This window comes from Leuciscus leuciscus (assembly GCF_965113295.1).
Source record: "Leuciscus leuciscus genome assembly, chromosome: 3".
In the NCBI taxonomy this organism is placed as follows: Eukaryota; Metazoa; Chordata; class Actinopteri; order Cypriniformes; family Leuciscidae; genus Leuciscus; species Leuciscus leuciscus.
The window spans coordinates 8,414,476-8,558,654 of record NC_138727.1 but is presented as its reverse complement, the minus strand read 5'-3'; the positions used below and the strand labels follow the sequence as shown (position 1 = coordinate 8,558,654).

General features: G+C 38.4%; 7 protein-coding genes and 1 long non-coding RNA gene across 15 annotated transcripts; 3 read left to right on the top strand and 5 right to left on the bottom strand.

The window, feature by feature from the left end:
- Positions 1 to 7,940: 7,940 nt before the first annotated feature.
- LOC309495071 lies at positions 7,941 to 13,208 on the top strand. The gene is made up of 4 exons (XR_014204538.1): positions 7,941 to 8,037; positions 11,789 to 11,828; positions 11,924 to 12,240; positions 12,788 to 13,208. It is a non-coding gene; the product is annotated as an uncharacterized lncRNA (long non-coding RNA).
- Positions 13,209 to 13,295: 87 nt separating this feature from the next.
- slc29a4b (asolute carrier family 29 member 4b) lies at positions 13,296 to 24,139 on the bottom strand. Its single transcript, XM_082164620.1, has 11 exons — positions 23,983 to 24,139; positions 23,013 to 23,138; positions 22,228 to 22,359; positions 21,973 to 22,086; positions 21,714 to 21,842; positions 21,546 to 21,620; positions 19,382 to 19,656; positions 18,336 to 18,468; positions 18,023 to 18,210; positions 16,664 to 16,904; positions 13,296 to 15,318 (listed from the first exon to the last, which is right to left on the bottom strand). The coding sequence occupies exons 2-11, from the start codon at positions 23,134 to 23,136 to the stop codon at positions 15,167 to 15,169; spliced, it is 1,563 nt and encodes a 520-aa protein (XP_082020746.1). The 5' UTR covers positions 23,137 to 23,138; positions 23,983 to 24,139; the 3' UTR covers positions 13,296 to 15,166.
- Positions 24,140 to 26,513: 2,374 nt separating this feature from the next.
- ptcd1 (pentatricopeptide repeat domain 1) lies at positions 26,514 to 30,923 on the top strand. The gene is made up of 8 exons (XM_082164608.1): positions 26,514 to 27,088; positions 27,672 to 27,812; positions 27,946 to 28,164; positions 28,266 to 28,367; positions 28,849 to 29,565; positions 29,898 to 30,014; positions 30,124 to 30,306; positions 30,636 to 30,923. The coding sequence occupies exons 1-8, from the start codon at positions 26,642 to 26,644 to the stop codon at positions 30,807 to 30,809; spliced, it is 2,100 nt and encodes a 699-aa protein (XP_082020734.1). The 5' UTR covers positions 26,514 to 26,641; the 3' UTR covers positions 30,810 to 30,923.
- A 2,177-nt stretch (positions 30,924 to 33,100) lies between these two features.
- Positions 33,101 to 45,211, top strand: LOC309494977 (uncharacterized protein). Of its 3 annotated transcripts, none has more exons than XM_082164478.1 (22): positions 33,101 to 33,330; positions 33,623 to 33,691; positions 33,831 to 33,949; positions 34,259 to 34,364; positions 34,453 to 34,546; positions 34,967 to 35,123; positions 35,215 to 35,401; positions 36,314 to 36,436; positions 36,529 to 36,582; positions 36,675 to 36,794; positions 37,029 to 37,187; positions 39,737 to 39,790; positions 39,895 to 39,937; positions 40,534 to 40,750; positions 40,919 to 40,998; positions 43,024 to 43,131; positions 43,218 to 43,298; positions 43,640 to 43,744; positions 43,836 to 43,960; positions 44,043 to 44,165; positions 44,444 to 44,492; positions 44,605 to 45,211. In XM_082164478.1, coding segments are annotated over exons 2-22 (2,169 nt in total). In that variant the 5' UTR covers positions 33,101 to 33,330; positions 33,623 to 33,689; the 3' UTR covers positions 44,668 to 45,211. The 3 variants fall into 3 exon arrangements, with proteins under 3 accessions (XP_082020604.1, XP_082020603.1, XP_082020602.1); XM_082164477.1 differs by having other exon boundaries at positions 33,101 to 33,346; XM_082164476.1 differs by having other exon boundaries at positions 33,101 to 33,691.
- smcr8b (Smith-Magenis syndrome chromosome region, candidate 8b) lies at positions 45,200 to 51,435 on the bottom strand. Of its 2 annotated transcripts, XM_082164474.1 has the most exons (3): positions 50,308 to 51,435; positions 47,292 to 50,258; positions 45,200 to 45,873 (listed from the first exon to the last, which is right to left on the bottom strand). In XM_082164474.1, the coding sequence occupies exons 2-3, from the start codon at positions 49,868 to 49,870 to the stop codon at positions 45,456 to 45,458; spliced, it is 2,997 nt and encodes a 998-aa protein (XP_082020600.1). In that variant the 5' UTR covers positions 49,871 to 50,258; positions 50,308 to 51,435; the 3' UTR covers positions 45,200 to 45,455. The 2 variants fall into 2 exon arrangements, with proteins under 2 accessions (XP_082020600.1, XP_082020599.1); XM_082164473.1 differs by having other exon boundaries at positions 47,292 to 51,435.
- A 133-nt stretch (positions 51,436 to 51,568) lies between these two features.
- Positions 51,569 to 63,635, bottom strand: mief2 (mitochondrial elongation factor 2). 5 transcript variants are annotated; one of them, XM_082164481.1, is made up of 7 exons: positions 63,527 to 63,635; positions 62,466 to 62,580; positions 62,035 to 62,177; positions 59,943 to 60,099; positions 58,858 to 59,183; positions 52,158 to 56,967; positions 51,569 to 52,073 (listed from the first exon to the last, which is right to left on the bottom strand). In XM_082164481.1, exons 2-6 carry the CDS (start codon positions 62,479 to 62,481, stop codon positions 56,188 to 56,190), a joined length of 1,422 nt encoding a protein of 473 aa, XP_082020607.1. In that variant the 5' UTR covers positions 62,482 to 62,580; positions 63,527 to 63,635; the 3' UTR covers positions 51,569 to 52,073; positions 52,158 to 56,187. The 5 variants fall into 5 exon arrangements, with proteins under 5 accessions (XP_082020607.1, XP_082020605.1, XP_082020606.1 ...); XM_082164479.1 differs by having other exon boundaries at positions 62,466 to 63,635; XM_082164480.1 differs by having other exon boundaries at positions 58,858 to 59,180; positions 62,466 to 63,635.
- A 944-nt stretch (positions 63,636 to 64,579) lies between these two features.
- Positions 64,580 to 72,980, bottom strand: alkbh5 (alkB homolog 5, RNA demethylase). Its single transcript, XM_082164788.1, has 4 exons — positions 71,789 to 72,980; positions 71,039 to 71,119; positions 70,822 to 70,947; positions 64,580 to 65,725 (listed from the first exon to the last, which is right to left on the bottom strand). Exons 1-4 carry the CDS (start codon positions 72,460 to 72,462, stop codon positions 65,548 to 65,550), a joined length of 1,059 nt encoding a protein of 352 aa, XP_082020914.1. The 5' UTR covers positions 72,463 to 72,980; the 3' UTR covers positions 64,580 to 65,547.
- A 454-nt stretch (positions 72,981 to 73,434) lies between these two features.
- myo15ab (myosin XVAb) lies at positions 73,435 to 131,712 on the bottom strand. The gene is made up of 65 exons (XM_082164183.1): positions 131,532 to 131,712; positions 130,802 to 130,884; positions 130,651 to 130,714; positions 130,119 to 130,228; positions 129,412 to 129,486; positions 129,237 to 129,327; positions 120,843 to 120,946; positions 120,451 to 120,514; positions 120,233 to 120,346; positions 119,324 to 119,485; positions 118,948 to 119,061; positions 117,244 to 117,302; positions 117,032 to 117,155; positions 116,772 to 116,867; positions 116,074 to 116,205; positions 115,860 to 115,985; positions 115,606 to 115,683; positions 115,230 to 115,384; positions 115,033 to 115,078; positions 113,932 to 114,056; positions 112,881 to 112,998; positions 112,589 to 112,764; positions 110,372 to 110,456; positions 109,719 to 109,772; positions 109,404 to 109,485; positions 108,360 to 108,490; positions 108,155 to 108,250; positions 107,818 to 108,053; positions 107,158 to 107,336; positions 104,388 to 104,460; positions 103,690 to 103,884; positions 103,481 to 103,596; positions 101,872 to 101,960; positions 101,042 to 101,141; positions 100,260 to 100,331; positions 100,109 to 100,173; positions 98,119 to 98,463; positions 96,848 to 96,932; positions 96,587 to 96,752; positions 96,397 to 96,490; positions 95,198 to 95,303; positions 94,319 to 94,434; positions 94,175 to 94,234; positions 93,814 to 93,889; positions 93,569 to 93,684; positions 93,367 to 93,485; positions 93,139 to 93,280; positions 91,850 to 91,961; positions 90,926 to 91,000; positions 90,521 to 90,726; positions 85,616 to 85,734; positions 85,445 to 85,517; positions 84,604 to 84,676; positions 84,417 to 84,490; positions 84,204 to 84,286; positions 83,985 to 84,115; positions 83,787 to 83,881; positions 83,162 to 83,239; positions 82,975 to 83,071; positions 82,336 to 82,496; positions 78,395 to 78,528; positions 77,886 to 78,019; positions 77,633 to 77,766; positions 74,531 to 74,671; positions 73,435 to 74,451 (listed from the first exon to the last, which is right to left on the bottom strand). The coding sequence occupies exons 1-65, from the start codon at positions 131,652 to 131,654 to the stop codon at positions 74,350 to 74,352; spliced, it is 7,359 nt and encodes a 2,452-aa protein (XP_082020309.1). The 5' UTR covers positions 131,655 to 131,712; the 3' UTR covers positions 73,435 to 74,349.
- Between the last annotated feature and the right edge of the window lie 12,467 nt (positions 131,713 to 144,179).

The following is a 144,179-nucleotide window of genomic DNA, read 5'->3' as shown; positions in this document are numbered from 1 at the left end:
TTTCTGACATCATAAACTACCTTGTAACTAATTAAGTCAACGACGTACCGGCGGACTTTAGCATATCATTAACAGTGAACTAGCAGGGGATTCTAGAGAGAAACCAGGTTATCACGGTATATTTTTTTGTTGATATAAAAAAATCGGGTAGCAGTATAATATATATTAAGATGTTATGACGAACTTTATGCCTTTCTCCACTGATGTTCTGAGTTGTTCAAAGCATTTCTGATGATTATTAGGCAGACTGAGATGGCGAACGGGAACCTAGTTTGTGTAACATTAGCAACACATTATTAGCTGTTTGAAAATATAGTCAAGCAAAAGGCTAATCATATTACAGATTTTTCAAATTGCCTATGCACAAAAAGTGGAACTGTAAAAATATTTGCAATCTGGAGGATTCCAGGAAAGCCATTGTTTTGACTTGAGAGATCATTGAGCTAAGAGGACAATAACATCTGACTTTAAATAGGCTAATGTAATCATTTTCCAGTTAAGAGCTGCTCTGAACAAACTCCTTAACCGGTTGAAATGTCATCTTACAACCTTAAAAATAAAGTATTGATAAATACATTTTCTGAAGTGTTGTGGAACTTGCATCACATTATTATTTTTTAAATCGAAACATCCAATTAATGGTAAATCACATGATTTTGCTTCATGTTTTATCATCAAAGTTTTAGTGTATAAATATTTAGAGTAAACACTACAGAATATGGTCCATGTCAAGAGTTAATTGAATCAGTGGCTGTTGTTTTATGCCCCAAACAGCATAAAGGGAAGTCTAAGTGGTTTTCTTAGAAAAAAAGTAATTAGTCATACATATTTTCTAAAATCTGGAAATATCCTTACAGTTCAGTTTTTTTTCCTCCTTCCTTTTTTTATTTCTGAGTACCAGGTCTCTGAACTGGTTCGAGGAATGAAAAAACGGAATCATTCTAAATTTTAACAGGAACATAAACAAAGTGAAATCAAGTTGAATTATAATGAACAATTACCTGAAACCGGTTAAACAACATTATCTTATAGGTCTATTTAATATTGTAATTTGGCAGTAAACCAACCATGAATTCAAATCAACGACTTATGCAAATGTGAATGTTGACATCCAACATAAGTGATATGCCTGTGTTCAGCTGGCAAGTTATTTTTACCCAATGCCACCAGTTGGCACCACAACAAACTGGCATTCTACACACGATATGCTAAAGCGGCATTTAGAGCTCAGGAGTTTTCGAAAAGATATGTTACCAACCATTGAAAAACTACATTTATGCAGTGTTTCCCAAAGGAAGTTTGATCCCTGAACTTCAGGGGTTGCAGTCAAAAGTGTGCCATTTGATGCTAAATGCTTACAAATAATCAAGAATATGCAGGAAACACAGAGAGAGAGTATACATTGTAAAAGCTATATAATCTGGTGCAATATGAAAGCAAAATTAAGAGCTCCAACCCCTTTTGAATTATTTTTTTTGCCCGGTTTCACAGACAGGGCTTAGACTAAGCCAGGATTAGGCCTTTGTTAAATTAGGACATTTAAGAATCTTTCATAAACATGCCTTAGGAGATATATCAGTGCAAATTGATATGTCAGGATCTTAGACAAATTTCAGAGAGAATCCCAGCAAAAGAAATACAACAGTTTTTATAGAATATGAGCATGGCAAAAATGACATGAAACATTACAAAATTTCCCTACAATTTGATTTGTTCTTCATATGCAAACCCTCTTGTTACTAGGTAGGAGCAATCTTAGATCCCAAACCATTAGAAAAATAGAGAAGTTCATTTGATTACTCAATATGTCATGAGACAATGTAGACAAAATATTTTTGATATTGTCATGGTGAGAATGTTTAGAATGTTAGGCCTAAAAGGGGAAGTAAGGTTTAGATGTTAGAATCATGATTAGTTTAAAAGATAGTTTACTAGTTTAAAAGATAGTTTACATTACTAGCATTCCAGGTATCCCATGCTGTCTTTTTGACCCTGGTTGCAAATGCAGAGACTGTGTCACAGCAAGTGAAGGGATGGAACACACGAAGCACCTTGAATTTGTCAGGACCCAGAGACTTGGCAATCTCATGGGCAGGTATGTATCTGAAGTTCTTGTCAGTCCCAAATTCCACCCACAACTCCTCAATGTTCAGCTCTGACACATGTGCAATGGCTAGGACCAAAACATCTGTGTCCACAGTGCGAGGGGTGATCTTTTTAAATCCTTTTCTTGCAGGATCCACTGCATGGAGTAGCATCCTTGTATCTGCTTCTTCATGTGTGCAAGGGTCCAATTGCACTCTCACTCTTGTGGGTGAGATGATAGAACATTGAGTCCGCAAGTGGAAACAGTTTGGTAGTCGACCTATTCACAAGGTTCCTGGCCAGAAAGTGAAAGAGCTCTGTTTTGTTTTCATCTACTCTCATGAAGCCTTTCCAGTTGGTTGCTAACTTGTTTTTTTTTTCATCCACTTTTGTTCTTGTCCCCTTTTCCCACTTCTTACAGTTTTTTCAAATTGCTTGCACACAATTTCTGAAACTATGGCTCCATTTCTTGAAACTCTACACACAAAACCACAAAACATGCAAAACATCAGACGTCTCTTGCAAAAGCAAACACTTTATTCAAAACTATTTTAACTCTTCCAAACATGTTTTTTTTCTTTTTTTTTTTTCGTAGTGTTAGGGGTTAACAGTTTAGGACCCATGGACTAAGGTCTAAGCTACATCATTGCTTACAGGTTGAATGATTCTCATTGGCCAAGAAATTGATAAACATAGTAATTTTCCACACATATACAGATAGACTGAAGCATATCTCCATCGATTATGCGGCTGACACTCGGACCCTGAAGTTAGGCACATCGTGACCTTCCAGTTCTCAGATTTGGGTTGCTGGGTGCCAGCATGTCCCGAACAACAACTCAGTCAATCTCCAATAATGCCAGTGGTTCCTTAACCTGTAACCAAGAAGACTAACACATACACGGACACACAGCTTTTCCAAGGTTGGATTTGGCCAGGCTCTAACTATAAACAGGAGTCTCATCTCAAAACATCAAGATAATGCGTTCTTTCTCTCAAGAAGAGCTACACTTTAGTCTAATTGGAAAGTAAGGCTTTAACTGAGAAATGGTCCCTTAAACTATAGACTTCAATGACCCCTATATGTTTTAACACGTTGAAGACCTTTCTCAAACACAAAACATGTCCCTATTTAATTTCTGGAAGCCGGGATAAATGAGCAAGCACTGTTACTGCATTCAGATATCAAATACAGACATTAAAGAATAGATGAAAAGAACATTTCAGTAATCACACTGGTAACTTCTATAACAAAGTAAAATCTCCAGAGAAGTCATTCAACTCATTTGATATTTAGAAGGAAAAATATTGATTAATACCTTGATTATAATCACTCATTATATACATTGAAGCAGCAGTGGATTTCAATCCACCCCCTTCAGTAGTAACTCTACACACAAACATAAAATGATTAGCCACATACACACCAAACTACACACAGATGAGAAAAATTTTCTACTATCTCGTGTATTTTTGCTTGTTCAGTAGGAGTTTGTGCACAAACACAAAATACACTGTATATACAGTATGTATGCACAATTGATGAATTTTACAGTTATGGAACTGAACTGAATCAACACTGAAGTGACTTGAGCTGAATATTGACACTATTGGCTTGTTTCTTTTGAATTTGTTACTATTGTGAAGCTGCTGTGAAACAATCTATTTTGTATGCATATTCAGTCTATATATATATATAGGTACACACACACACACACACACTGAATATGCATATAAGTCAGAAAGTCAACTTTATTTCTAGCGTTGTATGTGCGTACGTGTGTGTGTGTGTGTGTGCAGCAATATATATATATATATATACACTCACCTAAAGGATTATTAGGAACACCTGTTCAATTTCTCATTAATGCAATTATCTAATCAACCAATCACATGGCAGTTGCTTCAATGCATTTAGGGGTGTGGTCCTGGTCAAGACAATCTCCTGAACTCCAAACTGAATGTCAGAATGGGAAAGAAAGGTGATTTAAGCAATTTTGAGCGTGACATGGTTGTTGGTGCCAGACGGGCCGGTCTGAGTATTTCACAATCTGCTCAGTTACTGGGATTTTCACGCACAACCATTTCTAGGGTTTACAAAGAATGGTGTGAAAAGGGAAAAACATCCAGTATGCGGCAGTCCTGTGGGCGAAAATGCCTTGTTGATGCTAGAGGTCAGAGGAGAATGGGCCGACTGATTCAAGCTGATAGAAGAGCAACTTTGACTGAAATAACCACTCGTTACAACCGAGGTATGCAGCAAAGCATTTGTGAAGCCACAACACGCACAACCTTGAGGCGGATGGGCTACAACAGCAGAAGACCCCACCGGGTACCACTCATCTCCACTACAAATAGGAAAAAGAGGCTACAATTTGCATGAGCTCACCAAAATTGGACAGTTTAAGACTGGAAAAATGTTGCCTGGTCTGATGAGTCTCGATTTCTGTTGAGACATTCAGATGGTAGAGTCAGAATTTGGCGTAAACAGAATGAGAACATGGATCCATCATGCCTTGTTACCACTGTGCAGGCTGGTGGTGGTGGTGTAATGGTATGGGGGATGTTTTCTTGGCACACTTTAGGCCCCTTAGTGCCAATTGGGCATCGTTTAAATGCCACGGCCTACCTGAGCATTGTTTCTGACCATGTCCATCCCTTTATGACCACCATGGCTACTTCCAGCAGGATAATGCACCATGTCACAAAGCTCGAATCATTTCAAATTGGTTTCTTGAACATGACAATGAGTTCACTGTACTAAAATGGCCCCCACAGTCACTAGATCTCAACCCAATAGAGCATCTTTGGGATGTGGTGGAACGGGAGCTTCGTGCCCTGGATGTGCATCCCACAAATCTCCATCAACTGCAAGATGCTATCCTATCAATATGGGCCAACATTTCTAAAGAATGCTTTCAGCACCTTGTTGAATCAATGCCACGTAGAATTAAGGCAGTTCTGAAGGCGAAAGGGGGTCAAACACAGTATTAGTATGGTGTTCCTAATAATACTTTAGGTGAGTGTATATATATATCCACACAGTCAAGTAGGCTACTTGTATGAGGAATGGATTTACCATCAGACCGAGAACTCTAGCATCATAAGCATCTGTGAGCGAGAAAAAAACTGTTTTCTGTGCATTCATCAATTTTAAACTCAATAGAGCAGTTTGTAATGGATTAAAGGGGTGGTATAATGCCCTTTTCACAAGATGTAAAATAAGTCTTTGATGTCCCCAGAGTGTGTATGTGAAGTTTTAGCTCAAATTACCCCACAGATATTTTTATATAGCATGTTAAAATTGTCACTTTTTGAGGGTTAGCAAAAACGCACCGTTTTTGTGTCTGTTCCTTTAAATGCAAATGAGATTCTGCTCCCGGCACAGAGGGCGGAGCTTCAAGAGCTCGTGTCCTTTTACCTCACACAGACATGCACTGAACATTTCAAAAACTTTTAGACTTTTATGTTCAAACCAAAGTCAGAAAGATGGAGAGACTCAAGAATAAGTGACAACATGTAGACAACATTCCTGAATGTTTAGTTGATGAATTTATGTAGCTTATGTGTAGTTATCTTCTACACATTGAATGGCATAATCTGTCTTGATAATCTATAAATCGCGTTCCCGTGGAGGGGTTTATGTAAATGTTAGGGTTGGTGATGTCACTAACCCGGGAGGACTGTCGTGTAGTCCCTACCGCCGTTTGTTGTAGTCCTTAAAGTCTGCGTGAACCGGAAGTTGCAAACGACTTTTCTCCAGTGTTGTGACGTATTTCCTAGTGAAACGGAATATTGAGCAGAGGGCAGGGTTTCACTTTAGCGCTCCTCCTCTCCATCTCTGCTCATAGCAGACACAGGGCCCTATATTTAACGATCTGAAACGCAAGTGTCAAGCGCAAAGCGCAAGTAACTTTGTGGGCGGGTCTTGGGCGCTGTTGCTATTTTCCCGGCGGGATAAATGCCTCTTGCGCCCGGCGCAAATCTAAAAGGGGTTGGTCTGAAGTAGCTTCATTATTCATAGGTGTGGTTTGGGCGTAACGTGAAATAAACCAATCAGAGCGACATCTCACATTCCCTTTAAGAGCAGGCGCGCTTGTTCTAAAGCGGATTCATATTATAACGGCGGATTTTCCAGGCGCGCGCCAGGAGCGGTTCGAGGAAACCGACGTTCTCGACAGGGACGTTGGGGATGGAGAAACCCACCCAAATTAACTTCGGTTAAACAGGTGTATGATAATTTGGGTAAATGTGTAAGCTAGATGTATGCTTTTATAATAAACTATCTATCTATCTATCTGTCTATCTATCTATCTATCGTAATAATGTATGATTTGCAAAAATGATAACTGCTGCATCTGTGTGTAGATGAGAGAATCAAAGTGTATGTGTGTTGTGCACACGCTACATGGATTATGGCCAAGCATGCGCCCTTAAAATAGCATATGAATAACATGCGCAACGCGCCACTGACTTTAAACTGTTTTTTTTTCGGTCAGTGGCGGAATTGTTTTCTAAACCTGTAAAATAGCATGAGGGAACGTTTGCGCCGGAACACGCCTCCTCTTTGCGCTGAACCGCCCCCGCGAGCGCAAGTGTATTTCTTAGTTAACCGACGTGCGTCTGTGGAGGGAAAAGTCCGCTGTGCGCGGGTGCAAAATAGGAATGATACATGCGTCGGTGTACAAAGTCAATTGCGCTGGCTGCGCAGATAGGGCCCTAAGAGCGTTTTATCTGATCTTACTTGAGGGGAGTGGTTAAGCGTTTTCAACCCAAGCCGTCAAACAGACGTCATCAGAAAAGGAACGCCATCAGACCGGAAGTAACTTTTCAGATTTTGATTAAAGATTACCACGGCAAACTATTTTTTTCTGTGTATTAACTTTCACGGATTAATTGTTCACCACAAGACTAGTAATATGCACTAACAAAGTAAATAGGGTCAATTTTGATTTCAGGTCAACTTTAAAAAACTATTTCTTTAAAAGAAAAAATCTCCCTTTGCTTTGAACTTTGAGTTTAACTTTGTTTATGCCCAAACAGCAACATTACACACTAACTAAAGTTAGAAAAGTGAAATCATATTCAACCACCCCTTTAAATGAAATCTGAAGCTCTTGATACATCTTCAAATGATGTCTTAATTTCAATTAAAAAAATGTTTAACTTAAAAGTTATTATCAACCCTCGAGACTTTATTTTGAAAACACAGCATTAGAGAGATCTTTTGTGTAAAACAACAACAACAACAACATTTACCCTAATCATCCAATTTAAAAGGTTTACAGCCCATGCTCTTAATGCATTGTGTTTCCTTCTTCAGCATCAGTGAATGTTTGTACCTTGTGTAATAATTGTGTATGAGTCCCTCAGTTGCCCTCAATGTGAGAAGATTGATGTCAAAAGCATATTCACTTTGAAAAAACAAATTTGAAAAAAATAGGCTTTTCTAAAGAGCAATAGTTTAATTCCTCGGGACAAACAACGGACTCATGAACCTCTATCACAACTATCACAGAATTAAGATTCAAGAGTAGGCCTATGTAAACTTTTAAAATGGTTCATTTATGTAAATTCAGTTATTACTTTGTTGTAGACTGTATCATGTTAATTTTTATGTGATGCAGCTTATTCAGGACAGTATTAAATAAAAAATAACATTCATTTTTATTTAGTTAAATCATAACATCATGCTTATTCTGCAAGAGTAAACGTATGAGCAGAACTATAGGTTCTGTGTGTATTTTTAATTAAGCTAACGCACGCTGAACTTCTAAGCAGGATGCTGAAAGATTCCCTGTTTATTTTTGCTGAGTTGTTAAAATAAATGGCTGAGAAAGCAAATTCACTAAATCTATAGGGTATATAAACGTAAGTAAAGGGAAGAAATGATATGCGAAGGACGGGTGAAAACAAGATCCTTGTGAAAAACAACACAAGCGTGTTCCATTGGTGAGTAACAGTATTTGAATTCACTTTTTAATTTTTAGTATTTGTTAAGCTATTTTAAGTTGTTTTTTATTGAGTTAAATTTTGTTTGTTATTATACCTGTGTTATGTGATCTTAATTTTTGCTTCCATTTTACGTATACACACAGCAACTGATATTTGCATAATTTGTAAAATACTTTTAATAGGTTTATCGACTTTGGGTGAGATCAGGGTTATCACATGGAGATGTTGTCACAAGGGCTATATCTCCGTAAATATATGGTTTATGAGTTAAAAGTCCAATTAAACAAATGTAGTTGCTGTATCACCATAATATAGTATTTTCAAATTGCTTAGACACTAAAAGTGGAACTTGAGGCTCACTCGGTGAAACCATTCACTCATGTACTGAATCTTCAGACCAAGTCTGCAAAACTACAAGCACATTACGCACTTTACACTCAGTTTGAAATTTTAAAACAAACTTTTTGCAAAACTCTAAACACAGTTCTCTACATTAGACACTTTATTCAAAACTAACAACTCTTTTGTTTCATTTAGGAAACACTGCCATTTAAATCTTAAATCACAATCATGTGTGAAAACACTCACTTAGAAATCAAAACTCAGTGTTTAGAGAAATAAATAAATATTTTTTTACCCCCTTGAATTTCTGTTTATAGTGTAAATATACAGTATATGCATATATATACAGTATATATATATATATATATATATATATATATATATATATATATATATATATATATATTTACATATATGTACTGTATGCATGTATGTATATACAGTATATATTTATGTGTATATGAAGAGTTCAGATGCAAAAGCCTCTAATTGCCATCTGAAATTTTCTTCTAGAATGATCATTTGTATCAAGCTTGTATATTACTGTAAAGTTCAGTCATTTCACTTAAACGGCAATGAAAATGACCTATGAATTGCCATTTACGTAAGTGAAATTACTGAACTTAAATATACAAGCTTGATACAAATTATCATTCTAGAAGAAAATTTCAGATGGCAATTAGAGGCTTTTGCATCTGAACTCTTCATACTGATATATTTTCGTATGTCTGTATATGTTTAGGTGTGTGTGTGTGTGTGTGTGTGTGTGTGTGTGTGTGTGTGTGTGTGTGTGTGTGTGTGTGTGTGTGTGTGTGTGTGTGTGTGTGTGTGTGTGTGTGTGTGTGTGTGTGTGTGTGTGTTCAGTGCTTTAGAAATAGTTGACTTTCTGACTTGGCTTGTGTGTGTGTGTGTTCAGTGCTTTAGAAATAGTTGACTTTCTGACTTGGCTTGTATGCATATTCAGTGTGTTTATATACATGTGTATTTGTGCACATAAATGAATGTGTAACAAACTCATGTACTCACTGCACACTGAACAAGCAAAAGACAATATAAGGCTATGTTCACACTTAGCGTCTTTTTTTACAAGAAAAAGTTGACAACGGCGTTTTTTTAGCAAAAAAAAAAAAAAATGCTGGCAGCGTTCGGTTACAAATAGCAGCCGAGCGCGTCTTTTGTTGCTATAACAACAGCTGCAACAGTAGCCTAGTGCTGTGTGATGCAAAAAATGTCGAGAAAGAGAAAGTTGGCTCTTGCGTTGGCTTTTGAAGTTACCGGGGAGGAGAATGTCGGTTCACAAAGACGTTTGTGGGTGCACGACAGACAGTTGTTCTTGTTGTTATGGAAACGACAGGTCTCGCTACTCGCTTGTCATTGGTCAGCTGTCAAAAAGGCGCTTGACGTAGGGCGTTCTTTTCAGAAAAGTTGAACTTTTTTCAACTTAAAAAGACTGCAGAAAAAGACGCCGGCGGTGGCGTCTAAAAAAGCGCTCAGGACTTTTTTGAAAAAACGGTTTACTCCATAGGGTTATAATGTAGAACAGACGCTGGCAGTTTGAAAAAAGACGCTAGTGTGAACATAGCCTTAAAATAGTTTTGAATGAAGTGTTTGCTTTTGCAAGAGACGTCTGATGTTTTGCATGTTGTGTGCGTGTTTTGTGGTTTTGTGTAGTTTCAAGAAATTGTCTAATCAATTTGAGAAAACTGTAATTTCTCTCTTTTTTTAATCTTAAAATGTTTGAATGGTATCATTGTTTCCACAAAAAATGTGTTAAGCAGAAAAAAACTGATTTCAACATTGATAATAATAAATGTTTCTTGAGCAGCAAATCCACATATATTAGAATGATTTCTGAGGGATCATGTGACACTGGAGACTGGAGTAATGATGCTGAAAATTCAGCTTTGATCACAGTAATAAATTATATATTTAAATTTATTAAAATAGAAAAACAAATATTTTAAATTGTAATATTTCACAATATAACTGTTTTTACTGTATTTTAGATTAAATAAATGCAGCTTTAGTGAGTAAAAGAGACTTCTTTCAAAAACATAAAACATTTGACTGTTTCCAAACTTTTGACAGATACTGTAAAATAGTATTTTGCATGGATTTTTTTTTAACCTAATGATATAGAGAGTGTGCACTAACGTCGGGCTCTGGCAAACCTTCCTGCAACTTGGCTGGCACTAGTAGGGGGAAAAGGAGTAAAACAAATGATTATCTGCTTTAATTAAAGGCTTAAAACTTACTAAAGAAGTGGTCCATGAAAGGATTTTGATGCCATGAAAATACATAAAGCAAAACCTGAAGACATACAAAAGCCTCAACACTTTTTTAGACAACACTATAAATACAATATAGATCTAAATCCGGAGGATCACTATTATACATTGTACACTTTTTATACCATACATTTTTAAATGTCAGAAATCGAGAAAAATACATGGAGAAATTTTAAACACATTTCTTTGCATTCATTATTTTTAGAAAATTAGTTGTGAAATATTATTAAAGTTTAAAACAAAATCTGGCACGATATCAAACAAAACCACCAGAGGAAGTTATTATATGCCTACTAAAAAGAAGAGATTATTTAATGCCCTATTCAGTGAGTGTGGTTGTTTAACCTTCATTGCACGAGATTCATTACAGTTTTTTCAAATTGCTTACACACAATTTCTGAATCTATGGCTCCATTTCTTGAAACTCCACACACAAAACCACAAAACACGCACACAACATGCAAAACATCAGACGTCTCTTGCAAAAGCAAACACTTTATTCAAAACTATTGTAACTCTTCCAAAAATCAGAAATAACAGACCGCATTCTACATCAGAATTCAACCAAGCCTCAAGTTCCACTTTTAGTGTCTAAGCAATTTGAAAAAATCACCAGATATATTATACAGAACTTGAAGAAACAAATAACTTAATTGTAGAAAACCAAATAAGAAAAATGCAATATGGCAGCTGATTTAGAGACATATATTAGAGATATGTCAGGTGGATTTATATAAATAGGGCCACAGATATTGTCAGATATTGTTTACTTTAAAGTGTTCTCTTTTAGTTGAATTATGTTTATTGGACTAAGGAACTTTGTTTAAATATGTACTGTAGCCATTGGGAGATATTTGGTGGATCAAGATTGTGAGCCACATTTCCTTAAAAGTGTTCATGACAAAGCAGGAGATTAGAAATATCATCTGAACTCACTGCAACACCAGTGTGTTCTTGCCTTTGGTGTCAGTATACTATAGTATTTGTAGAGCTTCCTTTGGTATTTACATTTTATTCTTTATTATCTGGTATTTAATAGTAGATGTTTAATTACTACACGGAAGGTGTTGTGTATCATGTTTCTTACATTCTCACGTTTTTGTCTCTTCATTTAATAGGTTAATAGCTTGATCTCTGACTTGTACTGCTAAATTTGAGGTAAGCGTTTGTTTATTTATATATTACATAATATAAGTTGTTATAGCAGAACATTTGAAATTATAAAAATTATAACATGGTATTTGTTTTTGCAGAGATCTTGATAATTTATCATCTCATCCTCTTCACCATGGCGCTGGTTCTTCATCTGCTGATGCTGTTTCTTCTCTCCGGTGGTTCGGCCAAAGTTGTGACAGATTTTGAGGAGGAATGTGATCAATTTTTTGCACATGGAATATCACCAACAACATTTGATGAACCACAGTATCAGCAGATCTGCCAAACTCGAAATGGTGTTGTTTATTATGCCACATATTATGATACTTACAACAGGATCCCAGTGTACTCAGCCTACAGGTTTGAAGGGATAATAAGCTGCACAAGAAGAACCAACTGGTACATTGAACCTCAAGTAAGTGAAATATTACTCTATCTAAATTAATTCTGTTAAAGGTTTTACACTCTACACCATTACTAAATAATTTCAGCTAAAAGACTTGAAATAGGCTACATACATAGTAAGCTAGGATAAGAGAAAGTATTTTATTATCATTACAGAAAATGAAAATGATAACACAATACCATGACAATACTGGAATAGTGCTTTATAATGACAATAAGAAGTGTCTGTATGCAGTTCATTGCTTCTGTGACGTGCTAGAAGTTAAAAGAAGTGACATTTAAGACATTTTAAGAAACTTTCTAAAAAAGACACTGAAAATCACATACATAAGCATTTCATTTGATAAATTCAGTATAAAATAACCTAGATGAGTAGACATTATTCCAAAGTAAAGAGAGATTTCTAGTCTAACATACGAATGCCCACACATGTGTTGTAAAGCAGGAAAAGCTGATGGTTGAATACTGTGTGTGAACAGGGATGTATTTGTGTTTGTGCTTATATCCAGCATTCTTAATTTGATATTTTCTATGTTATATATCAAATAATATTGCAGCTTGATGAAGCAGGAGAAGACATGGCGTCTGAGGGGTCTATGAATATAAAACTTGGAGTCTATCAAGCTCTCAATAGAGATTATGTGAACTCTGGGTACCACAAAGGTCATCTGGCACCAGTATACCATGCAGGATCACAGAGCTGTGCTGACGCCACCTTCACTCTCACCAATGCTGCTCCACAAGAGCCCCATTTTAACAGCGGTCAGTGGAGGAATGTGGAAAAAAAGCTGGCAAACTCTCTGGAAAAGCATTGTTCTAAACCTGTTTACATTGTTACAGGGGTGGTACCAGGTACTGTTAAGATAAATAATAGAGTGAATGTGCCTAGTCATTTCTGGACTGCATTCTGTTGCTTAGATCATAATAACAGATGTTCAAAGTCAGGGGGAGTCATTGGAACAAATGAGTATAACTCCATTATTAGGTGGATGTCTGTGGCTGATTTAGAGGGAGAGTTACAAGACCTTTATGGAACACAATTTAGGTTGTATTTTTACTAAGACAAAACAGACAGAGGTTGCTTTAAAATGCTTATTGAGCAATTCAACTTTGAAAACATTTTTGAGGGAACTAATTTGAGTGGTTTTATGCAGATTCGTATAATTTCATTTGAACTAATTTAACATCTCCTGTCAGAATCGTAAAACAATTAATTTCTAATGCTGATAATAATACTGCAAACCTTGTGCTGGATGTCATAGCTGATTTAGGAAAATTGTGGAAAGACTAGGGAAAATGTGAAACACTGAAGTTGATTCATTAAAAAAAGTTGTATTAATGTTTGCAAACATTTCAGGGGAATCTATATTGAGTTATATTATGTTCTTGTGTCTTAATCAAATGACAAATTATAATGACAAATTTCTGTAAAATTATAATGAAAATGATTATCATTTCACTGTAACTATTATCATTTAAATGTCTCAACTGTAAATCTAATAACTTTGATACCTCTAATAAAAATCATTAATACTGCAAACTTTGTAGAATAGAAAAGTTATAACGTACAGAATGATGCTTCTGTATGTGAATTTGCACCTGATTACTCAAAAAAAAAATGAACACCCATTGTACCTGACAGTACCAGACAATTATAGATTGTACCTGCAGCTGTCAGTGACAATAGGGGCTCTGATACTTTAACGAATGTCAATAAAGGAAAACAAACAACAACAAAAAGTTGTGAGAATTTTTCATTATAATGTGCTGGATTTTATTGGACTGAACTGGTCTTGACTCTGAACTGGTCACAGATAAACTGCAATTACTAGGCTAAACAATCTGCAAACTTTAACAAAAACTTCATACTTAAAATAACAAGCTCCAATCTTTTTCTAGCCTTTTCACTCTTTAATTGTCAAATGACGGGATGACGAGGGGGAAAGGCTCCACGATCCCAGCACAAGCACTGTAGCTTTCCAGGCTACTACAATAGTTGCTGTATGTGGCAAGGTTTGTGAGATCCGTGCCATCAAATTAGACACTTTGGGGCCATGCACACAGAACACATTTTACTATTTCACTGCGCTACTTTTCCATATAGTTTTCAATGTAAACGCGCTATAGACGTGTTTGACCGTTGCGCCCGTATCTCGTGTCTTTAATCTTGTGCATGGTGTGAAGTACTAAAAACACTGCACTAAAGTTAAAAAATCTACTTTTCCCCCATTCCATTGCCCGCATCTTGTGTTTTTCATAGCAAAAGCGTGTTCTGTGTGAACTATAAATCATTGTCAGGGTCCACTTTCAGATTTACCTGTGCCTAACATTACGTCAAAAAGCAAACCGTATAGTCAATTTTACACCTTCCTGTATCAATGGGTGCTTGTTGGCCAGAATAAGACTTTTTGCAAATAATGAAACTATTCGTTACCTATCCTTGTTTCAGGTTAAAGTGGAAGGCCATAAACATAAACTAAAATTAAGACACCAACACAACTTTATCAACCAGTCATAAAGTACAGCTATAAAGCAAATCCATCTTACAGTAAATACAAATGGTGGCCGTACATAATTTAAACATGACAGAAACTATAATATACATCTATTTATTTAACAATTTGATGGTTATTCAGACAGTCTTGGATAATATGCAAATGGATATCTCAACACATTTTAATGAGCTAACATCCCTGATGAAAAAATCAGCATAGCTGATCACCAGCATATGTTGTGTTTTGGATGCTGGTTCCCAGAATAAAATGCTAATATTCTGGTGTCTCAAACCAGCTTAACCAGCAGACTTTCCTTGCATAAACCAGCCTGGACCAGTATGCAAACTCTGGTCTAAACTGGTGTTTCAGCAGGAATAGTCTTTGGAAATGTTCTTTATTCTTACATAATTATACAAACCAGTGTATGTGTGAGAGAGACACTCAGTGGCCAGGTATATAGCTGTGTAATGTGAGTGTGTTGTTGAGTTTCAGTGTGTGAGTATCGTGTGCCTGTGAGGTCAGACTGTATGTTGAGTAAGACACTGCAGACCCGAGCATCAGTCCAGCCATATATGATACAGTCATGGTGTTCCCTGTAAAATAATCATTGAGAAAACAAAATTAGTGGAGAAAAATCACAATAAGATTTCAATATATCAGTTGCTTCTCCAAATGACAAAAATTTCATTTTCTAAAATTTTTTCCCCGTTTCGACAATTATTCTCATGAGAAAAAGCCACTAACAATTCCAACAACAAATGATTTGAGCTACGCTATCCACATGAATTTTATAAATCTTTCATAGAGTACTGGGATTTAAATGAAATGTTATGTGTGAAGGAATTATATTTTAGATTAAAGATATACTATGTGTGTGTGAAGCATAAAAAGTATGCAATTATCATTACCCCAAAAAAACTATTTTTTTTATGAAGGCTGCTTGAATTTTGTAGCCAGCTATTCTTAAAAACTTATACAGAGTAGATTTAATCTGTTTAAAAAATTTTTTATTATGTATTCACAAACATTTTGTTGCCAATTTTAATTTGAGACAGTGCTGAATTATTTATGGTGATTGTGACAGAATATATAAGCACAATTACTTAAAAAACAAAGCAAAAACTCTAAAGCTCACCAGAGCATTTGTGCTTCAAGACACTGAGTTTGAAGGTTTTCACACTTCTGACAGTGTTTAAAAAAGTATTCAGTAATGATTCCTGATCTGAGGACAGGTGGTTTTAGGGGTAGTGGATACTAATGTCACGACTTTGATAAAATAAAGAAATAAAGAGCTGGTATTAAGTTTGAATTTGTATTAAGTACATTCTAGTGATCATCTATGGCTAATTTCAAAGAGGAAAAGCTGCTGTTTTAAAACTAATCTGCAACATTTCAAACTAAACTAGATCTGTACTTTTACTGTATGTCAACAATTGCCTTCACCTATTTTGTCAAAACATATTTGATAACACTTACAGCCCTACAAGTCTCCTGAGAAATAAAAGCTTCCTCTAGATGGTTACTTTTTGATGGTTACTGTGATGGAATTTGTTTTATTAATCATAACTGCTTTTTCTTAAAAGGATTAACATTTATGCTTTTGAGAATGAAATGTCCCCAAAAGTTAGTGCATGTTGAAATAACGGAAGCAGATATATATATATTTAACCTCATGACTTGAGCAACAAGCTGAAGTAATCAAAAAATCCAATTTGCTTTGCCCAGAAACAAAGGAGGGGAAACAAAATATGATTGTATTGGCAATCATATTAGAGAAAAATGCAATGAATCATGTAACCTTTGCCATGCACCTATTCTATATAAACTTTTGTACTCTTTTTGTTGTGGAGATTCTCCACAAGGGGAATTTGTAGGGGAATATCAACCACACTACACATTTCGCTCATTTCACTCTTTATGTGTGTCTGATATACTCACCCGCCACTTCTCGCTGCTGAAGTGGCACCTTGCCGGCCGCCTGTATCATTGGTACAGAGCCAAGGTACCCGTTACTGATACCCAGCATCATGGAGAGGGCGCAGGGCCAGGCGGGGTGCCCCAGCAGGGGGCGCTGCACAGGAGACACACACATTACAAACAGGGGCAGGAAGAGAACACGAAAACACGAACACACCAGCAGCTGCACACCGCCCCACTCGTACGGACACGCTGCCAAGATCTAAAGAGAGCGAGAGAGAAATAAAGTCACCATGAAATCAAAATGGACAATTCTTGTTTTTATGGAGTATTGCACTATTTATTATCAATTATTTATCCTTGAATGTGCCATTGTAAACTTTAATCAAAATAACTTCACAGCAATTCATAGTTTTCACGTGATGTCACACCCTTATAGGAGCACCCACCTGGAGGGCAAAACAAGGATTTCTCCATTGACCACCAGTTATTTTCACCGGGTACTAATCTAATAAGCCAGTGATATTAAAAGACCAAATTCAATATATACCTTATTGATGATGCATAATATACAGCCAAGTCTATGAACCCAAAATATAAACGTAACGCAAGCATATTAAGTATAAAATGTAATCTGTTTAAAAAAATGTTTATGTATTATGTATTCACATACATTTTGTGCAGCCTATTGACAGAAAATGTAACCATTTAGTTTTTGGTGTAGCTAGGGACTTAAAATGAAGGGAAAATATCTAAAACCCCAAACTATTTATTTTAATTTGAGACATAAAAAGTATTTTTTAATATTTATATTATTAATATTTATGTATATTTTAAGTATTTATTTTAATTTGAGAAATAAACAGTATAATGTATAGTTTTTTATTGAGCGGTTTTCCATAAAAAGACTTTATAAAGTAAACGGTTAAACATTTCGTGTGTTGCACTCATATTCTGGGCTCGTCTGCTCACCTGTATTATGGTATGCATCATCAATAAGATGTACAATGAATTTGATCTTTCACTGTTTTAGTACATTATGGCATTTTAGGTGTTATTGTAGGTTAAGTGATTGAAAAACTGCGGTGGATGCATTATATGGATCGCAAGTACCCAAAACGTGCAAAAATTTACAGACTAGAGCTACTGAATGTTTTGCCCTCTAGGTCTCCGTGCCAGTGACATGACTGAAAACTATAAATAGCAAACCACAACAATCCAATCATCCAATCAATTCCCAAAGAACGAAATCAAGATATGTCATAATAGTGAAGAAAATATTGTCGCAAGTTAAACTTCCGTTTTGTGTCGCCTTCAAACATTTACCTTTTTTAAATGATATTATATGCTTGTAAATGACATCAAACTGTTTCATTTCACCTTGCCCACAAAGTCAGCCATGTTGAACAGAGCCATGGTGAGAATAGGCAGCCATTCTCCCAGTGTATCGTTTCGAAACTCTGACTCCAAACCAGGGAACAGACACAGTGTGATGAAATATGTCACCAAGATTGAGAGCATATAGGGCCAGATCATCCGAGCAACAGCACACCTCTGACCCAGAATCTCTGTAAGAAAGCCATCATGTTAGAATACTTCAGTACTAAAAATGTGACATTAATTGAACTAAGCTTTATTTTGCAGTACGTACACAAAATGGCTACAGGCGGTTGTGATTAAAACTATGGCTCACCCTTCACACTGATCCAGGTCCCTTTGTTGTCTGGTTTGGGCACATCAAATCTGACATAAATTTCATCTCCATGGGAACCGTTACTCAGATGAACTGCATCAGCCTCATCAACTGTGCTTGACGCCACTCCATCCTAATTTGTAGAAATGCCATGAGTCAATGTACATTTCTGAGAAAATCATTCTAAACAATTTATGTATATGTATAGAATCTAGAATAAAACTTTTTCGCTGAGATTTGTCACAGTGCATTGTGGCATTGCCTGTCAGAAGTGTGCATTTATTCAAAAAGGTTATCGTAGGGAGCTCATTATGAAACACCATGTACACCTAAATTATAAAAAAAATTGCTATATAACTTTTCTTTAAAGGAACACGCCGACTTTTGGGTCTTTAGCTTATTCACCGTATCACAGCGTGTACAAATAACAAGGTCACATGAGACACAGCCATCTTCTAACCGTATACATACTGGGAACTATATTCTCAGAAGGTGAAGCACTGCTACTTCTGCGGAGTGATTTACTCCAACTCTGAGCGAACTCTCTGCTCCTCACCACAGGGCTTCTCAGGTGCTGCGAGCAAATCACTCCGCCCAAGTAGCAGAGCTTCGCCCTCTGAGAATATAGTTCCCACACGGTTAGAAGATGGCTGTGTCTCATGTGACCTTGTTATTTGTACACGCTGTGACTATACAAATCACAACATGTAAATAGGAAAATGTTGGCGTTATTTTGTCACTTATTGGGAGCAGTATGCTAGCTGGACCCGTTTACCTCCAGTCTTTGTGCTAAGCTAGGCTAGCGGTGGGTGCGTCAGACAGAGTTACGGCACAGAGATGAAAAGGGTATGAATAGACTTATCTAACTCTGGGGGATACGGTGAATAAGCTAAAGTCCCAAAAAGTCGGCGTGTTCCTTTAAATGTAAAAAGGAAAACAGTTAGACAGACCCACAGAAACCTTTCAGAACCTGTCAGATGGATCCATATCGTACAAAAAGTCCCCAAAAGTCAAATGCAAACCAGTGCTTCTGTGTGTGAATTTACCTCTTCCTCTGCACCGCTGTCATAATGTATCTGGTAGCCACTGCGCTTCTGTGTCGTAACATTATTAATCTGTCCTTTGAGCCAGCTGTGGCTGCGGCGAGCTCTGTCGGTGTGATAACGGACAAAGTGTGTTTGTCGCACCACCACGTGTAACAGAAAACAGAGCGTCTCTATTGAGATAGAGAACAGGAAGAAGATGATGGTGTTGTTCTTCTCGTCTTCCACCAGTAGCTTTGTAAAAATCCGACTCAGAGAGACAATAACTCCAGCAGTGCCTGAAACAGCAATTGACAAAAAACACATCAACTGCAATACAAACAAACACCAGCACATTATGAGTAAAAATTCTGTGAATTCATATTTCACATAAATTATATTTTCTAAAATGTTTTATTAGAATTAAAAGTATCAAAGGACCACTAAGATTTATATTTCAAAGAAATTATATTTTCAAAAATGTTTTATCAAAATTAAAAGTATTAAAGGACCACTAAATTTTTTTTTTAATTGTGCCATTATCTTCGTTACAATTAAGGATATTTCCCCCACCAGTTACTGTAATATGAAACATATATTATTTAAATTCTCTCTTTAACATTTAAGATATTTGATTTTATTAAATATAATTTTAGTACGTTACAGGGGCTACTTTCATGTATTAATCGCTTTTCTTATTGCCAATGTGTGAACAGTTTGTAAAGAGAACTTAAAAAACAAGACCTTCCTCAACTTCCTAGGATGTCTATGAAAGCCCGTAGACTGATTTTTATATTAAGGAAGTTTTTGCCGGGAAGGATTTGATGTTTACGCACACTCACAAGAGCCTCTCTTTCGCTCTATGACACATGAAACGAATGCTTCTACGATAATGCCGAAAAATACATTCTATACATTACAGAACAGTGTGTCATGCAAAGCAAAGTGATTCATTCAAACTATAGTCTCACATAGCCAGATCTACTGTATTTGGTCTCAAATATACTTTACAAGCAAACTATCACAACAGCATATAATTGTATTACCTCATCCGTGAATTGCAATGCTTGTGCAAACACATCCACATTACAATGATCAGATGCTTTCTTAACTGCTTTTTTTCACCGCTGTCATTTTTGTTGTCTGTTTATTTTGTCATTGAAAATAAAGGTAAGGTAGGCAATTTTTTTAATAAACACTTTTTGTTATAATGGTTGGAACACTCTTCACATCCTGATAACAATTAATAATAAAAGTTGTCTATATATTAAAACATGTATATATATCTTCTGTAGAAGTCTAAGGACCAAAACATGTTTGTCCAATCACAATGTCCTACCAGTCAACACATGTATTCCCATACCCCCGCACTATTGTGCAAGCTATAGCCGTAATTAGATGACGTTCTACTCAGAGCTGTTCACGTCCTCAGAATCAGATTTTTGCGTTTCAATGGCAACACTATCAACGCTGAAATGAATCTGCAGCAGTCAGGTGGTACAAGTAAGAGCTCTAAGTTGTTAACGTTCATTATTATTGTAATGTTATGTGCTTTAAGGCATGAATTCATTTAACGCTGCTCTCACGAATGCTTTGCAGACTCTGCTGTGTGTTTAAGAGGAGGCATCGCTTTGGGGATACTCAGAAGGGAGGGCTGGATCTCATGCTTTCAATGCTAGCTTGTTATTGCTAGCCTCTCCAAAATTGCCTACCCTACCTTTACCATATTCATCTAAACGTTGCTCTCAGCAGTGTGGGTGGCGTCGGGATGTTCGTTTACTGTATATCGCTGCAAAGGTATTTCACACTCCTTTTTACTTCCAAGCAACAAACAAAGAAGAACTTTGCCTTGAGTATAACGGGGCAATAAATCATGTTCAGTCTCTTGCATGTTACGTGTGCATGAGTGCGAGCATGAGCAATAAGTTGCCGGCTGCAATTCACTTAATGGCCACCGATGTCGCCAATAACAAGTGTTTCTGAATTCTACATATAGCCCCTTTAAATAATAAAAAAATATATATTTTGTAACAACTGTATTTGTTGTACTGCCTCTAATTTAATCCTTGTATTACCATATTTTTACTATATCACTTGAAAAATTTAATTCAGAATTACACAAAAAAATACGTTTATTTTAATATAATGATTGTAATTTCATTCATGCAGTGATGGAAGTTCAGCTCACTCTCTCCAGTCATCACGCCCTGTGTGTACCTCTTGGGCAGCATCCCAGTGTAACCATAAAAACTGGACTGCTGTACTGCAAAGGTCAAAAGGACAATAGACAAAGTTTCAGATCACAAAAACACAATGTAGGCCAAATGCAAGAACACAATTGCTTGTATAAATGTACCTGTGCATCCAAATGCAACGATGGCAATTGCAGCCAGAGTAACAGCATAGGACTGCTGAGTGTCAAACAGCTCCAACCAGACGTCACACACACTCACAAACACCAAAGGTCCCAATGCAAATAGATATCCTATATATGCAAAACAAGAAATTTAGTGATATTGCAATCGATAAATAAGAGTAATGTAATTTGCATGTAGAAAATGGTGCGGAGGAGCCTTTCACTGTTGTATTTTGAGGCGATTTTTGCATGTTCTTACCCACACAGATGCGAGTGTGTAAGCTCAGTCTCTCCACGAGTGCGTTGTTCACAATTACGGCACTGAGAGCCACAAGTATATACGTCAAACTCATGTCGAACACAATAGAAGTGCCTGACAATAGAAAAGAGGGGAATTGACAAGCATAACTTGTAGTATTACTGTGCAATGCATAGTTGTCACTTTTTCCACCTACAGCTCTGTGAATTTAATTTTGTCTATCCTGTGATGTGCGACAGGTTGGTTGCATCAAACCTTTGAATTTGCGGTGGAGATAGTCCACATCAGTGATGAAACTATTGTATGGTAGTAGAAAGCCGACACCAGCCAACAGCATGGCAAAGTAGATGCCATGGTAGCGATCATCGGGAATGGATTCCTCTGTGTCTGAAATGAAGACATGAGCTTGGATTAATACCAACCAGAATGACAGAGCAGCTTGATAAACCTGAGCCCCATTTTTAATGAATAGAAATTAACATTCTTAAACAGTAGAACATGGTGCTACAATGCCATGGTCATGGGTTTGATTCCCAAGGAATGCATGCACTGATAAAGTGTATACCTTAAATGCAATGTAAGTCGATTTGATTAAAAAGTGTCTGCCAAATGCATAAATGTAAAAGTCATGAATGCTTTTGTGTTGTACATGATGGTGTCTTGCACTAATGCAGGGCTTCTCAACCTGGAGTGTGTGAACCCCTGGTGGTTTGTGAGGGAACTGCAGGGAGTTAATGAGAAGCAAATAATTAATTAAATCATAAAAATGTCAAATTAAAAACAAATAAATACTTTAAAAAAATAATCCAAATTTTGCACTTAATAAAAACATGAAAATATTTTATTATTTACCTGCATGTCACAAAAAAATTGGGAACTAATGTATGCATTATTTCACAAATGCATGCATCATACATTTATACAAAGACCTCAATGCATGCATCAAATGCATCAATATATACACGTCATTTTGCACGTGCAATTTAATGCATTTTGTATGTGCGATTTTTAATTCTGTGTTGTGTGTATCTGCAACTCACCATGAGCACTGTGAGGTTTTATCCAACCCCTCTTCTCCTCCTCTGGCAGCTGACTAAAGCTGAAATTCGTGATCACAGCCTTCTCTCTACCCTGCCGATTCCTGCTCCACTCCTCAGAGTACATGCCTGGGAAAAAAGGTCAGAATTCACACATGGGAAAAAATGCATACTGTCAAGATGCAGTTGGCCTTAAATTTATAACTTACAATTATAGGGCCTATATATATATATATATATATATATATATATATATATATATATATATATATATATATATATATATATACTGAATATATAAACAAATATAATAGATAGCCTATCAGCTGCTGAAGTGAATATTGACATTATGACATCAAAAACAGAATACTGAATATTCATCAAAAGTACTACACTTTCCCTATAAGAAATACTGACCGGTTTACTGGAGAAATGCAAACAACTTGCCCCAGTAACTCCGGCATATATGCTGTGCAATAAGAATCAATATTTTTGTTTTGTTTTATGCAACCAAGCATTGCAGTGGTTGTATCTTTGTTCCTCCACCTGTTTTCCTTTGAAGCATATGGGCATGAATGATTCTCCCATATGTTGAATTATTTTGTACAAGCGCGTGTGGTTTAAATTTGACGGCGTTATAAAACTCAGTGAGTCAGTTGGACTAGGTGATAAACGTGAGATTCGTCGATGTCACCTGACAGATCCACCAAAGCTATTTTTAGAAATAGCCTATCGAGCGTCCATGTCATAGCCTGTAATTTTAACAGCGGGGATATTGAATTGAAGTAGCCTAGGCTACTACATCACATGAATGACTGATGTTTTTGAAGGATCATCTGTCTTTAAGGTTATTTGACATCTGAATGCCTTATCCATATTCGCAACTAATGGAAGAGACTCACGCAGTATGATAATAAGTGAAAATCAATCAGAGCAGTCGCGCGCTTTCGTGAATGGATAACAGGTCTCTTACCTGATGTGCCAATGTCATTCACGCTGTCACAAGAGAATTATATTTAATTACGATCCAGGTTCTCATTCCAAAGCGGGGTTATTTGAGGGTGCTCGTTTTCTGCTCCTTCATTCTCTCTCTCTCTCTCTCTCTCTCTCTCTCTCTCTCTCTCTCTCTCTCTCTCTCTCTCGGCTCTCCGCCCTCATGCGCAAGTCACGGAATCATCACGCACTAGTTGGTTATCACACTATAAGGATGGGGTCCATTTGTATATAAACATATAGCCTACCTTAAAATATTGGCTACAAAACTTGGCTATTGAACATTTCCACCGTTATTGCCCAGGAACAGAAAAATTCTGCGTATTGATTCACAAATCAGTTAATTGTTCAACAAACGCGATGACACACTGAAAATCTTTTTGTAGTATAGATTATTGAAAAATAATTTATTGAATGAATTAATTAATTAAATTAAATTATTTTAAGGAATATGGTTTTAGGATTAAAGTGAACTATACGCTAGGCTATGTTAAAAACTATAACAAAGGCCTACAAAACTGCTAGAGAAAACACATGATTTGTGTAACTTTGACAATTGAAGTTACTGAGATCCAACCATTGTGACAACTAGCCCCGACCTCCCCTATTTAATTCAAAGCCACAGTAATGTAAATCTAGGCCTGCATCTTACATCTTTTTTTATTTTTATTTTTTTACCATGTTCGGTTTATTTAAATTCTAGGTTACTTTTTTTTTGTTTACTTTTTTGGTTGTTTTGTTTTTTGTTGCAGTGATACTGTAGTCTGTACCACTTTTTATCTTTCACCCAAATAACAGTCCTTAAAAGAACAGTTTTTTATTATTTATTTTATTTTATTTTTTGTAATCTAAAGAACCCCTTTCCACTATAAAAACCTTTTACGCAATGGAAAGATTTGGTAATTAATTAAACCATCGATGCCAATAAAGAACCTTTATTTTTTATTGTGTTGAGCATTTGCATTTCAAGGGATAGTGTTGAACTGTTCTCTTTTCTTCAAAAACCAAAATTTCTCTTGAAGTTCTTTTTTTCACAACTGGCTTGCTCCGGGGCAGAAAGTCCTCGGGAGATTTTGGAAGAAATGCAAAGCTGAACCCTTAAATTATCTATTACCCTCATTTAGGTCACACTATAAAACCTCAGAGTTCTCATCTTTGTTAAAAAGAAGCAGAGTTTAAAAAGGGGGATTAAAATGTAGGAGAGCAGCACAGACAAAGCAATTCTGGATGCATTGGAAGATACTTTTAGAAACATATTGTCTCTGAGAACAAGTGTGATTCTTTTATTACATGCACAGCACAAAAGAACTATACAAAAAGTGTCATCTCCATGGAAACATTGTGTGTGTGATCTCTCAGGAGATGCTGAGGAAACAAAAGCCTTCACCCTTCTTCTCTGCAGTGTGTGGGTGTGTGCGCTTCAGCTCAGCAGTCTTACAGTTAGAAATCCTGCACTGCAGTCTGTCATGGAAGATAAGTGAGAAATCTACTGACACGATGCACACGCACACAAACACACACATATAGGCTACACAGCTCAGTATCTCACTAAATACATTCATCTTGTTTTGAAATATACTTACATAAGCTGCAGTGGGAAAGTCAGTTAATCAGAAGTGAATTTAAATGTCATGAATAATCATTTCATAGCATTAAAGTGTCACCATTTATACACATCTATGTCTGTAAACCCTTGTGAAAAAGAAGTGCACTTAACTGTATTGAATGTACACTTGTAATGTACATCAAATCTAAAAAATATGTAAACAACTCACAGATTACTGAAATAAAAATGTTTCATTACTTAGAACATCAGACAATTATTTTTAATACTTTGTGTGTGGGGAGGAATATCAAAGAATTTTGTGAATGAATTTTAAGGAAAATGCATGAATATTTAGGGAATGTTTGACTGTAGTTGCATGGTGATAATGAATATACAGAGCAAAGATGCCACTCATCACTTGATTTAATGGCAGCCACCCCAAGAAAATAAAAAATAAAAAGCTATTAATAATTGATATAGGAACAATGCATTTTACAGTATTTTTTATTCTTCAAATTTGCCTATATTATTCTATTATTTCTATTCAAACAGTGCAAGCAGGCCTCACAATAACAATGCTTATCGAAACAAATTCATTTTGTAATGTAAAAATAGGGATTTTTCTTGCGTAGGCCTGTTTGTATTTAGACAACATCTATTGTCCTTGTCACGTGAAATTTGTTATTCGATACATATGTTCAATATTAGTCACTAGATGGCAGTTCCACGATAGAGGTGACATTGCTGGAGTGTCAGCAGTGTGAAGGCGAAAACACGATAAGTCCTACTAATCGATCCCGCGCATCTTTATTATTTATTTTGTTGGATGCAATTGAGAGTTCGTTCGTTTAATGTACATTTAGATCAAAAGAAGGTCTCATTATAAAAGTCTTAACAGAATATTACATAGAATGCGGTGAATAAATAGCTCGATTATGATACTATCTATTAGTAATGTCTTGTTAAACTTCCTTTATGGGCATCATGGCGACTTACAGTAGTACATGTGAAAAATTCTAGCAGCGGTTTCTCTCACAGTTTATTCGATTTTAAAAGGTGATAAATGGAGTAACTAGGGTTTAATTCAAGACCGATGGCCAAAATGTTGCGTTCTACACGTATGTGGGGTATTTTCACACGGAACACAAGTGTTAATGTTATAAAGTGGGTTTCAGCATCCTCAAATGAGCGAAGATCTTCTGTCCGTCCTTCTGAGCGAGTGCATCAAGGACCCTTGAGATTCTTTAGTGAATCAGTGACTTTATCACCTCCTAGATGGACCGAGAGCAACAATACTAGTTCAGACGCATCTGCATCTGATCGTGTGAATGAGGAAGATCCCAGTGATGTGTTTGGTGATTATTCCAGAACTTTCTCCTCCAGAAGAACCTTTCGCAAAACATCCTCAGAGCTGCTGGATATGAGATACAGGGATGAGGAGGACAAGCCGCTGGTGGAAAAGTTCAGGTCCAAAACTGGTCGGAAAAATACAACATACTGGTATTTCCTCCAGTGCAAAAGGCTTATCAAAGAGGACAAAGTACGTTGTCAAAAACACGTGATTTTAATAACACATCCTTATTGTGGCAGTACTATGTATAATCAATATTAAACTATAATAATTATATAGAAGGTCACTTAATTGTACTTAACGAGAGTACATTGTCATGACTGTTTGTACTTTGCAATAATTTTAAATGAAAATATATTTTTTTAAATCATTATGGTTTAATAATGTCATGCTTTAAAGAAGTACACTTATTTTGATGTTTTGTCTAACATATTAAAGGACTTGTAATTTTAACTGTAGTGTATTATTTTATTTTACATTGTAAAGTTCACATATTGTACTAAATTGCAACTTCAACTATATGCATTTAATATAAATTTTAGCTATAATAAATTTTCATCTAATTTAATTTAACATGCAATTAAGTGTCTGAAAGCATAATTTAGTTGCACGAGTATGTTCCTTAAAAGTGTATTATTTCCATAAAAAGTACTCTATTACGCTATTCCCATGTTGTTGTGTGTATGTGCCATGTAAATACAAGTAGGCTGTATATCAAAGAATGTCTCTGTATCATATAAACCAATGCACACTTTATTCTTTTTTTGTCTAGCTGGCTGAGGCATTAGTTCTGTTTGAGGCTGATATGCTCAAAGGTGAGAGATTACAGGCTGAGGAGTTCAATTACACTGTTCTCATCGGCGGATGTGGACGTGTGGGCTACCTAAAGAAAGCCTTCCAGCTGTACAATAAAGTAAGATGGTAATGCACACTTCACATTATGATGCTCTTAGATGTCATTATTTATGTTAGGTGCTTCTAATGATGTATAAATGACACACTTGATCTTAATTTAACCCTGTTTTTATGTTATGCAATGTTACCAGATGAAGAAGCGAGGGGTAGAGCCATCAGATGCTACATACACTGCACTGTTCAACGCTTGTGCAGAATCACCATGGAAGCAGTCGGGGTTGGACCAGGCAATGAAGCTCAAGCAAGAGCTTCTCAGGAAGAACATCCCTCTCAGTGCCATAACCTGGCATGCTTTGCTCAAAGCAGTCGCTCTTGCTGGAGATCTGAAGTCGTGCTTTCAAATTCTGCGGGTACTAACTAATGTCACAACACATTTTAGTTTTGCTTTTGAATTCTTTTTGCTCTAACACCACAGTAATATAATTTGGTTTGTGTGTAAATGCATGCATAGGAGATGCTTCAAAATGGACAACCCATCACACAAGAGACGTTTCATTATCTGCTGATTAGCTGTGCGAACGACAAGCAGCATGGGTTCAGGCTGGCTTTACAGGTACTTACACACACCTACGGACTAGAAACACACGTTAGCTTTGATGCACAGAAATTCATTTTATAACGAAACACAGAAAACCCAAAATTAACGTTTTCATTTAGCTGAAAATTGAAGTATTGATAATTACATTTGGGTAATTGAACTCTTTATGCTGTTCAGAATGTTGTGTTCTTAAATAAAATAAAATAAAACCATAAATAAAATAAAACCAGTTGTAGTAAAGGTTTTCATAAGGTAACAAGCCTATTAAAATTTCAGCTGAACAAATTTTACATACTGCTGCTCTTACATCATGTTTGGTCACAGTACAGTGTGTCCACACGGCTAATTTATCTGTTGTAGCTTATCCACGTGTGTATGAAATAGACACTGACACAGTCAAAACACGTCATCAGAGAAGTGCTAATAAAATCAACTTTTGGTCAATTAAGTTAGTTAGTAGTAAGTTAGTATTATTTTATTGTTATTTGTTTTGTAGGTGTGGCACCAGATGCTTAGGATTGGAATAAAACCAGACTCTCAAAATTACAACATACTCCTGCGCGTAGCACGAGACTGTGGAATGGGTGATCCTGGTCTGGCTTCTGCGTTACTACTGAAGAGAACGGACGAAGTGACCCCAAAACTCACAAGTGGAAGGAAAAGCCGTCGGACAAATGTCAAAGTGGGGACATTGTGTCAGCCGTTAGATATGGATGCATTTGAGAATGAGCTGTTTGTAGACACACACACACAGAGCCATGGGCAAGCCAAAGAGAGTGATTTCACCCTTCTAAAGGAAAAAGATTCATGCAGAATAGACACATCTCAAGATGAGACTCAAATGCTGCCTGTATTATCAAGTGGCTCTCTGACCTGTCAATCACAGTTATCAACACAAAGTTCTCACCTCCCAAACCTTCTGGACCCCAGCACTTGCCACTCAGGTGTGGTGGCCTTGGGTCCTGTGAACAGAGCTTCGGATAGACTTGCTCTGATTGGAAATCTTGATGGTTTTTTGGAGAAAATGGCCAAGGATGGACTGGAGCCCAACATAAAAACCATCACACTATTGGCTGATGTCATGGAAGCTGGTAGCCAATCAATGGAGAGTTTGATTAATGTGGCCAAAGAGAGTGGTGTCAAGCTGGATGTGACATTCTTCAACACTATGATCAGAAGGGTGGCCAAAGCTGGAGACTTGTATGGGGCTAAGGTTAGAAACAATATTTAATCATCTGTTCATAATGTTCCAGTAATGTTGCTTTTATAAAATAATATATTCCTGTAGCTCAAACAGTAGAGCATGGCAGCCTACAGTTTAGCCATGGCGAAAACAGCATCGTCATTTGTCAGCATTTCGTTTCCATGCATTTTTAATTATACTACTAATAATATTAATAATAATACATACAATAACAAATTGCTATTATTATTATTATTTTATAATTAAAATTGCATAGATGTAAGTAAATAATAAGTAAATAAAAGCATTTGCCAAATTCATAAGTGAAGTAGAGAAGTAAGAACTGCTTTCTCTCTTTTTAGAAAGTAAAAGCCCTTATGGTTGAAAGAGGACTGGCTTCAAACACTCATACGTTCTGTAGTATTGCTCTGGCTTGCCGCAGACAGAAAGATGCGATACAACTCTTTACTGATATGGAGGTATGAAAACCAATTTCATTCCAATTTTGAGTTAAATATTTAAAGGTGTTTTTTTTTTTTGTTTTTTTACTTCGATCCGCTCTTATTTTTTTTGTCTTGTTTTGTGCAGTCTTGTGGACTTGTGCCGAATGCTCATATATACAGTGCCCTGATCAGCCAAGCAAGTAAGCGTTTGGACTACGCTTATCTACACGAACTTCTTCTACACATGACCAAACTGCAGGTGCCACCCAATGATGTCATCATCAGACAGCTGGAGTTTGCAGCTCAGTATCCTGCTTCTTATGACAAGGTTAGAAACTGAATGAGGCGATCTCACATCAACCAAGATTCAAGATTTTGTATTTTGTCACATGTTATATACCGAATACCACTTGTGAAACCGGGTCAGTTATAAAGTAATAGTAATAATAAAATAGCAGCAAGGTAAGTAGGATTACATGGTATTATTCTTAAGGTAATTTAATTAAATAATGATTTAATAACGTAATTGAACGTAATTAACGTAAAATTGAATACATGTAATTTGTGAATGTTTTAGAGCATGTTATTGACCTTTGAGCAAGATTCTATATGAACTACCGTGGATTAATTATGTTTTTTATATCTTTCTTTCTTCAGTTAAAATCACGGAACATATACCTGGACAAGATTGATGGATTCCGTGGTTTTTACAGAGAATGGCTGGAGTTCATGCCTGGCCAGGAAACTCCACACCCCTGGGCAAAGTATCGATCCCCAAAACCAGAAACAGAACAAGATGGAGTCACCTCACAAAATCAAGTTTCTGAATAAATCAAATTCCTGAAATCTGTGTGTTAAAGTGTATGAGGATAATCTGAGGCTGATTTTGCATATTGCGTGTAATAATTGTAGATATGATTTATGTACATTAAATCATTGTATTTATTTTAGTGTTTGTCTCATAAAAAAAAAAAAAAAAAAAAAAATATATATATATATATATATATATATATATATATAAACCTTTATTCAGGATGTAACTAAATTAGTGAACTAGCAGGATATTTCAGTTGGGTCACGGTCACGCTCTAACCTTGAAAGGCAGATTGCTTTCATTTGTCCACAACAAAAAACTTGTTGTGTACAAACGGCTTGTAACTTCCAGGATTTATGTAATTGCTTTCTAATTAGCTATAATTGGAGACAAATCTAATATAAAGATTGAAACGGCTACACTGAAAAGTCTACACTGACAGTGCCTGTAAAGTTGCTCAGGCATTTTATAGATGATCTACATGTGGTGCTGTCCTGTTGTAATAATAAAAAGCAAAAATATGACATGTCAGTTTCTTTGAGCATTTTTTATTAAGATTGTGTTAATGTAACTAAATGCAAATGCAACTGACAAGAGTGAGATGTGAACATTTTCTATCTATGATACACCGATGATAAATCTCATTATATTTGGTGTGTATTTTGAACAGCTGAGATGGAAGTATAGTATTTTTTTAATTAGAAATATACAATATTTTTTATGGTTTGAGAGCAATTTGAACTGAATTAAGAAACGGTGAGTCTGTGCAAGCTCGTCGTTTGGTTAATAATTGAACATGCACTATAGTCTATCCAATGTACAGGAATATTACGTCTGTATATATTCTTCTTTAACTTGTATTTTATATCAATATTGGACACATTTGAAGTATAGGCTTATAAAGTAAAAAAAAATAAAAAAAATAATCAAATTGTACGTGCGCCACTATTACAAAGAAAGCAATAAGATAATAACTGGCAAGTGTTTGGGAAAGAGGATGGAAGCTGCGATTGGGATTGTTAGATGTTCTGCAGGCATCTCGGCTTTGTTGTCTTGACCAATAAAGTCTATGGAAAGTTTTGGAATCTGGAATTTTTATTAGAAATATAGTATATGTTTGTAGAATAACCTAGGAGTAAAATGAGTTAGGACACTTTAAGCTGTCTTCCTAGGGTACGAGTGTCTTAAGAGAAATATCATTTTCCTATGTGTGTTGAATCAATACCACTACTTATACTTGATTAATTTAGTTAATCTTACATGAGTTACTTTTAATCATGAAAGATACATTTTGTTTTTGACATCTATGCATGTGTAAATCAATATGTTTTTTTATTGTATGCATTGAAAACAGAAACTCTACTTTTATTGTTACTCAATATTTGATGCTTTTGACTGAGAGAAGGATTAGAGGAGGAGGACAAAGTAATTGCTTCTAATGTTAACTGTTTAAGGGGACAAACGAAAGGTTTCAAGCAGGTCGCTGTCCAGTGGAGGTTATATTATATGACATACATGTAAGATTTTGACTGGAGATGTTAAAGTTATTTGAGGTACACAAATGCAAGGCCTCAGATAACCCAACACAGGCCTCCTCCTTCCATCACATTCTTGGTAGAAGAATATTGCCCTTTTTATCTCTTTTTTGTCTCTCTCTCTCTCTCTCTCTCTCTCTCTCTCTCTCTCTCTCTCTCTCTCTCTCTCTCTCTCATGCTTCTAGTTTTAATCTGTGAGAAACAACTTGTGAGTAATGCTTCTTTCTGTAGTCAAGGTCAGTATAGGCCTGGGAAAAGTCTAGGGAGTCAGATAAAATGTTTCCAATTAAAAAATATTTATGTGCGCCAGGTGGACATATTTGGGATGTTGAGGAAGACCAATGTGGATGAAGATGAACCGGAAAGTGTATATTTATGATAAAATGAAGTAGGAGGCCTTATGATAATCTGGTCATTTGCTTATCCAGTCAGCTTTCAAAGTCTTAGTTCAATGATAAATTAATATGTATGATTTTACTGAATAAGTACTCTATTTTGCATAGATTTTTTTTTTCGAGGTGTTTTGGTTGTAAGAGAGACAGATTGTAAAAAATTTTAAAAAAAAATTACATAATATTGATCACTGAGTGGCCAGACTTTCAAATTATTGGGGAATTTCCAGCTCATCTGCTGTTGCATATCAGTCTCCCTGGGGTACAGTTTAAATGCTCTTTTGAAATATTTTTTTTATAAAAGACTGGTTGGCAGTGTGCCACCTTTAAAAATAAACTAAGAAGGTTGGCTGGAATGGGGCTGGAATGGGATGGGCCAAAAAAGAAAAAGTGGAAAATACCCAAGTTCCCTATGACTGGTCAGAACAGATTCAGTATGAAAGAAGAGAGCTATGACTGAGGTGGTCACATAGAGCTGGCATCATCTGGCTTTTGTTGAATGGGACAAGAAAAGGTTTTGGCATCTGGAATATTTGGGATTTTTTTTTTCTTTCTTTTTTTTTTTTTTTTTTGCAAAGAGAGAAGACTTTCTACAACAGAAGTAACGTTAGGTAGTGGTATGGAAAGGTCTATATTTTTCCTTAAACATTAAATGAATGACTGTTTTTCTAACGCTAGACATTTGCGGAGAATCATTAGTAAATACATGACAAGATCCTGTTGATACTGTACAGAAAGGGAAATATTAAGTGTCAACACTACTGGTACATATTGTGTATTGTTGTATTTATGATGTTGTAATATATTGTGTATTAAAGGAATTAAAATTAAAATTAAATTAAAATTGAACTGGGGGAGGGCAGGAGTCAGGACACGACACTGACACCATTTCCGATTTGCCAGAGTCACGTGATTCAGCAAAAGCGCCAAGCTTTGAACGCGCGCGTCCGAGGGTTCATTTCGACAAAATATGTAAGTTTAACTGTCTAAGTTACAGAAAACTCGAACAAAGTAAATGTTAAAGTTTGTTTTATACGAGACACACGCAATGTTAGTTGAGTTAGGCTGGTATTCGAGGTCGTTTTTTCTCATTGTCTGTCATGTTCCGTAGGACGCAGCACAACATACCTATAATCATTTTGAGCGATGAAGATGATGATGAAGGTGACTCCTCTATGACCCTCAATGATTCCTCTGTGCTGATTGTTGAAAATGAGAGGAACGAAGCAGGTAACGTTAGTCTGCGTTACACACATTTAATCATAGACAAAACCAAAAGTTACCATACCATTTGTGACCATTCATATGCCCCATAAAAACCGTTTTTGGACATATAGCATGGCGACAACGTTACCATGTTTTCTTTGACACGAACTGTAGTAAATGCCATGGGTTTTCAAAATGACCATTGAAATAAGTATTTTTGTTTGATATACCATGGCAGTACCTCTGATATACCTTTGTATACCATATATACTATGGTAATCATTCAGTAGCATTGTCATCTCTCTGCTTCTCATTGTTTTCTGTTGATCTCAGATATATCCAAACATATTGAGGAGTTGGATGAGGATTTGGCCATCACATACTCCCAAACTGCAATAGTGCTTCCACATGCTAGATATGACTGCACCCTGGCTTTCTGGTCAGTAAAATAAGTGAGGCCACTGTCCTGTGAAGGACTTGTGTTGTCTGTGATTGTTTATGTGTCATTGTGTGTTTGTTTGTTCTAGTCGAGCAGAGCAGGACGTCTCAGGACCTCTACAAAATAATGCACAATACTGTGATCAGTGTTTTTGCTACATCTGTGACAAACTGGCCTCCATGGTGAGTTCACTAGCTTCAAACCTAAATCAGACTCTTATGTTAGTTACTCATATAAATGGCAGAGTGTAATGTCACCCAAATCAAAAGAGGCAAAAGTGAATACAATTTTGCTAACAGAAAATAAATCCCATTATTTTAATCCTGTCCAGACAGATAGTATTATTTATTATTTTAGAATTTAACATTGACATAAAAAACAAATATTACTATGCATTATACTAGTTTTACAAATGAAAAAATATACTATTTTTTGCTATATATATATATATATATATTATATGAATACAGTTTCTTCGTTTGGTGTGTTGATGGATACTAGGCCTGATTTGTGTTATTCCCTCTATACTATACCAGGCTAAAAACAAGGCCACTTTTGTGTTTGTGAAGCATTGGTAAAGTGCTATTACTTGTGTTTTAAAGTGTGAGTTTTGGACCATCCCTGGCTTTTGCCACTGTAATAGCCATAAGCACAGCGTCTACTGGAAGTCCCTCCGGGATAAGAGCCTGTTGGGATATCTGCATGAGCTGAGCTTCACCTTTGAGCCGCTGGATATGGATTCAGACCTACGACGTGCAGGTATGTTCTCTCACGCGATTTAAACTGCAGATTTATTGTCTCTTATGACATGTGCCAGCCTAAACCTTACAATTGTGTGTGTTTGTGGTAGAGGCTTCACTGCACACATTTGCTGGTAGTTTGGCAATGAAGTATGCAACTTTCTTGTTGGGGTTTGAGAGTTTGAACCGTTCAGGCTGTCGGTGCATCTGTCACCGCAACAATAACGACACAACACTGAGTCAAGCCTTCGGATGTAAAGGATGCCATAAACATCACTTTAAGATTCTGGAGTACGAGTGAGTGGTCCTCCTTTTTATATTATTTTTAGTATAATTTTTGCATTTTGCTATCTGCTTTATAAAATTGGAAATCAGTCACAATTTGGTTAATTTTGGTAATGTAGGTGCAATTGATAAACTGCAAATTAATTTAAGAATTGTGTTTTGGGTAAGAAATGAACATTACATTGATTGTTTTTGCAGTATTAGTAACTAAATTTTTAGCATGACCCAATAGTAATAGTGATTCTTAAGGCTGGAATACACAACACGACTTTTACCCCAATTTGCAGTCTAGATGAGTCGACCACAGTTGCTGAAAGTCTGCAGGTTTTGGGCAGTCGGAGTTGACAGAATTCACAGAAAATTGCGTAGTGTATGATGGGCAGAGACTCTGATTTTTAGCTTCAGACTATGATTTCATCCAGTCGGAGGATATCAAAACATGTTTGATATTTTGAGCCGATTTGAGAACACAAATATATGTGCACTAGTAACAGAACATCAAATTAGCCTCAATATTTGACTCATGGACGCACAGATAAAACAACTGACTGCGCCACTCACCTCTAACTCCCGTTGTAATCTTTACAGTCCAAACTGACCGCGTCAACTTCATTAAAATGTGCTTATAAAGAGTCGCTATAACAACTACTGTGGTCATCTGCAGATCCATGTTTGTGTTTCATCTGTCATGCATCTCCAAGCAACAAGACGTGTTTGTGTGTGCGTTTGTTGTATTCGGTACGAAGTCTGGTAGTTTATGATGCCCAGTTTTTCCACTGTAACCATTTACAAAGTCGGCAAGTGTATGATGCCTAGTGTTTTAAAATCTGTTCAGATTTTAAAAGTCGTGTAGTGTATTCCAGCCTTTAGCGAACACCATGCTATACTAAAGTTGTTTCTTTTCTCTTTTTTTCTTTTCTTCAGTTACACTGTTGTGAGTCAACATATCAAAATGTTTTTTAATGAAGCAAAGAAAGAGAATCCAAAGGCTTCTGTTGTGATGCTATTAGGCGCTATCAAGCTTTTCGTCACTCACACTGTTCCTGGGTAAAATACTATACACTATTGCATATTCTGACTCCTGGTTTTGGTATGTAATGTATAATTACATAGCTTGGTTTGTTATGTCTCCCTTGCAGAAATGTTCATGCTGCTACCACTGTGTCTGAAACCGTGTCAATGCTCCTGTGGAGGTAATGCTACAAACATGTACTTTTGTGTGTTTACTTGGAAAGTCCCTTTTGCATTTTCTAGGTTTCTTATAAACTGTACGTTTGTCTTCCAGATTTATGACGAAGGTGTGGACGCTTTTAGTTGACTTCGATTTTTCCAGCACATTCATAAAGCAACTGGAGTATTTCTTCCAGAGGCTTCCTCTGCCTTCAAACTCCACATTGCCAAAAAGGTAACAACACATACATGTGCTGTAATTTGGGTTTGGAAAAGCCATGCAGTTTTTGCTTCTTGAAGAAAATGTCATCCAAGATGATAAATTCAGTCAGCATTTGCTCCCCTTATGTTGTTTCCTAGTTTTTTAAAAATGTTGCTGAGATTTTACTTGTTAATACAATAATTGTTCAGTTGTGGTCTGCCATTGTTTTGTTGTTTAATGATTAAATTGTCTTTTCTTTGGTTGCAGTCTGAGTGTGCTTCCTTGGGATGACCCCTTGCTTTCTGGCGTGATAAAAGGTCAAAATATCACTGGAGAGAGGCAGGTCAAAGGTCGAAAGCTTCAAGTCTTGTATGAACCTCTGAGCGTGATTCAAGCGAGAGTCTGTAAACTTCAACAACAAAACAAGTAATGGCCCTTCCTTAGTGTACTTTTTATGCTTTATTTACTGCTTATCAAACCTCTTAATTTACTTCAATGATATATGCAATAAACCTGCACAAAATCCGCACATGCAGAATTCCACAAAGAATTCATACATCTGTCATTCACAAAGTTGAATGCATACTTAAAGGTAGATTCACCTAAAACTGTATTTTTTCACTACTCTGAAACATAATATAAATGAAATAAAATATCTAATATTTAACAATGATCAGTAATAGTGTAGCACTGTTTAACACATTTTGCCCTTTTTAAAGAGGACCTATTATGCTTTCTTACATTTTCAACTTTCTTTGTATGTAAAGGCCCGTTCACACCAAGCACGATAACTATAAAGATAACGATAAAGATATAATTCTAAAAATCGTTCTCCATATTAAAGAATAACAGAGTTCACACCACAACTATAACGATAAAGATATGAGGAACGATATCGTTGGGATCACTTTCAGAACAATTTTTTTTTTCCAGCTGTCCAACGATAAAACACTGACAGCCAATCAGAATCCATTCTAATTTAAAGGTCTCGCGCATTTAAAATGGCAGATGACATTGCAGAGAAGTTAATCGTCGAGGTACAAAAAAATCCTCCGCTGTTTGACAAGTCAAACCCCCTTTTCAAGGATACGTTAAAAAAGATGGATATATGGAAAGCAATCGGTCGTATCCTGGGAATAAATGGTGAGAAGTATTAACGATGAGATATTATGCAGTTTAGCATAGTGTAACAAAATTACCTCAGGTAGGCTATCCAGCGCTAGTTTTGACAACATTGCTGAAGTTGCAGTGAAAAAGGCGTTGTATACATAAAGGTGTTGACTAGGCGATGTTTTTATCCCATCATTGACAGCGCGGGCGCGCGCGTGCTTGGAATAAAAAGACCGTTATCGGTTGTTGGTGTGGACGCATATATAGTTATCTTTATAGTTATCGTGCTTGGTGTGAACGGGCCTTAATGTTGCTGTTTGAGCATGAAAAAGGTCTGCAATGTTACAAAGCACAAAGTTCATTTTGCACTGCCCAATCACACAGAACGAGCAGTGCGCTGCGTTTTTTATTTTGCTAGGCAATGTTGTGGCAAATTCATGATCTTTGGTTCAGGTCTTCAATGTCTGGTTCAGGTCTCAGAAGAAATCTTTCAGAGTCGAAGTTTCAGGTCTCAGGAGAATTAACTTTATTGAGCAGTTCAACAAAGTGAGATGTCAGCTTCACATCTGATCTTACAATGGTCTGCATTGAGTCTTATACCTTTTTCTTATCGCTTGGGGTCCAATTAGCTATCTTTTTCTTTTTGCTCTTCCAATTAGCATTCATACAGTTATCTTTTTCTTTTTGCTCCTCCTCGGCACTTCGCCACGATTAGAAACACCTGCATCGATGTCCTATTTCCATTGGTGGCGGTCCTTGCGCATGCGCTTTATTAAATATGACTTCATATATGTTTTTTTGGGTACTTTTCCACTCTTGTCCTCACACAACCTTTTACCCAGTTTTTATCCTGTCCTCACATACTCTTTTGGCCCGTTCTCAGAGTTTGTCCTCTTTTGACCTGTTCTCTCTGTCTCCCATAATTTTTGTCCCCCCATTTTTAGGCCTAGTTTCTCTAATATTTATAGCATGCATTTGGACTCATGTATGAGACAGATAAAATGAAATTTTCCAATAGCAACCACTGAAACAGCTGTCCTGTCAGTCAAGTAAACGTCAAATCAGCCTTTTATTAATTTTATTTACTTTCTGTTAACATTGTGGTAGTTACGGTTCGTGAACTCGTTAAGCTCCTGGTAACCCGTGAGAGCACCACAAGTTTATCCTCCATCATTGCACTCTCCGGGCATTCAAGCAACTGTAGCTTTCATCACTAAAACGGAAGGCCCGCCTCTCCATTCATTTGATTGGACAGTGGAAAAAAACGCGATGACGTCGGGCGCTTTTTCCGCTTGGAGTTGCTTTTTTTTTGCAAAACGCTCGCTGCCATAGGAAACCAATTGAAAATAGGCGCCTCTCACTGCAAAAAACGCGTCAGGTGTGATCGGTTATTCTCTATATCAGTGCTCACTGATTCTGAATTACCTTGAAACTCCTCAACTGTAGTCTTGAGTTTTCTTCTGGGAACAAACACAATATTCCTCATTTAGGCATATGCAAAAAAGGGGGCAAGGCCTGGTTGAGTTGTGTTGAGCTCTGAAACACGCTCGAAAGAGAAAGAGAGGTGCTGAAGCAATGTAATATATGTGGAAAAATTAGTTTTTTGAACATTCAAGCATGAAAACCTATTTTAGTAGACCCCAAAAACAAAATCAAGACTTTATAAAAGGGCATAATGACGCCTTTTTAAATTAATGCTGGGGATTTTTCCTTGTAAACAGCACAGAAAATGTTGGGCAAAAAGTTTGTGGTTTCTGTGTAGAGCCAATGATTGTTATTTGAGTTTGTGTTAAGTGTTATTGCTTAGGACCTTTCTAATCTTAATAAAATAATAATAATAATCTACCCTTTTTTTAACACGTTAGGTACCGTGAGCTGGCTCGCTATCTGAAAATTGTCAGAAGTACCAATAGCTCCACGTGAGTGCCAGCTGCATATCATAAACATTGTTGTCATATAAGCAGAATATTATTACAATTTATGGTACAATCTTTAATTGTGTGTCTGTCTGTCTGGTATTTAGGCTGCTGAGAATGAGAGACTTGGTTCCCCTCTACCTGTGCAAGGTACATCGGAAAAAAGCCTTTTCCATCAGTGCTTTCTGCCTTATTTAATATACTTAAGTTTTATACACTCATTTTAGACATTTAAGTCAGGACTCTCTGGAGTTTTCTAACTTTTTGATGCAGAGGATTTGTGGCCAGTATGATGATCTACACACCCCTGTATGAAGGACACCCTTCATAAAATATAATTGATCAATTGTGACAATGTAAATGCCCTGTCCTAAAGGAATAGTTCACTTCAAAATGAGGATTCTGTCATCATTTACTTACCCTCAAATTGTTTCAAAACTGTATGAATTTCTTACTTCTGCTGAACACAAAGGAAGATAGTTTGAAGAATGTCGGTAACCAGAGAGTTGATGGACCCCATTGACTTCCATAGTATTTGTTTTCCCTACTATGGAAGTCAATGGGGTCCATCAACTGTCTTCCTTTGTGTTCAGCAGAAGAAATAAATTCATACAGTTTTGAAACAACTTGAGGGTGAGTAAATGATTATAGAATTCTCATTTTGAAGTGAACTTTTCCTTTAACTGCATTTCTGTTGTGTGTGTGTGTGTGTGTGTGTGTGTGTGTGTGTGTGTGTGTGTGTTTAGGTTGCCGACTACAGTGGTGCGGTCCACACAATGTTCTCGCCAATGCTCGGTGCCGCTTGTCCCGCCTCCCGACTCACACCTCCACAGTTCAGAGCTTACCTCAGAATTTTTACATCAGGCCAAGTCCCTGATATAGCACAACAAGAATTTGATCCAGGAAATGGCCATATGATCACACCTGATCCTTTACTGAGCACCAAGTGGACACCCATTGAAGGTAGAGAATTGACAGTGTTTATCTAAATGACATCTTCTGAAAGGTTAGTCAGGCTCTTGTTTTCCTGCATTTGTATGTTTCTTCCCTTTAACAGATTCTGTATTATTTAAGCTCATCAACAAACAATGAATGTTTATGCTGAATACCAACCCTGTTCCTTCAATAAAGATTCAAATACGTTCAAGATGATGGATGTATTGAAGTTTGCACTGAGGGTTCTGGACTGCAATGCTGCTGTTTTTGCAAATGTAGGTAAAATATTATATAATGTTTATTTTATATAACTTCATCCACCTTATTTTTTAATGTAAGAGCAGGCACTGCCATTTGTAAATCTACTGTATTGTTCCGAATTTAAGAAGACCCCTCCCCCCCTTTTCAAGATGTACCTTTTGGAAAAAGTTTTTTTGTAGACCAAATGTTGTCTTTTAAAGAAAATACTTTATTTGAAAATAATTTTCATATTGCACTTTTTATATATTTAAAATAAAATTTTCTGGTAAAATATTCATTTAGTAGATTTCACAATGACGGATTTCTCACCTTTTTTATGTACAGTGACAGATATTGGCACGTCAAAAAACACAGGTATTTGATCCGTATTACCTGATTATCTGATCCAGGGGGATATTAATGTTTTTCTTTGGCCGATCTTACAGTGCTGAAAAGACAGCAGTTTCTTCCTGAAGTCGGAGGGCAAGCGCTAATCCATTACGCTGCATCAAAGCGGCCACTTTGAGGACATTGACAGGCAAGTGCGTCAATACGTAGCCGAAATAAGAAATGATGGGCCTCGCTGGTGGCTGTGTTCAGCTCTTTGGCAATTTCCAATGCCTTCAGCTGGATGACGGCTCTGATTATGGGCAGCCCCTCAAGTCTTTTTTCGGCTACGTACTGACACACTTTCCTGTTAGTTTCTTCGAAGCGGCCACTTTTAGGACCGCGTTGAGCTTTTCTTTGACTGTTGGCATTTTTAAGACTTAGGCCCAATCCCAATTCACCCCTTGGCCCTACCCCTCCGTTTTGCGCGTTCCCGTGAAGGGGTGGGGTTGTCTCGATTCTCTTTTGGTTGGAGGGGTAGGGGTAAGGGGAAGGGCCAGATAGCCCTTGAAACGAAGATTTTTCGGGACCACACTTCAAACGAAGGGGTATGAGAAATGTACCTGCATACACCGGCTACAGAGGCAACATGACTGCCAATAATCATTTTCTTTGTCACATTCAATCTTGTGTTCATATTTACGGTCATGTTCTTCAAAGAAACGGTTGCAAAAAAAAATCGCTAAAGTTCGTTAACAATATGACGCGTGTAAAAAGCAAAACTTTGAAGTGAAGTGGACGCGCGATTGAGGCAAATTCGCGTCCACCGTGCCGCGCTATACGCCTCATTCTCGCCGCAAGACTTCCAGACGCGCATAAACGCGTCTTAACGTTGAAATCACTCGCGTCAGACGCTCTATTCGCGTTTGGTGTTAACGCAGCATTAGGTGTCGAAGATATCGTCATCTCCGTTGTTTTCTGCGAACTTCAGAAGAAAAATGCAAAAAAATTGCTGTAACTCATGCAAGACTACAGCTGACGACGGCATTTTGGAAGTTTGTAATAAACATTGGCGCATATCCTGTGACGTAGGCGCTAGCAACGACGTATAATGACGTGTAACGGTGTAGTAGTGGTGTCCCATTTCTTAGGGAAGTGGGACACCTGTTTCAAGGGGTTAGGGGTAGGCGAAGGGTTATAAAATAGAATTGGGATTGGGCCTTAGTCTTAACTTAACTCTTTTTGGGATCGCCATCTACTAACATTACACTCTGACTCACCATATTTCTTGGGTGCTTTATGAGAGTTGTTTGACTCCTCTGCGTTTATCAGTCCCCGGGGGGAAACATTCATTTTACACATATTTGGCACTCCCCATTGTTGCGGGTGTATTATAACCCCCCCTTATAGATGTAACAGTTTAGACCGTGAATTTAAGACGACACCATTTTTTTTCAGATGTATTTCCAAGAAAAAAACATTATATTTGGAACAATGCAGTATATTTATCACTGGCCACCAAACTATATTTTGCATTATTTATTAACGTTCTGTCAGTGTTAAAGGCATTATTTAGCTGTTGCATACTGAATGTGTGGCAAACAGTTCAGCATCATATGCCACCTATCATAAAAACATCAAAACCCATATTAATTCATCATATGTGCTTGTGAAGTCTGTTAGTGTGTACTTTTCAGATCTGTCTTTTATGACGAATGTCTCTTTGTTTGTAGTCAGAAACCTGGGTGTATCTGCTTGGCGTTGTCAGTTCCAGTTTTATTACTCCAGATGGTCTTGTCGTCGGTGCATTCTATGCCGAGCCTGACGCCACCTTTCAAGCGGTGAGAAGAGTGTTTATCTTGTGTCTGTCAGGATGGAGAACATACTGAGATCTTTTGGAGACAGATAGTTATGCATTTCTGTTCAGGTGACCAAAGATTCTGCCAATGCAATTCTCAAGGAGCTGACACAGACTTCCCGTATACAGATCCCCAAAACCTTTGAGAATGTGAGTTTAATTTATTAGTTCTGTGCAGTTTTTTTGTGTGTGTAAACCTTAGATTATTCGTGACTGACATTTATGTGGCAAATGACATTATCTATAAAGCAGTGTGTCTGATGCCCAATATAATGCCATGATATTTATGTGTATATAATGATGGTAAATGAGAAGCACAAAATAAAAATTAAAAAACAATCTCTTCTTAGGCCTCTGAATATGCCTTGCATATCTGAAATAAAATGATGATAAATAACACTCTTTAAATGCCAAATGATCAAACCAGTTCTATATTATACATTGTTTTGTCTTATTGGTGCTATGTTTTATTTTATTTTTTTCCCCATTAGGGTTATCCTGACCAGGCTAGACTGCTGTTAGCAACTCAGGCTTTGGTGCTGCGCATTTTCCACTCTGAGCTCAGCCCCATCCTCGACGTCATCATTTCCTTCAGGGTGCTTATTTTCTGTAGTTATTAGTTACATTTAGTAGTTTTGATTTTGTGATTCATATGTGTAATTGTGTATTTGTGCCATTTGCCTTCAGTTCAACCACTGGGCGCTCCGTTGGTTCTTTAACAGTCTGCTGGGGAGGCCGGATGTGCTGCACTACCTCCTGTGCTGTCTTCTTCAGGAACTGTCTCATGAGGAGCAGTACCAACTCATACAGGCGTAAGTCTGTGTGCTCACACACATACACCAAAACTGCACAAAAACATCTCTTAAGCATGTACATGCTCTATATCTGTTTCAGAACATGGAGTGAAACTGAACATTCCCTAGTTGCATCCTTCCTCTGCTTGTACTTCCTGGAAAACAGTGTGGTTCTAGACTCCTACACATATCCCATCAATAGCTTGCTTGCCACTTGGAATGAGTAAGAAGCAGCAGTCAATCACTATAGTAAATTCATGATGTCATATTTCAGCACTGAACAATGTTTGCTGTATAAAATAAAAGAGGTTATCTCTAATTGAATATTGGAATTGCGTTGGACATTTGGATGTTCCTAATACACCTTATCCAGAGGGATGTAAAAAGGAAGATCGGGAATAAATGAATTCCACTATAAAGAAATTGGATAATTTTGTTCATATTAAATACATATAATATGAAGTTTAATTTGTCAACAATTTGCATTCTATTTGATTTCAGATTGTACTGCCCTTGGCAATTAAGTTTGAGACTGCAACTTGAAAGCAATGTAAGAATCTTTTCCATTTAAGACTTTGGTATAACAAACATTTTACAAAGATATAATTAGATCTCATTAACCCAAGTGTTTTTAAGGTGATCTGCTCTTCTCTCTCTTGCAGGTGGCCAGACTTACTACAGAAAAGCGTCAAATCCTGCAACAAATCCAACGCCAAGGAACATAAGCCTGACCAACATCTTGAACAAATGAACATGCACTGCATTTCATTCCATGCAATAAGTTTGGATGAGATCAATGTTTCATTTATCCTTTATTATCTGCTGGGGAAATGTTTTATCCTAATGTTTTTGTTTGGCAAAGTGTGAGACGCATTTCTTGACTTTGCTGTGAGACTCACTTCTAATATAACGGTTCTTGTTAATAGCACATTTTACAGTCAATTCAGTTATTCAGAATTTTAAAACTGTAAAAATTAAGAACTCTTATGTATATATTAACATTTGACTTTTCGACAAAATGGACAAACTGTACAGTTTTAATGTACAGAAAGAGTGCCTCTAATGTTTTCAAAGGTTATAAGCGGTAGTTCAAATTTTTTTCATTGCCAAGTTGTTTTCTTTTTTTGGGAAATGACCAGTATTTTGTAACATTACAGTGCTGTGATTAATAGCTGGAGCATGTAAATCACAATTATATTCAGAAACACAGCAATATACAAATCTTTGAACATCAGCAGTAATGCAAATAAATTACAGTTTAAAATGCAACACTGAAAAGCTGTTTAATATTGCTTTGTTTACAGATCATTTAAGGTTGTGAACTATGACAGTTCTTAGGGATCTTTGCAAAATATGTAAGTATTCTATTAAACTGCCTTTGTAAACAAGATTTCAAAGCATGCAGAAAATGTAAAGACTATACTGTTACAGATGGGCAAAAACAACTAGATGTGCAATCTAAGCCAAGTATAACTACTGTACAGTGCACAAATCGTTGACTAGTTTGTGTGTTTCAGTGTTTGAAAATGGAGGTTGTGGTGTAGCTGAATCGGAGGACATTGGGTGGAATCTCCATGAAGTTTAGTTTAATGAGCTCAGATAAATAGTTGAGAATTTTCTTATCATCTTTGTGAAATTCAGACAGAAAACATTTTGTCCCTGTACTTTCCCTAGCCCTTCTGGGTGTAAGGCGACCATGTAAAAATGTTAAAAGGAATGCTCTGGTGACAAGCTTGCTTTGCACACTTTGAGCAAACATGAAGTAGGTGTTTCCACGTTTAAAGCTGCTCCTTGGATCCACCAGCAGGTTGATTAGAGTACCACTGTAGGTTGGGCAGCGCAGTGTCTTTTGATCCACATCTAGAACACTGATGTATCGGCTATAATGGCCCAGGCAGTGAGGCAAAGTTGTGTGAGTAAAACAGCACATCCTGAGTAAATATGAAAAACAAAAATATTGTCAAGGTGAAATATTGTCAAGAGGAAGAAATGTCCTTCCTCTGCTTGTACTTCCTGGAAAACAGTGTGGTTCTAATCTAGACTCCTACGCCTATCCCATCAATAGCTTGCTTGCCACTTGGAATGAGTAAGAAACTGCAGTCAATAATAATAGTAAATTCATGATATGTCATATTTCAGCACTGAAGGATCTTTGTTATGATGTAGATGTGCTGTACATGCATGAATATTAAAATAGGTTAACTTAGAGCTTCAACTTAGCTAACAGTGTTTATCCTAATGTCATTGCTGAAAAGGGTAACTAGATTCTTGTTTTTATGCATCCCAAGTAAAATGCCCCTTTAATAGTTACTATATCATTTAAGCTCATCAACAAGGCAATGAATGTTTATGCAGTATATCAGTGGCATGCAACCCTGCTCCTGGAGATCTGTATTGTCAAGTCATGATGTATTGATCTTCCTATAATACTATTTCTGAGTCCAAGCCTCTACTCTGTTTCAAATGGGAATACTGTCTCACAGCCATTTATGAGCACTTCTTTTATTGCACACTTCTAAGGTAAGTTTTTCAAAGCTCATGTTTTACATCAGTCTCCAGGCTTACAATGACCCAGACTCAGTATTCAGAAAAGATGAATCACTAGCCACATAAGATTTTTAGTATGGCAGTAAAGGTTATGATCATGATTTGTAAGTAATACTACAGCTGTCCGTTTGAGTGTTTGTTGCTTTTTTTACCAGGAGCCTTTGGACTCAGAACTCGGTGAAGGTGTGATTTCAGACTTAACTGGATACCTTCCTGTTTACCCCCAATAAATATGTCAGAACTAGCTAATTAAAGGACAAGTTTGGTATTTTACACTTAAAGGTTGTATCAGTGATTTCAGGCCCAAAAAAGAAAAGATCACATTCATCTAATCTTTCCTAACGATCCGCTAGCTGCCTGCCCCATAAGCATGCCGTCAAAAAACTACGTCTCTGTATGCAGCGTAGGCTCTGAGATCTGCACACAAAAACAATTGGTTTCACCACCACTCAAAACCAAAACAAATAGTGTTCCAACCAATCACCGACAGGGGGAGGGTGTTGTGAGGTTTTGAGCCAGCTTCTTCTTCAGCTCCGACTTCGCGTGCAGCCGTGCACGAGCACAAAAAAAGAAGAAGCTGGCTCAAAACCTCACAACACCCTCCCCCGTCGGTGATTGGTTGGAACACTATTTGTTTTGGTTTTGAGTGGCCATTTGTGTCCAAATTTCAATCTTAACCGTTCCATTTCATCAGAAACGATCTGAAAACAGGGCTTTAAGTGTAAAATACCGAACTTGTTCTTTAAGATATTTGAGTTAAAAACAGGCTTCAAACAAGATTATGATGCTTAGTAAAAGTTACCTGTTAAAGCCGATGAGTTTCCAGTTGAGCAGGTCAGTAAGCTGCAGCGGCGTTGAAGTCCAAGGTTGAATGCTGTCTCTGTATCTACTCGGATGTGGCACGTACACAGACAGTGCTGTAACTAGTCGTCTCACTGCAGCCTCCTCGCTGCCTAGTACCACCAATGTTCGACCACTCAGAAGGCTGTACACTGCATGCACTGCAAAGGGAAACTGTCGCAAGAACTGCAATGCTGCCCGCCCTACTCTGCCACGCCTTCGTCTGGTCCCACCTTCTTTTTTCCCCCTGGGAAGACAAGCTGAGAAAGGGCATTCGGAGGTTGTGGAGGCAGTGGTGCTCCGATAGCTGAAGCAGTCTGACAAATCATCAGGTACTGTCCGACAGGGCTCATCTGGCAACAAGAGAGGGATCGATTCTGTTGCATGACAAGCATCTTGGAAGCTTGACCCACCCAGTGATAGAGTAATAGGACAGTCAGGTGGAGTCAGGGTGACAGCAGGATAAAACCCTTGCAACGACTCCAAACAGGCACCTCCATGATCTCCAGGAACATTTCCCATCCCGAAAACACATTCAACATTTTTGTTGTCTTGTTTTTGACACCTGTCTTTCTCATCATTCTCTTGCTCTGGGCTTTCCTCATCAATTGCGCAAGGGTATAAGGCACGCAATTCTTCTTGTAGGATGGATTCTGTCGTGCTAAGCACCTCAATGCTGTCTTCGCTGCAAGTCCGTCTGGTAGGTACCCTCCCTTGCCTTAGACCCTCCAGTGCAGCTGTAGTGGACAAAGGTGGTGGACTTTGCAGTGCTGTATCCATTGGTAAATTTGAACCTTGGGATCTGAAGGACTTCTCCGTCCCTAAGACCTCGATACTATCTCCACTACTAATACTGGTCTTCATCAAAGCTGAAACATATTCCACATTTTCTTGACAATCCAGAGCGGTAACTACTCCCTCATTTTCCAGTTCAGCCTCTACTGGGGCGGTGTCGGATGTCAAGGGTAGGTTATGCTCGGAAGGGGTATTTACAGAGCTGGGTACAGCTGGAGATTGGCTAGATCCAGCCAACTCTAGTTTGATTGGCACCATTTCAACACAGGAGGCATATGACTCGAGACTGACAGGTTCACTTAGAACTGAGGGTGCAGGAAGAAAGGACGGTTGTCGCACTGAATGTTGACCAGCTATTTCAGTCTGTAATCCAGCACCCTCTTCCAAGTCACATGGATCCTCAAATAAGAAATTGGTAGATTTAAGGTTGCGGAGAAGATTACGGCAGAGGAGTTGTGTGTAGAGATGGCAAATATCTCCTCTGAATGTCCTCTCTATGGAGTCCAGTTGCTGTAGAGCCTGTTGGTGGAAGTATTCGTCACACAATTCCTCAAGAGTTTTCAGACGCTTGTCAAATCGGCAAGATGACGTGGAGTTAATCAGCTGCACAGAATGCGAGGGTGTGTTTGTGTAAGGAAAAACATTGCATTCTAGCATTGGCTCAGCAAGCTGATCGTGCCTTAAATCATCCAGGTCAAGTTCCAGAGAATGAGGGAGGTCATCTGGTTCGTAAGGGGAGTACTCAGAGTTTCTAAGCTTCCTGGTTGGGTAGCAAGTGACCTGTTTTAAAAGGCTTTTATAATCCTGAATCGATTTTTCTACAGTGGCCAACTCCTGTTCTTTGTTAGCCAATGGCATTGGGCAAGATCCTTGATCCTGCTTGTTCCTTCGATCTCCAAACCGTTTATCTTTCTCGTGTGTAATACATGACCTATTCTCATTTTCAGACTCTACTTCCGCCTTTCTTGAAATTCCACATCCATCTTTCTCTTGTAATTTCATTTCAGTTTCACACTCTTTCAGTTTCACATCTGTATTTCTATCTAATATAGGCGTACCATTCAACATCCGTTCCCTTTCATTGGTGCACTTCACAGATGCATTATTGAACTCTTTTTCTATCTCTCTAAGTAACATGACTCTTGTATACTTCAGATCTCTTAGTTTTATCTCCAGTTCATTCGCAAAGTTCTTCCTGTTCCCTGTTTTCAGACATTCAGAGACTTTGGAGAACTCTGTGGAAAGCTGCTGGAATTGTTGAATGATTTTATTCTCATCAGACGACACATAGGCAAGGCAAAGTGGTCGCACAAACCCTCGAGCCTCCAGGTCATAGAGCGTAAGGTGGTGCACATATGCAAATGCTCCTTCTCGAGAATCCCCTAAAACTACCTTTGAGTCTTCTACAAAGTTCAGTTTCAAAGAGCCACAACCTGCCGAGCTGGCGAGAGAGGACTGATAGTCCACTGACATAATCCGAAGGGAGAAGTGGTTCAAATCAAACGTCCCACAAGCTTTGGTTTCAGGAGGAACAGTAAGCAAAGGTTGGGGCCCAACTTGCTCCGAAAACTCCGATAAAAGAATAAAGTCCTTCTTAAAATTAGCACCAGACATCCTGGACCACGGGGTGATATCCCCAGTGTAGGGATACATGGGCACAGACAGTTCCTCTGGAAGAGCTGATGGGTCTATTTCACTGAATTCTGTTTCTTTAGTAAAAGCCACCAAGTCTGGAGAACCAATCATGGTGGAATTTTTTTTTTTTTTTTTACAAACCGGACAGGGGTGTAAAAAATATTGTGAAATTATCCTTAAATTAAAATATGAGGACTGTCAAAATGTTTCACAAAATTAGTTGTGATTGTCTTTTCTTTAGTAAGGCTATTACATCTTAAATGCTAGTTAAACTTTACATTCAGCAAGGCCTGATTTTATAGTAGTTTTACAGTACATATAGTAGTTTATAGACTGATCATCTACATTCAACATACATACATTCCCCATTTTTCACTATGGTTATGATTAAAGCATTGTTTTATGTAAACCACTAACGTTATGTTATGATGACTGCTCAAATTTCTTCGCGAGAACAAATATACGTAACTGTGGCTAATTAAGTGGATTTAATTGGCTGCTTCAAATAAAAATAGCAGGATGTCAATTTGACAGGCTTGTTAATTTACTGGAAAAACAAAACAAAAACTTGTTTAAGCTATTATAACTAAAGTATGCACTTTGTTGTACACTAAAGGTCTAACATTTTAATTAATAAAACATTTTATTTCTTTAATTGCGGTAATGTCATTAAAAGTATAAGCATTAAATTTGAATAGTACTAAAGTACAAATTCCATAAAATAATACTAAAATGATTAAACTTGTCACTCACATAATTTACACCCCTGAAACCGGCATCTTCAGTTCTGTCCATCCACTCCAGGAGGTCTAGTTTTACTACGTATATCTAAGCAAACTGATTTGTCGCCAGACCCGAGAATAATAACTACTTAAAAACCACAACAAGCATGAAATTATCCAGTTCTCGCCGATTTAAAAATTACATGCCTGATACAAAATACAAACCATGACATAAACGCAATGTCATGAAAACTGACAGGTCAGTTCAGAATATAATATGTATAAATCCGTTCGCTGACGGCAGCCTGAGTACAGCAATTCACGAGAGTAGTTGTTGGCTAATTTTTAGAAGTTAGTTTAAGTCGTTGTTCAGAAGTAAACAAACATTAAAGCGCTTCCCGGAGAGCAGTAACTGAAGCAGCCTTTGCCATAGTTAGCCATGTGACACCTCTGGTAAGGGGGGGGCTCAAACTTGTTTCCGCCTCAGAACCAATTCCTCAAAATAACTGGAAAAATAAGACGTGCTCGTGCGTTTTTTTTGCAGTGTTGAGAGATGGAATACATATTTCAAAACATTATGAACTGTAATTAATTGATAGGCAATGACAATCAAAGAAAATCCAGTTAATTTATTTTAGAAAACAAACTTTTCCAGGCAATCCTGAGAACACTTCAAAAAGAAATAAACCTCTTATTTTTTTAACACTTTATTTTATATCTTCTTTTCTCTGGGTCATTCAATGAAATGTAAATGTGAGTGGCCCAAAGAAAAATATTATTAAAATAGGATTCCTTAAACTGTACCATAGTCCAAATATCATTAATACAGTTAACCTTTTTTCCCCTCAGAAACATTAACATTACACTTTTAAGGGAGGTGCTGTTATCTGTTGAGTTAAGTTCAGTAGTAACGTGGCCATATCTTTTTTTATTTGACCTTTCATAAACCATGACTTGTGCTTATTGTTTTCACATGATAGCAACACAAAGGGGAAATCTCTTGGCATACAAAAATCAATGACAAATGGGTGTGCAATCCATTCTAATGGACATGAAAAGCAGAAGCAACACCACAAACAATTGTGAAAATTGTGAACAATCTCTTTATTCAGACATGCATCCCAGTGGTAAAGAAGAAATCATATAATATTTCATGTAACCTTATTAGTGGAGTAGGTTTCACCAAAGTGTGATACATTTGACCCTACCAATATTTTTATTGTTTTTGCAATTTATTTTTTAACCAAATTTGTTTGGCAAGTTATCATAGAACCTGCATCACATTAACTTTTAGTTTATTTCTGTCCTTTTTAGCCATTTATGCTGCTATTGACAAAAGGGTAGAATGTGATCAAGTAGGACATTTCCCCCAATCAAACATACAGTATTTGTGCTACTTTGTAAGCAAGACTAACTAACAAAAATTGATATAAAAATATTTTTGCATTACTGCTTTATTGTCTTAATATTGAGTATTTGCTTCTTCAGAGTCAACATAGCTTCACACCATCTATAATTACTGCTGTATATGTATAATCATGGTCAACACATAGCTCATAATAAAAATACATCTGAAGTCACAGACAAACGGTCTAAATACCCTTACACACACACACACACACACACACACACACACACACACACACACACACACACACACACACACACACACACACACACACACACACACACACACACACACACACACACACACACACAGCTCAGAATAAAGATGTTTTATGAAATCTTTCACTTCTTTCAAACCTACAGCTAAGCAAAGTGTCTGACTAGGATAGTGCTGCGTAATAAAATGATGCCTGTCACTTCAAAAATCCCCTTTAAAGGAGCAGAAATTCACATCAGAGGACTGTGAAGAGACATATAACAGGGTTCGTACGGTCATGAAAAACCTGGAAAAGTCATGGAATTTTAAAATGGCAATTTCCAGGCCTGGAAAAGTTTTGGAAAATGAATAAACTCAGAAAGTTTTGGAAAAGTCATGGAAATTTGTTTTTCAAAATATCCGTGTACTTGAATTTGTTTAATTAATAATATTGGTGAAACAAATTGCAATACTTTTTTCGTTAGAGTGATCAGTCGAATCACGTGACTCACTTGCGGCGGATTTTGATTGTAGGTGGGCCTCCAGAAAACTAGATGGGCCAAAAGAAATGGGTTCCCCTTCATGTCCGTTTCAGCGCTTTTCTGCGGCACTGAGGACAGCGACTAAGTAGCAATACCTGTGTGGCTCTTGTGTCGCTGTCCTCAGCTCAGTGCTTCAAATGAAAATAAGCTGCTTTGCGTTTTCATATTAGCTATAGGCTAGCTACCGTCTGTATGCGCCTTTCCATTACAGATTTGAGCAAAACTTTTTTTTTCTTCTAAATATCGATAAATAACTATTGCAAAATGACGGCGTTTCCATTAACCGATGTTAAGCAACTAAAACTTATTTTTTTCCTCTCGCGATCAGTCATTCCAAAAATCATGGCAACGGAGGACGTTAGTAGGTTTATATCTCAGCCACCGCCCTACAAATTATTATTATTAATGGAAGGAGACGTGTCTTATCCAAGCATTAATGTCAGGGAAAGACCCTTATGCGAACGGCACATATATAGGCTAAGTTTCTTCATGTTTCTCCCTTGATTGTGATGACTTTTTGCCTCTTTGTTAAACATTTAAAATATATACAAATTAATATGGATGATTTTTTCTTTAAAAAAAATTATTTTGTCTTTTATTTTCCGTGTTGGCATTTATGAGGAAAAAACAATGTTACGTGACCGTTCTCCATTACGGTAGGGGTGGTGGTGGCGCAATGGATAAGACACATGCCTTTGGTGTGAGAGACCCGGGTTCGAATCCACTGTGAGACACCAATGTGTCCCTGAGCAAGACACTTAACCCCTAGTTGCTCCAGAGGCGTGCGACCTCTGACATATATAGCAATTGTAAGTCGCTTTGGATAAAAAGCGTCAGCTAAATGAATAAATGTAAAAATGTAAATGTAAATGTAATGAGTGCTCTGAATGCGGCACTAAAAGACTTTAAAACTTACACAGAGACCTCAAACAGAAAGCACAAAGCCTTTTTCAAAAAAATTCGTTTTGTAGTAATTGTATCTTGATTTTAAAATATGTTTCATTAACCAATTGCTTAATAAATAAAAAGTAAATAGCAGAAAATATATAATCACGACACAGTGGCGCCGGAGTGAACTGGAGCTTAAGCTATCATCCATGAACCGAAACTCAGCGTAAAAGGTAGCCTACTCGCCTCACAGACCTAAACAAAACTGAAATAGGCCTATATCTATTATCTACAGAAATCTCTACTTTTAAACAGAACCATTCAAAACAAAATAAAACGATGTAGCCTAATCCGTATGAAATGTGCATTTCTCTCCGGCGTGTTCACTACTAAGAAGATCGCGAGTCAGTCAACTTCGTCTTTGCAGTCGACACAGAAAACACTTGTTTATTAATAAACAATTAAAATTGAGAGAGAGAGAGAATATATGATTAGTTTGACTCATTTTGAGGACTTATAATGATGATCTGTTAAGATAGAACGTTCACCGAATTCTGATTAGTCGAGAGGATTTATCCGTTTAGGCTAAAAATAGGGTCGGCGCTTCTCGGTTTGGAAAGAAACTGCATCTTGCAGTGGCCTACATTTTAAACAAGGAAATATAGCGATTTGGCATGAAACGTTGATGGAGCAGTGAATAGGGACAATCTCGTTTTTTTTAATGGCGTTTATCGCGTTTTGGAAAAGAGCTCTTCAAGCACATTTTTATGGAAGCTTGTTTCCGCCACAGAATAAAACATTTTAAAAGATAATTGCGACTTTTTATCTCACAATTGCGAGTTTACATCTCGCAATTCTGACTTTATTTCTCAGAATTGCGAGATATAAAGTCAGAATTGCGTGTTATAAAGTCAGAATTGCGAGATATAAAGTCAGATTTGCGTGAAATAAAGTCGCAATTGCGTGTTATAAAGTCAGAATTGCGTCTTATAAAGTCAGAATTCTGACTTTTTTTCTCGCAATTGCGACTTTATATCACGCAATTCTGACTTTATATCTCGCAGTTCTGACTTTATAACACACAATTCTGATTTTATATCTCGCAATTCTGACTTTATAACACGCAATTGGGAGATATAAAGTCAGAATTGCATGATATAAAGTCGCAAATTGCGTGTTATAAATTCAGAATTGTGAGATATAAACTTTTCTTTTTCCCCCTTAGAATTGGACTTTATATCTCACAATTGTGAGTTTATATCTCACAATTCTGAGAAAAGATGTCAGAATTGCAAGATATAAACTCGCAATTATGTGTTATAAAGTCAGAATTGCGTGATATAAAGTCGCAATTGCGAGAAAAAAAGTCAGAATTCTGACTATATCTCGCAATTCTGACTTTATAACACGCAATTGCGACTTTATTTCACGCAATTCTGACTTTATATCTCGCAATTCTGACTTTATAACACGCAATTGCAACTTTATTTCACGCAATTCTGACTTTATATCTCGCAATTCTGAGAAAAGAAAGTCAGAATTGCGAGATGTAAACTCGCAATTGTGAGATAAAAAGTCGCAATTATCTTTTAAAATGTTTTGTTCTGTGGCGGAAACAAGCTTCCATACATTTTTCATCAGCTACTAACGTTACCCGCCTATGGAAGCTTGTTTCCGCCACTGAATAATAAATAAATAATAATAATTGCGACTTTTTATCTCACAATTCTGACTTTTTTCTCAGAATTGCGAGATATGAAGTCAGAATTGTGAGAAATAAAGTCGCAATTCTGAGAAATAAAGTCGCAATTGCGAGATATAAAGTCGCAATTCTGAGAAATAAAGTCGCTTTTGCGAGATATAAAGTCGCAATTCCGGGATATAAAGTCACAATTCTGAGAAATAAAGTCGCAATTGGGAGATATAAAGTCAGAATTGCACGATATAAAGTCGCAATTGCGTGTTATAAAGTCAGAATTGTGAGATATAAACTATTCTGTGGTAAAAAAAAAAAAAAAAGGGTTAGGGTTTTTTCCCTTAGAATTGGACTTTATATCTCACAATTGTGACTTTATATCTCGCAATTCTGACTTTATAACACGCAATTGTGACTTTATTTCACGCAATTCTGACTTTATATCTCGCAATTCTGAGAAATAAAGTCAGAATTGCGAGATGTAAACTCGCAATTGTGAGATAAAAAGTCGCTATTATTATTTATTTATTATTCAGTGGCGGAAACAAGCTTCCATACCCGCCCGCAAGGAGTTCATTATCCTATGGATTTACGTTAATAAATGTCTAAGGAGTTGTCAGGGTTTGACATTATTTGTGTTACTGTGCCAGCATATTTGAATAAATATTTATTTTGTATTAAAACATTGCTTGTTCATTTATTTTATTCAAGATATGGGGTGGTAAATTTGAACATGGATTTTTATACTTATTTTACATGTATACACAGACATTTTATGGAACATTATGTCATGAATATTTACCTTTAAGTCATGGAAAAGTCATGGAAAAGTCATGGAAATTTAATGGTAAAAATGTGTACGAACCCTGTATAATATCTGATATTACATTCTTTGTTTAAAGATGCATTATTGCCAGTTGCCATAGAGATAGATGTTTTGATAGATGTAATACTCTGTGCACAAGTATAGGAGTGACTCAAATAAGTAGTATCTCAGGTTCAGTTATGGCACAGTAAAGCATGAAGCCCATCTCGTCAATGTCGTCCTCCGTAAATCCCTGAAACAGATTCACATTATGTTTAAAGAAACTAGGCATGATTCCAGTCTCCAGGTATCCGATTAGCTCAGCAATCGCCTGCAGGAACCTATCAGCAAACACCGATTCCGACCAATCAGTTTCCTTTTCACTCATGTGTAGAATGACATTGCTAAGATGGCTGCCGTTGAGCTTGCGTAGTGCAGGGCAGTTGCGGCACACAGCCTTTAGTGTTTTCAGACACTTCTTTCTGACCCCCGAGTCTGCTTTGTCAAGAGCTGCTAGTCTAGTTGTTTCGCTGGTGTATAGGCTCTGGTACCAGACGTAGTCGAATGACCCAGTGATCTCTCTCTGCGCCGTAAGCATCATCTCGTTAAGGCGCACTGTTGGCAACACGGTAATATAGAAGCGTTCCCCACTGTCACAACTGCTCTGGGTTAATCCTTGAATCTCCAGTTTGAGCTCAGGAGACCCAAGCACCGGTCGCACCTCGCACTCCAGGGTTCCGGTTAGCGAAGGCCAGTTCATTGATTCCATCACAGCCTTGCCTAGTTGCTCAGAAACAAGCCGTGACGACAAGTATCCACCCAGTAAATGTCGATCCCAGTAGCTCCGTCCCCTTGGGAAGTACTCGAGGTTTTCACGCCGCACCATGCAGAACTGAGGGTGACCCAAAAATGTGTCCTCTCCGGCAATAGGCATCCACAGACTGGACTCCAACTGTAATAAACACATTTGGAACAAATTTAAAAACAGCTTCAAATCCAAGTCCAGAGATTAAAATGGTGACATTTGGGAAAGTTAGTTTGAATATGATCTAAATCAGTTTTGGTCAATAATTGACAAATATTGTAGAAAGAGTCATCAAAATCTCTGCTCTTTTAAAAATGGCTTATCGAGGACTTAGAATTATTTTTTTATTACTATTACTAAATTATATTACATCATCCCCTGAACTCTGCATGACCAAGGAAATCAAAAGAATTATATTTAAAAATTGTGAATGTTGGTCTAAATATGATCTAAACCAATGTTGGTCATTTAAAAATGCTGGGAAAAATAAAAACATGAAGGACCTAGAAATTATAATAATATATTTTTTAATGATTTAAAATATATATACAGTACAGGCCAAACGTTTGGAAACATTTCAAAAAGAAGTTTCTTCTGCTCATCAAGCCTGCATTTATTTGATCAAAAATACAGATTTTTTGTTTTAATATTGTGATATATTATTACAATTTAAAATAATTGGTTTTCAATTTATTATACTTTAAATTATCATTTATTTCTGTGATGCAAAGCTGAATTTTCAGGATCATTACTCCAGTCTTCAGTGTCACATTGCATGTGACATCCAGTCTATCACATGATCCTTTAGAAATCATTCTAATATGATGATTCATTATCAAAGTTGCTGTTCTGCTGCTTAATATTTTTTCATAACCTGTGATACTTTTTTAGGATACTTTGATGAATAAAAAGTAAAAAAATTTAATAAAAAAAGCAAATGTTTTAAAAATAGAAATCTTTTGTAACAACAATATACACTACTGGTCAGTAATTTGGCATCAGTAATTTTTTTTCTTTCTTTTTTTGAAATAAATCAATACTTTTATTCAGCAAGAATGTGTTAAATTGATTAAAAGTGATAGTAAAGAATATTTATATTAGAAAATATTTTTTTATTTTGAATAAATGCAGTTCTTTTTCACCTTTTATTCATCAAATATATTAGGCAGCAGAACTGTTTCCAACACTCATAATAAATCATCATATTAGAATGATTTCTAAAGGATCATGTGATAGACTGGATGTCACATGTGACACTGAAGACTGGAGTAATGATCCTGAAAATTCAGCTTTGCACCACAGAAATAAATGATAATTTAAAGTATAATAAATTGAAAACCAATTATTTTAAATTGTAATAATATATCACAATATTACATTTTTTTTTTCTGTATTTTTTATCAAATAAATCTGCTTTGATGACCAGAAGAAACTTTTCAAAAACATTAAAAATAGTAATGTTTCCAAACTTTTGGTCTGTACTGTATATAATAATAATAATAATAATAATAATAATAATAATAATAACAAATCCACTGAAATCCAAGGGAATAAAAATAATCATTTTAATTAAAAACGGCGATGGCCGGTCTAAAAATAAGCAAAACCAATTTTGGTCAACAGTTGAAAAGTATTGTAGAAAGGGAGTTTTTCACCAAAAACTTAATGGCAGAACGGTTTATGGAATATAATATAATATAAATCAAAAGATATTATATTAGATTAGATTAGACCCAGAGAATCAAAATAATATGTAAATATCTTGGCATGTAAATAAACATTTGAACAGCTGGTGGCGCTAAAAGGTTTAAGATACAAAACATAAAAATGCAATAAATATATGAATGACATAACATATAAATTATATTTATTAAAAATAAATATAATTATCAACATATAGTGTATGTAACAAAACTCCAGGTTAGCTCCGGATATCATGAAACTTGATTGGTCTTTAAGATGTAATATTGGAAACTATTGGATAAAATTTGCACACATGCAAGCACAAAGATAGTGGTCCAGAGAGAATCTCGATACCTGTAGAGGCACGATCAGGCAGGCATGATCGGCTTTGACCACTTGCAGGTCGTCGAGCAGTGACCCCGCCAGCATCATGTCTCCCAACGGCATGTCTGGGTGTTTGGAGTGCAGGAAGGCCTGGATCTCTGTGGATATATCTAACGCTCGCTGCTGCGCGACAGACACCTCCTCCGCTGACAGACACACTCGTGTTCTGAAGTACTGCTGCAGTCGCTCTGCAAACGTCATCACACACAGATCCAAGCGTTTCCGGCGTTGAGGTGGGTCAGCGTCACACCGCAGGGGTTCAGGTGAGGGTAGGGGGATGGGCTGAGACAGTTCTGCTAAACACACACAAAAAGCTTTTCTACTTAAAACCGCATTCACAACCCATTTTACTTCCATATCATGATGCGTTTTAGTGAAACGGGATGTTCAGTGATATCAAAGCCCGAATTTCCATGGGACAAAAAGGTCCAATTGACATTAACCAGTAGTTTTAGAAGTTGAGCAAGTCAAAACATTCTGATAAAAGATTACAAAACTTTTGGTTTGGACTAACATGCACTGATGAATTGTGCACAATGAGACAGTAAGTATGGTACATTTTGATTTCTTGTCGTTGCCTTTCAGTTAGATGGGAAATACGCTGATTTCACGCAGCCGTTATTCTGAAATCGAAAGCGAGGCTCCGGTGGGAAGAAAACCGGAAGTGTCGCCTTTAATCACAGGAGAGTCGTGAATGCGATGGCGTATTGTTGTGTTTAATGATGGTGTGTCAATTCTAAAAATGTACATACATTTCTTTCATACTTTAGACTATATACAGTGAAATTCATTTATAAAGAAATTTTTTTTTTTATATATATAATTCAGAATGTAAAAAAAGAAGCAGGGATGAACTATATACATATCCTATATTGAATAGTAACATCCAATAGTATAAATCGCGGCAGCAGCTTTAGGTTGGTAATCCAAGGCATTGTTGTTTATCTTTACTTCCGGGGTTCTTCCCACCGGAGCCTCACTTTCGATTTCAAAATGGCGGCTGCGTGAAATCAGCGTATACCTTAATTTGGAAGACTCTTTAAATATGTATGTACCTTTCTTGGTTGCGGCTGCAATCTGTTTCATGACTACTCCTTCAATACCCTTGTGGAGCAGTTTGGGGGAGGCACTAACCAAGCCTAACTCCTCCCAGCTGTCCGTCATCTTCTTGTCAGGCTTCTCATCAGGAGGCCTGCCGGCACGTTCTATCAGCTATGACATCACAAGAAGAAATAAGAGATAAAATATCAATAAGTAAACAAAATAAGCCAAAATAGAGAGTAAACGTTGGGTTCTGGAAATAAAAATCCCATTCATTTTCCTCCACTGGGAAATAGTTTTTTAACAATAACATATAAACCGTTAAAGACAGACCTACTGTGAGCTACAAGTTTATTAATTAATGGTATATGCTTCTGTTGAAGTCATCAGCCGACATTTTTTTCAACTTAAAAAAAAGAAAGAAAGTTAAACAGTGGAATTCCTGGTGAAAAACTACATTTCCCATGATCAGAGAATCAAAACAACACATTAGCTCCCGCCCACACCCTTCAAACAATGCGAGTCAATCTCCCTACACTCTCAAAATACTTATATATGTGTGTGTGTGTGTGTTTGAATACACTTTGTATACCTCCATACCTCCAAACTGAGAGAACTACTGAAATCAGTTGTGTGTGTGGTGTGTGTGGTGTATATGAAAAAGAAAGTACACCCTTTTGAATTCTATAGTTTTGCTTATCAGAACATTAAAAAAATTTTTATCTGGTTGTTAGCAGGTCTTAAAATTAAACAACCTCAGATGAACAACAACACATGACATATTACAGTGTCGGTGTCATTATTTATTTAACAAAAGTAAAGCCAAAATGGAGAAGCCATGTGTGACAAACTAAGTACACCCTATGCTTGTAGAGCCACTTTTAGCTGTATGACTTTATCAGCCGCTCACATCGTTCTGGAGGAATTTTGGCCCGCTCTTCATTACAACGTTGCTTCAGTTCATTGAGTTTTGAGGGAATCTGTTTATGCACAGCTCTCTGAAGCTCCTGCCACAGCATTTCAATCGGGTTGAGGTCTGGACTTTGACTGGGTCATTGCAACACCTTGATTCTTTTCTTTTTAAGCCATTCTGGTGTAGATTTGCTGGCGTTCTTATGATCATTGTGCCGTTGCATGACCCAATTTCGGCAAAGCTTTAGCGGATGGCCTCACATTTGACTCTAGAATACTTTGGTGGTTTATGAGGTGGGTTGTGCTGATATGCTGTGTTTGGATTTCACTGTGCATTATGGCCAAACATCTCCACTTTGGTCTCATCTGTCCAAAAGGCATTGTTCCAGAAGTCTTGTGGTTTGATTAGTTGCAACTTTGCAAACCCTAAGCCGTACTGCCATGTTCTTTTGAGAGAAAATAGGCTTTCTCCTGGCAACCCTTCCAAACATGCCATACTAGTTCAGTCTTTTTCTCATTATACTGTCATGAACTTTGACATTTAACATGTTAAGTCTGAGGCCTGTAGAGTCTGAGGTGTAGCTCTTGTTTTTTTTGTTGCAATTTCTCTGAATTTCTAGAATTCAATAGGGTGTACTTTCTTTTTCACATGACTCAATGCATGTCACAGGTCATGTCGTTCCAAACCTGTATGCATTTCTCTCTTCTGCAGATCACAAAAGATATTTTGAAGAATGTTGGTCAATGAGAACTGAAACTAGTTACCAGCATTCTTCTAAATATTTTCTTTTGTGTTCCACAATATGCATAGTTGTCATTTTTGGGTGGACTAACCTTTTAAATAAATATTTTAATATTTATCCATGACTTTTTTTTTTGGCCATGTCATTTGCAATGCTAGTCCAGAGCAATTGTAATTCTTTAGAGCAATTACGTACACAGTCTAGTACCTTTGTCTTTTTGTCTGATTTTCACATACTTTTTTTGGGGCTTGAAATCAAAGTTTGTAATGCTGTGATTGACCTCATAGTTGGTTGGTTTGATTCATGGCTTCAAACTCTTTAAAAGATTTTAAAATCTCTATGGGAAAAATGAATTGAAAAAAATACTTGTTGCACTCTATTAAACAATATTATTTTGACCAATCAGAATTGTGTAGCGTGTAATAAACTAAAAAACAAAACAATTAATCACCCGTTTCACTGCTAATGTGGCGATGCCCAGCATCGCAGCTCCGCCGACCCCCAGCACCAGCCGGGCGTTGGACAACAGGAAGTCAATGACAGCAGCAATTCCATCTTCTCCTCGCCTTTTTCCAGAATAATACATCACTTCCTCTGTGAAAGTGTCAACAGAGAATTACATTACCATTTGATTTCACACATGCTTCCTCAAAGTCCAAAGTCTGATAGCTTTTGTTTTGAGTTTAGAGACTTGAAACAAATACATAATTGTAAGAATGTGTTATCTATGATTTTTTGGACATGTATCATGATATTCATGGTACTAAAAACACCATGGGGCACTTTGGTGTACCATAAATAGTATATGCCACAGTATTAAAGTGCTATTATTATTATTGCTTTAGGCATTACAATGAAACAGAAGTAGCGACAGATCTTTACTTCTCGATTGTGACATACATCCAGAGTGTAATGGATTATTTTGAGATGTGGGTGTTTGCAAGATGAATGCAAGCTTGCAGGGGCGGTTTAACTGGACTAAATGATTGGAGAAGTCCTGCATACATCACAAGAGAGAAACATGTCGTTTTCACTGGAAGGTTCAGTTATGACATTGTGATTAAACATTTTGAGGTCAAAACATAAAAAAGAGAAACATTCACAAATGAATTGTACACAATAACATTTAGACATTTAAATGGTGAATTTTCATTTAATTCTGGCTTTAATGTACCACCACAGCACTCTTTTATGAAGGTTATTCCCAAAACACATGGTGTTCACGTGTGCTACGTGACAGGCCAGGCATCCGAAGCTTCTCCTGCCACTCACTCTGTCTGTGGATCAGAAATAGCTTTGGGACAGCAGGATGGTTTGCAAGGACTAAATTTAGACCCATGTGGCTTAGTAACTCTCCACTTATTCATATGATAATTTTGTGATACTGACTTAGACTTCAGTCTCTGGCTGTGATCTACAGATTACAGTAGACACATAGAAACATTTTAGGCCTAATATTTTTTTTATTGCAAAAGGTGCTTGAAAAGTAACAGCATGTTATTGGCCAGATCAAAGCAGTCTATTCCTGGTTATTGGGTAAAAGGCCAACTGGGTTAGTACACATTAAAGGCCTGCATACAAATGGACTTTAAAACCCAGATAACATTAATTGTTTCCCAGAAAAGACAGCTGATGTATTCAAAACTGATTAATGCTATCAGTGGTTTACATGTTAAACAGCACGCCTGCACACCACACGTATAACAATGTATGACGTTTTTTCCTTCATAAATATGATATTAAATCCCACATGACTACTAAATAATCGAATACTTATTTTCAGTAGTTCACAAAGGGCATAAATTAAGCTGAAAACAACAGTGTTTTGCTCTGTTAGCGTTTGCTAACTTAACTAGCTGTCTGTTGAATTCAGAAAACCAACAATCTTGGGAATATATTAAGCAGGCAACAACTTATAAACACGACTTAAACAGCTAACTTACCTTTTTAAGGTGGTATCAAATCAGTGCCATTAGCGTTTAGTATCGAATTCAGCACTTTTGTCTAGTACGCACTTGGTCTCTTACCTATAACAAACACATCCTACGTCACTATCTGATTGACGTACATCTAGACCAATGAGATGACAGTATCACCTGCCGTCAGAACTTTTTGTGGAATTTCTATGCAAGTATGGCCAAAATAAGTAATACGCATATCTTACACAATTTTTACATTTTAACAGGAGGATCCACACATATTTTTTTTTTCCATAAATTATTTTAAATACTATTTGTGTAAATGCAAAAGGTTCTGATTTTGATAAATGATATCGTTTCGTAAATTATTTTCTTACACCATGACACTTATTTTATCGCTTCTGTATTTTGTTCTATTGTTCAATGTAGAAAATAAATGAAACGTACGTTCTTCTTAAAAACAGAATAATAAAGCTGCATTCGCATTTGAATGGAGAACCAAAACACTCCAAATTGAATAATAAATTTGTGCATTAGCTCCTGTAAATAATGTAGTTTGTGATATTCCGCGAAATAATTTAAAACATTCCGTATTATCAAGCAACATTGTGATCAAGCTAATATTGTAATCTGTGAAGGATTGGTGGAAAGTTCTCTCGTACCATCTAGTGGACAGTCACATCCTTTCATTTACAACCAGCGCTTGAAGAAATAACCTGAGGGATTTGATTGGGTAACGATTCAAGGTTGCATAGCCACACGAAATATTTACATTTTGACTTCTGAACCAAATAAAACAGTGAATAGTGCAAATTATGAATATCAGAACTGGAGCAATTTTTTTTCTTTCTGATGCATGTTACATTAAGTGTAACCTGAAAATTATTTTCCTATTCCATATTAATGGACAAAGCAATCTGAACTAAAAAAAAAGAAAGAAAAAAAAGAACGTTCTCAAATATAAACTAACATGAGTAGTAAGAGTTTCAAGGAACATTGAGTGAGAATGTTTGGAATTTAAAAGTTAACTGCAAAACAATACAAATATTAAGAACTAGAAAAATAATGAACAGAACCTCCAAAACACACAGTGCCTTTTAATCTTTTGTGCAGCAAAAGTTTTCAACCTTTAAACAAAAATAGTCTCGTTGTCAGCCTCATGAATACAAAGTATAGTCTTGTAGTCAATCGCATTTTTTCTATTAAACAACTGCAATGGGACACACTTTATCGTCTTTTCCTACTTGTTCTCCACTTCCATTCAATCTCAGAACTAAACAGTATGAACATAACTAAAACATGTACTGTTGCCATTATGACAGTCTCATACAGCTCTTGAACAACAGCTGTAATGTCGGCATGAATGAATTCTTTTCATCAGAAGTAAAGAATCTAAACAGCATGGTTGTCAAACAGAATGGCTATACCACCCTTCACTGGGGGAAAGCACTGAGAAGCTACTGTGTGGAAATCAAAGACACACTTTATTATCACAGTATTAACTTAACTGTCAGCATTATCAAAACGTGCAATTTATTCTCCCCTCTCGCCTTCTCTGACTTACAGGATTTTGCAAAAACCAAACATTTCTGTAAATTATTATTTGACGGCCTGTTCGAAGCTTCTGTTTTAGAATTTATCCGACACAATTCTTAAAGCCAGAAAAAATAAATCACCCAAATTTACTTCTCAAAAATCTACCTTTGAAAAAGAGGACCAATACACAGTTGTAGCTGATATTGTTATGTAAATGAGCTATATATGCATGACACTCGCACATGAAGTTGCGAAATGGTGAATTATGATTGAATTCCATGTCAGTTTAGATGTCTTTTTATTCCATACATTTCCTTTAAATCACACAGAACAAAATATAGTGGATATTAAAGTATCATTTTTGATATGTCTGAATAGATAGATCAAGCAGCCAGCGTCTAACGTCCTTGAGTCCACCCACTCCAGAAGCATCTCTTCTACTGAGTCACTGTTGGTTTGAGCAAACGTAAAGGCGTCTGAGGAGATAAGCAGCGAGTTCTGATTGCGTCTCAGTGACGTCTCATCTTGACTCGTCGCGTGGGTGCGTGGTCGTGTGTGTGGCGTGAGCCCGGCTCTCTCTCGTCAGTTCTCCTCCAGGAGTTTTCTGAACTGCTGTCGCCGTGACGTCTCTGTCGGGAGGAGAGGGAACGCCTCTGCAGCTCTTTGTCCATCTCTAAAATACGAGGCCTGAGGGGAGGAAAAGAGCAAAATGTTTTTTAGCTAAGTGCATGTGTGGAATGTGACAACTTCGTTAGTCTTGAAGGATTAGGTCAAGCAGAAATGGAAATTCGATCATCATTTACTCACCATCATGTCATTAAAAACCTGTTACTTTCCCCCCCAAATGACAGTTCATAGTGACCCCAGCATAAAGGTTTGGAATGACATGAGGGAGAGTAAACAATGACTGATTCCTTTATGCACTTAAGCAAGCCGGTTCAGCAGGGTGATATGTTTTTGGACTTTATACTGCATCTTGCAAAAGCAAAAAATCTGTAGTTACCAAACACATCGTAGAAATACCCTACATGCTTATCTCTCTCCTACTTTATCATTCAAAAGTATGGGGTCGCTAAGATTTTTAAAGAAATGTCTTGTGCTCACAAAGGCTGCATTTATTTGACCAGAAATACAGTAAAAACAGTAATAATAAGTGAAAAATAATTACAATTTAAAATAACAGTTTTTATTTAAATATGTTTTAAATTGTAATTTATTCTTGTGATGGAAAGCTGAATTTTCAGCATCAGTAGCACCAGTGCCACTAAGCTCTACAGATGGTGGCACCAGCACTGGATTTGGTAGTGCTGAGGGGTTATTGTTAATTTTTTCATAAAATGTATATTGTTTCGCATTAATAAGAGCAGTAAGTAATAATATTACGTGTTTATTTCTTGGATATGCTCATTTTACAGTAAAGCGCTGAGCTTGAGTGGAGATGCAGATATAATATATATATGTAAATATTCTACTCTTATTAAATGTATCATTGTTCTTCTATAGCAGGGGTCGGCAACCTAAGGCACGCGTGCCAGGTTAATCGCTGGCACGCAAGCAAATACGAGAGAAGTGTATGTATTTCATTCAGATAAAGTAGTCTACCTGCACACAGATCTACGTTTTAATGTAATAATTCCTCATAGTAAAAAAAGCGTATTTTATTAAGTTAGGAGTAGAGATGCACCGATTGATCCGCTGGTGACCAGAATTGGCCAATTTTCACGTGATCGGCCATGACCGGCGACCGGCCGGTCAGTCTGACTCTGACATATGCTGATTTTATGCCGGTCAAATGCACTCGGGCTCCACATGATTAACATCGCGCAACATCAGCATCACACGTGCACACAGAAGGCACATGTAGGAAACCTCGTGAATTACGGCCGTTTCACGCATATTTTTTTCGGCGTGCATGTTAATCAATGAGTGCATTCGGGAGCAGGAGCAGCGCGTGAGCGTCAAGCAGGAGCGTCGCGTGAGCAGCAGTGAAGCGGGGGTTTCGCCGCCGAGTCTATTTTGTCGGCGCTGCTCACGGTCAATTAAAGTGAAAGCACACTTTTGATGGGACAAAATAAATATGATTTCAAACAAAAGAGCCCAAAATGCACAGAATGTGCATGTCTAGTGTGTTTTAACAAGAACTGGATTAGGTTATGTCAGAAAAGAAAATAAAGACTAAAATTACCCATTTAAACTTGTTTTTATTATTCAGTTTGGCTAAAAGGATATGGTATTTTATTAAAAAAAAAAAAATATATATATACATATATATAGAAAATAAATATTTGTGTGTGCTGTAAAGTGGTTAAAAACATGAAATCGGAATCGGCTAAAATCGGTATCGGCAGGTCAAACTCAATGAAAAATCGGAAATCGGAATCGGCCTAGAAAATTGTAATCGGTGCATCTCTAGTTAGGAGTTATAAATACTATTAAATTGTCTATCTAAATCTAAAACAAATTTCAAGAGAAATATTTAAATGTATGTAATATTTGTGTAAGACATTATGAAAATGTAAAATGTTTGTGTGTGTGTGTGTGTATATATATATATAGGCTATGTGTGTGTTGTGGCACAGTGAGGAACTCGGAAACCTAAAAATGGCACTTTATGACAAAAAGGTTGCCGACCCCTGTTCTATAGTATCACACTGAACTGACCGACAGCTTCAGTGATTATAAAAGGAGTGCTCTTTAATTCTTCACAATTGGAAGATTTCGTTTTTGATGAGACTTCTTAACATTTCCTACTTCATACTTCAGAACAAAAAGCATCAAACTTTGACAAATTTATTTCTCGATGATTTGATATTTTATAATAGGGATTTCATAATATCTAAATGTAAATAAATTTTAAAAAAGTAATAAAAAAAAAGCTATATTAGGTGGAAATGGCTAATAAGCCAATAAGTGCTTCTCTGCCACCATCTACTGGTTATAGTGGTAATTTCCTGTCTTTTTTATTTTAAAATAAAAAGTGTTTGCCACGTGTTATATTTCCTACATCTTGAAACTTTTAGTTTTACAAATGGTGTCAATCTTTGATAGAAGAACAAATATATATATATATATATACACACACACACACATACATACATATATATATATATATATATTTGTTCTTTTTGGTCATCACATTAAAAATAACATTTATACTGGATAATATTTAGAGCTTTGTAGTGCTGGAAAAAGTGTGAAGAAGCACTTGAAAGACCTTGAAAAGTGCTTGAATTTCACTCTCAAAAGGTTGTACGAACACCGAAATAAATAATATAAAAACATTAGACTATTTCTGCCACAATACCATGGTCAACACAGTTAGCGTTAATACATGATTAAGCCCATGGTGAATGTTGGTGATTTGAGGATTGAAAAGCCTTCTAGAACTTGTTTATTCATGTTACAATGTTTCTCCTGATTTCCACGTCAGTGCTGTCTGATCTGATATCTATTGTTTACATCAGAGAATTCTGCACTGAATTTGAATGCTTCCCACTAGATCTCACAGCAATGTTAATACAGCGGCGAAATTAAAACACTTTCTCACTGGATCTCCCAGTGCTGTGTAGTAACGGTAGGAAATGTAGTCACACTGGCAGGAAAAGTAGTCTCAGGGCCGCTTTACACCTGGTCACTTCATGTGTTTTTACTGATCAGATAACTATCTGATTTATCAAAACAATTCCATTTACACTTGGTCACATAAATGTGTTTTCGCAAATCGGATATAACTCTGATCTTCAATTCCCGCACTATATGCAGATTTAATGGAGTTCACGACAACGAAAGCAACAGATAAAAGATGCATTTTATTGATCATCAGCTAATTTCAAAATCAAAGACCGCAATAGGAGAGAGCGGCATCAGCACTGGTAAGATCAGTTAGTTTCTTAACTTTTAATGAAGATGATTGTGAGTCACTTTGTTTTATTTCCGGTAGTTTGCGCTAGGCTTGATGAAGAGATACTCCGCTGCGGTGATGCGTGCTGCAGTAGCGCCATCATATCTGGCTATAACATGACATATAGCCTATGACACGCTCTCACACGTTTATTTTTAGCATTGTTGGAAAGAGTGTGTGGGATGTGGTTTCAACAACCAGATGCATTTATACTTCTTTCCACTTTCTATTCTTTTTTTATTTATTCTACTTTCGTCTGTAATGCGGCCCAGAACACCTCGTGAAGTGGTTTGAGCGATCAGATTAAAATCCGTCTCGAATGCGTTTCGGAGGGCATTTACACCTGGTCTTTTCACGATCGGATAGCTATCCGATCACAGAAAACGCATTAAGTGGCCAGGTGTAAACAGCCCCTAAAGCCCTGGACATGATCCTTCAGAAATTATTCTAATATGCTGATTTGTTGCTCATTTATTTGCAATACAAATCTTTTAATATAATGTAAAAGTAACTTGTGATTTGAAAAGAAACTTGTTAATTGAATGCACCCTTGCTTTTGATCAGCAGGGTATGATTTCATTATTTTGCGGATAATGGGGTTTACTAAGATAAACCTTAGTATAGCTGCTCATGTGACCTCAAGATGGCCGGTGGGTCCAACTTTATGCAAACAAAACAGCTTTTCTACTCTGGTCTTTTAGACACCAAATCAGTTTAAACATTGTCCTATTTACTTCTTTAGGTATAAAACCAATTGAATAAAGTAAATAAATTACATTTGTGCACCTTAAATATTAAAACAAGGTTTTTTTATAACTTCTGAAGAAAATCCAGCCTGATCAAGTGTCCTTAACAAAAGCCACACTTTTAGGTATTTATCATGCCTACAGCACAAAGTGGGATGAGTTTTAATGGGGTTACACTTAATTTTAAAGGGATACTTTTTTTGGAAATAGGCTCATTTTACAACTCCCCCAGAGTTAAACAGTTGAGTTTTACCGTTTTCTAATCCATTCAGCCGATCTTCCAGGTCTGGCGGTACCACTTTTAGCATAGCTTAGCATAGATCATTGAATCGGACAAGAGTCAAGACCATTAGCATCTCTCTCAAAAAAATGACCAAAGAGTTTCGATATTTTTCCTATTTAAAACTTGACTCTTCTGTAGTTACATCGTGTACTAAGACCGACGGAAAAAGAAAAGTTGCGATTTTCTAGGCTGATATGGCTAGGAACTATACTCTCATTCCTGAGTAATAATCAAGAAACTTTGCTGCCGTACCATGAGTCCAGCAGGCGTAATGATATGACGCAGCGCCTGAAAATAGTCGACCCTATAGTCTACCGAGCTGGGGACTATTTTCAGGCGCTGTGTCATATCATTACGCCTGCTGGACCCATAATACACGATGTAACTACAGAAGAGTCAAGTTTTAAATAGGAAAAATATCAAAAACTCTTTGGTCATTTTTTTGAGAGAGATGCTAACGGTCTTGTCCGATTCAATGATCTATGCTAAGCTATGCTAAAAGTGGTACCGCCAGACCCGGAGATCGGCGGAATGGATTCGAAAGCGGTAAAACTCAACTGTTTAACTCTGGGGAAGTTGTAAAATGAGCCTATTTCCAAAAAAAGTGGAGTATCCCTTTAAGATTTCCTTGCTACAGTGTAATTATGCATTTAAGTACTTATTAATATTAATCAACAATATATACTTAGTATATAATATATATATACTCTGATTGGTTGCATGTAATTAAGCATAATTTACTGTTATTACTAGAGTAAGTATGTAACAAGGAGGCTAAAATAGTTAGGCTTTAGTAGTTATGCATTCCTTAGTAGCACCACTATTTAAACAGCATGAACGACTTTGCAAGTACCTGTGTGCAGCATCTGGGTCAGCCTTGCGGTGTGAGCGTTTGGCTTTGAGTGTGTGTCGTCTCTCAGAAGAGTGGATGGACGGGCTCCGTGAATTGGAGTCCAAGCGAGGGGCATCCGGCCTTGTTCTGCGATAAAACACACCAGGACAAATTATACACCCCCACATATGCTTCCAGAGCTTTCAAGAACAACTCTGACTCAACCAGAACAACTCACTTTCTGAGAATGATGACAGCTCTTCTCTCCTTGATGTCCTGGGGGCGGATGCAATGCGTGATGTCATCGGCTGCGTAGTCACTAAAATCAAAGCAGAGAGCATGAGCATGAATTTAATATTTTACTATAAACATGGCAGTACTACAGTACTTGTGAGTTTTATCCTTTCAAGTACCATGTAAACTCCATGGCAAATATGGCAATTATATACTACTATAGTATAAATCACCATGGAATTACCGGTAACACTTTACAATAAGGTTTCATTTGTTAATATTAATTAATGTCTTAACTAACATGAGCAACACATTTATTACTGTATTTGTTCATCTTTGTTAATGTTAGATGAACAAAAACTGAACAGCTGGATTTGTATTATGTTAGTTCACAGTGCATTAACTAATGTTAACAAACACAACTTTTTGTTTTTAATAATGTATTAGTAAACATTGAAATTAACATGAACTAAGATTAATAAATGCTGCAGAAGTGCTGTTCATTCTTAGTTCATGTTAACTAATGTAGTTAACAAATGAAACCTTGAACTAAACACATTTGTAGTGTTTTAACTAACATGAGCAACACATTTGTTACTGTATTTTGTTCATGTAGTTAACTAATGTTACTAATGAAACCTTATTGTAAAGTTTTACCGAATTACCTTATGGCACATATCACTACAAATAATATCATGATAATGTCCTGAACATGAATCGCAACACAGTAGCAAGTGTCCCCATCTGTCCCCACCTGAGGACGGTGACGCTGCCGCGCCTGACGGGCAGGTGCAGCACGGGCTCGGACACGCGGATGGGCTTGAACTGGAACTTGCAGCCGAAGCAGAGCGCGCTATCGCTGAAGAACGACACGGACACGATCGGTCGCTCGAAGATGTGGATGGGGTCCACGTGGGACACGATGCAGCCCCCGGGCTGGTAGTCATTAATCACGGCGCTATTAACGAAGCCCTCCGGTATGACGCCGCTCGTCACAAGGCGATCGATGACCAGCTCGTGCACCCAGTCCGGGATCTCGTCCACCTCGCCTTTGGAGTACAGGCGCTCCTGCCCGGGGCCGCGCTTCTCGAGCTGCGAGCCGTACGTGTAGCCCTCCCCGAAGAAGTACTTGTTCCGCAGGGGCGCCCGGTCCACCGTGTGCTCCCGGTAGAGCCCCTTGTCTGCCTTGGCAACCACCTCGTCGATCTTTGCCTCGATGAGCGCGCACTCCTCCTGCGTGAAAATACTCGCTTGCTTAATGCCGCTCTTCACTTTGCGCGCCTCCGCGTCCCGCCGCTCCTCGTACTCACTATCATCGTCATCCGACTCGCGGTATTTGCGCTTCTCGCCGTTGCTGTGCTCGAAAACGGTGTCCCTGTGCGGTGTCATCGACTTCAGCTTCTCCCGCAAATCCGTAAAACCGGCCATTTTAAACAGCAAAGTCCGAAATTTAGCGGAATTTTAAATGTTGTTTATCCTGAATTCACTTCAGGTCCCCATGTTATATTATTAGTATCGGTCACTGAAGTAGTGCGAGACGTGACCGAAGGCCTGGAGCGGTGCCTCCTGCTTCCTCTTTCCCTGTTGTAGCAAATTAATCCAACCAAAGTTTCCACTGCCCCATTCCACGAGCAACCCGGCTGAGTGAGTAACGCAACGCAGAGAGAGTGCTGTCAATCACAGGCGGCGTTTTCCTGCGGTTCAGTCCCATAACATTAGCACGTAGCACAGCTGCGACGCCGTTAGCTTCCAGTGTAACTTACACAGGCTTACAGCGGCATATTGTTTGAATAGCACGCCTTCTGGTCACTACAAGCTGTGCTGATCAGCTTATTATAATGTATCCAAGAGATAGTAGTTATTCGGCTGGATTGTACAGAGCGGTGAAGAGAACGTAAACTCGTGTAACCAAAACTGTTTGAGTAGCTGCGCATGCGCGTCATGTCTCGCACGTAGGCAACTAGGCATGAGGGTCTGGTCCTGTGGCAGCCAATGAGCGACGCGGTCAGCTGTCAGTAAACCCCTTCAGCTATATAAGGCATTTTCGATTAAATGAAAGTATTGCCATATTTAAGAATTATTTTTATTATTATTATAACACTAACTTGTAGACAGAAAAAGTACGGGTGAGAGTGGAAATGGGATGACCCAGAACAGACTCGAACCTACCTGGGTCCTCAAGATCTCAACAGCTCTTACATGTCCGGAACACGTGCTGCTGACATCATTATTGTATTTTTTTATAATTTTTATTCAATTACAACAACACAAATGTTCCATAAAACTAGAACAGCATTTCAATATTTTATTATTATTATAACAAAATGTATATTACATTTCCTTGTATTAGCCTTACCCCTGATTATTTAAATTGAAATAAAAATACATCTTTAGTCATGGTAAATGTCAGCATTTTTTTATTTTGATCAACATATTTGGTCATAAAAAGGGTTATGTAATAAAATAATTGATGTGCAAAAGTTGCAAGCCAGTTAAAAACCCATAATGTACACGAGATCATTGTTTCTACAACTCAAATCTGAGGGGGTTCCTTAGTAATCTCATTTTGCATAATGAAAACAGGATAATTTTAAAACAGACAGCTTATGCAGCTACCAATAATAATAATAATATGCTGTATTTTATGCTTTTATGCTTATTCATTTATTAGATCATTATAGAAAACACAAATGTGAACATCATATTCCAGTTTCTCCAAAATACTGAGAGTTATAGACAATTACAGTAGGACAATTTATAAACTTAGGCTATAACCAATAAATGTATTAAGAAATCTATAAAAAATACAAATTTAACAACCCACAGGCCCCCTATGCTTGCGAAGAGCTAAATATACAAAGTTTGACTGAAAAATTGTCATTACACTACTTTGAAAACTACCATTTCATTGTCAGTCTGTGTGAGATAATAATAAGAGTGAAAAATATTACATTCATATTGTGTTCTCCTGAGTAACATCTCTCTTCATTCTAATTTGTATGTGCATGTGTTAAAAGATTAATATAAAAACATTTATACCTTGATTACTTTCACACCTAAGGTATCAAGGACATTTTTTACATTACATGTTTTGATGCACAAAAGCAAGGCAAATAATAATACATCTGTATAAATATTACGCATCCAGTACAAAAATAATGCTTTTCATTCACCGCGTGTGTTCTATACATAACATGTGATCAAATACACATGATTAGTGCAAACATCGCATTAAGAGGTTTGGTTTGTTTAGTTATGATGAGATAAACAATAAATAAAAAATTACACATACAGAATGCATGAAAATGTGTTTTGTTACAGCATGGTGATTTCACTGGGTGGCAGCGTCAGCCTCTTCTCTCGCACAGAGAGCATATTCTCAATGTGCATGGCGATAACCCGACACAGCTCCAGACCCTACAAACAACATATATGGTCATAAACCACTCATTAATACTTGTCATACATGGTTCTAATGGTGTTGAATGTGCGTTACCTGTTCCAGCTGTAACTGTGTGACACTGTGGTTGGTTAAGTCTCCTATCAGGATGTCTACATAAGGATAACTGGATCCAGCACTGGGCCGCTGTGTGTGAGCTGACTGAACCAGCTTCAGCTGGAACTTCACATGCACCTCCTGCCAATAGAAATTTAAAGTGCCCTTATTATGCTATTTTAAAGGTTTCTAAATTTGTTTTGGAGATTTACAAGCATCCAAAGTCAAAAAACACTTTAATTTTCCCATAATATACATTGCAGCATCACCTCATTTCTCTATAGCCGCGTTTCCACCGAAATTACCCGGAACAATTTGTACCAGGAACTTTTTTCGCCCCAGACCGGTTGCTTTCTGCGTTTACACCGCGGTCTAAAGTACCGGGAAGGTAAACCAGTCTGCGACGGACAGTAATCAGTTGCGCCCACAGCCGCACCATCAGCACCGGTGCTCCACAGGGATGTGTTCTCTCACCACTGCTCTTCTCCCTGTACACAAATGACTGCACCTCTAAAGACACCTCTGTCAAGCTCCTGAAGTTTGCAGACGACACTACTGTTATCGGACTCATCCGGAACGGTGACGAGTCTGCGTACAGACAGGAGGTGGAGCAGCTGGCTCTTTGGTGCAGTTATAACAACCTGGAGCTGAACACGCTCAAAACAGTGGAGATGATCGTGGACTTCAGGAGAAACCCCCCTGCACTCCCTTTACTCACCATCATGGACAGCACTGTGACTGCAGTAGAGTCATTCAGGTTCCTGGGCACCACCATCTCTCAGGATCTGAAGTGGGACACTCACATAGACTCTATTGTGAAGAAAGCCCAACAGAGACTGTACTTCCTGCGTCAGCTGAGGAAATTCAACCTGCCACAGGAGCTGCTCGTACAGTTCTACTCAGCTGTCATCCAGTCCATCCTCTGCACTTCCATCACCGTCTGGTTCGGCTCTGCTACCAAAACCGACCTCCGTAGACTACAGCGGATAGTTCGGACTGCTGAGCGAATCACTGGCACTACCCTTCCCACACTCAAAGTACTGCACTCATCCAGAGTGAGTAAAAGGGCTCGCAAAATCACTCTGGACCCGTCACACCCAGCACACTTTCTGTTTGAACTGTTACCGTCTGGTCGACGCTACAGAGCACCGAGCACAAAAACAACCAGACACAGGAAAAGTTTCTTTCCCCAGGCCATCTACCTCATGAACACTTAAATGTTCCCCTACTGTGGAACAAACATGTGCAATACTTCCCTCAGACATTTCATTATAGCACCTTATAACTTTATATATATTTATAATTTATAATCTTTTTATTTAATTTTTTCTATTTTTTTATTTTATTTTTTATTTATACCTGTTACTTGTCACTTGTCTTGTCACTTTGTATTGTATGTGTACTGGAAGCTACTGTCACCAAGACAAATTCCTCGTATGCGCAAGCATACTTGGCAATAAAGCTCTTTCTGATTCTGATTCTGATTCTGATAGACTGTAAAAGGGTTGCGCTACATTTATAATAAGTATGGAGGAGATTCAAACTGTGCTGCAGTTATGTATTGGTTTACTAACGAGGTAATTAACAAAACAAAATAGACGAGCACTGATACTAAAGCGTGTTCAGAAAGCTCGTATGCGTATAAAATTAGACAACGTATGTTATCAGTTATTGTGAGATGCCTGGGACGAACGCGCAAAAAATTCATCTTTCGCAAATACGCTTAAAAAAAGCCTGAACCCCGTCTATCAATCATAAATAGTGACAGTCTTGTAAATAGTTGTTTGTTACAAACCTCAAAGCGCTATTTCAATCCTGTTATAGTAAATTTGTAACATGGTTTGGAGTGCCTTGCAATAGATGACAATGTGTAAACATAATGACTTAATATTAAGCTGTGGCAGAAAAGAGACGAGCACTGATAAAGCATGTTCAGTAAGCTCGTAATGCTAACGTTAGATATAAAATGTGTATGTTATCAGCTATTGCGGACATTGACCGTGAGATGGCTGGGACGAACGCGCAGAAAGTTTCCTCTTCCACAAATACCCTTAATAAAGCCTGAAACTCGTCGCCAGTCCACCAGTTTTTTTTTTATTAAATTCCATATTTGCTGACAGACAACTCTTACTGCATGAAGCCACGACACGAACCGCAATATATTTTTTACAAAGGGAGGTTAAAAATAAATAAAATGCTGCGTGGAGTCATCCAACCAAAATGCGGCGAGAACACAACCAATCAGCTTGTGCAGCGCACAAGTCCCACCCCTGAAAGTTCCTGAACTTTGAAAAAGTACTACCTCATGAGCAGGGACTATCGGAAGGGGAAATATTTACCCGGAACTTCATTTAGACCCTGGTTCCTGCGGTGTAAACACATCGAGTACCAGCCCAAAGTTCCTAGTTCCTGGGGAAAGTTCCTGTGGTGGAAACGCGGCTAAAGTGTCTGAAAACGGTTTGTTTGTTGATTCAGTTTCTCTTAACCCCTCCTTTCCAAGAGCCTACTCTGCTCTGATTGGTCAGACAGCACAGTCTGCTGTGATTGGTTTGCCGCTTACAGTGAGTGCCGGAAACGAAACTCCTATCATCAAATCTGAATGTCAGCTGCTGGAAGGCTTCCTCAGCGTTTGATACACAGTGATACGAACTGTAACGACGGCATAGGTTTTTCAGCATTAATTCCAGTGTGAGTCCTCATCCTTTTAAAGTGCATGCAAAGTGGATTCGCAGCGCTGAAAACAGCATCTTATCAACATGTCGACAACATGAATCAAACTCGTACAGTCTCAGCTTTAACTACAGAGTTTGAGGGCAGGTCAAAGTAGATGTTGTTTGCGGGCAACCAATGAAGACCATAGGCGGGCATTATGCAAATTTGTTACATTGTTACGTATCGGAAGTGAGACTGGAATTTCTGACGACTCGTTTCGGCAGTTCAGAATCGATTATTTCTTTTAGGAGACAATCATTTTATTTGTCATGCACTTTGATCTTTCAAACTTTGCAGACCTTTTACATTCACAAGCATAATATGGGCACTTTAATTTGTAAAACTGAAAACATTCGCTTTTGAAAGTCTGTGTGTGTTTGTAATACGCACATGAGTGTCTTTGTGCAGGAAGTTCAGTCCGTTCTGATTGACAGCGAGGATGCATGGTGCAGAGATGGTGCTGTTGCTGCTGCTTTGGATGTAAAAGAAGGACGATCCAAACATGGGAAATGCACACACCAATCCTGAAGTACACACACAAACACAATCCAGTAAACTTGCTTTTTATCATAGTATTATTTGAATTTTTTATTTATTTTTTTAAGTTAATGAGGGTGTTTGGCCTGATGAGAATAAAATATACCCAGGAACTGGGATCTAGCCTGGTGAGGGTTCAGGCTTTGGATGGCATGTACATGTTGGGCAACCAGTTGCATCCACTGCTGAGGCCCCTGTCTGCCAAAGATCTCAACTGGGATGTACTCTGTCAACTCATGACTACAGAAGAGAGAACATGTCAACATTTCAAGTCATTATGCTAAAATTGAATATATGTGGAAAGATTTTTAACTAGAAAAACCCCAAAGGAAGTGCCCTTTTTCATAGCAGGACACTTATATATAGTTATATACAGATACTTGTAAAAATTTCCTTAAGAGAAATAGACGGCTGTTCAGTTTCAACAAAAATATTAAGCAGCTCAACTTTCATCATTGATAATAAAAAGAAATGTTTCTTGAGCAGAAAATCAGCTCATTAGAATGATTTTTGAAAGGGTGAAAATTGAGTAAAATGTTAGTATATATATAAAAAAGACTGTTAGTACAAATAAGGTTGTGTAAAGAATGAAGGATGTCTAAAGTTGAAACATACATAGTAGGTGTGTAGCGACTGTCTTTGGCTCTGTGTTGAAGAGCAGCAAGTTTGGCAAACTGGTTAAACTGCTGTTCACTGATCTTTCCCTGAGGTATGATATTCAGCAGACCCTTCACGTAGTCTGGCAGAACCTGTGCAAACACAAACACACATACAATTATGAAGGAATTATAGGTGCAGGTACATTTTAATTAGGATATAATTGTGCACTTTTTGAAAATGTCAGTAACATTTATTAATAAAATGTGCTCCAGCAATTTATTATATTTACACTACCGGTCAATGTTTGGGGTTGGTAAGAATTATTATATATTTTTTTAAGTTTGAAAGTTTCTTATGCTCACCGAGGCTGCATTTATTTGATAGAAATACAGTAAAAATAGTGATATTGTGAAACAGTATTATAAATTAAAATAACTGTTTTCTATTATGAATAATATGAATATATTTTAAATTGTAATTTATTCCTGTGATGCAAAGCTGAATTTTCAGCATCATTACTCCTGTCTTCAGTGTCACATGATCCTTCAGAAATCATTCTAATATGCTGATTTACTGCTCTAGAAACATTTCTGATTATTATCAATGAAGAAAACAGTTGTGCTTATTAATATTAATACAATATTAATTACACTTACAACCCCCATTAAAATTCATATTGTAGTCATTTATCGCCCCCCAGGTCAGCTGGGTAACTTTGTAGATGAGCTGGATGTGCTGCTGTCCACTTTCCCTGAGGACGGCACCCCACTTCTAGTCTTCGGTGACTTCAACATTCATCTCGAAAAGCCACATGCAACAGACTTCACCTCTCTCCAAGCCTCTTTCGATCTCAAACGACTCATCACCACAGCTACTCACAAATCAGGCAACCAACTGGACCTGGTTTACACACGCAACTGCACCACAGAAAACATCCTGGTGACACCTCTCCACGTCTCAGATCATTTCCTCATTACTTTCAGTCTACAACTCTCTACCCCTGCACCCCCACCCCCACCACCAGTCACTTTCAGACGAAACCTGCGCTCACTTTCCCCCTCCCATCTCTCCTCTGCCGTGTCATCCTCTCTTCCCCCACCCTCACAATTCTCATCTCTGGATGTGAATACCGCAACGGACACCTTATGCTCCACTCTAATCTCTTCTCTAGACATTATCTGCCCTCTCTCCTCCAGGCCAGCACGCGCTACTCCCTCTAACCCCTGGTTATCTGAGGTTCTTCGGGAACACCGGACCAAACTCAGGGCAGCGGAGAGGAAATGGCACAAATCAAAAGACGCATCTGACCTGAGTATGTATCAATCTCTCCTCTCCTCCTTTTCTGTTGATGTTCATGCTGCAAAATCTTCATACTTCCACAACAAGATCAACAGCTCCTCCAACACACGATTACTCTTCAAGACATTCAACTCTCTCCTCTGTCCACCTCCACCACCTCCCGCCTCCTCCTTAACTGCTGACGATTTTGCGACCTTCTTCACCAACAAAACAACAGCTATCAGCAGTCAGTTCTCAGCTCCACACACACAGGAACCCAGACCGACCCCTTCCACAGCCAATACCCCTCTGTCCTCCTTTTCTTCGCTAACCGAGGAAGAAGTATCTACACTTCTCCTCTCCAGTCACCCTACCACCTGCACGCTTGACCCCATCCCCTCACACCTTCTACAAGCCATCTCTCCCACACTTCTACCATCACTCACACACATCATCAACTCATCCCTCCACACTGGCACCTTCCCTACAGCATTCAAGCAGGCTCGGGTTACTCCACTGCTCAAAAAACCAACGCTAAACACATCATTGGTAGAGAATTACAGACCTATCTCTCTCCTACCATTCATTGCGAAGACACTTGAAAGAGCTGTCTTCAACCAACTAACATCCTTCTTGTCTCTAAACAACCAGCTGGATGTCAACCAATCTGGCTTCAAGAAAGGACATTCAACTGAGACTGCATTACTGTCAGTCACAGAAGCCCTACGGATCGCAAAAGCTGCTTCCAAATCTTCAGTCCTCATTCTCCTGGATCTGTCTGCTGCCTTCGACACGGTGAATCATCAGATCCTTCTGTCCACCCTCTCATCGCTGGGCATCACAGGAACTTCACTCCACTGGTTTGAGTCCTATCTCACAGGTAGGTCCTTCAAGGTCGCATGGAGAGGCGAGGTATCCAGAGCACATCAGCTGACCACAGGGGTTCCCCAGGGTTCAGTTCTTGGTCCCCTCCTCTTCTCCATCTACACCACATCACTGGGACACATCATACAGGCACACGGTTTTTCCTACCACTGCTATGCTGATGACACACAGCTCTTCCTCTCCTTTCAACCAGATGATCCCACAGTAGCTGCACGGGTCTCAAGCTGTCTGGCGGACATCTCCACATGGATGAAGGAACACCACCTGCAGCTCAACCTGGCAAAGACTGAGCTTCTCGTCCTCCCTGCCAATCCGTCTCTACAGCACGACTTCACCATCCAGCTAGAGTCATCATTAATCACCCCATCAAGATCGGTCAGAAATCTTGGAGTAACGTTTGATGACCAGCTGACCTTCACAGATCACATTTCAAAGACAGCTCGATCATGCAGGTTTGCACTGCACAACATCAGGAAGATCAGGCCTTTCCTAACTGAGCATGCAACACAACTTATCGTCCAGGCCCTGGTCATCTCTAGGCTTGACTACTGCAATGCCCTTCTGGCTGGACTCCCAGCATGTGCGACCAAACCCCTACAGATGATCCAGAATGCTGCAGCTCGTCTTGTCTTCAACGAGCCCAAGAGGGCCCACGTCACTCCTCTGTTCATCTCTCTGCACTGGCTACCTCTAGCTGCTCGCATCAAGTTCAAGGCACTGACGCTTGCTTACAGAACTATCACAGGCTCAGCTCCCTCCTACTTTCACTCACTCCTACGAGTCTACATCCCTACCAGACACCTACGATCGGTCAACGAGCGACGTCTCGTGGTTCCATCACAGAAAGCCACAAAATCACTTTCCAGAACATTCTCATTTACAGTTCCATGCTGGTGGAACGCTCTCCCCACCCTCATCCGGAATGCAGAATCCCTGACAACATTCAAAAAACAGCTGAAAACCAATCTCTTCCGTGAGCACTTAACCTTATAGAAAAAAAAAAAAAAAAAAAAATCCTTTCCCTTTGAAACATCACTTATCAGGCTTATGCTACTCTGAATAATACCTGAACTTCGTATTTTGAGCACTTCCTGCGTTGTTGTTGCTTTTGCCTCTTTATGATGACTCGCTGAACTTAGTCCTAATTTGTAAGTCGCTTTGGATAAGGGCGTCTGCTAAATGACTAAATGTAAATGTAAATATATTTGTGTAAATATTTTTTTTTTCCCAGGATTTATTTGAAATAGAAATATTTTGCAGAAATGTCTTTACTGTCACTTTTGATCAATTGAATGCATTCTTGCTGAATAAAAGTATTAATTTTTTTTCTTACTGACCCCAGACTTTTGAACGGTAGTGTATATGTCATTCTGCATTCACGCCATGTCGTAATTACAGTAATTATGAGATGACAACATGTGATGTCCTTTCAATGGAAACACTATCAAACACCACAATCCATGTGCAGCGGTCAGGTGGTAAAAGTCGGAGCTTCCGAGTTGTAATTAAAAGTTCTATGAGGACGTGAAAGCCTTTTATAAGTCGGAATCTTATAATAATGGTAATTCTGACATGGCGTGAGTGCACCTAAATGTACATTTTCTTGACAGTGTCCTGGCCAGATGCAATGCCTGGAGGTTTCTAGCATCAGTCATTTTTCTGTCCTCACTGAAATCCAAATACTGTCAGTATGAACATGGAAGAGACAGGATTGCTGGTTTGATGTTTTAGTGCATTGCAGCTGGTTAGGACGCGTGTGAGTAATGGCATATGATAAGACAGACATGTCGTGCCTGGTTATAGTGCATGGTGACACAGAGCTCGTTGTCAAACTTGAGCGGATGGGCCCAGATGACTCGTCTGAACCAGAAGCTGTAGTTGGTATCAATCTGCTCCGCTTCTGTTGCAATGTCTAATATATACTCTCGCTTATTGAGGGGCCGCACATTCTGACCTGTGTGACATAAAAAATATATGAGTGAATAAATCTGGTAGTGAAAGCGGTAGGGTATGTTCGAAGAATGCATAATTTCCTACATTTGTTCAAATAAACAAGCATAGCATGCTGTGTAGAATAGCATATCTCACAATGCAATGCTCTTGACTTGACCTTTCATTTCCAGTGTGACTAATAAACCAGCTGGTAAAGCAGCTGTAATTTTTTAATATGCCCTTTTTGACTCATTATTTGGTCCGATAAATTATTGAATTAAAAATGCAAGATGAGGTCATTCTTTTGTATACTGTGTATTGCATTACATACCAATTTTTATGAATCAATACAAGTGCAGAACAGAGCATGTGTTCTAACCACTAAACCACGGGTTGGACAATGCAGTATACAGTATATAGTGAGCAATATTCAGTGCTCAGTTTGCAAATATTCCACTCTGAACATAGCCTTATAGAGGTGTAAGGACATCAATCTGTACCTCTGTTGGTGACTATGAAAATTGTGTACTCATCCATTGCCTCCAGCCTTTGTAACGCCATCTCATAGCACAACTCCTCTATTATATCCAGTGCCACCTGCACACACAACAGATCAACATCTAGTTAACTTACAAATATAATCACTTGCAATAAATGGTATGGACTGTCAAATGAGAAGAGACATACGGAGCAGGTTTTGATCTTCAAATGTCTCTCAATTCCACCGGGAAATAGAAACAGTTGCCGCTTCGAGCTTCGACCAGCCTGAAAACACATTCATGAACATAATTACATTGTAATTCATATTACATACTCTACTGATCAACAGATGTTAAGAATTTTTTGTGTTTTTTTAATTTTATTTTTTACAAGCAATCTCTTTTGCTCACCCAGACTGCATTTATTTGATCAAAAATACAGTAAAAACAGTAAAACTGAGAAACAGTATTACAATTTAAAACAGCTGTTTTCTATTTGAATATATTTCAAAATGTAATTCATTCCTGAGATGCAAAGCTGAATTTTCAGCATCATTACTCCAGTCTTCAGTGTCACATGACCCTTCAGAAATCATTCTAATATGTCGATTTTGGTGCTCAAGAAACATTTCTGATTATTATCAATGAAGAAAACAGTTGTGCGTATTATATTATCAGTTGCTTAATATTTGTTTGTGGAAACGTTTTTTGTCAGGATTCTTTGATATTAACATACTTTTTTTGTATCAATGTAAAAGTCTTTACTACCACTTTTGATCAATTTAATGCATCCTTGAATAAAAGTATGAATTATGTGTAACACGGTTATTGACCATTATGGCTTTGAGCTCCATACTACTGGGGTAAACACTCCTGCCACCAAACTGAAAGGTCTTTCTCAGATTCTGCTCACAAGCTTTAGCAATTCCTGGAGATCACACATTAAATAATGTTAGATCATCATGCGTCATACAAATATTATTTTAATTTAGAGACTAACATAATACTGTATATGTGAGATGTATAATTACCATGAAAAAGCACTTCAGGACTTCTGCAGACGTCTCTGAGGAACTTGAGTAAGAATGGTTTGAGCACTTCAGAGCAGCGGTAAAAAGCAGTCAGAATGTAGAGCAAGCGCCAGCCCTTCTGACAGCTGTCACTGCAACACAACACAACACAACACTAACATACAGACCAGCTGAACACAGATTCCTAACAAACAAGCAAATGAACAAAAAACATCTCACGGTTTAGAGCTGGTATTGGCTGTAATCTGTCTGAGGACTTGACAGTAAGCCTCATCCTTCATCAGTCCATATTCACCCGTTAACTACAAAAACAATTGTGCATTTTAGTCAAATTAAAGCTAAAACTAAAACATATATCAAACACAACTGGGGGTCTATGAGCGCTATGGGTAACAGTACAGCTGGTCCTATGGACGAGAGGTAGTGCTTTACCTTAAGGAAGGTGCAAACCACAAACTGCTCTGATTGGCCCCTGAGTGGATGATCTCCCATGAACTTCATTATGGCTACACACAAACCAAACCCAGACAGAAATAAATCTTGAGATATGAAGCATTCCAATAGAATAATAAACAAAAATAAAACCGACTGAGTGGCTGTGATTTATGTTTCATCTCACCTAGGAAAATTTCAGAAGCAACTCGGTTCATGTTGGGGTCAGTGAAGTCTATGAGGGACTCTGTGATAGGGTTCTGGAGAAAACAAGAGATCATCAGTTTTATATGTGTGTGTGTGTTTGTGGTGTACATACTATATATATATATATATACTGTATATACACACACACACACACACACACACACACACACACACACACACACACACACACACACACACACACACACACACACACACACACACACACACACACACACACACACACACACACACGTATATGTATCACACATGTATATGTATAGTAGCCTACTGTTCAAAAGCATTTTTTAAAAGTCTCTTACGCTCACCAAGCCATTTATTTGATAAAAAATATAGTAAAACAGTAATATTGAGACTATACAATTTAAAATAACTATTTTCTGTTTTAATTAACAATTTATTCCTGTAATAGTAAAGCTGTATTTTCAGCATCATTACTCCAGTCTTCAGTGTCACATGATCCTTCAGAAATCATTCTAATATGCTAATTTGGTGCTTAAGAAACATTTCTTATAATTATTAATGTTGAAAACAGTTTTGGTGCTTAATATTTTTGTGGAAACCATAATACACTCTTTTTCAAGATTCTTTAATCAAAAAATGCCACAAGCTTTTTTTCAGCATTTCTTTTAAACAGAAATCTTTTGTAACATTATAAATGTAAATCTTTTCTGTCACTTTTGATCAATTTAATGCATCCTTGCTAATATTGACCCCAAACTTTTGAATTGTAGTGTATATATGTATTGTAGTGGACATGTATTTATATGTTTATGTACGTATGCATATAGTGGACGTAGTACCTTGCTGAATTTCACCATCTCTGCGGGGTCTTTGTTTCCTTTACCTTTTTTGGACTTATCCCTGAATGAATCACTAGTAACATAAAGAAAAGTACAACATCTGGACTCAGTCCTGTGTTAGATAATACCAGGATTTTTTTTGTATTATAATAGCAGTAGCATCACTTTTACCTCTTGTTTCCATTTGACGTTCTGAAATATTTCTTAGCAAACTCCACCATGTTGTACTGGCTGTCCGAAATGATGTTGCCCTCAATTTCAGAGTCACCAAAATCCCCTAAACCATCAGACTAGCAATCACAAAACAGACATAAAAATGAGTATGTAATATTAGTAATATTCCGTCAGACACATTTTGTTCAACTTCAACTCTAATATCTTCTAACAGCCATGTAGTAAATCGGAAATTCACATTTTTTATTTTCAAAGATCAAGAAAAAATGTAATACTGCATAAAACGTTTTAAAGGTAGGGTAGGTAGGATAAAAAAAATAAAAAAAAAATTCAAATTGGTTTAAACTGTCTTTATATACCAATACATAATTAAAATGTAAGTGCTCTGAAAAAGAGAGTATAAAAATCGAGTGACTGTAGACCTTTTAATCTGCAATAAACACAGCTCATTGTTTCCATCCGAGACGAAACAATTGATTGGTTTGGGCGACTGTCACTCACTCTCGCAACCATGGCTACCACCACTGTTGCTACAAGATCTGCCCATATGCGCGCGCACCCGTTTGATTTGAGGAGTGCAAGAGAGGCGCGGAACCTACGAAGAGTAAAATTATGGCAGAGAAAGAGCATTCAAAATTCAAAGCACCTGCATATGCAGTCAGCGAAGGCAAACAAGGCAAAAACTACTTCCTCGGACCCTGGTTGCCCGCACTCTTGAACGACCTCCTCTGCTTCGCCCTCGACCCCGGACCTGTCCTCGAACCGACGATGCGGTAGGCTTGTCTCCGGAGTGTAACGTTAGTCCTCAGAGTCAACAATGTTTTCATCATGGAAACTCTTACATGCAAAACACCGTAGCCTATTATGAATCTTACACGAAATTCACCTTCATCACAGTGTAACTGATGGTAATGGAAAAACGTGTATCAATGCAAACTGTTTTTAGCTTTGCCTTATAAATATAGCTCGTTACCTATAGCCTAAATATAGCTCGTTACCGAATCAAACAAAATATATTTTAAACTTTACCAGTATCGATATGCTAGCTTGATAGTGAGTAGCCTACTAAAAGCCATCTTATTTGTTTATATTTATAGTGATAAAGTTAGGTATTTTATTACATGTGATTCTGACATGATGTCACTGCATGCACTGCGCTCCTTCCTCTCCAATCGTCTCAGGTAAATAAATAAGTAAATAAATGCGTCTTCCAGCTGATCCTGAGCGTTTGGCGTCGCGTGTTCATGTGTTTTGGGGGCGTGGCTTTGGAAGGAGCTCAGAAGGGAGGGGTGGAGTGAATGGAAATAATGAGCTGTGTTTATTGCAGATTAAAAGGTCTACAGAGACTCGATTTTTATACTCTCTTTTTCAGAGTACTTACATTTTAATTATGTATTGGTATATAAAGACAGTTTAAACAAATTTGGAATGTTTTTTTTTTAGAAAAATCCTACCTACCCTGCCTTTAATAGTGCACTTGCATTGTCGCATCATTTGCTAACATTAAATGTTATGACATACAGTGCCAGATTTGCTAAACAGGGCAAATTATTTTGAGATGCCCAGTGCGTGATCTAAACACCTAGAGTCCGCGGCCAATAACAACAATATGAGCCGTGTCTTCAGTCTGCTGCGCCAAGCCCGTAATGGCCCACGCATCAAGACAGCCCTGGTGAAAGATTCTGATGGCAACCTTATAGGGCTGTCAAAATTGCTCAAAAATGACGTTCGAATATTCCCTCTAAAAAACACACGAATATTCGAACTATTCGAACATCTGGTTGCGCATTTTTTCAATGACGCGCATTACGTCAATAACAGGACAAATTAATACAAAGAGACATACATAACTTGTATAGGTAGTTAATTTAAGTTTAAACATATTTGACAATGTATTACCAACACAAAACCAAGTAAACTAATGGCCAAGACCGCAGACCTCAGTCTCGCTCACTCGCAGGCACTCTCTCTCTCTCTCGCGCCCTCGCTCTCTCTGCTCATAACGGTTTAAATGAACAACAATAAGCACATGTTGAGTGCTGATCAAGAGTTTTGTGCAAGCAATTTAAGGTCGCGACTCTTGCCCCAAATATAGCAGGCTTCATTCAGTGATTGAAACAAATGTATTAAACGAGAAATGTGACAACAAAGAACTTTTACCCTGAGGTTCATAAAAAATAAAGTGCTATTAAAAAAGAAAAAGGCTACTTACATTATTGGTGCTTGTATTAAAAAAGGAAAAACTGACTGCAATTTATTCCATTGTCTTTTAGTGCACTGTCAACTTTCAGCAGTGACGCTGTGCTAGACAGTGCGAGTGTGACCTGTCCCTCAAGTCTTGTTTATACTCGACGCGTCCGCACGAGCGCGAATCGCCCCCTATCGTTTCAAAGAATAGTACAACGGCGAGCGCGTCGAGTATAAACGCCTCGTCCGTTTGGGGAGGTGCGCGCGCAGTCTGCGGAGACTCGCGCTGCGGAGACAGGCGAAAGTATAAACAAGGCTTCAGGCAGCGCGCGCGCCCACTCGCAAAGCAGACAGCCGCGCCTCTGCTTCCGCGGGCGTGTTTTTCCATATTCGAAATTCACATTCGAATATTAATTTTCACGTTCGAATTTCTGTTTTTTAAAACTATTCGAATATATATTCGAATTTAGAATATTCGTTGACAGCCCTACAACCTTATAGCAACTGAAGCAAACTGCCTCGAACGCTGGAAAGAGCACTTCAGCCTCCTCCTGCAGCACGGTACCTCCCCGGCTGATCCCGCCATCTCATCGGCCACTAACGCTGCAGCCCCTAGTGCTGTCTGCAGTACAGACCCTGTCACACCTGAGGAAGTCAGAGCCGCTCTGGAAAAACTTAACAACAGGAAAGCCCCCGGCATCTGTGCAATAACCGCTGAGATGTTAAAATCAGGTGGTGAAAGCATTATCGAGTGGCTTACCCACATATTCAATGAGGTGTGGGAGACAGAGAGGCTTCCCAGCGACTGGACCAGAGGAGTCATCTTGCCCTTCTGGAAACATAAGGGTGACAGGCTAGTCTGCGGCAACCACAGAGGCATTACCCTTCTCTCCATCCCCGGCAAGCTCTTTACCAGGATCTTGCTCACTCGTGCTCTCCCAGCCATCAGAAGCAGCCGCCGTCCCCAGCAGGCTGGCTTCATGCCTAACCGCTCCACAATAGACCAAATCTCCGCCGTTCGCTTGCTGATAGAGAAGACCTATGAATTCCGTAAAGATCGCCATCTTTACATCGGGTTCATAGATCTGAAGGCTGCCTTTGACACCGTTTGCCACACGACTTCACTGTGGAGTATTCTACATGCCCTTGGAGCACCACTCAAGATTGTTGCCCTGTTCAAGCTGCTTTATAGCAACGCTCAGAGCTGTGTCCGCATCAACGGCAGAGACTCAGACTGGTTTCCCATCTCCAGTGGCGTTCGCCAGGGCTGCGTGGCTGCTCCTGACCTCTTCAACTGCATAATTGACCATCTGATGTCCAGGGTTTGTGAGCGGGTCCCCGGAGTGTCCTTCGGCAGTTACCACCTGACTGACCTGGAGTACGCTGACGACACCATCCTGCTCAGCACGTCCTACAGCCAGCTGAGAGACGCTCTGGGTATATACAGTGAAGAGGCTGAGAAGCTTGGCCTTCAGGTGAGCTGGACGAAAACCAAGTTCATGTATGTCGGTGACAGACCGCATCCACCTTCCCTGCGGCTTGGCAATAACATTGTAGAGCCTGTCAAGAACTTTGTGTATCTGGGATCCATAGTGACAGACAACGGGGACCTAAAACCAGAGATTACCCGCAGAAGAGCCCTGGCTGCGTCAGCCCTGCAGTCCCTCTGGAAACCACTCTGGCGGCACCAGACCATCTCACGCAAGACGAAGCTCCGGATTTACAACTCAGCAGTACTCTCCATCCTGCTTTATGGCTCGGAGACTTGGCCCTTAAATAAGACACTGGCTGCAAGATTAGATGGCTTCGATAGCAGGGCTCTCAGAACCATCGAGAACATCAGGTGGCCCCAGCGGGTTTCCAATCAAGTGCTTAGAGCCCGCACGTGCCAGCCCAGAGCATCCTGCCTGGCTGCGCAACGTCGCACCCGCTGGTTCGGCCATGTCCTCCGGCTCCCTCCTGACCATCCGACGAGAGCCATTCTCCAGTTTGATCCGAGGGCCGCAGGCTGGAGACGACCACGAGGTAGACCCCGGACCCGATGGCTTGACGTCCTTGCGGGCGACCTCCAACAACATGGAGTTGCTGTGGAGGATGCAGAGCAGCTGGCACAAGACCGTCAGCACTGGAAACAACTGGTTCATCTGGTCGGCTCTACGCACAGGGATGGGACGCCTCCCAACCCATTGCAGGAGCCAAAATAGATAATAGAGTGCGTGATCTACAGACAATACACAAATTAAAGCACACAGACACAGCGGGATTATTTCCATAATGACCAACACAATCTACCCAGAGCAGCGCAAATTAGCGTCTGGTTTAAGACGTGCTTTTTTGGGCGGTAAATAATGCCACAAATACCAGTAAATTGATGAGCGCAAACCTTATTAAATCACCTTGCGTGATTCATTTAAATACTCTCATCCCATAAATTTTGCATCTGAAAGTGAAACTCCTACAAATGCATACGCAATAAGGTCAGCCACAAAAATAACCCTGTCCATTGCTTTTCAGTGCTATTCTTTTCCACTTGTGAGTCTTTAGTAAATCCTGACAGTAGTTTTTTTAATTCCAAAAGAGTGTTTGTGCTGGAGCAAGCTGTTTGTAAATCTGACCCATATATATTGGCATTATATCAGCCATCAAACAGCTTGTCATAGTGATATCGGCATCAGCATTTGTATATGCTGCATGAATGAAATTGTGTTTATATACCTCCAGTGAGGGGCCTAGTTCATGTGCAGCTGCAGTGGAGGCCACGGCGAGAGCGATGGCTCCTGATGCTGCCACTCGACCCTGTCTATCCCTCGGCTCGTCTCTTCTCTCTGCCGGGAGACTCAGGAAATCAGGAGCAGCTACAGGAATCACACACTCCATGGGGAACGCTCCACTCCGACCCTGCACTGCCCCATACTTCCAGCCTGAACAAAACAAACATAAGTTTATGACAGCTTATTATTTCTGCATTCCACTTTTTTTAACATCTTTTAAAAAAATGGCATTAATAGAAATGTTTTCATCATGTGACAAAATATATCTAATTTCAAGTTGTTACACAATTTAAAGCATCCTATAAACAAAATAATATATATAAAAAAGGTAATATGTTAAATGTCGGACCAAAGTCTGGTGTGCCTCTCTTTAGCTCCTCGAGGTAAATTACTTTTTTCTTCACCACACAGCCGTAACTCTGACCTGAAACACAAATGCACATGCACACCGTGAAAATGTCACAATTCTTCCTCTAAAATGCATGCACAGCAGTTTAAGTATAGTCATGCACTGTACGGGACCCCCACACAACCCCCTCATGGATATCCTGGAGTATCAAGGACAAGCCTGTCCCAAGGTTAACTGCTGGTCCTCCTGATGGAATGCAAATATTTTGAGCTCATTCTAAAATCTTTTCCTGTAGAGTAATTTCCTAATCTTTACGGACTCAAAAATAAACAAATCACTGCATACAAAAAAGTTATTGTCATCCGTTCAAAAATGTGGGGTTGTACAATTTTGTACTCACCAAGGCTGCATTTATCTGATAAAAAATACAGTAAAAACTGTAAAATTGTGAAATATTTGTACTATTTTATATAACTCTATTTTCTATTTCTATAAAATCTATTTTAATATATTTCAAATTGTAATTTATTCCTGTGATGCAATTTTCAGCATCATTACACCAGTCTTCAGTGTCACATGACCCTTCTGAAATTATTCTAATATGCTGATTTGCTGCTCAAAAAACATTTCTTTATTATCACAGGTAAAAACAGTTGTGCTGCTTAATATTTTTGTGGAAACTGTGATATATTATAAATATCTTTACTGTCACCTTTGATCAATTTAATGCATGAATAAAAATATTAATTTCTTAAAAAAAAAAAAAAACGTTTGAATGGTAGTGTACTTAAACTCAATGGGATGAGATCAGCAATATATTGTATTCGGGTGACAAATATTTTCCCCTGCTAAAAACTGCATGACATCACTGCTTGTGGGAAAGACCTATAGATTTTAATGTGCGTATATGACTGCATTTCTCACCCTCTTCTAATCCATCCATGGTCTGCAGACGAATGATATCTCCTTTATGGAAGTTTAAAAGAGCTCTGTCCTCCGTAATGAAGTTTCTCTCTGCTACAACATACTCTGAGTCCTGCGGAGGAAGTCAGAAGTACAGCATTGCATGTTAACACAAAATCAGAGCCGTCTTTGGCAGTGTAACAGCACCTTAAAGTCACCATGAAATCAAAATTGAATTTTTTTTTCTAATGGAATTTATTATTCATTTATTATTATTATTATTTAGCCTGGTTAAAACCAGACCATTCTCAGTAGTAACTGAGTTATGGTCTGGCAAAGCTCCATAGACAAATCATTTCCAAAGGGGCGTCACCAATGGACGTCGCTCAAATGCCTCTCGGCGCAATTGGATAGACCTAAAACCAATCAGAGCGATCGTCATGTGTAAAGCCATATGCTGCGTCCCAATTCACCTATGTTACACTACGCCATAAAAGTATGTACTCTTTTTGTGAAGAAAATGTATTTACTTTTGAATGTGTAGCAAAAAAGTAGGCAACTTTTGGACATACTACTTCATCATCTTTATCGTACGGATCTGTCGTGTGCATCCCGTCATGTAAACTGCCCTGTCAATCATCTTGTCACAGTTAAAATCCTCTATTAAATCTAATTTAATTTCCTACCGTTTCGGAGAGAAATGTAGTAGCACGTTCATCTGCCAGTGGGTCTTTCATGGAGACTGTCCTCATGTGTTTGCAATTTGAATATAATAATGCTGCATTTAAAAGTTGGTGCGCTTCACCAACGGAGTGGACGTCGCTCAAATGCCTCTGGGCACAATTGGATAGGCTAGACCTAAAACCAAACAGAGCGATCGTCAAAGCCTGCCTCAACGTTTCTGATTGGTGCCGCGATTTCCACGGCATGGAAATGGCCTTGAATGAGCTCTTTGCCAGACTACTTGCAGAGCAAATCTAAATTTGCCGGAAGTTGTCTGGGTTTTCCCAGGCTAATTATTATTTAGTATTTATTATAAATTATGTATCTTTTTTTAAATGAATGCGCCCTTGTAATCTGGCACGAGGGCGGGACAACCTGTCACTCAAATGAGATCACAGTAATAGCAAACCATAACCATCCAATCAATCATCAAGACAAAATCCAGTCCCGCCCTACATTTTTTCTTGTTCGAGAAGCCATTTCACTCACATTTCTATCCCAATCGGGAAGAAAAGACAATATCGCAACTCCCGTTTCATGGTAACTTTAAGAAATGATAAGAAGAGAAATCAAAGCCACCTCCGTACCTTCTTAAGATGAGAGATGAAGAGATCAATCATCTGTTTGATCTGAGGAGCTTTGGCTGAAAACAGAATCAGTTTCTCATTCATCAGATTAAACTCCAGCATGTTCTGAGACGGGATGGTCACAAACAGGATGTCTGTGTAGCTGTGGGAGAGAGCGAGAGTTGTGGTACTCAATCTTTATGAGGTTTCTGGCTGACAGACGGTTAAATGGCTGGATGGATGACGAACCTGTACGGACGGAGCACTCTGAAGTAGTCTGGAGCTGCAGAGCTGCTTTTCACTGTCTTTAGAAGTTTGATCCCAGAGTGAGACACTGCCAACACCTGCACTCCAGTTCCCACACTGCCCTACACACACACACACACACACTGGTGACATATCAGGCATAAACTGAATTCATACTAAAAGTCTGCCAGCAAAAGGAACTCACAGAGGCAGGAAAAAGGCGAGAAAAATAAATCTCCCATGATTCCCTGGCAGCAGCAACCACAGCTTTCTTCACAGTCTCATCCGGAACATCTGTGTTCGGCTCGATGCCATATTGAGCTATGAAATAAACACACATATCATAGTAACAGATCAGTGTAGTCATCAAAAACATTAAACTAAACATGCCATGGGCAAAATGATTCCACATAGAAAATAAATGTAACTATAAATCAATTCCTTCCTCACCAAACAAGGATTTCATCTTCTGTCTCTCCTCTTTAGTAATGCGCACACAGGCCTCGGTAAATGTGTCATTGACAATCTGAAAAACATCATTTAAAGGTGAGAAATTACAAAAATATGGAATGAAGAGAGAAAATGAAGAGAGAAAAGCAATGTATTTGCCAAATTTTAAAATATATAAAAAAAAGATGTTTGGGATCTGTACGTTTTTATTTTTCAGCATGTGCATTAAATTTATCAAAAGAGTCAGTAAAGACTTTAACATTGTTACAAAAAAAATATTTCAAATAAATGCTATTCTTTCAAACTTTCTATTCATCAAAGCAAATTATATTATGAAGGCCATGAGTGGAGTTCGCCTCACCTGTTTGAATATGAGGTTCAGCACTAGCGGATGGTTCCAGCTGTCTTTGGGGTAGAAGACCTACAACAATGTGTACAGCAGCATTAGTGCTGAAACTGTTCTGTGTTCAAGATGATCTACAAAACATACAATATACACACACACCTCCTTCCTGAGGCAGATTTTCCAGGGGACGTTCGTGTAGGTGTAATGCTCCTCTGTGCTGCTCCTCTGCAGCTGTGTTTGGATGCTCTCAGATTCCACTGGAAGATCTCGGGACACTGGTGTGTGTGTGTGTGTGTATGACAGATGGAGAAATAGAGATGGTTGAGGACATACGGTATGCATTATATACAGTATGTATACTGCTATCCAAAATTTGGGGTGGGTAAGATGTTTTTTCTAATGTTTTTGAAAGAAGTCTGTTTTGCTCATTTATTTGATCAAAAATACAGTAAAAAAGGCAACACTGTGAAATATTAGTACAATTTAAAATAACTGTTTCTATATTCATATATTTTAAAATTAACTTATTTCTGTGATGGCTGAATTTTCAGCATAATTACTCCTTCATGATCCTTCAGAAATCATTCTAATATGCTGATATATAGATCTATAAACATTTTTGCTGTTTAATATTTTTGTGAAAACCATGACACATTTTTTCAAGTTTCTTGTATGAATAGAAAGTTCAAAAGAACAGCATTTATTTTAAATAGAAATCTTCTGTAACATTAAAAATGTCTGTCACTTTATATCAATTTAATGCATCCTTGCTGAATAAAAGTATTAGTTACTAAAAATCCTTCTGAACAATAGTGTGTATCCCTTACAAAAAGATGGTTATACTTGGTTATCGTACCATTGGTACTATATCATTACCATATTCATTTGCTATAGTATTTAGAGAATACCATGGTAATACCATCAAGGTAGTGCTCAAAAAGAGCTAAAACTGTGATAATACCATAATATCTGTTGTAAGCGATGTGTGTGTGTGTGTGTGTGTGTGTGTGTGTGTGTGTGTGTGTTTGTGTTGTTCACCTGGTGGTGGTAAAGTCAGTGGTGGTTCTGGTGCTTTCTTCTTGCTGCTTTTAGTTGGTCTGAGGCCTCCATCTCTGGACACAGCGGCTGGAGTGGGAGGCTTTCTCTACACAAACAGTTACACACAGCACAAGATGTTGTGTTTTGCGAAGACAAACATTTTGTGCGCAATACGACCAGGAATGAGTATAAAGAAAGAAAAGCAAATTCAATCTGTTCACCATAATAAAAAAACCCACGCTCAATTCATATGAATGAATGAATGAATGAATGAGGCATTTATATAGCGCTTTCATATGTACTACGGTACACCCAAAGCGCTTTACAATCATATCAGGGGATCTCTTCTCAACCACCACCAGTGTGCAGCATCCACTTAGATGATGCGACGGCAGCCACAGTACAACAGCGCCAGTGCGCTCACCACACACCAGCTATAGGTGGAGAGAGGAGAGAGAGTGATAGACCCAATTCAATGGATGGGGATTATTAGGAGGCCATGATTGGCAAGGGCCACTGGAGGGAATGTGGCCAGGACACCGGGATTACACTCCTGCTCTTTATGAGAAGTGCCATGGGATTTTTAATGACCACAGAGAGTCAGGACCTCGGTTTAACGTCTCATCTGAAGGACGGAGCTCTTTGACAGTATTGTGTCCCCGTCACTATACTGGGGCGTTAGGACCCACACAGACCACAGGGTGAGCGCCCCCTGCTGGCCTCACTAACACCTCTTCCAGCAGCAATAGTTTTCCCAGGAGGTCTCCCATCCAGGTACTAACCAGGCTCAACTCCGCTTAGCTTCAGGGTGACTACTGACATCATATGGATTTAGTTGCATCTCTTTATGAACTTTTTGAAGCGTCAAAGTGGTAGTTGCGTAGCTGTCAATGGAGGGACAGAAATTGCTCAGATTTCATTGAAAAGATTTTCATTTGTGTTCCAAAGATGAACGAAAGTCTTACAGGTTTGGAACCCAACATGAGGGTGAGTAATTAATCACAGAATTTTTTTTTTTGGGTGAACTATGCCTTTAAAGCATATTAAAAACACCACATAGACATATAAAAAAAAACATTAAAAACTTGATTTTCTTTAAATGATTAGTTATTAGCTAGCAATCTTTAATAGCTCAGACACGCTTTAAATGGATAGTACAGAAGTGAGAGAGGTAGACACAAATAGGAAAACATACACACCTCTGGAGGAGGTGGATTGTCCATCTGTGTTTTTAGGATCTGCATTGCCTCATCATGTGGGTTCAACTTCTTGACAAAACCTTTCCCATCTCGCCTGCCAACAAACGCATGCCATCCTTTGAGTTAAGAATAATAATAATAAAATAATCTGATTGCATGACACATAAGAGCAAATGCACAGGTAACCCACCTCTGTCTCTGCGGCACAGGTTCTGGGTCCGGGGTTTGATACTGTTTAATGATGTCTTTAATGTTGTGGCTGGGAACAATGTGCTCAGAGTTAGAGACAGAATATTTCACCACCTCTGTGGCAGGAGCCGGAGCAGAACGCATGGGACCCGTGACCGCAACAGGAGCTGAGAGACAGAAAGAAAAAGTTGGAATATATAGAAGTTACAGAAAATTTATTTATTTCAATTGTTGGGCATTATTATATTAAATGCAATCACACCATGTTTTTTAGCAGGCCTGCTGTCAAGTTTAATTGGTGCAGCGGGGGCTTGTTTCTTCCCTAATGTCCCATTAGATGAGGCAGCCTGAAAATCATTTAGCCAAAGATAACAAATCATCCACAGTTAGGGTGACCAGATGAGATTGGCTGAAATTCGGGACGGGGGGGGGGGGTATGGGTTTTTAATGTTTATCAGACAATAACTACTCAAGATTTTGCTTTAGTATAATTTTCGGGACAATTAGGGCCAGATTCGGGATTCGGGACAACAGTTTAGATTTCGGGACTGTCCCGAATTTTTCGGGACGTCTGGTCACCCTATCCACAGTTCTTATATTAAAATATAATCAGCAGTTAAACAGATACACAGATTAGATACATATAAGTGACTAAAAGTTAATTACAATAAATCAAAGTGCAATTAAAAGCAATTAAGTTGCAGCGTAATATGAAAAAGATACAGTATTAATGACAATAATCAATAAAAGACATGAACATAAAAAAAAAAAAAAAGCACCACTATCAACCATATTATATTAACTTTCATGAACCAGTTTTTAAAATGTTTTCAATATAGTCTTTAACTAATATAAAAATATAAAATGAATTACACAAACTGATTTCACGCTTGTATAAAGTTCAAAAGTTTGGGGTTGGTAGGATTTTTACAAATGTTTTTGAAAGAACTCCCTGATGCTCACCAAAGCTGCATTTAATTGATAATAAATGCATTAAAGAGAGTAATACTGTGAAATATTATTACAATTTAAAATAACTGTTTTCTATTTTAATATATTTAAAAATGTAAAACACATGATCCTTCAGAAAACATTCTAATATGCTGATTGGCTGTTCAAGAAACATTTATTATTATTATTATTAATGTTGAAAACAGTTGTGCTTCTTTTATTTTTGAGGAAACCGTGATGCAAGTTTTTCAGAATTCGTTCATGAATTGAAAGTTCCATAGAACAGCATTTATTTCCTGCAATCTTTTGTAATATCACAATTTTCACAAATTTATTTGCTGTCACTTTTGATCAATTTAATACTTCCATGCAGAATAACATTTCTTTAAAAAAAACCTTACTGACCTTAAACTTTTAAATGGTAGGGTATTTATATTTACATTACATGTATTGATTTAGCAGATGCTTTTATCCACAGCAAATGAGGAACTTCATGAGCAATTGGTCAAAAGAGTCAACAATATTCCTAGGACACAATGTCAAGTTTACAGTATAAACTAGATGATATCAACACTTGGGCACCTGTGTAGTCTTGGTGTTCTGCGGCTGTGGTGTTGGGGGGCTATTCTTCTTCATGGGCTCACTTTGCCCCTCTAAGGTGCTGGGGGTGGCGTAGATGGAGGTGGAGGCGACGGCCGGATGGGGGGTCACTGGAGGGCTTGTGTACGCGGACAGGGGAAATGGGGCGTAGGGGCTGAGGGGGATGTTTGCGTAGGGGCTGGGAGGGATGTCGGGGTATGGGCTGGGTGGCAGAGTGCTGTAAGGGGTAGGAGGAGGACTGGTTGGGGGGCTGGTGAGGGGAGACATTGGTGGACTGGACACTGGACTGGTCACCATAGCCATCGCCTGCATGGTCATATGCTGAGCCTGAAGATGTAGGGACAGTCAAGAGACACAAGGTTACTTAAAACACTTGAAAACCAGTTCACACCAAGAGCAATAACTATAACGATAACTATATTAGCGTCCACACCAGTGGACGATATAATTCTGATTATTATAAGAATGCGCTGCAATTTTGTCGTTTGCCGCTTTAAATGCTTGAGATCTTTAAAGTAGGATGGATTCTGACTGTCATTGTTTTCATTGTTCATCAGCTAGAAAAAAAATTGTTTCCCTGTGCCGTTATCTTTTCGTTGTGATGTGGACATGTGATGTGGATATTCTTTTATATTTAGAACGATTTTTAGAACTATATCTTTTTCGTCATTGTTATAGTTATCGACATCGTCCTTGGTGTGAACGGGCCTTTAGTCTTTTTTTTTGTCTTTGGGTCAAAGGGACATTTTTAAATATGTTGTCATGTTGTATTATGTCATGTATTAATTGCAGTCTGATTGAAAAGGCATACAATTTTACATGTAACAACTTTTTTTTTTATTTGACATATCAAAATATGTCAAAATGTAACAGAAAACCTGTAACCAAACATTAAAAAAGAAAAAATGAATAATAAATAAAGACAAACAAAATAAAAACTATAATAGTATATCAATGATACTAAATGAACACTGGTTTAGATTACTTTTTATTTTAAATTTAATTTTGTTAATATTTAATTTTAATTTTAATTTTTTTGTCATTTTGTTGTATTTGTTTTTGTCATTTGTAGTATAATAATAAAAAAAAATTCTATATAGTTTTTTAAATCTTAATTTATTAGTTTTAATTTATTTAGTTTGAGTTATTTTAGTATTTCAAGTTAAACTAAAATGAGAAATGTTGACTTGGAAATTAGATAAAATAAAATAAAGTTGATATTTTTTGTATGGATTTAGTTTTAGTTAACAATAATAACTCTTAACTAAAAAAAAAAAAAAAAAAAAAAAAAAAAAAGGGAGTGTCTATTTACACTAAGTGCAAATAGCCCCGGGCTATTTACACTAACTCCAAATAGCCCCTGCCAATAATTTTTTTTTTATATATTATTGAAGAAAACTTTAGGATGACCATGGCACTTAAAAAGCCTTTATTATCAGATGGCTAAATACAAAAAATCTAAAAACTTCTAAAAACTAAAAACATGTTTAATGCTGCAAAGAGATGGTGATCACATGACAACTGTTAACTAATCAGACATCTTAATGAATGAAACTGCTTGCACCTGTGAGGTTGAGGTTGTTGTGTTGCTCTCCCTGAGGAAGGCATGGGCCGAAACGCGTTGGAGAGTTTTTAGTTTTTTTGTATAGCCATCTGATAATAAAGGCTTTTTAATTCTAAAGAGTGCCATGGTCATCCTAAAGTTTTCTTTGATGGACCACTAAAATACCTGGACCATAGAGTACCTTGACTGGATACTTCTCCTTTAGATGCGCTCTCTTCTATTGGACTTTGTTTAAATAAAATCGTTTACACAAAAATGAAAATTCGGTCATAATTTACTCATCCTGAAATAATTCTTAAAAAAACAACTACAAAAAAAAGCATCACTTTAAAGAAATAGTCAAATAGTTTGAAACAACATGAGGATGAGTAAATGTGAATTTCATTTTTGGGAGAATTATTGTTTTACCATAATGACGGCTTGCTGGTTGATGATGGTCTGTTGCTGTTGGGCCAGGAAAGTTTGCTGTTGGTCTGAGGGGAAGAATTAAAAGACAATACTGAATACTGGTCCATCACTCCAAGCCCTGTAAAGCTGATGGCATTTTAATTAGAAATACCTGGCACTGGGGACACCGCTGGCATTCTGGGCATGACTGAAGTGCCTGGTATGGGTGGCAGAACTCTCACTGCTGCAAAATACACATAACAGAAAAATATCACACACACAGCCCATCATATCATTAAATTATGTGCAAGTATGTGAGCATTCATAATTGAGTCCAGTTTAAAAGATCAGCATAGCTGGTTGGGATTCTGGTGAGCTGGTGTCTCTGCCAGGCTTCTTGACTTGACTAACGAATCTGGTCAAGCAGCAGTAAAATTAAGTCAAATTTATTTGTATAGAGCTTTTCACAAAACATATTGTTTCAAAGCAGAATGTTTATCATATCTTAATAATCTTTATGCTTTATAGCCACATTTTGTAGGTTAAAGCTGGGTGATAATTTAGTTCTAATATAGAAGATACAAGCAATCAACCAGATAAGATATACTATATAGTATGTATTGCCCTACGCAAGTATACAGAGTGTGCATACGCTGAAAAAAAGTTTGGCATCTTTAAAGAGCTGGGCGAGTTAAATTTTGTGAAACATAAATAAATAAATATATATATAAAAGATAAGGAAGTTGAGATTAAACCGATGAATAGCCTTTGAAATGGTCTATATATAACTGTACTTCACACAGTGTACTGTATGTATGCAGAAACAATTGGATAAGTTTTGCCGGTAGTCCAGCAACAAAACCAGCATAAACCAGCCTGGACCAGCAAAGAAATTCCTGCTCTTTTAAGCTGGACTTCTCAGCAGAGAATGTGTGAAAGTGAATGTGTGTTTACCTCCAGGCTGAAGAGTGACTCTAGCAGGGGACTGCGCTTCATCGCCACCTACACCTCCTCCACCCTTCATCCTACCAGACAAAACTGAAGCATCAAGGTCCTACATATAAAAGAATAATCCAGTTAGTTACTAAAGACCGCATACTTCAGAAAGTAAAAAAAATATTAAAATTAGTCCAGCTAATATGCATTAACACCATTCTGGAGTAAAAAGATCAGACAATGTCGTTTTCCAACAGCATCATTATGGTTTTTATGCTGTAAAGGTTAAAAACCCACACTGGGTGAATAGGACTCTTTGTGTTAGTATCATATATTTGGGTTGAAATAGTGAAAAAATTGTTTAACACTCCAATAAAAGCTATATTTGCATTCCATGAAAGAAGTTAAACAACCTATTTTTTCTTTCATAATGTATTTCTGAGTGAAACAAGATATTAAATAATAAATCAAATGTAGGGCTTCAGCCACACAGAGAGTCAGACCATGCTTTCACACATATTTTACTGCATTAATCTGTTTCTATAACAGAGAAATGTCATTGATTTAAAGGTGTGTAGTTTAGTGCATGACTCTTGGTCTCCGTCTCTCTCTGCATGTGGGATAAGCCTCATTAAAAAATTACACACTCATTTGCTAACTTTTTTCCTAGTGCTCTGTGTAAAACGATCATAGGAAGCACAGCCAAACACACACACAAACCAACACATAAATGAGACTGAGAATTACAGTAACCCTGTAAAGCAATCTTTCATTCTCTTGCTCTCATGACACACACATTAGGGGTTAATTGACATTTGTGTGTGTGAGGTAATCAGGTGTCACCGTACCCCAGTTCCATCAGACAGAACTGGGTCAAAGAGGCTGTCCAAATACCGGTCCATCCCGCGATGAGTGGCATCATAGGATGGTTCTGAGTCTGATAAAGACAGAAAGAGACAGGAGAGAGAGTGTGAAAAAAAATAAGGATAAAGTGGAAGTGGTAACAGGAATTTATGATTAATAGTACAAAAAAAGTATCTTCATCTTGGTTTGCTGTAAGATTCCTTAGGCAAATTATTATTAAAAAAATTTAAGTATAAGAAGCAAATACATCCCAAGATCCACTACCGTTTAAAAGTTTGGGGTCAGTAGGATTGTTTTGTCACACTTTAGTTTTAGGTATTGGTAGAAATAAGGGATGTAGAATATGGTCATGCAGAATAAGGCATTAATGTGTCCTTTATAAGTACTAATAAACAGACAATATCCTAGTAATATGCATGTTAATAAGCAACTGGTTAATAGTGAGAATTGGACCCTAAACTAAAGTGTTACCGATTGTTTTGTTTGTTTTTTAAAGAAAATTAATGCTTTTATTCAGCAAGGACATATTAAATTGATCAAAAGTCACAGTAAAGACATTTAATGTTACAAAAGATTCTTATATTTCAAAAAAAAATTGTCTTTTGAACTTTCTATTCATCAAAAAATCCTAAAAAATTGCATCACGGTTTCCCCAAAAACACAACTGTTTTCAACATAGATAATACTAAGAAATGTTTCTTGAGCAGAAAATGAGCATATTAGAATGATTTCTGAAGGATCATGTGACACTGAAGACTAGAGTAATGATGCTGAAAATATATAAAGATAGAAAGCTGTCATTTAAAATAAATGCAACCTTGGTGAGCAAATGAGACTTTCAAAGACATTCAAAAACATATTACTGCCCCCAAACTTTTGAACAGAAGTGTATTAAAGAAATCATTGAATGAAGAATCTAATCTATTGCAAACATAGTTCATTATACTATTAAAATATACTGTCACCTACTTAAAAAAGAGAGAATTCATGGAAACCAAGCTGTAAAAGAAGTGTTTTGAAATTTCAGATGCCAGACAGATTAATATATTGTCACATGACCGTGATTTTTGATTTTTTCTTAAAGAGGATCAGAGAAAAGGATAATCAAAACAATTTTCTCATGTGTTCATTAACCCAAAATTCGAAATATGCCAAGTGAAGTCAATAACACTGGTAGAACAAACCACTGCCTCAAAAACATTATTAATGATCAATGACCTGAACATTTCACCCTTGCAAGACCTCTTAAACCTGTATAATGTTACTCATCCTCTGGACATGCACACAGAAAGGTTACATGAACACCAACGGGGTTAGTTTAGCTGTATGTAATCTAGCCATTCTGTGTGTATCTGATTCTACTTTACAAGCAGGCTTGTAGATCTGCTACAACTGATTAACGCAGGGGCTGTAGTTTATTGTTTCTTGAGGTTATGCTTGGATATTCATGACTCATGAGACAGACCACTAGGCCTACTGGTGGAATAACAATCACCGGGCAATCAGATTGAGAAGGGTCAATGACTTTATGTTGTTTCACTTAGGAACAAGTGTATGTTGTGCTTCATTTAAAAGACTGAAAAAGGAGGCTACCCAGACTGTAGTGGCCTTCAGAAATCGGTAAGCTGTTGGTTGCAATGGCGCTCGTTCGGTTGGCATACGAGAGCGGCCCCTCCTCATCCCCTTCAAATCCACTGCCAAAGAGACTTCTGCATACCAACGTATGTATTAAACATTGTCACAACAATGCACTACAACTGAAACATGGGAGAGCAACTAAATATTTTGGGATGCATACATACATGCTCGCGTTAGGTCGTGCCCTGCTGGGGTCCTCAGTAGAGATGATGAAGTATGTTTTCTGTTTAGGGAAGTCTGGCAGCAGCTCCAGGTCACACACCAGATCGAGAACATAATCGTGACCCTCTAACTCCACCCACTGCGCCAGCTCCTTCATCAGAACGGACCAACCCCATCGACTCTCAGTGGACACGCCCCTGCAGGATGGACAATACCATGTTACTGACACTACAGGCTGGAATATACTAGACAACACACCATGCATTACTGTATATACTTGCTGACTTTGTAAATGGTTACAGAGAATAACTGGGCATCATACACTAAACGACTGAGGATCACAATTGAACAGACTTTTCAAGTCATTCTGAAGACAACAAACTCAAGCAGAAAAGTGTGCCTCGTTGCTAGAAGATGTGTAACGAATGAAAACAGTGTGTGTTCTGAAATCAGCTCAAAATATCAAAAATGTTTGTAATCCCCATACTGGATGAAATCAAAGTCTGAAGCTAAAAAAAAAAAAGGAGTCTGTGCCCATCATACACTTCGTGATCATACAAATCCGACTACCTAAAATCTGCAGATTGGCTCTGATTTCCAGCAACTTGCGTACTTTGTAATCTTTGTAAAAATCTGTGTAAAGAAATCCAGCCTTAAGATGCTGTATTTTCAAGTAAAATTCAGTGGGGAAAAAAATCACCTGTGTTGTAGAACGTCTCCTGCAAGGCCCTCTCCATTGGTCCAGGAATGGACAGGACACAGAAAAGAGACACCTACAAAGAGATAATCAAATAAAACTCAAATCAAAAAAGCCCCAAACCCAAGTCCCTCTGTTATTATGGTCTCTAGATGCCATAGTCAGGCATATAGTCATATAGTTCATGCCATAGTCATGAACAGGTCTGGGCTTCCTCCCAGTCTAAATCTATCCTTTTTGTGTTCCAGGTGAAAATCAGGTGAAAATCATAGGTCAGATTGCTTTCTCAACCTAAACAGAATGGAGTTTCCATTTCTATAAAATACAGACCCAGACAGTGGGAACATAGTGTCGGCCCAGATCTGGCCCACATAGCGTTGAATCCAAATGTACCAGATGTGGCCCGGATCTGGGCCGACACTATGTTGCTGTCTGGGGATAGTATACAATTTGAGATACACTCATGCCACTTTATTTCTTCGGATGAACAAAAACAAATATTTTTTGAAAAAGAATCCATATCTGTGAGATCATCTAACACGGAGCCCCACATATGACATGTGAAAGCCAGAAATTGTAGCAACAAATTAAGAATTTATTCCCATGACTTATTATTTTTTTATATATATATATATATATACACTGTATATACGATGAGCCAAAACACCTGACTTATAACCCCCTTCCTAATATGCTGTTGTTCCTCCATGTGCTGCCAAAACAGCGCCTACCCCGCCAAGACATTGACTCTACAAGACCTCTGAAAGTGTCCTGTGGTATCTGGCACCAAGACAATAGAAGCAGATCATTCAAAGTCCTGTAGGTTGCAAGGTGGAGCTGCCGTGGATCGAACTTGTTGGTCCAGCACATCCAACAGATGCTCAATTAGATTGAGATCTGGGGAATCTGGAGGCCAGGGCAACACCTTGAACTTTTGGTAAATTCTCACAGTTTCAGACATACTCTGACCCAGTTGCCTTACCATAACAATTTGGCCCTTGTCAAAGTCACTCTGATCTTTGTTTTTGCCTATTTCTCCTGCAGAACTGAGATCTGTTGTTTTCTTACCATCTATTTTACCCAGACCTTAATATGTGGACTTGTTAAAAGATGATATTGTGATCAACACACAGGAGAAAAATCTCCAATAAGAGGTCATTAATACCTGTAGCTTGTAATGGTTATGTAATTGTAAGAGAACTGACGGGTGGAAAGAGTAGTCAAGATAATTTGACTGACCATCTTATCTCTACCAGCACACACACACACTCGTCCACACACACACACACACACACACACACACACACACACACACACACACACACACACACACACACACACACACACACACACACACACACACACACACACACACACACACACACACACACACACACACACACACACACACACACACACACACACACACACACACCCACACACACACACACACACTATCACATATCTACTAATCTGCTCCAGCCCAAACAGGCGAGGACAGAGAGACAGTGTAACTGGATGAGAGGAGGAGTAAAATAAAGCAGAGTGACAGAGAGAGTGAGCAAGATTAGATGAAAGAGGAGAGGCTGAAAGAAAGATATAGAGAATGACAGAAGAAGAGATTAAATAGATTAGAGGAAAGGATAGACAGATGACACCAGTCCTGATTTGCCTCCTGACCTGACATTAGCATTATTTGAGAGAGACAGCAGAAAGTGGGACAGGAAATTGAGGCAAGAGAGAGAGAGAGTGCACTGACACTGTTGGACGAGAACAGAAACTCGAACTGAATTGAGCTGGATGATGACACTACTGTCTTCTGTAGAGCTGCTTTATAGCTGAATCAACTTTGTTTCATAATTGATGAATTTTACAACATTGACACTGTTATTGAACTGACTTGAGATGAATAACATAACTATTGTATTCTGCAGAGCTGCTTCTTGCTGAATTGAACTAGTTTCATAATTGATGATCTTTAAACAGACCTGAACTGAATCAACATTGAACTGACCTCAGCTGAAAAATACACTATTGTCATCTGTAGAGCAGCAGAATTTGAATTTGTCTAATATTTGATGAAGTTTGCATCACTGATTCTGTTATGAATCAGTTTATTACCGTGAAGCTGCTTTGAAACAATGTGTATTGTATAAAGTGCTATTTAAATAAATAGAGGGGATATAAAAAGAGGGGAAACAGCACCACTTATATCTGGTGGGAAACATTGTGGCTTGTCATATTCAGTTACAACTTATGAATCACGTAATTATAGCCTATATTTTAAATTCAAAATGGCGAAATTTAACAAAAAGGTAGCTTGCAGCACTGGAAATTATTGTCGGTTGATCCAGTAACTTTTAGTATTAGTAACTTCTAGTACTTTTAGAATTTGGGACGATTTTGGGATAATTTGGCCATATTTAATGATTGAGGATGTATGTCATGCATGAAATGCAAAAATAATTTTTTTGAGGCAGTAACATGTGATACACTCAATGGAAAACATATTTAGTTAAAATTTTTGAGTTATTAGTTATTAGTGTTATTTCTAGGAATTTTTTATCCATATTATTCTTCGAGTTTAAAAAGCAAATCTGAAGTAATGTGGCACCGTCCTAAATGAGCCTGAACAGGAAAAGATGATAAAAATCAGTATTAGTCTGAAATCTGCTGAAATATTGCTCATAGTTAACGATGCTGTTTTGTTCACGGTGTACATTTATCCTCTTTACTTTGTTACACATGTAAGAAAACACTAATAGGGTCTTACCATCAAAACAGTGCACCTGGAGAACCATGTGTGCTTTCTTGCGGGTGGCAGTCCACTCTAGCAGGGATGGAGGATATGTTCGAGATGCTTCAGGGACTAGGTGGGATTTCTGCATGGCTTGGATGAGTTTGTGTTGGCACAGAGCCTTAAAGCCATTCAGAGCATAGTCTGACACAAATCTGACAGAGACAGAGGGAGAGACAGTTATTTAACTGCTAAATCTCACATTGGCTCTAGCTCCATGTCCCTTAACAGAGCTTAAAACTACTGCATTGTTGTACAAAACAAAACTTTGACTTGGGTTCAGTAAGATTTTTTTTTAAAGAAATTAATCATTTCATTTGCATTAGATTAATGATACAGTAAGTAATGTTTCTTAAGCAGCAAATCAGCATAATAGAATGATTTCTGAAGGATCATGTGACACTGTAGACTCGAGTAATGATGCTGAAAATTCAGCTTTGCCATCACAAAATATAATAAATTATATTTTAAAATTCATTAAAATAGAAAACAGTTATTTTAAATTGTAATAATATAATATTTCACAATATTAATGTTTTACTTTATTTTTAATTAAATAAATGCAGCCTTGGTGAGCATAAGAGACACCAAAGTTTTGAATCGTGTGTTTATATTTTCAGTTGTGCAATCTCTCACTTTAGCAGATACTTCTCCATCTTCTCAGATGGGGCAAAGGAGCTCAAACAGGCAGCCATCAACAGCCAGCCTCTCTCTGCATTTCTGCCGTTTTCATTCCGCCACACCTGATTGGCTATCTGCGCTAGGATCTCGTCTCTGATTGGTGGAGTGGCAAGGCCTCTCTGAATGATATAATTTCCAAACAGGTTTTCTTGAGCTCCATTCAGGTTTGGATCTCCCATGAACCTCAAAATCTGTCAATCAAAACAGATATGAAAATTCACTAACAAACTGCTAAGAGACTTACAAAGGGGGACTGATAATGAGACTGGATTTATGGTAAAGGTAACATTACCAGTATAAACACATCTAGAGCATCCTGTTTCAGATCATCTTCTAGACGGGTCAGTGAGTTCTCCAGCGGTGCTGTTAGCATCCCGAACTGCAATTCCTATACAAAAGAAAGAAAAAATATAGACAAAATGTACTGCATTATGTCCTTAATGTGAGTGAATCGTGAGTATTATGAGTGTGTGTGTGTTAGCAGGCAGGACATTCACCCTGAAATGTGAGCGTATATATTTGGTCATCAAATAGTTGTTGATGTCCAGTGGAAGAGTGAGTTGGGGGTCCGTCTGTATTCTAGGAGCCTGAACCAGAGCCAAGCAGTCTGAATGACGCTCCCTTCCAGCTAAAAACAAAACAAAAGGCAAAACATAGGTTTAATATTATTTCAAAATTGTTAGGTAAAGTAATGCCTAGTTTTGCATCATGTCTGTGCATATTTTTTTAAATTTCAACTGCAACATTACAAACTAGACAGCTTTGTTGATTATAATGGGAGGAATGCAAAATCTGATTGGTACTGCATTGAGTGTTATTTAATATTTATTATTTTTTAATTAGTTTTCATTATTATATTTTCTGATTTAATTTTAGTTTTAGAAATTTTGTTGTGTATTTTTGTCTGTTTTATTTTTTGTTTAATATGTCGGTACCACTTTAGTTTACAGTCCTGTTTCGAATGAACATACTATGTACTTACGGTAGTAATGAAACTAACTATGTACTAACCCTGAACCTATCCGTAAACCTTAACTTAACCCATGTATTTACCTTACACTACTCAGTACTTGTGTGTAAGTACATTGAAAGTGCACGTACTGTAAAATAAAGTGCAACCAATATGTCTATCTAGTTTTAATTATTTTTTATTTTAGTTTTAGTTAACTAAAATATACCTAAGTTGTAAGGATGTTCTGGGTGGTTGCTTACTAGATCAATTTGAAATTCATTTTTATCATCTGCTGTCAGAAAAGTAAAGCTCATCTTTCCATTTTCACAATTTCAATTACTTTGTAAGTCAGAGCACTCTGTCAAAATAATATAGTAAAAAACTAAATAATAGCACATCTCTCCTTAACCAGCAGCATGATTTGAGGTATCATTCACATCTGTAGCATAAACAGTGGGGGAAAAGCTATGTGCCACAGTTTGATTGGGTTAAAGGTTTTGAACAAAGCTTGAACAGTAATAATAATAGTGATTTTGCCTCAGCAAACATTATTAATAATAAGGAAGACACACTGGGAAATTGTTATAACCTGCTGTGGCCTGTAACAATCCTCCCAACTCTGCAGGAATAACTAGCTGAGTCACATTTACCACCTCCCTGCTTGTTCGCTCCTACAGAAAAGAGAAAACACAAAATAGAAACTCTCGTTAAGAAAAGTGGAAAATGTTTGACTGGCTATTTACAAAAACTAAAATCTAAAGAACAGTTTGAAAGTTTAATATATTCAAATGTGAACTGCAAATGGGCCTTATGATACAACCTCAATCATCATTAGGGTGATAATATATCCATAATTGTTCCTAATTGGTCCTTAAATAAAAATGAGCACAGACAGTTCTTTTACCAGTTCAATCCTTCTCCTCTCCTCTTCTGCTCTTCTTGCTAAGTAGATGTTGTACTGTAACAAAACCATAAGCAAAAGTAAAGCATAAAAAATTTGAAAACCCGAATGTGAACTTATATTAATTGCATTAGACACTTTAGTATTGGTGAAGTAATGATTGGAACTTATTATTAGGAAATAGGGATGCACGATATATCGGCAACCATATCGGTATCTGCCGATATATGTTTAGTTTTAATGTTATCGTTATCGTTATCATCCCGATAAGAAAATTAGGCCGATATATTAAAGCCGATAAATAATGGATTATTTCCTTCAGCTGAGACACTTCAGATGCGCACTGTTCGCCATGATTGTTTTGAATTGCTTAAAATTTGATTGGAATCACTTCAAAAACTGAAAATACAGTACAAGTGCAACATGACTGTGCTGTCACATAGGCTACAAAAAATTATAATGAGAACATTACAATTGTGTGCCTGGGACTCGGCTTTTAATAGTGAGACATTTGTTTTTATAATCAGGCTCTCAATTATTATAATATTCTCAATTATTATAATATTTTTATTTATTTAGATTTATCAGCCAATATATCGGTTATCTGATCTGATTATCGGTTATCGGTATCGGTGCATCCCTATTATGTAACGTACCCTGATGTATCTTTTGCGATTGACAATAAGTCGGATCATTGCACGGTGCCTGATCAGGTTTATACGCATTCGCAGAAACCGTCGCCTAAAAGGCACAAAGAGAGTGAGGGAAGTTTCAGCCATTTCAATGACATATAACACTCAGTTTCATTGATCTTACTGAAACATTTTGATTTTTTCTACAAAAATATCTCTCCCTGCAGAAAAATCAAGATCATGGTTAACCAGCTCAGCCAGTTTAATCAAAGTGGTCTACCAATGCTAACGAGGTTATCTGAGATGGTCGGGTCTGCCAGATCGACTTCATCCTTACTAGCTTGTAATAATTACTTCAATGAGATAATTGTTTCTGCCTTAAATTAATACATGATGTTAACTAACTGCATGATTTGTATATGTACATTTCTGAAATACATTACAATTTATAGTGATCTGTTTTCAGAGGTGCCTGTGTTCAAGTAATGTAGACACATGGATTTTCTGTAAAGCTGCTTTGAAACGATATGTATTGTGAAAAGTGTAGTACAAATAAATGTGAATTGAATTGAATTGAACTAGCTGGTTGTCCAAGTGATCAAGCACCTAAACATAGCTTAGGCCAGCTAATGACCAGTTAAAGGGATAGTTCACTTTGAAATTTAATTTTGGTATGTTTTAGCTTACCTCAAGGGCATCCAAGATATAGGTGTCTTTTTTTCCGTAGTAGTTTCAATTTTGATATTTTTAGGTCAAACGTTCTTGTCTGTCAGTCATATAATGCAGGTCTATGGTCACTATCTCAAAGAGCATGCACAGAGTCCAAATTAAAACAATTCCCCATCGTCCAAATTAAACAATTCCCCATCGTAAGTACACATTGATGGCCTAAGACACGAAACGAGCGGTTTGTGTGAGAAAACTAACAGTATTTATATCGTTTTTACCTCTTGTACACAGCCACGTCCAAGTGATCTGAGGGCGCGCGCGCATCCTGCTGTGTGACGTGTGCGCAGACTGGTGCATAGCGCCTTGGCTACGCCTTGGCTACGGCGCCTTTTCCATAGACAGTATATAAACGTTTCTTTCCAATGAACTGCAGTAGCCAAGGCGACATCTAGTGTATATATCTATGCACCAGTCTGCGCACACGTCACACAGCAGGATGCGCCCGCGCCCTCAGATCACTTGGACGTGGCTGTGTTCAAGAGGTAAAAGCGATATAAATACTGTTCGTTTTCTCACACAAACCGCTCGTTTCGTGTCTTAGGCCATCAATGTGTACTTACGATGGGGAATTGTTTTAATTTGGACTCTGTGCATGCTCTTTGAGATAGTGACCATAGACCTGCATTATATGACTGACAGACAAGAACGGTTTGACCTAAAAATATCAAAATTGAAACTACTGCGGAAAAAAAGACACCTACATCTTGGATGCCCTTGAGGTAAGCTAAAACATACCAAAATTTAATTTCAAAGTGAACTATCCCTTTAATGTCCAATTTTAACCAGCTAGAAATCTTGATGCAACTACAATCAAAGGCTGCATTTACACTGCAAGGTTAATGCACAGAACTGATATTTTGACCAAATCCATTTTTTTTTATTACTCATATCCAATATCTGTGTTTACTTTAATCCTCACCCAACTATAGAATAATTTTTATTGGTGATTACTTTCAACGACATGGTTGATCCTCAGGTTTTCAATGGCTGTTATATAAAGTTTTATTATATTCATGTTAGGTGGTTCTTTTATACCATGATCACTTGCCAGCATGGAAAAGTTACAGCTGTCATTGATGTTCACAGCACAAATATTTGACTGAACGGATAAAAACAACAGTAGCTTTCGTTAAATTTAGAATTCTGAAGTGAAATGATCTTTATGGGCAAATTTGTTTCCCTCGCCTTGTGGTGGCTTGGAATTATAGTGGGAATCAGATATATGTGTTTAAACGTAGATGTAAAACCACATGTGGAGGTGGCTCAGAATGGATAAAAAACCCCCCCCAAAAAACGATATCTGATCTGTGAAAGATGTGAGCAAAAAAACTCAGATTTTTTTGTTCCAGTGTAAACGCAGCCAAAAGCTGGTGTTAACAAGTTTTTCCTGTTGGGTTCAAATCCCTGAACTTCACATTATGACCCGGACTCTATTTGGATTCTCTAGCTGTAAATCACATTACAAATGACACAACATTGAAGTTAAGTTACAGGCGATAGGTAGTAGTTTACCTGGCCAGGTAGCCCTTGCAGTGAGCCTGAAGATTTGTCATGTCCAATCGGAACTTGAGGAAATTCTTCCGGACAAAATACATCCGTACATAACGCTGAAGGGTCAGTGCAGCTACATGCCTCATACGATCACGTTTACTCTCCAATAACTGATTCACTTCCTCCTTTAGAAAGATCTAAGAATCAAAACACACTATTAAAACAAACATTATACAATGTAAGAGTGTCTGTTTTTTGAAGAAAGCCAAATTTTGGCATCTTTACAAGTGCAATGTTTAATTATTCTGCTTACCTTTGACACACCAACTTGATAATCTCCTTTGTTGATTGGGCAGAGCTTCATTAACATAATGACACAGTTATCTCCATCTGGAGGTGGTGGCTTCTTCATTCCCAGCAGGGCTTTGTACCTGGGGGCACATTGGCAGAGATAATTTATTATAAGATCTGTATTCTATACAGTGACACGTGTAGGTCTATTTATAGCACTAGACTAGATTACACACTAAGGGCCCTATCTTACACTCGGCGCAATGCAGCATCAAGCGCGACGCAAGTGTTTTTTTCAAGTTTCAGCCCGACACAGTAATCATTTTCACGTCCTGCGCTACGTTGTTTAAATAGCAAATGTATTTGCGCCCCTTTTGTGCGCCCATGGGCGTGCTGGTCTGAAAACGAGGTGTGTTCTGGCGCATTGTTGGCGCGTTGCTATTTTGAGGCAACGGAAATAGACTGCCAATATATATTTTTTTAATTTAATGAGCGCGTTAGTAACGTGCGCCTATAGGCGGGTCCACAACGCGCGTACACTCTGCTTATTAAACACACAGGGACGCACAGCAGCACACAAACATGCCAAATATTTAAAATAAAAGGATTACAATGTAAAAGATTATTATTGTGTACAGAAAGATATGGTGGAATCCGGCTTGTCCCGTAGATGGTCTGCTTGCGCACTTTTACCTCGCGCACGAGCAGATCCATTTGCGCTCTGGAGACGTGTTCGGTCTTTCCACTATCAAATTCCGTCATGTAATAGCGAATCTGCCATGGCACGAGCGCAACTGGCATTCAAAGGGAATGGGAGATGAGACTCTGATTGGTTTAACCCAAAAATCCCCCAAAACACCCATTACTCATTAAGAGAATAGGTACAACCCTTTTAGACCATGAGCCTGGCGCGCCGACCATTTTTTCCGTCGTTAAACTAGCAAAAGTGGATTCGGACACACCTTAAGTGAACTTGCGCCCTGCGCTTTAGACCATGCGCTTAGATTGTTAAAATAGGGCCCCATATGTCACTGCACCCATAAGTAACAAGCACCAGCTGTTGAGTAGGATACCTGTTTAAGAATTTATGGAACGGCACTCTGACTGGATAGCCTTCCTTCCTGATGCGGATTGTGTCCCAGATTCCCGAATATCTGAGCTGAGTAGCGACCAACTCAGGGTCAAATACACCAGGTTCCTGAATGGACACACAAATACATTTAATTCAAATACACATTAGAGTGGTAACACAAAATATACGAGTAAGCAAAAATAGAAATAGCAAAAATACACTCAAATACGCAAACATTCTGAGTTGCATTAACTACTAAATTTTTTTTTAACATTAAACAATCTCATTTGATCAAGTACAGTAAAAACAATGATATTGAGAAATATTATTAGAATTTAAAATAAATGTTTCTATTGTAATAGATTTTAAAATGTCATTTATTCCAGTTATGGCTGAATTTTTTGCATCATTACTCCAGTCTTCAGTGTCACATGATCCTTCAGAAATCATTCTAATATGCTGATTTGCTGCTTAAGAAACATTTTCTTATTAGTATCCATGTTGAAAACAGTTGTGCTGCTTAATATTTTTGTGGAAACTGTGATACACTACAATTCAAATGTTTGGGGTAAGTAAGAAAAGTAGCACTTTTATTCAGCAAAGATGCATTAAATTGATCAAAAGTGACAGTATGATGTATAATGCTTCAAAATATTTTTTATTTTAAATAAATTCTGTTCATTGAACTTTATATTCATCAAAGAACCCTGAAAGTATTACAAAAAGTATTATACATTTAACATTGATATTATTGTTATTATAATAATTATTAATAAAATGAATAATGATTTTTGAAGGATCATGTGACACTGAAGACTAGAGTTATGGCTGCTGAAAATTCAGTTTTGCCATCAAAGAAAAAGAAAAAAAAAACATTTTAAAATATATTAAAATGCAAAATAGTTCTTTTAAATTGTGATAATATTTCACAATGCTACAATGTTCAATAACATTAATCTTAATTATAAGTAGTGTACCGTAAATTGTGTGGGTGCTGCAGTGAAGTTAAATTGTTAGGGTTAGGTGTTTGTTCACGTCCCTAACCTAACCTAAGTACCTAATAAAACAGTGATAGTGATGCTTGCCTAATGTCTGCCCATACCTTGTTATTATTTGGCTTTATGCAGCGCACAAAAAATGGGTTGCACCTGAAAAAAGTGAGAAGAACAGGAGATATAACTAAATAAATTCCACCAAAGACACATCAGATCAGGAGAAACAAATACATGAATGCATGTGTATGTTCTGATATACATGTGTAATATTGTACATCTCTTTGTGTTTATGAGTGTACAAGACCTCTCCATTTTGTCAAGGAGCTCTTGTAGTGATTGCTGGAACTTGGCGGCCACAGTAGAGGGCTGATATCTCCGAGTTACTGTGCTGTTCCTGTTCATTGCTCCTTTTTGCTGATTCAGCATCTCAGCATGCTTTATGAAGAGATTGGACACCATCTAGAAAACACACCCACATATGTATATTAGAAACATACATTCACATTCATAAATTTTTTTTAAATAAAATAATCATATGCATAAGCAGAGGAAATTGTGACTTCTAACTCATATCGTCTCGCTTATTTTCTTTATTCTTTTAGAGATGAAAAATAGGATATGCTTTCACATACACACAAAACACACACTACAGATGCATGCATGGAGATACATGGACTCACTCGGTTCTGGCTCTGCATAAACAGATCCAATACTTCCTGCCGAACCTGATCGAAGTTCTTATCCAGAAACTTATGGATCTAAAATCAGTATGAGATTCTCTTTAGACAGGCTGGTAACATTAAAACCTCTATTACTAATGGTAACTTAATTAAAATTTACAAGAAGCATTAGAGTAGAGCTATGACCTCTAAGCTTTGGCATGACATAATTGTCTAATTAAAATACTGCCTGTGCATTTTGTGATTTCTATTACCTGGTAAGTAACACGGCCAGCATAGTGATGGACAGTAAACTCTGGCAGTGGCATTTTTGGCTTGGAGTAAAGGGGGTTGTTTCCATGATGATAGTGGCACTTCTGAAGGAAGGTGTTGTCAGTGGCCTGTCAACAAATGTTAAAACATGTGGTGTTAACATACCAGGTTTCCTTAATTTATCCCAATGCAACATTGAAATACCGAGTGTATAACCTGTGGAAAGCAGCTCTGATCATCAAGGATGCGGAGTATCCCGTGGGGCTTTGCAGCGATAAGGTCTATGCATGCCTGGTTGTCAGTGAAGATCAGTTCTTTCCAGTTGATTTGCTCTCGAATGTACTCTTCCTGCAGACACATGCAGAAAGACAGTGTGCTGTTATATTTTTGGAATTAATATTTCAAAGAAATCAGTTTCAAAATTTCTACATATACTACTGTTTAAAAGTTGAGATTTTTGTTTAAAAGAAATTAATACTTTAATCAGAACTGATACATTAAATTGATCAAAACTGACAGATTTCTGAAAAGATTTCTATTTAATAAATGCTGTTCTTTTGAACTTTCTATTCATCATAGAATTCTAAACAAAAATAAATAAATAATTATTAATAATTAAAAATGAATGTAAGCAGCACAACCATTTTTATCATTGATAACAATAAGAAATGATTCTTTAGCACCAAATCATCATATTATAATGATTTCTGAAGGATCATGTGACTCTGAAGACTGGAAATGCAGCTTTGCCATCACAGGAATAAATTACTTTTCAAAATATATAGGTGGAAAACAGCTATTTCTATTTTTACTGTATTTTATCAAATAAATGCAGCCTTGGTGAGCACATGAGACTTTCAAAAACATCCTATGACCCCAAACTTCTAAATGATGGTGTACACAGTAATTCTCACCTGCTCCAGTTTGAAAATAATTTTGCTGAAGAAGAACTGCAGTGTCTCATTGGCATAGTTGATACAGAGTTGCTCAAAGCTGTTGAACATCAAGCTCTGGACAATACAGACCAAGATGACATGGAGATATATGCAATTTATATGCAATTTAGAAGGTCTAAATTCCTAAAAAATAATAAAAACTGCACATTTGACCTTTATGTAAAAATGTATCTAATATAGAATTAGCATTAGAAGTGCATGGGAGTGTCAATGTATACCTCAAACCCATATATATCCAGTAAAGATATGGACAGCGCCTCATTCCTGGGGTAGACCCGTCCATTTATACGTTCTGTCAGCCATTGAAAGAGCAAGGAATAAAGGATCTTGGCAACTGCATCTCTGCGATTGAGAAATAGAAATACATACTTAAAATGTAATGAAAAATCAAGCTATTGCAGATAACTAGAAAATGTCTCATAATGTGTACCTGGCATCCATAGCACTTTCTACTGAGAGGGGAGTGTATATCTTCTCTCTCATAGCCTCCTGTGGCAAAACCAAATAACACACTGCTTAGTTACTGTATATGTTTAAAAAAATAATTTAATAAGTCAGAGAAAGCAGAAAAGCTAGTCAGACACAGACACACACACACACACACATACACATACACACTATGTCACTTGTACTGTCACAGTGAGCGTGTGCAACTGAGACAGTGTTATGTGACAGCTGATCCAAGTAAGTGGTGTAAACACAAACCTGTGAGCTCTTGATAGCAGAGCTTTACTTATTAAATGAGCAACATGACACAAACCACAAACACACTAACAAATCACACTGTATTCATGTAACACCTCTGCTTGAATAAAGCTAACATAAAAAATGCAAATATATATATTTTTGTCAACGAAAACTATGATAATTTTTATGCATGCAGATATATTACTTTGTAGTGTTTTTAGAATTCCTATTATTGTAAATTTGTTTTCTTTCATTACTATTAATCCATTTTATTCATTACTATTATACAGTCTTGCTTTTTTTTTAAACATACCAGAATATTTTTTTTGCAATTTATTCCTGTTATTTTTTTTGTGAAAAATCAGCCTAAATTAAAGGTAGTACAACAAATACTACCATGGCATATGAATATTATACAATTAAAATGTGCATTAGGGGCGAAATGTGCTCATTAAGGGTATTAATGTATTTATTTTTATTCTGGTAACCATACCTCCAAACTAGTCACTTTTCAAAGCTGTATAGTTCACAGCATTAGTTAAGATATCTTTTTTTCTTTGAGGAAATTTGCCTGGACTGCACCTGATAGGCCCAAAAATAATCGAAACCGAATCAAAAGCTTGTGAATCGAAATCGAATTGAAATGTGAAGCCCATGTTTTTTTTTTTTTTTACTTGAAGCAAAATGTTCTTCTCAGAGTGCACCAGAATGCTTCGTTTACATGTTAAAATCACAAAAGTTTTTGTGATCCCACCCCCCCCCACAGGGATTTAATTTGTTAATTGCAGGTCTGACAATGCTATAGAAATACAACTGACCTGATGTTATCTCGTCTGTCCTCGCTAACCTTCATTGATCTTTGTATGATGTAATGTCAAGCTAACCTGGCAGTGAGCAAGCTATTAGGTGTTAAGATTACTCAAGCCCTGAGCAACCCTTGATTAGATTACCGTGGTTTCCATAGAGCTAAACTCAGAATGATTAAATTAGGTTACTGGAACTCATTAACAGCAACCTGCTTACATGTCATTACAATGTTTCTTTTCTCTTTATTTCTCCCCCAGGTGTTCGCAAATGCGTCAGAAAATATGAAAATATAGGATCCATGGGCGATGTGAGTTTGAGTCTGGCTTCCCCATGAAATCAATATGTTTAAAAATGAAAGTGGCCAAAAATACTACACTTAAAAATAAAAGTGTAATTCAGCAATGCCATAGAAGATCCATTTTCAGTTCCCCAAAGAACCTTCCAGTGAACAGTTCTTAAAATAACTTTTTCTTAGTGTGAAGAACATTTTAAGAACCTTTTTTCCACTATTAAGAACCTTTTGGGCAATGGAAAGATTCCATGGATGTTAAAGGTTCTTCATGGAAACACAGATCTAACAGTGTACATGCTGTTTTTCAGAGCACATTATGGATTATTGTTTATGTAAACGTGTATGTACCGTCACTTTGAAGGTGATGGCTTTCTGCAGACCCTCTGGAGAAATCTGCAACAGATCGGCTACTGCACGAATCTCCTGAGTGCTCACCACACCAGCTGTCTCCTGCACTTCTGTCTGAGACCGAGAACCCAAAGCACACGGTCCACAAGACTCTTAACATTGTCCATATATGTTCGCTATATTTACATAAAAGTTCAATCAAGAAAACTGCTATTTACAAGGTAAAATATTTAATCTACAAACTTCTTGTTGTGTGACAAATGGGAAGAGCTGAAACAGTGAAATTCTAAAAATCGTGCATTTTTTATTATTATAGGCCCGGTGTGCAAACAAAAGTGAAAGGACATTTTCACATGTTAATTTGCACAGTCAATACCTCTACTCTATGGAAAAAGACATTGCCCAGGTGCAGTATGGACGACAGCACTCTGAATATGCTGCTCTGGTCTTCAGGACTGAAGTGGAGAATTTCCATGGCACTCTGTAGCCTCCTGAAGTCCTCCCCATCATCTTTCCCACTGATCTCACAGTTACCACCCTAACATGAACCATGATAAATGACATCAACATTACATAATTATACCTTAGATAAGCACTTTTATACAATATAGGTTCAACTTTGATTTTGCAAAGGAGATCTAGATAATAATGATATTAATAAAATATAATAATATGATATTCTTAAAATATACCAGAAATATACACTACTGTTCAAAAGTTTGGGGTCAGTAAGAATTATTTTTGAAAGAACTGTTTTTTGTTGTTGTTTTTTTTATCAAAAAGGACGCATTCATTTGAAGTGACAGTAAATACATTTATAATGTTTCTATTGCAAACAATTGCTGTTTTTTTTTCTATTCAAACTTTCTATTCATCAAAGAATCCTGAATTTTTTTTTTTTTACTTTTGTATGTGTATGTATGTGAACTGTTTTCAACAGTGATAATAAACGTTTCTTGAGCAGCAAATCAGCATATTAGAGTGATTTCTGAAAGATCATGTGACTAGAGAAATTATTAAATTGTAGTTCAATTGAAGTTATTTTTAAATTGTAATCATATTTCAAAATTGTACTGTATTTTTGATCAAATAAATGCAGCCTTGGTGAGCATAAGAGAAGCTTACCAATTTTTTTTAACAGTAGTGCAAACTGCAATCCTTCAAAAGAAACAATTACCTTTTAATAATTTATCATCTAAATGATTTGCCTATTGATTTGCCTATATTTGTCTACTTATTTTTCGGTGTGTCTTGGCAACTTGCATTTGTATATGTCTGCATGTACCTGGTTCAGGTAGTAATAGGTTTCAGCCTCTTGTAGGTAGAAGGCCCGTTTCATGTGAGTAGGAAGTCCAGCCAGCATCTCATAAAAGATGTGGTAGTTTCTCTCATCTTTGGCCTGCACACACACACAGACACAGTTCAGATAAGGTCCCAAATGTCAGTGATAAATACAGGGCTATTTTAGCCTTTTCCAAGTTAAAAGGAAAAGAAACAACCAACCTGAAAAACGATCCTGGACTTCTCCAGTAGATACTGCGAGGTTATGGCACCACTGATCACCCCTCTGATACGGACAACAATACACACAGATTGGTCTTGTGTATGAACTATCTTTGGCCCTACCTGTACCTTCTCAATTATCTTTCCATCTCTCTTCCGCTCTTAGCATTCAGAGGTAAAATAGCAACCTTACTGTCCTACTTTCACTCAAGGTCAGGCGGTACAGATCTAGTTCCCTTACAGTGTCGCCTCTCAAGCAACAATTTCAGGCTTGAGAGACGTAAAGAGTTACGCAATGTAACATTCAAACAGTCTATTTAACATGGCGTGAAAGAGTTTTTCACTGTTCAGAACAGAAGTAATGTACCAAATATATATAAAAAAATACTCACTCCTCCAAAAAGACCTCCACAAATTTCCCAAAGCGACTGGAGTTATCATTCCGGACCGTCTTAGCATTCCCAAACGACTCTAAAAGAGGAGCTGCCTCTAGAATCTGGATATTAAGAAACTAAAACTTACTTATGTATGCAGCAATGTTTACTAGGTTAGAGTTATTAGGCTATCAGCAAAACAAATAATTTCACAGATTTACCTCAATCTATATAGAGGAAAGCATTAAATAGAAAAACAAAAAGACAGATTATACATTCATTAACAAACACTGCATACATCATATGCATTGATTCAAACAAAATTTTGTGGTTCCAGGAATGTACTCTATAATATGCACTTGCTGCCTATGGTTTTGCGAAGTAGGACTTGTTCCTGGATCAACATATTTTGTTGGACCTGGAACAATATATCTACCAACCATCACTAACAGTGTTATTTTAGTATTATTTAAATACCTTTATAGTATTTTTGCCAATTTTGTTATGTGCTTTTCATTTTTATTAGTTTTTTTTTTATATATATATTTATTTTAAATGTATATAAAATATTTCCATTCAGCTTTAATGTAGTTTTGTAAGTCATTTTTGTAAATTTCTAAATTTTTAAGTTTAAGATTTTTATGTAATATTTATGTTATTTTATTTCAGATTAATTTCAATTAAAGGGATACTTCACCTCTGGAAAGATGAATGTGTATTTAAAATAGGTCATTTATGTAGAAGAAATGTGAAATTATTTTAGAATTTGGAGCTTTCTAGACTGAGAAAAGACAGAAAATGTATTTTTGGCTTATGTGGATGAAAGACAACAACTCCCAGAATGCACTTGCTTCGCTGCCCTAGGAGGCCACTCCCAAGCCACGCCTACCGGTTAGAGAGCGCAGTTGAAAACAAGAAGGCTAGGCTACTAGTGAGTCTCCGTGACGAGTTTGCCCGGTATTTCGAGATGGTGTTTGGTGTTTTAAGCCCCCAACGGCGCCTTCCAGGCAGCGAGGGGATGGGTAGGTCTAAGGTTGAGGGTAGGGTTAGCTGCCTCTAAGGAGCAATTGGGGGCTTAAAACACCATCGAGCTTTCGAGATCGCCCAAAATGTCCGGGATTCGGCTTTTGCGTTCTACAGTCGCCATTCATTATGTTTACTGTGGCGAGCAGGACGAGGCTGAGGGGCGCGGGAGAACGGCGTAAGGTCGGTGGCGTGATTACTGAGACGCACCGGTCTCGTATCTCTCACGGAGGAGCGGGAATTTTCTTAGCAATGTTAAAACGCACATCAACCGATCACTTGTTTAGCGTTCATGTAAACACTACATTCAGATTCACCAATTGGAATGAATTCAGTTAGATTGAAACAAAACGTGTGCATGTAAACAATGAATGACGACCGCAGAAAGCAAAAGCCGAATCCTGGACATTTTGGACGATCTCGACGGCCGGACATGTCCGGGAAGAAGAGGATGGTAACCCCTACTACTCCGCTTTCTCCTACTACTCAGCTTTCTCCACAGAACAACAGCCTGCTAGCTTAGCTTCCAAAGAAAGACAGCTGTACATTCTGTGAGTGAGATCCCACCTCCTATGGGCGGGTTGAGAACATGCGGGACAGCCCCTCCTACTGGCTGTAGTCTTTAGCCTCTGGCCAAAAAACCCTCGATGATGCAAAATGATGATTTTTGCGTCATCTGAGGATTTTTTCCAGACAAAAAATACATAAATCTCTCATCTCAGGGGGTATGATGGTAGAAAGCACAGTAATTCGAAAATACTACAGGTTCCCTTTCAAGGGAACTCGCGTTGCGTCGAAATTGACGCTATGGGGAACGCTTTGCGTGATGACGTCTTGAAGCACATGTAAAATCAGTCCAATGGTGTGGCGGAACGTCAGAGGCGGGTGACGTCACGTACCAGGAAGCTATAAAAGCCAGCCCGAAACAGAAAACGAAAGCTTTCTGAGTCTTCAGTTGCGCTCTGTGTGAAATCTGTCCCTGTTATTTGGTGGTGTCTGTCTATATTATATTATTGTATTTATATATTCAGTATGGCGAGTAAGCAGCAGCAGTTTAGAGTGTGTGTTCACCCCTGCCGCGTTATTTAACGAGTGGGGACACTCACACTCTTTGTGTTGTCTGTTTGGGTGAAGAGCATGCCCAGTCAGCACTCGAGGGTGCTGGCTGTGAGCATTGCGATGCGCTTCCTATGCGTACGCTCAGATCCCGCCTGGCTTTATTTAACCAGGATCGCGTTCCCCAGGGCTCTGGTCCCGCCGCTGCCGAGGCACGGCGTCGATCACAGACCTGGGGTTCGCAAATGGATCTATCAGTGGATGTTGAGACGGGCTCTGCCTTATCTCAGCCTCTTTCTGATAGATCCAGTGCCTCTCATCGGGGTGTGGAAGCACGCGTTGCGGTTTCTTCCCCCCCGATGGAGGCACCAATACTGCAATTGTCCAGCTCTGAGGAGGATTCACCACCTCAGTCTCATGCGTTTGAAGAATTGCTCGATGTTGTTACGAGAGCTGTCGAGCGATTATCTGTTGAGTGGCCAGAGGATCGGCAGGGCGCTCGTTCGAAAAGCAAACTCGACGAGCGTTTCCTGCCATCTCGTGCACAGCCTCAGCGCAGAAGCCTTCCGTTTTTCCCCGATCTCCACACCGAGGTGTCGAGATCGTGGGGGAAACCAGTGTCATATAGAGTGTATACTGCACAAACATCACACTATTCTTCCATTCACAATTATAAAGAGCATGGTTATGGGGAGATGCCGAGGGTGGAAGAGACGCTCGCGAGCTATCTCTCTCCAGCAACGGCATCTTCTCTGAAGGCTACTGCACTACCATCCAAGCCAGTAAAATTCACATCTTCCCTGGTTCATAAGGCTTATGCCGCCGCTGGCCAAGCTGCAGCGTGTTTACACACAATGTCACTAATGCAAGCGTACCAGGCTGAATTATTGGGTGATTCTGAAGAGGGCGGGGGTATTGGTTCCGAAACTGTGTCTGAATTGCGTAGAGCCACAGATTTGTCTCTCAGGGCCACCAAGGAGACGGCTAAATCCATCGGCCGTTCTATGGCAGCCCTGGTGGCCACTGAGAGGCATTTGTGGCTCAATTTAAGTGATATAAAGGACAAAGAGAAACATGTTCTTTTAGATGCACCGGTTTCCACTGAAGGGTTATTTGGAGATGCAGTTAATAATGCTGTAGCTAAAGCTCAAGAAGCTTCAAAACAGGCAGCTGCACTTCAGAAACTTCTCCCCCGCCGTTCTTTCATTGAGGCTGCTGAGCGGGAGCAGCTTCACTCATCTAAAAAGAGCGCTGAGCACCGTGCCACTCAGAAACAAAGCGTTTCCTCCCGTGCTCCCCCACAAAAATCTCGGGGACACGGAGGGCGCTCTCAAACCCAGCAGTCTTCGAGGGGTAAAACGGATCTGCTGACCGTTATTACCGCCAAGAAGGCTGCTGGGAAAAAGTCCTGATGTCTGAGGGCTCAGGACAAATGAGGGTAGTCCCCCCCCCCCCCCGAAGTAGAGCGGCCAACACCTCTTTTTACGGTGCCCGTCTCTCTTCGGTGCCCTCAGGGGACCGGTCTGCCAACCCTGCCGCCTCCGGTGTTTCAGGGCGCAGCGGTCTCCGGCGAGCACATATCTCAAGGACCACCCGGAAACGTAGTGGCCTCGGGATGCCCGCCCCCTCTGAGGAGGGTGTTAGAGCAGTCTGTTCAGTCGTTCCCTGCCGGTGCGCCGTTACAGGGCGACGAACCGACTACTCAACAACAACACAATCCAGAAACCAGTCTCGAGAGGCTGGTACCTCTAGTAGAATCTTTGACAGCGTGGAAGCTACTGTCAAATGTTTCTCGTTGGGTCCTGCAGACCGTGGAAAAAGGGTATCAGATACAATTCTAGAAACGCCCACCTCGGTTTATGGGGGTCCTGCCCACAGTGGTGGGCCCCGAGCAGGTTCTGGTTATGGAACAGGAAGTAAACACTCTGTTAGAGAAAGGGGCCATAGAATATGTACCTCCCTCCAACAGGGAAACCGGGTTTTACAGCCGGTACTTCATAGTTCCAAAGAAGGACGGGGGATTGCGTCCCATTTTAGATCTTCGAGTTCTGAACGAGTCAGTCATGCAGCTCAAGTTCAAAATGTTAACATTGAGACAAATCGTGCCACAGATCAGGTCCGAGGACTGGTTTGTCACGATAGATCTCAAGGACGCATATTTCCATCCGTCCGTGTCATTGGAAGTTCCTGAGGTTTGCTTTCGGGGGCAAAGCATACCAATATCGAGTTCTTCCATTCGGCCTGGCTTTATCACCCCGCACTTTCACCAAATGCGTGGATGCAGCTCTGGCGCCTCTGCGCCTCCGGGGTATTCGCATCACGAACTACATCGACGATTGGTTGATTTTAGCTCAGTCGCATCAGATGGCGGTTCAACATCGAGATGTTGTTCTCGCCCATATGAAAGAGTTGGGGTTACGGCTGAACGCCAAGAAGAGTGTGCTTTCTCCATTTAGAGGACCACTTTTTTAGGCGTGGTTTGGGATTCAGTGTCGATGCAGGCGCGCCTGTCACCGCCACGCATAGATTCCATCCTGGCAGCTGTGAAAAGTGTAAAGCTAGGCCAGCTACTCACTGTCAAACAGTTCCAGAGACTGTTGGGTCTCATGGCAGCAGCTTCCAACGGGATACCTTTTGGACAACTGCACATGAGGCCCCTGCAGTGGTGGCTCAGGACCAGAGGGTTTTCCCCGAGGGGCAACCCATTTCGCACAATCAAGGTCACGCGGCGATGCCTACGTGCCTTGGTTATGTGGAAGAAACCTTGGTTCCTGTCCCAGGGCCCAGTGCTGGGAGCTCCTTGTCGTCGCAAACTGCTAACGACGGATGCTTCCCTCACGGGTTGGGGAGCGATCCTGGAGGGTCGCTCATCTCAAGGTATGTGGGAAGACCATCATCGTTCCTGGCATATCAATCGCCTAGAGATGTTAGCTGTCTTCCGGGCTCTGAGGAGCTTTATCACAGATCTCAGGGAACACCATGTGTTAGTGCATACGGACAACACGTCGGTAGTCGCCTATATAAATCACCAAGGGGGTTTGCGCTCACGCCCATTATGCTATCTGGCACGCCATATCCTCTTGTGGTCCCAGGGGAAGTTGCTGTCTCTCAGGGCAGCTTACATCCCCGGGGTCCAGAATGTAGGAGCAGACACTCTGTCGAGACAGGGGCTGAGGCCCGGGGAATGGAGGCTCCACCCCGAGGTGGTGGAGCTGATATGGAGGGAGTTTGGCCAAGCGCAAGTGGATCTGTTTGCGTCTCGAGAGACGTCTCACTGTCCACTTTGGTTCTCCCTCACGCATCCAGCTCCTCTGGGTCTGGATGCTATGGTGCAGACGTGGCCGAGGCTACGTCTGTACGCTTTTCCCCCAGTTGCTCTGCTCCCAGGAGTTCTGGAGAGAGTTCGCAGGGACCGGGTTTGCCTGCTTCTTATAGCCCCGCGCTGGCCGGGCAGAGTATGGTTTCCCGATCTTGTGTCGCTCCTCGACAGGCCTCCTCTGGAGCTACCCGTCAGGAGGGACCTTCTGTCCCAGGCAGAGGGCTCCATAGTTCACCCTCGGCCAGAACTGTGGAACCTGTGGGCTTGGCCTCTGAGGGGGCCCAGCTAATAGAGTCAGGTCTCTCAACTGAGGTTGTTGAGACCATTCTACAGTCCAGAGCTCCCTCCACGAGGAAACTTTATGCCCTGAACTGGAGAGTATTCACTTCTTTGCGTAGTGACCGCCGGTTGGATCCAGTCAACTGCCCAATTGGTACAGTTCTGGAGTTCCTGCAGGACCGGCTCACTGCAGGTCTGACCCCGTCCACTTTAAAGGTTTTTGTGGCGGCCGTAGGTGCTTACCACAGTCCTTTGGGTGGAATGTCTGTGGGGAAAGACCCTTTGGTATCTCGTTTCCCTCGTGGCTCTTGGAGGCCTTCTGTCCTCCTCCCTTTCGAAATCGGACCAGGAGGCGAATAATTTGCTTTGCCCTGTTCGGGCGTTAGACGCATATGTCCACAGAGCTGCCCTGTGGCGGAAAAGCGATCAATTGTTTGTATGCTTTGGGTCCCCTAACAAGGGAGGTCCAGTGTCTAAGCAAAGGATGAGCAAGTGGGTGGTTGAGACTATCTCACTTGCTTATGAGGCGGCTGGGCAGCCTTCTCCTTGGGCTGTCCGGTCGCACTCTACTAGGAGTATGGCGGCCTCTAAGGCCCTTTTATCAGGAGTATCTTTGCAGGATGTTTGTGATGCGGCAGGCTGGTCCTCACCGCACACCTTCGTCAGGTGCTACTCTTTAGACCTAGACTGTACTCCAGGGTCTCAGGTTTTGTCTTCCTAGTGCTGCTCACTTGATTTCACACAGGACAGACATTTGTAGCTATGGTGCCGTTGGTATAGACGTTCCCCATAGCGTCAATTTCGACGCAACGCGAGTTCCCTTGAAAGGGAACGCCTCGGTTACGACTGTAACCTCGGTTCCCTGAAGAGGGAACGAGCGTTGCGTCGCCTTGCCATATCTCCTTCATGCCTGTCAGCACGACTTCAGACTCTACGAAGCTTTCGTTTTCTGTTTCGGGCTGGCTTTTATAGCTTCCTGGTACGTGACGTCACCCGCCTCTGACGTTCCGCCACACCATTGGACTGATTTTACATGTGCTTCAAGACGTCATCACGCAAAGCGTTCCCCATAGTGTCAATTTCGACGCAACGCTCGTTCCCTCTTCAGGGAACCGAGGTTACAGTCGTAACCGAGGCGTTTTCTATTCTACTAATACAAAGCTTAATGCTAAATCCTGAAGTATCCCATTAATGACAAGTATTAACTAGGGCTGGGTATCGATTCAGATGTTACAATTCGATTCGATTTCGATTCGCAAGCTCTAATTCGATTCGATTTCGATTCTCGATTCTATTTTCGATTTCGATTCTCGATTCGATTTTTCCAATTTCGATTCTAAATTAATTTCGATTCGACTCACTCAATGAATATTAAATACAAATCCTATATTTATTAAAAAAAGAAAAAGAAAAGAAAAAGAAAAAAAAGTGAACAAGTTTTCAAGTGTTTAATTAATAAAAAGAAATTAAGAGCTACAAACCTGTATATTAAACTCTTTTTATTTTAGGTACACTTGGGTACATTAAAACAGAACCCAACTCTATATTTCAAATGCATACAATGAATAGACAGGATTTTGATGCAAGATGAAAAATTGATGCTGAAAATTGGACAAGTCAGAACAGTCGCATGTCTTGATCAAACAGGTTAACAATCCTCACATAAACCCACATATAAAAACGTTGCATATAATATAATATGTGCCCTTCCTGTCTAACAGCTAGGACATACAGAAATTGAATAAAATTATCAAACAGTCTGTGTTGCATTAATTATAAATTATAATATTGACTAATCAAAGTTACAAAAGTTCTTTATTCAAGAGCAGTGAGTGTTTTTCTCTGTTCTCTTTGTTCTTTGATTAACTTAAATGACAGAGATAATTAGTGGCTACAGTGTACTGTCCCTTTAAGACCAGCCGCTGTTGACAGAGACGCGGAACTCACACGCGGACTCATTCTCTCACGAGGCACAACTCTTCACGTTCGTCATAAGACTGCTCTTATGTTATAAAGATACTCGACAAAAATACATTTTGGCATAATTGTGTGTGTTCTTCGTTCAAGCGCGAAAGATAATTCTATTCTGTGCTGTCTTGTGCGCACGCACGATATCATCGCAAGTTTTTCTGTCACAGTCACGACAGCATTTTGGCAGCATTTTGGTCATATAGCCTAATTGCGTATAGGCTTGTCATAGCGATTGCGATATGATTAAACGTGCAGCACTAATTGAGGTTATTTTATGATTTAGATAAAACTACCATAAAATCTCACAGCATTAGCTATAAAATTGAGTTTGCAAGCCTATGAACAGTGGAGGAAAACTAATACATAAAGATGGAAAAAAATCGATTCTTGGCGTTTGAGAATCGATTTTGAATCGACCACATTTTAAAAAACGATTAATCGAAAAATCGATTTTTTTGCCCAGCCCTAGTATTAACAATATCCAAGCGAGTTAACATTAACAGCCCTAACCATCCCAATAATTCAAACCATTAACTACCCTTAAAATCAGAAGGAAATGAAACGATAGGTACACATGAATGTTGTCCAAGCCCCAACTCCATCCCTCTCCTTATCCCTAAAAATGTTGTTCCAGGGCTAACAAGGATGCTGATCTAATAACATATCCTACCTGGCGAAATCACAGCAAGTGTACAGAGGTGTACGTGGGGGATCATTGTCTATTAAGAAAATTCAGTGTGTACTATATAATCCTACACACGTACCTGTTGTGTAATGTTCCTCTTATGGTGAATAGCAGTGAGGTACCTCAGAACCAGTTTGGTCGCCTCTGTCTTTCCAGAACCACTTTCCCCACTACAATACAAACATTTCACTGATACAACTTATCAGTGTATTATTACATCCTCTGCAATTGACACACACATGCTATCACCTGACCTGATAATGATGCACTGGTTTCGCTTGATGTCCATCATTGTTGTGTAGGCAATGTTTGCAATGGCAAAGAGATGACTGAAAACAAACATGTATAAGAGAGTAGGTCTACATACTGTACATTTTTGGAGGTAACAATAATCACAACGTATTGTAAATGGATGGAGGATAAAATCTTCATCTTAATTTTCTCACCCCTTCTTTCTCAGACTTTTAATGTACACAACCATTCAAAAGTTTAGGGTCAGTAAGATACTTTTATTCTTTAGAAAGAAGTCTTTTATGCTCACCAAAGCTGTATTAACTTGATCCAAAATACAGTAAAAACAATAAAATTGTGAAATATTATTACGATTTAAAATAACTGGGTATTTGAATATATTTTAAAATATAATTTATTGCTGTGATGGCCAAGCTGAACTTTCAGCATCATTACTCCATTCTTCAGTGTCACATGATCTTTCAGAAATCATTCTCTAATATGCTGATTTGCTGCTCAAGAAACATTTCTTATTATTGTTGAAAACAGCTATTTATAGACATCTTTTGTATGTCTGTTCTGTATTTTCTTCTAGCTTGTGTAATTTTGTTCATGGTTTTCGAGAATGAAAGCATGTTATCTTATCTGCCAAACTGGGCAAGCTTCTACCAGGAGTTGACAAATAAGAAAATGTATTGAGAATAGTTATGATTGTGTTGTTGTGACTCACGGTGGGTTATCTCCCAAGCCATGGCCCTCGTACTGCAAAACAATATCTGTGCCATAGATGTTAAATAGCTGGTATGGATTCACAGATACCAGAATACTGCCAATGTATGTCTGCTTAGAAGACAAAGGAAATTCATAATGTAGTTAGGTTCACAAGAGATTTGAATACGAATGCTAAAGGTCTATTCACAGTATTAAGAAAAACATATAATCAAACATTTCATATCAAAATTAAGTCAAAATTATTCTGCTAATTGGCCTGTCTAGTGAAGTATTTTCTGTAACGTAACATTATGGCGTAACATTAAGTGCTTCTGTCGAGAATTTTGCAAAGACTAGGGACTGTATAGTACCTAATGTCACATGTATGTGAGCAAGTCTATTCTTGTGCATATTTATTTATCTATATTTATCTTAAGCATAAGAACATCCTTCAGCAGTTGTTTATAATTTAGATTGTATGTGAATACTTAAAAAATATATTTATTATATGTTTGTATGTATGCTTACTGGGACATGAATGCAAGACTCACGTAGATAAGCTCTTGATCAAAGCGAATCTTTAGGTTTATCAATACTGCTGCCTCAGAAAGCTCTCTGCAAGAAATGGAGGAAAAAATATTTATTTTGATTCTAATGATCAACTTTACACATACTTTACTATGTATATTTATGCTGACATACTCCATTTGTGTCATGTCCTCAACTCCATCCCCTTCCCTTTTTGCTCTGTAGCTGACAGTAGGCAGGCTCCTTATAGAATACATCTGTTTGAAAAATACAACTTGAGCTCAGAAAAAAAAAAAGCAATCTGAGAACATTCAAAGAAATTTGAGAAGTCATTCATTAAATTACATTAGAGAATATCTTCTCTGATGAATTAGGTCAAGTTGTCTTTTCTAGGGCCTGCACTACAATAATGCAGAGATGATTATCACTGGTCAGCAAGGTAACCTAAGAGGAGTTATAATCAGCCTTGTAAATCTCATCTGACATACAGTGTAGCTGCGGACTGCAGCTTAAACCTGATGAAGATAGGTGAGCTTGGCTGGACCTTTTGTTAAGGCTCAAAGCCTAATAGACTTGTTAGATCTGACAACTTCATTGCTGTCAACTTGACAACATTACAAGTCAAATTGAACAGTCTGCTTATTTATAATTCCTTCTTAATATAAACATTCAGATATAGAAGTTTTAGTGAATAGTATAAAGATGATCCACAAACATAATCATGAATTCACTGTTGCATTCCAGTGAAGAGAGACATCTCTCAATGTTATCCTATATTTATCTGCTTCCAAATGAATATACTATATTATTGTCTCTGGGGCAGAAACATAACTTCTGTTACCATTAGTTAAATAAATAAGTTTAAGACCAAATTAAGGTTGGTATTATGTCTAAAGGGATTTACCTTGTCATACCACTGTCCTTTTGGCTCCCCTTCACGATCTGGTACCCACTGCAGCTCTGTTTCCCCTGGCCTAAGTCCACCAGGTGGAGGGGTAAGGAATTCAATATTCTCATCACGATACATAGACCATTTGATGAGGTTCTGTACTGTATCATGAGGCAATAATTTTTCTGCAGCCCACAGGTCCTCTGCAGTTTCCCCCTCTCTGGCATTTTGAGCCCAGTGCTCTTCTGGCCCACCTGGACCTTTCCGCTGTGGTGGAACCACAGCATAACGACCATCTGGCCCAATAATTACCTGCCCAGAGGATGTCATATAGTTGGAGATCCCAGAAGGTAGTTGGTAAGAGGCTTTCTTCAGGTTAGGATTCTTTAGGGCATCCATTAAATGTGGTGAAGTGGGGACAGCAAATCCTTGAGTGAGGTAGGATCCATCAGGTAATCTGTATTTAGCATTGCGAACGTTTTGATTTAGAAGTGCCTTTGATAGATCTGGACTGGTTTTATGTTTTCGAGGATCTGCAGAAATAACAGATCCATCTGGTAGCTGGTAAGTGGCCATGCGAATGTTTTCATTCTGCAAGGCATTTGAAATGTTTGGGCTACTTGGTTTAAATAAAGCTTGTGAAATAACAGATCCATCTGGAAGCCTATAGGAGACATTCCTCAGATCATCATTTCTCAGGGCAGAGAACAAAGTTGGGGATGTAGTTTTATAACTTGCATCAGCACTTATTATGGAGCCATCAGGTAACCTGTAGGTAGCTTTACGAACATCCTGATTCCGAAGTGCGCTTGCCAAATTTGGAGACTTAACTTCATAACCTGGTCCACTTATAATTGACCCATCAGGTAAACGATAGCTGGCATTTTTCATTTGTTGGTTCTGAAGTGCCGCTGATAAATTTGGGGAAGTAGGTTTGGATTGTCCATAGTCTGTTGTTATTAATGTGCCATCCGGCAATCTGTAAGTTGCATTTCTAATGTTTCGGTTTTGGAGAGCATTGGCTAGATTTGGAGATGTTGGTTCCACTGGCTGATCAGTCATTATTATTGTCCCATCTGGCAGTCTATATGATGCCTTCCTAATATTCTGATTCTGAAGTGCATGTGACAGGTTTGGTGAGGTTTGTCGTTGTTGTCCTGCAGTTACAAGAGTTCCATCTGGAAGTCTATAAGTTGCATTCTTCAGATTTGGATTCTGCAAGGCATTAGACAAGTTTGGAGAAGACGGTTGCTGTAAATGAGATTCTGGGTACATTATTGTTCCATCTGGAAGTCTATAAGAGGCATTTCTTATGTTTCGGTTCTGCAAAGCATTTGAGAGGTTAGGTGAGAAAGACTGTTGCTGTCGTGGGTCCATGCCTATTACGGACCCAGCAGGATTAGTACCATATACTAATGTCCCATCAGGCAATTGGTAAGTGGCACCTCGAAGTTGGGGGTTGTGCAATGCATCAGACAGAAAAGGAGATTTCCTAGGGTCCTGCCTATGCCCTGGCACAGGTGCATAAGGGGAGACCATTCCCTGAACAGGTGCTCTGTATGATGCTTGACGAACATTTTGGTTCTGCAAAGCTGTTGAAAGAACTGGAGATCCTCTTGGACCATAGCCAGGGGGCACACGGGATCCCCTGCGACGTAAATGTGTTCGGTAAGAAGCTTTGCGGACATTTGTATTTTGAAGAGCATTAGAGAGAAGGGGGGCAGCTCCTGGCTCTTCAATGTAATCATAGCCTGTCTCTACCTGAGTATAGGGTGGATGTCGCATCTGAAAGGATGATCTGTATGATGCATTGTGAAGTTGTGGATTGTGAATTGCACTGGACAGCAAAGGTGATACTGGCTGACCTGGAACTTGTTCAAATGCTTCCATTTGAGGAACATATGGGGAAGAAAAAGACGGTTGTTCAGGGATCTCACCAAACTGAGCCACTTCAGGAGCATAAGGTGAACCTGGTCTTTGCAAGGGCGACATGTAAGAAGCTTCTCTGAGATGAGTATTTTGTAAGGCATTCGACAGAAGAGGAGATGGCATCTCTGATCTATGTTGATCCAGTACAACCATTTCAGGAGTATATGGTGATTGTACTGATCTTTGCAAGGGCGACATGTAAGAAGCTTCTCTGAGATGAGTATTTTGTAAGGCATTCGACAGAAGAGGAGATGCCATCTCATGAGTATATGGTGATTGTACTGGTTGTAATTGGGAGAAATGATCAGCATGGCTTAGGTTAGGGTTTTGCAGAGCAAGGGAGGAAACTGGTGAAGGTGGTTGACCCGGAAAATGTGGAACATTAATGATCTCAGGAGCATAAGGTGACATAGGCTGTTGGAATGGTGAAGTATAGGTTGCATTATGGACCCTTTGATTTTGGAGGGCACTTGTAAGCATTGGTGAATGAGGTACACCTCTAACCTGATCATATTCTACAGGGATCGGCTCTGCAACAAAAGGTAAAGGAGATGCAAATGAAGCATCATATATAGGAGGACCAGAAAGAGCCCTAGGGGAAGTGGACCGCGTTGGTAATGGGGAACCATGTATGATAGATGGATGAGGAGAGGCTGGTCTGGAGAGATGTCTAATGGAAGGCTGGGGAGATGGAGGGGGCATGTGTTTTTGAGAAAGCTGTGGTGAAGGGGGCATCATGCCAGGTGCACGCCTAAGTGACTGTCTGGCCATGAGTGGACGGCCACGACCAATGGGTCTCTGTGGGTTTCTCATTGCATTGGGTGTTCCTGGAGGATTGAAACGACTTTGTTCCCTTATGCCCATCCTAGTATGTTGACCTGAGAGTTGTGGGGAGGCTGTGAAGTCCTGTGGCATCATGGACCTGTTACTACGTATGGATGGTCTAAATGGCCGTACATTTTGTGTTGGAGTTCCAGTATGACCCCCTCGGCCAGGATACGGTTTCACAGCTCCCATAGGGATGTTTGGACGTCCCCTTCCTCGCAGTCGACCTCCAGGGGATCCAAAAGGTGGAGAATCCTTCATAAGGCGAGTCGACCTGCGGGAGAGGGTGGGAGAGGGGGATCTACCTTGCACTTGTGGTTCCACAGTAAAACTTCTCCGAGAGGGAGTAGGTGATGCTCTTTGTGCCATTAATGGTGACTGTGGTCTATGAAGATCCCTCGGCTGAACACTGGCCATGGTTCGCATACCCATCTGAGGGGAAGGAGGAGGACTCATCCGTCTAAGTGGAGATGGAGAGGCTTGAAATTTCTTGGCACCAAATGGACGATGAACTTGTGAGGGTGAAGAGGGTGGACTGGGTCTCCTAATTGAGGCACGAGGGGAGTGCGGTGGGCTTCTCCTCCGAATAGATGCACGAGGGGAAGCTGGAGGACTGGTATAGAGAGATGGAGCCCGTGAGGGCATACGGCCAGGCATTGGCTGGGGAGATGGTGGTGCCTCTCTAAAGGATGCCTGAGGCTGCAAATGTCTACGGACTGTTGGTGAAGCAGGTGGACCTTCTCTGAGTGGAGCCTGAGACTGTAAACGTCTAGGGAATGTTGGTGAAGTGGGTGGCCCTTCTCTAAATTGAGCCTGAGGCGGTAAACGTCTAGAAAGTGCTGGAGAAACAGGTTGGCTCATTTTGCGTCCAATTGGTGATGGAGGGTGTTGACCATGACTTATTGGAGAGGGCACACCTCTGGCTAGTCTTGGCGATGGAGGTGCTCCCATGCCACCAATGCCACGCACAGAGGGCTGTGGGGATGGGCTTCTTCTCATAGGGAGTGGACCAACAGGATGCATGGATAGCTGTGGAGAGGCATGGGGGCTCGGTCTGCGTATAGGTACAGGGGAACGTCTAGCTGCCATTACCGGCTCTCCAAAACTTGCCATGGGATCCATGGTTACCATGGGTGACATAGGCTTATACACAGGGGAGGCCATCCCTGCTACTGACCTCCTGCTTGGTGTGGGAGAGGGTGGAAAACCACCAACTTGAGCCATATGTGGCATATGTTGGTTGACAAATCCCTGGGGATTATTTGCTTGCTTAATTAACATGGCTGTTGGTGTAGGCACTTGAGGCATTGCGGGATGAAACATTTCTTGCGGATGAAACATTTCTTGCGGATGAAACATTTCTTGCGGATGAAACATTTCTTGCGGATAAAACATTTCTTGCGGATGCATTGCCTGTGAAAAACCATCATTCATTGAGCCTCCAGGTATATATGCATAATTTTCATACTGTATGTCTGACATTTCTTCAAAATCATATTGTGGAGGCAAAGGAGGAAGCTCAACATCAATCCTTTCCTTACCAAAAAGCTTAACCTGGGGTCTTGGGACTCTGAACTCCATGTCTCCGGGAAGGGGCATAGACTCCATAGAAAAATCTCCATACTTCTCACCATACATTCCATAAGCTTCTTCACCTTCCATAATATCTTGCATCGGATAACCATATGGATCATACATATTGTAGGAAGATTGCAGATATGGATCAACATCTGATTCACTGTAGTTAACTTGATAATCCTGAAAATAAAGATCACCATAATCCCCATAAGCTTCCATATATGGATCACCTAATTGTTCAACTTCATATGGGTCACCATTGAAGCCCTGAAGGTCATCATAATATCCAAAATGAGCCTGGGAATACAGATCCATTTCATTCCCATATTGATCATAACTGTTCCCCATTGGATACTGACTATCATCATAGTACTCAATGCCATCATCGAAATATGGATCCAGTGGATGCTGTCGACTATAGTAGCCCATTTCCTGTGGATAATTGCCCATCTGATCCTGCACTTCATAGTGGTCATTGTAGTCCATACCATCATCATAAAATTCGCTGTCATCCTGCATGGCTGTGTGAGGGTCATAGTATCCATCCTGCATCTCATAATAGCCTTGATCATGTGATTCCATGTCATAATAGTTATTTGGTTCCTCATATTGAGTGTATTGCTGTGGAAACGAAGAGTGTCCCTGCATTTGGGCATACTGTTCACTATACCTTTTAGAATGCCTCTGGACTGACTGTCTGTGAAATGCACCCCTATCCACCCTGCTCTGGTTATTATAATCATATCCTCCAGTGTCATGTTCATATCCATAATTGTGGTGCCCTTGAGGAGCTCGGATGCTGGCTTGGCGACTGTCAGTAGAAAATTGATATTTTTTGTTGTTTTTCCGGCCAAAGGCATCACCCCTTCCACTCTGACGCCCCTTAATTGAGAGGAACCTCTTGGTGAGCCAGTTTGTTGCCCCAGCAATCTTACCTAATAACTGACCCCTAGATTTAAAACCAGTCCCATCTTCTGCTTCCTTTTTCCCAAAAAGCCCTTTAAAAAATCCTGTTTTCTTCTCCGCTGTGTTAGAATTGCCACCTAATTTAATAAGCATATAGGTTGGCTTCGGCCCTGATGGCTCTTTTTTTTCCTTCTCTTTTTTCTTCTTTTTGCTGTTTTTGAAACGCATCATGAACTTTGGAGCATTTCTCAAGAGAGATTTTCTCCTTTTTTTCTTAAGCAAACGATTCTTCCTTTTGCCAAGTCCAAGAAACAGCTTGGAAGTGCTTTTAAGTCGCTTCTTTGAGCTCTTCCTCTTCTTAAATCCAGAGAACCTCATAAAGAGTTTTGAGGTATTTTTGAGTCCTCTTTTCTTTGGTGGTGGCTCAGGTGGAGGCACTTCCTTCTTTTTTGCTTTCTTCTTCTTTACATCGTCCTCTGCTTTAGATTTATGATGATCTTTAGATTTCTTCTTTCCTTTCCTATCCTCCTCTTCACTTTCCTCCTCATCTTCATCATCATCATCATCGTCGTCATCATCCTCATCTTCATCAGAATCAGGCTGTCTTGATTTGGACTTTCCCTTTGCAGTTTTCCCTTTAGCATCTTTTCCACCACCACGCTTTCTTTTGCCTCCATCTGACTCTTCATCCTCATCCTCCTCGCTCAAATCTTCATCCATCAACTCAGCATCTGAGCCCTCATCAGATTCAATAACCTCTTTCTTTCCCTTGCCTTTATCCTTTCCCTTCTTGCCATCATCTTTCCCTTTTCCCTTGGGTGGTTCTTCTTTTCCTTTCTTCTTATCATCCTTTCCTGCCTTCTTGTCATCTTTTCCACCCTTCTTGTCATCTTTTGCTCCTTTTTTGTCATCTTTTCCTTTCTTTTCTTCTTCCTTTGGTTTGCTTTTTTCTGGCTCAGGTTTTCCTCCTTTCTTGGCTGCTGATTTTGAGTCTTTTTTGGCTGGCATTTTATCCTTTTAAAACCATGCTAGTCTACCGCCTTTCTGCCAAATGACAAATACAAATATGATTAAGCAGAATCTTCTTGAAAAAAACAAACAAACACACAAACAAAAGTAACAATATGGGTGTGTAACAACTGCTTTGTACAAATTACATTTAAAGTCTGAAAAATGACACTACAATATTTTTTTTTCTTTAAAAAAACCAACATCAATCAATATAGGATCTTCATACACAATTCATTATCTTTTCTAAACTTCCGTATTTAGGATGATAAAGCAAGAAAATAGTCTTACCTGTAGGTGAGTTCACTTTGTCTCTTCTCAGTACTGTCATAGATGAATTCAACACAGAGAGCATATAAATCTCTGTTCACATGGTTCCACGCGCCACAGCACCAGACGTGATCTAGAAAATGTATCTTTCTAGCAGACGTTCTAAGATAGAGATCCTCTGTTGAGGTATGTTTGTATGTTTCTATAACCTTACACACACTTACACACTCCTCTTCTCTTCTTATGTTGATCATCAAGATACTAGAGAGGCACACCTACCTGTACTTCTCAGCAAAAGAACAAACAAATAACTCCAGCACATGCAAGTCATCAACTATGATATGCCATCCATGAGTGACTCAGACAAGGACTGTGTGTCTGTGTAAGTGAGAGGATGTGCGTCAGGTTTTTAGTTCTGTTGCAGCGCTGTAGAAGGAACCTTAATTTGTCAGCTCTACTTGCCTTGGTGTAACTTAAGCTTGGGTCTCATTCCAGCATAAATAATGTAAGCACAGAGGCCTGTTACTACACAAGCTTGCACACACACTGTCACACTGTCAGACACACACACACACACACACACACACACACACACACACACACACACACACACACACACACACACACACACACACACACACACACACACAAATTGATGGTGGTGAATGCAGGCATGAATGAAAGTGTGATTGTGCTACACTCTCTCAGCATTTGAAGAAAATAGCATAAACTTAAAATTTGTTTAAATTTGTTAAAAATACAATTACCCTTAATAATCGTTAAGTGCACAATGATTTTGACTGGTTAACAACATAAAAAATGCTAAAACGTGCAAAAAAAAAAAAAAAAGTAGAACATACACACACAAACAAAACAAAAACAAATTTCTTTTGGGCCCATGGGCCAAAGTTGGTACGTGATGACCTTTGATTTGGCCAGCCATGCCATTTCAAAGGAGGGGGAGGAGGTTTAGAAAACAAAATCTAATTTATCTAATTTATTTTTGCATCGAGATTTAGAGAATATAAATGCATGTGTTTTAATTAAAAAATATATTTTTTGATATATTATTGTTAAATATAATGCAACAATTTACTTTCATGCACCTCTATTAGAAAAACCATAACAATAAGTATTGTGGCAGTACCATGGAACAGAATACCATGGTACATAGTCCAAAAAACCTTATTATGGTCATTATATGGCACTATGACTAAAAATACACTAATCATAATACTGTGGTACTTTTTTATGTGATACATAGTATCAAAAGTATTTAATAAACAGTTTTGGAACAGATCCAAATACATTTGTCGAGATAGCGATAATTATTCCTAATTTAATTCACTTTCAATGATACGATACACAACCTGTTGAGGACTGAAAAGTAATGACTTGTTGATTTATAGGTTACTAATTAGCAGTTGAATATTTCATACATGATCACTAACAATCAAAGTGTCACTGGAGCACTCGCACAGGAGTAATTAAAAATATTGACGTAAGGTTGTAACCATAGAAGTGACCAGGTCAGCGCCAAGAACTGGTGTTACCTGGCATCTAAGAACTACTTAAAAGCTGGAGTCCACACTGACACACTCTAATTTCAGTGATTAAAAATGTAGCAGCTTCGTCCCCAATTGGAGTAAGTGCAAAGGTGAATAATGACAATTATCTTCAATGAGCATGTGTTCGTGAGGGTGTGTGTACAATTTGACCAAACCCTAGAGTTCTCTTTGGTGACCCACTGACATCTATGAGAGAGAGAGAGAGAGAGAGAGAGAGAGAGAGAGAGAGAGAGAGAGAGAGAGAGAGAGAGAGAGAGAGAGAGAGAGAGAGAGAATTAAGGAGTAATGGAAGAATACACCAACTGTACATCAAGAAATTCTTAAAATGAGATGTGTGAAGGCATTAACAACCTCTTTAGAGGCAACAACCCTTTAGCTTAATTTGCAACTTCATAACTAAGTAAAAAAGTATCATTATGATTTGCAGGAAACATCTTGTACTGTACAGTGAGTGTAAATTAAATTCCAAAATAAATGTAAACATAACATTATTTATAAGACAACAATAAATAATTTGAACTAAATGATTTCAAAACTATAAAATAACTAATACCTTACTTATATACAATGACATATCAAATCAAGTTAACATTGGAATTAGTTCACAACATTCGTTCTGAGAATGTCAAAGGATGTAATGGAAAACGATTTTTTTTTTTTATTGCTAAATTGCTTAATTGTCTAAATACTTTTTGGAGGTACCATACAGGAATCACGATGGTGTTGGCCTATAATTGAAATGCTTTTCAGTATGTTATACTGCCACCATATGGAGTACATTGGTATATGCCCAAAAACATAGGGATACAATACAAACCATTTGAAGGAGATTGAAGAAGTCAGTGGGCGGTAGAATTATGACTTGTAAAAACAGATGACTGTGCACAATTAAAATGTTATTTACAAAGTCGTTATTATAACTAATTTATTATAGTTATCTTTCTCTATAGCTCAATAAAATTCATGGCAGCAGGTGACAAAATGGTGGATAAATGATAGACGTAATAATTTATCAAAGGGTTATTAAGGTTTTATTAAGGGTTATGCACCTAAATACTCTTCAGCTCTTATTTTTAGTAAGTTAATTTGTATAGGCCTATTATAGGCCGCCTATAAATAAAATGCTATAGGCTATACAAATAATATAAATATTTGCTATAAATTGCAATATTTTCTGTTTAATGTTATGTTTTCTTTATAAAAAATAGTTCACTAAACATTCATTCGAAGAACATAATATGCAACCATAAATTCAAATAAATGTAAGTAACGTTAGGCATATAGGATGCATGCAAACGGTTCGGTCGTGAATTTACGAATCGATTAACTTAGGTAAACAACTGTATTCTAATGACCTGAGTGACCAAACCTAATCTAACTCGAGCCATTGTGATGTAGTCTACTGGCTATTTTCATGTGGCTTAGCCTACAAAAGACGAAGAACTGTATGACGATTTTAGATTTCGCGGTCTTTTAGGCCTACCTGTCCTGAGCTGATTCATTTGTTTCTTGGCCTGTTCGCGTTCAAAATGCTGCCGACGATCGACTCAGCTTTAAAAATCTCTGTTCGCCCAGTAATTACGTCGAGTCGATTAAATAAGAGGACTTTCCTTGTGAAAGACGCCATCTTTAATAAGCACCTTAGTCACTGTCACTATGGCTACAGGCGTTAGAGAGTTAACACAGATAGCAGCTCGAATACTGCATGCAAGCTATTTGCATGAAGAGAGCCGTAAATGCGGTTATTAAAGGGATTCACCCAAAAATGAAAATTTTGCTATAATTTACTCACCCTCGTTGTTCCATCCAAACCTGTATAATTTCCTTTCTTCTGCTGAACACACAAAAAATATTTTAAAGATTGTTGGTAACCAGATAGTAGGCTAGACAGCACCCATTAACTTCCATAGTATTTTTTTTTTTTCAATGGCTGCCGTCAACTGTCTGGTTACCAACATTCACTAGCATAGTCAGAAAATAGTCTCTCTGGGTGTGCCTACGAAAAACTGGGTGTGCTACATTTATTGTCAGATTAATGTGCAAAAAACCCTGATTTTGCATATCACTAACTTTACAGAATAAACTGGGTTGATGTAGGCCTATAAAACTATACTCAGGCTCGTCACATAACCATAAAATACTATATAAAATGTAACTCAGGGCTTGACATTAAGCCTTTGCATGTGATCGTCCTTCGAACAAGTAAATCGGTCATTCACTTGTCCAAGTTAAAAAAAAAATGTGTCCAGAAAAGTAGTTTTTTTGTTGTTTTTTGAGTTGTAGGAAATAGGCTATAATTTATTCTGAAGTAATATTCTCATCAGTGTTCAGTCAGCTTTGACATATATAAATCTGCATATTTATGATATTTTAACATTTATAAAGGGCATTTTCCCCTAATCGTTTTAAATATATGCTTCATCTTTCATTTTAAATTCTTAAATTTGATCAATAAATGAAATTAGAATAATAAGACACTATATTTGCTCTTACCAATCAAATTAAATAATTTACACTGAAAAATTACAACTGCATTAAATAATGTTATGAGATTGTTTAAAATATTTTTTTAATATACAAATATGAAATATTGGAAAGAATGATACTTTTAAACACGCAACTAAACCACCAGTAGATGGCGACAGGTGACCGTCTTAATGAGTGAGTCATTGAGCCATTTATTCAAACGATTCGTTTCGTCAATATATATGTTAAAAATATGAAAACGCCACATTAATTTTTACCGGTGTATGTTCACTAAATTTCTTTGTGTGAGCTGCGCTCATTTGTTTTCATTTCTCCTCATTAGGTGTGAGCCTCAAAAGCACAACCTTGTTACTTGTGGCTGTTTGCGGATTGGTCGGCAGATATTTAAATGAACAAATATTGTAAGTAAACAACAATAGCCCAAATTTAGAAAAAAAATTTTATTAAGACTTTAAAAAATAATTCTGCATCTATTTTTAGATGTGCCAGCCCCGGTGTTCAAAACAAAAGAAGAAAGAAACTCATACAGGTTTGGAAGAACTTGGGGGTAAGTAATGACAAAATTTTCCTTTTTGGATGAACCATCCCATTAACAACAAACTCTAAAGATGTGTTCGACTTGAAGAGGCGCTGCACACTGCACAGACCGATCGGTTTATGACATCAAAGTACTGTGAGAGCAATTAGAATGCGTGAGAATACATGAGAGTGATTAGAATCTGTATGCTTTCGAATCGCTCTTGTGGTACTTTGATAGCATTAACCAATCAGTCTGCGCTTTAAGCCAACTGTGGGTATCTACAGACTGGAGAAATGGCCGTGACTAAAAAGTAGGGGCATGGAGAAAGGTCTTTATATTTGGCTGCGAAAGCTGTATGTCAGGGGCTGTGTCCAAAATCGCACCCAGGTCACTATTTGAGGGGACATCATTTGTATTGGTGTTGTACAACTTCAATCCCACAATGCACCGCAACAACGAGTGTAAAACTGATGTACGCTCAACGGCTAGAGAATACCCATAATGCACTGTGAGAGTCCTGCGCCGAATGAATTCCTGCGTCTGACGGTCTAGAAGATGGTGCCCACAGCTGAATCTTCCATCCATCAATTTTCCGCTGATCCAATGTGGCTACAGCGTAATATACATGTATAAATTCCTTTTTACTTGATTATTAAATTGTTTAATTAAGGTTTATACATGCTAGTTTCCATGACTGAATTCAAGATAAATAGTTTCCTCTTACTGAGCTGCCAGTTTGCTAAGTTTCAAATGATTATTAAACAGCAAGCACATTTAATTATAAACATGAACATCATAAACTAGATCATAAACTATGTAAAAGCAGCAGCCCTTCCGGCACATTCAGTCAGTGTCTGAATTCGATTTACACTACGTCCCCTTGGAATTATAAGGTTCTATCTGCGTTCTGAGCAGTTTTGAGATATTGAGCTTTAAAGTTTTTGCATTCCATTCGACTGTGTAGAAAGAACCTTTTTATTTTCTAAATAAAAAGTTCCAAAATGTACACAACTTAAAAAACAACATCACATAATGTCAGATAGAACCTTATAATTCCAAGGGGACACCTAGTGCATTTGCGTTTTAAAACGCATAACTTTGGCTAAGGTTGCGAGATGGTCCTCACTGCAGAACACGAAAGCTGGATCCAACTCCTTCCACCTTACATATACCTAAACCTACCCATCTCCACCCCCTGATCCCTAAACTCACCCCTAAACCAACCCAGCTCCACCCCTAAACCTACCAATCTCCACCCCTTAGATGTGGATCCAACCCCGCCCCCTGGATCTTGTGGACTGCATTGAGGTGCTACTGTCGAAAACAGAGACTGACCCCGTAAGTGAAGCAAGACACGCGCACGTGACGCAAACCCATAGCAACGCGTTGGCAACGACACCCCAGACTGACAGATACGTAAAAATAAACGTGAATTTAGGCTACTTACACATTGTCATGTTAATTATAATCAAATGCATTTTGTTTTATTGACCACAATATTATCATTGATATTTGTTTGAGAGGGGCATACAGAGGGAGCAGATGAAGACACCAGGACAGCATCATTTCACA

Bases quoted from the DNA above. Each gene is read 5' to 3' on its own strand.
- slc29a4b (XM_082164620.1), bottom strand. From the start codon at position 23,136: ATGTACTCTGAGGAGTGGAGCAGGAATCGGCAGGGTAGAGAGAAGGCT. The intron at 22,360-23,012 runs GTGAGTTGCAGA...TCTTCATTTCAG, and splicing joins AAAACCTCACAGTGCTCATG to ACACAGAGGAATCCATTCCC. The intron at 19,657-21,545 runs GTGAGCTGAACT...TTGCTGTTTCAG, and splicing joins GGGCGTGATGACTGGAGAGA to GCACTGCTGGAGTTATTGTC.
- ptcd1 (XM_082164608.1), top strand. From the start codon at position 26,642: ATGGCCAAAATGTTGCGTTCTACACGTATGTGGGGTATTTTCACACGG. The intron at 28,368-28,848 runs GTACTTACACAC...TTTGTTTTGTAG, and splicing joins GGTTCAGGCTGGCTTTACAG to GTGTGGCACCAGATGCTTAG. The intron at 30,307-30,635 runs GTTAGAAACTGA...TTCTTTCTTCAG, and splicing joins ATCCTGCTTCTTATGACAAG to TTAAAATCACGGAACATATA.
- LOC309494977 (XM_082164478.1), top strand. The intron at 35,124-35,214 runs GTATGTTCTCTC...TGTTTGTGGTAG, and splicing joins TTCAGACCTACGACGTGCAG to AGGCTTCACTGCACACATTT. The intron at 43,745-43,835 runs GTGCTTATTTTC...ATTTGCCTTCAG, and splicing joins ACGTCATCATTTCCTTCAGG to TTCAACCACTGGGCGCTCCG.
- smcr8b (XM_082164473.1), bottom strand. From the start codon at position 49,870: ATGATTGGTTCTCCAGACTTGGTGGCTTTTACTAAAGAAACAGAATTC. The intron at 45,874-47,291 runs GTAACTTTTACT...ATATTTACTCAG, and splicing joins AAACTCATCGGCTTTAACAG to GATGTGCTGTTTTACTCACA.
- mief2 (XM_082164479.1), bottom strand. From the start codon at position 62,586: ATGCAGGACTTCTCCAATCATTTAGTCCAGTTAAACCGCCCCTGCAAG. The intron at 60,100-62,034 runs GTGATTAATTGT...GTGATGTCATAG, and splicing joins CCACATTAGCAGTGAAACGG to CTGATAGAACGTGCCGGCAG. The intron at 56,968-58,857 runs GTATCGAGATTC...TGTTTATTACAG, and splicing joins GCCTGATCGTGCCTCTACAG to TTGGAGTCCAGTCTGTGGAT.
- alkbh5 (XM_082164788.1), bottom strand. From the start codon at position 72,462: ATGGCCGGTTTTACGGATTTGCGGGAGAAGCTGAAGTCGATGACACCG. The intron at 70,948-71,038 runs GTGAGTTGTTCT...GTTTTATCGCAG, and splicing joins GCTGTCATCATTCTCAGAAA to AACAAGGCCGGATGCCCCTC. The intron at 65,726-70,821 runs GTACTTGCAAAG...TCCTCCCCTCAG, and splicing joins GACCCAGATGCTGCACACAG to GCCTCGTATTTTAGAGATGG.
- myo15ab (XM_082164183.1), bottom strand. From the start codon at position 131,654: ATGTATCGTGATGAGAATATTGAATTCCTTACCCCTCCACCTGGTGGA. The intron at 110,457-112,588 runs GTAAACTACTAC...TGTGCCTTTTAG, and splicing joins TGCAAGGGCTACCTGGCCAG to GCGACGGTTTCTGCGAATGC. The intron at 85,518-85,615 runs GTAAAAGTGATG...TTATGTTACTAG, and splicing joins ACGTCAAATGGAAACAAGAG to TGATTCATTCAGGGATAAGT.